This window comes from Piliocolobus tephrosceles, chromosome 19, assembly GCF_002776525.5.
Source record: "Piliocolobus tephrosceles isolate RC106 chromosome 19, ASM277652v3, whole genome shotgun sequence".
In the NCBI taxonomy this organism is placed as follows: domain Eukaryota; kingdom Metazoa; phylum Chordata; class Mammalia; order Primates; family Cercopithecidae; genus Piliocolobus; species Piliocolobus tephrosceles.
Genome location: NC_045452.1, coordinates 64519114 through 64663292, shown reverse-complemented (window position 1 = coordinate 64663292; position 144179 = coordinate 64519114). Strand labels below are relative to the sequence as shown.

The window sequence follows — 144179 nt, the reverse complement described above, 5'->3', positions numbered from 1 at the left end:
CAGACTAGGTGGTTTAAACAGCAGAAATTCATTTTCTCACAGTTCTGCAGGCTAGAGGTTCAAGATCAAGGTGTTGGCAGAGTTGATTCCATTCAGAGGCTTCTCGTCTTGTAGATGACTGTGTTCTCACATGATCTTCCCTCCGTACATGTTTGTATACTAATATCTTCTTAAAAGGACACCACTCATATTGGATTAGAACCCATCTTGATGACCTCATGTTAATTCAATTATTCTCTTTAAAAACCTTATCTCCACATAAAGTCACATTCTGAGATGCAAGAGGCAAGGACTTCAACATATGAATTCTTGGGGGAAAAACAATTAAGCCCATTACACATAGGTAGTGAATTAAGGGTCTGAGGTTTAAACAATGTTTTTTTTCTGACTCAAAGGCCAGATTTTTTCACTGGACCAAAGCTGCCTCTATGTTGTTAATTCTCTTCTCCACTGCCTATATTCCATATCATTAAGCAACTTCACCTCCCACCATCCCAAGGTGGAGCTAGTTGTTAGTAAGATTTTGAAGAAATTAAAGTCCTTCCTGTCTTCAGAAGGTGGAGTGGATGAACTGTAAGGGTGAGAGGTGGTAATCAGTAAGTAAAATGATTGAAATGCAGATTATGAAAGTTGTATAATTTTTACTCTGGAAAAGAGACATTTATTGAATGAATATAGACTGTTTTCCAGTAACTGCTAGATTAATTGAATTCTACTCAACTAGTGAGATCTAGTTTAAGGGGAAAACAATAGAAAGTCCCTAGGTCTACGTAGTCATTGTTTTATTTGTTCTTCACCATAATCTGTTACGTTGATAAAGTTCCTTTATTTTTATCATTTTAAAGAATAAGGAGTAGAAGCTCAGAGAGTTTGTGTAACTTGCTCAAGTAGTGGAGCTAGGACTCCACCCCATTTCTTTTGATTCAGAGTACAGTGATCTTTCACCTGTACTTGCTGTCTCCCCATTCAGTGTACCCACAGGATGCTGTGTGAAGTTCTGTAGGTAATTTGTAGATTCACCACGGGATGTGCTCTCAAAGAACTTTCTTTGTGAAATATCAAACTATCATACTCCTCACCATCCTCGCTCTGCCCCTACTGAAGCCTACAGGTGCAGAAATGGATATGCATATCCACACTCATGAAGTTTCTTTCTTTCTTTCTTTCTTTCTTTCTTTCTTTCTTTCTTTCTTTCTTTCTTTCTTTCTTTCTTTCTTTCTTTCTTTCTTTCTTTCTTTCTTTCTTTTTCTTTCTTTCTTTCTTTCTTTTTCTTTCTTTCTTTCTTTCTTTTTCTTTCTTTCTTTCTCCTTTCTCTCTCTCCCTCTCTTTCCTTCCTTCCTTCCTTCCTTCCTTCCTCTCTCTCTCTCTTTCTTTCTCTCTCTCTCTCTCTCTCCGTCTCTTTCAACAGAGTTTCACTCTTGTTGCCCAGGCTGGACTGCAATGACTTGATCTTGGCTCACTGCAATTTCCACCTCCTGGATTTGAGCAATTCTCCTGCCTCAGCCTCTCGAGTAGCTGGGATTACAGGCATGCACCACCACGCCTGACTAATTTTTTGTATTTTTAGTAGAGATGGGGTTTCTCCATCTCTACTAAAAAGATGCCATACTTTCTTTCAACTGACTTTGACATCTTATCTGTAAGCATACTAGAATTGGAAAACAAAAAACAAAACAAAACAAAACAAAACAAAAAAATGTGGTTCAATTTTTTCTATAACAGTGCCTTTCACTAGTGAGTATGAAATCAGTTTTGCAGGTCAAAACCAGCATTTCAAATATGAAGTAGAATAAAATAAAATGGAAAATATTAAAGTTAAGTGCATGAAATTGGAGGAAATATTATTTCATGATATTTTGTTTCCATTTTTTTCTTTGTATATGTGAGAAGTCACATACTAAATCCTTATGAAAAATTTATTTCTTGGGAGATGACAGTGAAAAAAAGACTAAGAAACAATCTTTTAAAAAAAATAACTCTTTATACTTTTTGATTTGTGGATTGTTTTGATAATATGATGAAAGTTATGGTTCTTCTCTCAAAATAAAGGCACACAAATCTACACACCTATGTTTTGGGTACAATTTTAAAGAGCTGATGGACCATATGAATCTCATCCACTGTGCTCAAGTTGAAGACATCTGCTCTAGCTGAAAATGGCATATATTCTCTGGAAAGGGGAGAAATGGTCCTGGAGATCTCTTCTGTGCTGTTTGCCTCAACATTTAAATATTCAGCCTGAATGCCTTTAGCATTTTAAAGCTCACAGCGTAGCCTGAAGAGGATGAGATGATGCGATGTTAGCAACATTTGGTTAATAACTTTCTATTAAATAAAGTAAAACTAAGTATATAAGGATGTTCAAACCATTCCGCACTAGCTGCACTGAACTTACATTCCAAAGAGGAAGAAAGGCAATAAGCAACTAAATAATAAATGAAAGAAGTGGTTTCAGATAGGGTTAAGTGTTATAAAGGAAATAATTGGAATGATGAAATAGAGAAAACTGGAGAGGAGGTGTGATAAGTTAAGGAAGATACAGTAGTTTATTTTGAATTAAGGTCCAGGGAATGCCTCTTTTTTATTAGATATGATCACTGTACCAATGTATGTGGTCACACCTCCTCTACCACATTACAACTATCAGTGCTTTTAGAATATTTCAAGAACTCCATGAATATTTGTGGAGTAGTGACTTTATTTCAGAATTAATGGAGAAAATATCATGGCTAAGAGTATAGATTCTAGCATCAGACTGCCTAAGATTGGATCCTTGCTTTGTCCTTTACTGACAATGTAGTTGGAGGCAAGTTACTTAATCTTGTTGACTTTCTGTTTCTTCTATTTTATCTCTAAAATGGGAAAAATAGCATTACCTATGTGATAAGGAGGATTAAATAGGTTAATATATGTAAACAGCTTGTGTATTACATGTTCTGGTTGTCCACCCCAGAACTCAGTGGCTTCAAATAACAGGCATTTTATGATATCTCACAATTTTCTGGTTCAGAAATGTAGGCAGATCTCAAAAGGGCAGTTCTTCTCCTTCATTCTTCTGCTTCACTGCTTGGCCACTGGTGGTATTTGGTAGCAAATGAGCTAGTTGGGAGGTCCAGGTAGCTTTACCCACTTATCTGGCATGTGTAGGTATGACTAGAAGGCTAAAAAGATTGACCAGATGTCCTGCTTGTGACCTTTCCAGCAGACTTTCTCAGGATAATCAGATTTCTTATGTAGAAGCTCAAAACTCTGAGACAGAGTGTTCAAAGAAAAGAGAAATAGGTGCTGCCAGATTTTTAGGGGCTCGGTCCAGAAACTAACACAGAGACGCTTTTGTCCTGTTCAACTCATCAAAGCCATTAGAAAAACAACCCAAATTCAGGGAGGAATTGTATATTCCATCTCTCTACGGGACAAATATCAAAAAATGGGTAACCATCTTGAACCTGCCACACTACCTACAGCACTTGAAAAGTACTAGGTAAGTCTCTAAGCTATGATTATTATATCTTCTTTTTACCTTTCAAAAACTCTGGTTATGTTTATTTCAGACTGAGTAGCAAAATCAGCCTTTAGCCTTGATTTCTCTTTACCTTTTCCATGCCTAATTTTTAAAATAGCCCTCATTAGTAGGTGCCCACTGGAGATTTAAAAACAGGCATACCCTTTACAAGTCAGTGAGTATTAACTGTGAGAATTTCCCGCTCATGGTAGCAACAATTTTTATTTATGTCATACATAATTACACATACCTTGGTTTCAGTATATTCATTGGTAGCCCATAATCCCACTAATATTACCACACAGCTGTGTGTGTTTCTTCTTTAGAGGACAAGGGAACAAGACTTAGCAGCAAGGTGATGATATCTGAGTACATTAAAATTCGTAGTGAACAATAAAATGTTTCTTGACCCATATACTACTTGACTGAACCCCAGGTTGTTACTTTTTTCTCCCCAATATCAACAAAATCTTCCAAATTAAAAGAGCAGAAACATAAAGCCACATAAAAAGTTGAACAAGTTCACATTTTTAAATTTCTTGTGAAAGACTGATGATTGTGTGACATTGTTCTAAACAGACGTTTCCTGTAACTGCTTATGCCCCATAAGGAATCTGTAGCTAATAGGCCTCTGCATTCTTCTCTGTTGGCTTCGCTGTCTAAATGAGTATTTATTTGCTTTGACCAACTGTGCCTATCCCTCATTTTTTATTTAATTGTTTTCAGATTTAATACTGTCCTGAGGTACACAAATGCTCTTTTTGGTTTGTGAAGCTCAAGGTCAATTTAAAGGCAAGTCCCTAGAGAAGTGAGCATTTGAGACTAGGTCATCTATTTCCCTGAATCTGTTACAGCTTTTGAGATATATGTAAGAAGGAGAAAACAGATAAGCCAAATTGGTTTTTGAGACGAGGGGCACCTACAAATGGAGCACTATTGACCATGAAAGTGTAGCATAATAGTATTTAGTTGGAAAAAGATCCATTTGATCATTTTATCCTCTGGGAAGCTACACTGTGTACATCTTTCTTTTATTAAAAAGTTCATTAGAATGTAACCTAATCTATCCCCTTCAACCACACCCCCGCCCACCCAGCCCCTGTTTTGCCTGTTAAACAAATTCTGTTTTGAGGTCATTTTCCCTAAGTTTCCCAGAATTACTACTCCCCCCTCCTAAAACTGTTTTAATTTGTGTAGCAAGGCTACTCCAGAGAGATATTTGCTAGCAGGAGTATTGATCCAGTAATGGAGTTGCGGCTCAATTGCATGACAAGAAGCCCAATTTTTTTTTTTTTTTCCTTTAAGGATGATCAAGATATTTAGATTCCAGAGGGTAAAATTTGCACATGAAATCACCTGATTTTCCTTGTGTATTACGTTTTACTGCTTAGGCAATACACTTGCCTTAGCAGTTTGTTAGAAGTTCACACATTTGTACCTTTTAAATAGCTTTCAAAAAGAAGGCTGTGATTCTCTCCGTGGGAGAGAAAAATTGCCCTCTCACAAGTGGGAAGTTGATATACCTTGGAGGCCACCAGTCTTCTCATGTGTGACATTATTCCCATTATCATACTGGGACTCGTACAGACTTTATCTGAAGCAGAGTGTGATGGAAGGAACACAAATGAGGAGCCAGGAGGCCTGGCTTTCATACTCCTCAGCTGTTCACCAGCTGTTGATGCTGGACTAGGCACTTAACCTTTCTGGTGCTCCTGTTCCTCTGCCGTTTAAAACAAGCATAAGGAGCTATGTGATCTGATGGGCTCCTTTCCATTTTAAAAGACAAACCAAGTTATAACAAGCTTAAAATATTAATAGTTAGCTTTGGTATGAGTTGAAAATGGACAGTGTCAAAAAAATCTTTAAATCATTTTTGTTTTAACGTGTTCGTTAATGCTAGTGTGAATAACTCATTTCTTTCATCTGAGATTTTTAACCAAAAGCTGGCCTTGTTGTCCTCACTTCTGATGAGACAATCTGAGAACCTTGCATAGGGTGTGAATATGGAAAATGTTACGCTGATTTCAGAGTTTCAGTCACCTTTACACAGCAGCATTTCCAATCAGACTGATGTTCACAGTTCTATTTCTGGCAGCAACCTGCTTGGCCACAGGTTTTGTACGATTTCTCTTTTTTTTCTCAACACAGCAATTTCCCAGTACATGTAAACTCTGTGTTAATTATTTTGGCTATTAACTTGGAAAGAAGAAAAGCTCACATTTGCTAAATCGAGAATGACGGAGTGGATTCAGAAGTGCTCTCTCAACAAAGTGGTGTACACTCTGGAGCTAAGGCAGACTCTGTTTGTTTCAATGTATTGCTCACAAATATTGATTAATCATTTTTCTTTATTAGCTTATGCCCTCTTGGTGGTATAATGCATTTGACTTTCCTTCTGTCTTCCAGGAGAGTGGGCTATTATAAACCTGGGCTGACGCTTCAGCAAAAGGATTCCAGAGGTTTCTAGAGATGGGGAAACAGATAATTAATGTCAACCTCCTCTAATAAAAAATAAATGTTAGAGAGAGGGGGTGTGTTTTTCTCATGTCCTTTAAAACCTTGTGCTATGAGTATGTGACAGTAGCGAGGCAGAAGACACTGCGGTGAAATCGTTCAGTCTGGGAGGCTCATTCTTCTGTTAATTCCACAGTCCTTCCTAGACACAGTTTTCCATGCCTTTTAAAGAAGGGCCAGAGGCCTATTCTAAGACCTGTATGGCTGTCAAATAAACATCAGTGTGCCGGCAAAGGAGAGATTCTGGTTGAGGCCTTTCCCTCTTAACTACCTAAGGAGTGTATATTTTTAGGGGCAAAGGAAAGAATTAAGCTGCCTTTTGTGTGCCGGTTGATAAGCATAGTCTTAACCGTCAGAACTCTCTGACTGTAAGCATGAAAAGAAACCGAGTTAGTTTTCACATAAAAGGGGTGCTTCCCACACAGGACCAGGAACTGGGAAGTTATAAGGACCCCAAACATTATCTGCCTGTACATCTGTTTTCTTCTCACGTTGCAAGCTGGTTTTTATCACTCAGTCAACACCAGGGGGAAGATAGCCACTTCACAGGCCTTGAGATCCCTATCTTATTTTAAGAAAACAGCATACTAAACCAAGGGCGTTTCCCTCTCAGTTCTGAATTCAGCAGGAGAGGATTTTATTGTCTCAGCTCATGTCAAATGAGTACTTTTCCTTGAATTAATTATGGGAAGGGGGTTTGGTAAAGAAACGTGTATCTGGCTGCCAGGAAGATCCTCTCACTGCAGCTTCATCTTCTCTACCACTATGAATGAAGGAAGCCAGTCAAGGATGATTACCTAAAGGACCTTTGACCACTGTCAAAGACCTGAACTTTCATAGTCACACCCGAAAGTAAAACACAATGTATGTTCTCAATTGATCTGCCTTAAAGGTGCTTGTCAAGAGGGGTTTTACCTTTGTGCCACTATAGAAAGTAGGACCCAAAGCTGAGGACAAGACATACTCCTATTACCATTTCTTTGAAATTTAGACACTATTACTGACTTTTCGCTGCAGAAGAGAGGGATTTTATTCCCTTTCACAGCCAACATCCTCACCACACCAATACACACGCCTATTCCTCTCTTCTGTTCCCACATTTATAGGCACCACTCTCACACACCTCACTTCCTGTTTCCACAATATCAATTCTGGATAGAGCAAAAATTAGTGTTTATATTATTATGAATATGTAAATGTTATTTACATGGAACTATGTAAAATATAGCATAAGCCAGAATAGGTTCATCCATACCATAGTAACAATCAACACCAGAATTTCAGTGGCTTTCGGTCATGAAAAGTCAGCTCCAGGTTCAAGTTACTCTCTAGGGCATTTGTCCTTCATGTGTGACACAGCTATCCAGAATGTTCTGATCTTATGGCTTCACTTGCTCAATAATAATTTCAAAGGGAAAGGAGAGAGAGAAGGGAGTGGAAAATCCAGGGGCTTTTCATTGCTTCAGACCAGAAGTGATCATTTGTTATTTCTACTCACACTTAATTGACTCAAACTAGTCACATGGCTTTGTCTAAGTGCATGGATACTGGGATATGAAATTTTCAGGAGGGAAAAGTGAATGGGATATTGGTGATGTCTACTACGTGTCAGATTACTTTTTCTCTTTTTTCTACTTTTTGTTGAGTTTAAAAAATCCTGAAGGTCATACATGTTTTGTTATTTTGTTTGCTGATATAAAATATGAGTTTCATCTACTTGACCATGTCTCTTCTTTAGCATTTTAACCAGTTTCAATCTCGACTGGGTTTTCTCCATAACAGTTTTGGAGTTGTTTTCCTGGGACTCTTTCTGCCTGTCACTTTGAGCTGATCCCAAATATTCCTGTTTTGGTTTTACATCTTCATTTTGATGGAACATGTCCTACAGTGATTTCTTGAGATGGGTACATTGGAGGTGAATTTTTCAAAAAGTCATATATCTAAAAATGGGTTTTTAAATTTCATTTTTATATCTAAAATTTCTTTATTTTACTTCATTTTATTTTGACTTTGATATTGTTGCTGGATATAAAAGTCTAGTTTGCAAATAACTTTTTCACAGAATTTTATTTATTTATTTATTTATTTTTTCTGTCATCTGTTTAATACACAAATAAATCATGGCATATTCACACAATGGAATATAACACCACAGTGAAAAAGACACATTATTAATAATTATTAACAATACAGATCAACATACGGTCGACATTGGGTGACAGAAGTTAGACACAAGGAGTATGTAACATATGATTCCTTTTTTTTTTTTTCACAGAATTTTAAAGGCATTTTTTGTTTTATCTCTTGTAGCTAGTGCTTCTGTGGAGAAAGAGCATTTTTATCCTGATATTTTATGTCTTTTTCTTTTTTCTTTTGAAACTCTTTGTAGAATCTTTCTTTGTTTCAAGCATGTTGAAAGTCTGCAACAACGCGTAATGTGTATCCTTTGCATTGGCCACTCAGTGGGTCTTTCAAATTGAATGACCCTTCAATTCAGGGAAATTTATAGAAAACAAAATTTAACTTATTTTTTTTCCCCTGTTAGCCTTTTGGTATCTCTTATTTTGTGAGTGAATATTGTACCTTCTGTACTGGTCCTATAATTTTCCTATCTTTTCTATTTTATGTTTAGTTTGAAAATATCTTCTTTTAATGATTAATTTTTAATCTCTACTTTAATATTTTAGATTTCAGAAGTCTCTTTTTTATGCGTTTTGTTTTGACGTCATTGTTGCTGTTTGGTAGAAGTGGCAGTTCTTGTTCCATGGACGAAATAACTTATCTTTTTTTCTCTATGAATATTAATAATAATTTCCCCCCAACTCCTTGAATAGATTCCCTTTTCTTCAAGTTTCATATTGCCGTTGGCTGGTTTTGGTTTGTTTTTCATGTTAGAAACTTTCCTCAGAAATCTTGTGATTTTTGGATATATGCTTATGTATGAGGATTGCTCACTAAAAAGCTGATTGGAACGTTTGTATGTTTGGGTGTATGTGTGACTTACTGATTATAGGTTTAACTGTAAAGTGTTCTTATTAGGTGATCCCATAGGGGATCCCAAATCAATAGGTTTAGGTGTTTTTCTTGTAAATAGTTCAGATTCTCCAGATAAAAATTCTCTCCTGCATGGATGATACAAATCTGTCTACCAGCATCCTTGGAGCTAGGAGGAAAAAATAGGACTGGGAATTTCATTAAAATGTATAGACTTTTACTTAGTTCCCATGTTTTCAATACAGAATACCTGGTTCAAAGGTCTGGTATTGGTATCTCTTAATCCTGAATAGCTCTGCACTACATTCCACATTTCTCAATCTCTGGTATTCCGCCAGGGTGCAAGTGGCACAGATCTTTGGCTGAGCAGCACGGAAGGGGAAATCTTGAAGTCTTATTACTTCTCATATAGGCTTTCAATGAGTCCTTTTATTCCCAGTTCACATTCCCTTGTACTTCTACATGCTAATGATCTCCCCTAGATTCATGAGATTTTTGAGAGTGTAAGAAGCAAATTGAATACTTTTTTTTTCAGATTTACTCACTGCTAGCTTAGGATTTAGCTTCCTGGGGTCTCCAAATTATTTCTTATTTATTCTGCCTTCCCAAATGTTGTGATTATTGTTTTTTCTTCCCTATGCTGTTTTTCTAAGTTGGAAAACCCCTTATTTGACACTTAAATTTGTGTCATGAAAATTTTCAAGCATGTACAAAATTTTTAAGCATGTAAAAAGTACAGAGATAATAATAATAATAAGCTTCCATTACTCACTTACCTTCTTCAAGTACCAATATGTTGTCAACGTATCAACTAACCCCCCTTCTCCTTCTATTCCAACTTCCCACTACAATGTTTTAAAACAAATCCTAGACACACATAATTTAATTTATAGGTAATGTTCACACTAATATAACAGGTAAAGACTTAAAAAAACTAATTGTAAAACAGCATACTCAAAAAAACTGGCAGTAATTATTTAATATAATCTAATACCCAAATCTACTTCTATTCTGATTATCAGAAAAAGTTGTCTTGTTACTTTTCTTTCTTTTTTAAAAACATTAGAATCTTCATACTGTCTTGTTGATCAGCAAGCAAGCATAGTTGACTCAGTCATCAAACATGAGAAATATGACTGCTCTATCTCTACCCATTTCTGTGGAAGGTTGGTGGCATAGGTAGACATGACCACATGCCCATGATCACTTCAGGAGTCTTCATTTAAGCCTTTTACCCAAGCACATTTATTAACAGCATCCTTGGTCATGCTCAGAAGTGTTATGATTTGGACAAGAAATTATGTAGTCACTCTATGCATATGGACAGGTCCTATCCCCAATGGAGAAAGCCTGTAAGAAATTTTAATACTTTATTTTCTCTACACATCTTAGGTCTTGTAAAGGACCTACTTTTTAAATGGGCTCGTAATTTCCATTCCTCCTCTTTTACCCACTTCCTATTTGAAGAGGGGATTGAATAGTCAGGTGAATTTCCTTTATAATGTGTAGCATGCTCTTGAGGTACTGCTCCATGTCTTCAGTCCAGAACTTCAGTCTGGGCATTGAATTCTCATTCTACAACCCTAAACTTGAAACATATTGACCTTGGGTACAAATGTGAGATTCTCTAATTTGAGGGTGGAGATGATTCATAGTACAGTTATTATCATTCTTTAATTAATTACCTGAACAGCTCCTTGTAGCCTGTTCCATCTCCCAGACCCTGTGCCTTTTGTTCTTTGTGTGATTTGGTGCTCAAAAAATCATTTATTTTGAGCTCTTTGTAAAAGACTTACAGTTTGCAGCTGTGTTAGGTTTCATTGTCAATCTGTTCCCACTTGCTTTGTAGTATCTTCCAGGAATTCTTTGTTTTTCTGGTTTGTGGTGGTATACCACCTGGCTTCCAAGTGCTTTTATGGGTTTACTTTTTATCATTTTACTTACTGTGTCATTAGAAAAGGGATTTGAGGAAGCAGGGAAGGAAGCTGAACTCAAGAGTGTTTGGTAAGTCATCTTGAATGAGAACCTCTATGTGTTTTTTCTTATTATTGCAGACTTCTTGAAATTTTATTTCAATTTTCTCTAGCTTTTATATATAATATATTTTATATCTATTATATAGTTATATATATATATATATATATATATATATATATATAAACTTGCAGAGACAATCTTCCAATAGAAAATCTACTGAATATGACAACAGATGTGCATAGTCATATGAGATCTATAACTGCTAAAATCTTTCACCCAAGTAAAAAGAGATAGGCTTATTCTCTATGATTATAAAGAGAAGCTCTACTAGAAAATTAGAATTCTATTCATGGAAGATAGGTAAAACTGATGTGATTCAGCAAAATGCAAATAAAAATGGTAATGAATTGCCACCACACTCTCACCAGAATGGGTAAATGAGAGAGACTGATATCACCAAGTGTTGACAAGGATGCAGAGTAACTAGAATTTCTTCACCACATCGTAGGAGTAAAAGCTGGTAAAAACCATTAGGAAAGCTGGCATTATCTACTAAATCTGAGCACACACAAATTCATAAATTTAACTTCTGAGTTTATGTCTTATAGAAATACATGTATAAGTGCACCAAAAACACTTAAGAGAATGTTAATAGCAGTAGTATTTTTCAGAAGTCTGAAACTGGAAAGAATCAAATGTCCATCAACAGAAAAATGAATAAGCACATTATAAATACCCATACGTTAGCATACACAGCATATTAATACTATAGAGCAATAAAAATGACAAACTGCTACTACATACAACAGAGCTCAATCTCACAAAAGTTACGTTGGACAAAAGAACAGACACAAAAGTGTACAAAAGAGTATATATTGTATGATACCGTTTAGAGAGTCTGAGAGGAATAGAAAGCAATCTATGGCATTAGATGTCAGGACAGTAATTACCTTTGGGGAGAAGGAAGGAGATTGGGTGATTGAACTGTGTACAAAGTGGACTTTGGGTGTTGGTAATGTTCTTTGTTGTGATATCATGGAAATTTTATGAGTGTGTTTAACTTTTGATAATTCATCAAATGATATACCAATTTTGTGCATGTATACAATTCCTCAATTAAAAAGTTCCAAAAGAAGCCAACCTGCTTAAAATAAATAAATGTCATTATATCTAATATAAATGAACCAATCCAATCTCAAAATCAATACATATCTGTATTAAAAGTATTGATACTCTTTATTTGCATGGAGGTCAACAATTTTCACAGCACTCAAGTAAATTATGTCATTTAGCTTCATGATGTCATAATGAATTTTGATGCATTTAATTTTAGGTTTGTCTAAAAAACCGGAATAATTCTTTCAGAGAGTTGCCCTGTGACTTGCGGCAAATAATAGAGTTGAGACTAGAACCCAAAGCCATTGAGTCTTCACATACCTTTCTTTCACTGTACTTACTGGTCCTGTAATCTCAGGATCTTGGATAGATTTTTTTTTTCTTACGTTTTATTCCCTCAGAATCTTTCTATTAGTGTATGCTAAAAATCAAATGAGGCAATTTATTAGTGAATGTATGAGTAAATCACATTCTAAAATAAGTGCAAACCAAAAATAAAATTCCAGGCTCCCCAGCCAACTGACTGGGACCCCCTCTCAACCAAGGAGATTCCAAAGAAACCTGAAAAACTAGTTCAGGCCATGATAGGAAGTGAGGGTCAGACATGCCTCATTATACCCTGTCCCTTCTGGAGTTCAGGCACAACTGACCAGCATTAGCATTAACAGAGTTATTAAGACTAACAGCAGAGACTCTTTGTAGCAACAAAATACTAAATTCCAGCCTGACTCCAGTGTAGCATTACCTGACAGTTAGCAGACCCTGGAGGAAATATACCTCCCAAAATATATTTCTTTGACATATTTTGGAATGGACCCACAGAGCTGTCTCTTGTAAGGGAAATGCGAATTCTGTAAAGACTCTCCTTCTTTTAATAGGTCTTTACAAGAGAGTCAGGCACCTTTTAAGGTCCCATAACAGACATTCACATCTATTCTCTCTGAAGCCTTCTACCTGGAGGCTTCATCTACATAAGAACCTTGGCTTCCACAACTCCCGTCACCCTTACCTTAACTCAAGCAGATTTAAACTCTTTAGACAAAGCTTAATTCTTTCAACCAACTGCCAATCAGAAAATCTTTGAATCCACCTATGACCTAGAAGCTCACCCTGTACCCTCTCCCCAAGCTGCTTCAAGACATCCCACCTTTCTAGACTGAACCAATGTATACCTTACATGTATTGATTTATGTCTCTGCTTGCACTTTCTGTCCCATTAAAATGTATAAAAATCAAGTCGTAACCTAATCACCTTGGGCATATGTTCTCCTGGCCTCCTGAGGCCATGTCACAGGTCATGGTCCTCATATTTGGCTCAGAATAAACCTCTTCAGATATTTTACAGACTTTGACATTTTTCATTAACAGGAGCTTCTTTAAAAAAATTCTCTCACCCGCAAGTGAGATAGATACCATGACAGCTTGATCACAGTGGTTTGGAATACTTTGTTTTCTGATTATGTTATTTTCAGATATGTGGCCTTCAGATCACATTATACTAGAGAGTAATTATGCTTATATGTAGACTCAGGTTGGTTTGAGGGAAAACAATCATTAACAAAAGAATGCATTTGGTGCTTGGAATTCTAGACATTTTCTGAGCTCTCTTAGACCAAAAGCACAAAGTACAGGGTTAGAGAAGTGGAAAGAGATTAAATGTAGACACCTGAAGATATAGTCTTCTCGCCACAGGTATGCTGGGATTTCAAAGCACCATCCTCAATGTTTGGACTAGTTTACAGTCCCACCAACAGTGTAAAAGTGTTCCTCTCCTCTCCTCTCCAGCACCTGTTGTTACCTGACTTTTTAATGATCGCCATTCTAACTGGTGTGAGATCTTATCTCATTGTGGTTTTGATTTGCATTTATCTGATGGCGAGTGATGATGAGCATTTTTTCATGTGTCTGTTGGCTGCATAAATGTCTTCTTTTGAGAAGTGTCTGTTCATATCCTTTGCCCACTTTTTGGTGGGGTTGTTTGTTTTTTTCTTGTAAATTTGTTTGAGTTCTTTGTAGGTTCTGGATATTAGCCCTTTGTCAGATGGGTAGATTGCAAAAATTTTCTCCCATTCTGTGGGCTACCTGTTCACTCTGATGGTAGTTTCTTTTGCTGTGCAGAATCTCTTTAGTTTAATTAGATCCCATTTATCAATGTTGGCTTTTGTTGCCATTGCTTTTGGTGTTTTAGACATGAAGTCCTTGCCCATGCCTATGTCCTGAATGGTATTGCCTAGGTTTTCTTCTAGGGTTATTATGGTTTTAGGTCTAACATTTAAGTCTTTAATCCATCTTGAATTAATTTTTGTATAAGGTGTTAGGAAGGGATCCAGTTTCAGCTTTCTACTTATGGCTAACCAGTTTTCCCAGCACCATTTATTAAATAGGGAATAATTACCCCATTTCTTGTTTTTGTCGTGTTTATCAAAGATCAGATGGTTGTAGATGTGTGGTATTATTTCTGAGGGCTCTGTTCTGTTCCGTTGGTCTATATCTCTGTTTTGGTACCAGTACCATGCTATTTTGGTTACTGTAGCCTTGTAGAATAGTTTGAAGTCAGGTAAGGTGATGCCTTCAGCTTTGTTCTTTTGACTTAGGACTGTCTTGGCAATTCGGGCTCTTTTTTGGTTCCATGTGAACTTTAAAGTAGATTTTTCCAATTCTGTGAAGAAAGCCATTGGCAGCTTAATGGGGATGGCATTGAATCTGTAAATTACCTTGGGCAGTATGGCCATTTTCACGATATTGATTCTTCCTATCCATGGGCATAGAATGTTCTTCCATTTGTTTGTGTCCTCTTTTATTTCATTGAGCAGTGGTTTGTAGTTCTCCTTGAAGAGGTCCTTCACATCCCTTGTAAGTTGGATTCCTAGGCATTTTTATTCTCTTTGAAGCAATTGTGAATGGGAGCTCACTCATGATTTGATACTCTGTTCATCTGTTATTAGTGTATAAGCATGCTAGTGATTTTTGCACATTGATTTTGTATCCTGAGACTTTGCTGAAGTTTCTTATCAGCTTAAGGAGATTTTGGGCTGAGGCAACGGGGTTTTCTAAATAGACAATCATGTCATCTGCAAACAGGGGCAATTTGACTTCCTCTTTTCCTAATTGAACACCATGTATTTCTTTCTCCTGCCTGATTGCCCTGGCCAGAACTTCCAACACAATGTTGAATAGCAGTGGTGAGAGAGGGCATCCCTGTCTTGTGCCAGTTTTCAAGGGGAATGCTTCCAGTTTTTGCCCATTCAGTATGATATTGGCTGTGGGTTTGTCATAAATAGCTCTTATTATTTTGAGATATGTTCCGTCAATGCCAAATTTATTGAGAGTTGTTATCATGAAGGGCTGTTGAATTTTGTCAAAAGCCTTTTCTGCATCTATTGAGATAATCATGTGGTTTCTGTCTTTGGTTCTGTTTATATGCTGGATTACATTTATTGATTTGCGTATGTTGAACCAGCCTTGCATCCCAGGGATGAAGCCCACTTAAGACAGTGTGGCGTTTCCTCAAGGATCTAGAACTAGAAATATCATTTGATCCAGCCATGCCATTACTGGGTATATACCCAAAGGATTATAAATCATGCTGCTATAAAGACACATGCACATATATGTTTATTGCGGCACTATTCACAATAGGAAAGACTTGGAACCAACCCAAATGTCCATCAATGACAGACTGGATTAAGAAAATGTGGCACACATACACCATGGAATACCATGCAGCCATAAAAAAGGATGAGTTCATGTCCTTTGTAGGGACATGGATGCAGCTGGAAACCATCATTCTCAGCAAACTACTGCAAGAACAGAAAACCAAACACCGCATGTTCTCACTCATAGGTGGGAACTGAACAATGAGAACACTTGGACACACGAAGGGGAACATCACACACTGGTGCCTGTTGTGGGTTTGGGGGAGGGAGGAGGGATAGCATTAGGAGATACACCTAATGTAAATGACGAGTTAATGGGTGCAGCACACCAACATGGCACATGTATACATATGTAACAAACCTGCACGTTGTGCACATGTACCCTAGAACATAAAGTATAATAATAATAATTTAAAAAAGCACCATCCTGCAGTTTGCAGTTAAGTTCAACTACCTGACAGGAGGTGTATAGTAGGAAGAGCATGAAGAATACATGTTCTAACTTGGGACGAGATTGGGAATGTTCAGGAGATGGACGAAGTGGGAGGTGAGAAAGCAAGGAGGCCAAATGTACTTGTAAAAGCCAGAGGATTGTGCTCACAGGAACAACCGGGCAATCCTCCATTATCAAGAATGCAAGACCCATTGTCCTTTTCTTTCTATTTCAAGTTCCTTGTAACTTAAGCTCCAAATTTGTTCTTCATATCTTAATTTCCTCTTCAAGTTTTTCCTTGATTCTTAGTGCATTGTCTTCATGTGAATGATATGTCCTTGTTTTGGCTGTATTTACTATACACTCTTGAGAGATTTCTGAATTTATCCTCCATTTCTAACCTTGGAAAAGTACAAACAGAGGCTTAAAGACAACTAAGCCATGCCATATAATGACCAAAACAAACAAACAAACAAAGCATGTGCATGGCTAGGCACTGGTTTGTTTTGTTTATGTTTCCAAACAATTTTAGATTGTTTGGAAATTATGGCTTTATAAAAGGAAAGTGGACCAACAGTTTTACAGTGCTTTCTAGAATTTGTAAACATGAATGACTTCTCAGTGGAAATATAACCAGTTTATAACTGTAACTGCCCAACGGGTTCACCTTGCCCACCGCCTAGAGAGAGCCCATTTATCAAGACAGAGAACTTACAATGGAGAAAGAGGAATTCATGCAGAGACGGCTGTGTGGGAGGCTGGAGTTTTATTTATTTATTTATTTATTTTTATTTTTATTTTTATTTTTTATTTTTTTATTTTTTTGAGACAGAGTCTCCCTCTGTCTGCTAGGCTGGAGTGAGGTGGAGCTATCTCAACTGACAGCAAGCTCAGCCTCCCAGGTTCACACCATTCTCCTGCCCAGCGAGTAGCTGGGACTACAGGCGCCCGTCACCTTATTATTACTCAAATTGGTCTCCCTGAAAACTCGGATACGGAAGGTTTTAAGGATAATTTGGCTAGTAGGGGCTCGGGAAGTGGGGAGTGCTGATTGGTTGGGTTGGAGATTAAATAATTGGGGGTCAAAGTGAGTTCTTGATGACTTCTGTTCTTAGATGGGATCTCAGAACTGGTTGAGCCAGATTACCCTTCTGGGTAGTGTCTGTCATCTGCTGCGTTGGAATGCAGGGTCTGCAAAAGATCTCAAGCATAGATCTTCGGCTTTACAATAGTGATGTTATTCCCAGGAGCAATTTGGGAAGGTTCATACTCTTGCAACCCTAAACCATAATTTCTAATCTTGTAGCTAATGTGTTAGTCCTACAAAGGCAGACTGGTCCCCAGGCAAGAAGGGGGTCTTTTCGGGAAAGGGCTATTATCAATTTTGTTTCACAGTCTAACTATATATTAAATTCCTTTCCAAGGTTATTTAGGCCTATGCCCAGGAATGAACAAGGACAGCTTAAAGATTAGAAGCAAAATGGAATTGGTTAGGTCCGATCTCTTTCACTGTCATAATTTCCTCAGTTACGATTTTTGCCAAGACAGTTTCATAACATTCAAACTTAATGCCCATGTGCTTCTGTCAGATTAACGGTATAATCAGGAAAACAGTCTGCTAACTAAGAATGCATGTCACTCGAAAATGGTACCTGAACCTTTTATCATCCGGTGCATAATTTTAACTGTTTTGATAAGGGACATTTTTCCCAATCAACCTTTGCTACTATGAAGACATGATACAAATTTCTGAGTAAACAATGTTTAAATCAAAGTGCAATGTTTATTCTCAAATACATATTTAAGTCAATGTAGTCTTTTTAGTTTGATTAAAATATGAATTTCTCATACTTTGTGCTGTATTAAGAAATAACCATCTAAGTTTTTCTCTTTTTGTTCACCTAAACATTTTTCTTCTCCTACATTAAGGTTACACAAAGGCAGTGAATTATAATTTGTTAATGGTGATCATCGTAACTCAATACATGAGAAATTCAAATATTTTTTTCATTTCAATATAAATACGTTTTCAGGACAGGCATACAGAGAAAAACTTGAGTGCATTCTGCTTCGTTTGGCTCATTTAGAAGAAAAACTGTAGCAAGTAAAATCGGTGGGGAAAAATTAGACAAGTTTATCTTTTAAAAATTATTTTCATTGTGGAATAATACATGCTCACATATAAAAGCACAGAAAGGCCTAAACAAGAAAAGAAACGTCTAGAGAATCATTGTTAATATTTTTCTATTCCTGTACAGGTTCTTCTTTCTATATATATACACATATAGTGCGTACTTGAGTGTCTGTATTTCATATATATGCACACACACAGACGTACACAGAAATACAGGATATGTATGTGTGTGTGTATATGCATTCCTGCAACTATGTATTCTGTTTTATAATTATTAAAAATTAACAATAAAATATTAGTATATTCTAATGCTACAATATACAATCTGGAAAAAATAAAAAACAACTATTCCTTTACTGCACATTTTAGGTTATTAAGCATTTACTATATGTTGCCTCTGTACTCAGTGCTGTGGTCACAATTTCTGCTCTAGAGAGCGATCAGTTTAACAGAAAGATTAAACAGACAATTTTGCAAGAATGACAAATTCTGTAGGAGAAGAATGCCCAGGATAATATGGGAACACACAGCAGGGAATTTAATTCATACTGGAAGTAACCAGGATGTTTTTTCAGAAAAGGTTCACATCTGAGCTAAGTACTGAAGGGTCAGTATGAGTTTCAGTGAAGGTGGTGGGTCTAGATATGAGGAGGTTAGGTGGTGGATCAGCTTGAAAGTTATGAGAGTAAAGAACATTAGAAAAAGTGAAAGCAGTTTCCTATCACCACAGGATAGGGTAACGAGAGAGGCGTGGAGAAGTGATGAATGATAAGGCTGGAGAATTAGGTAGGAACAGATAATTAAAAATCAGTGTAAGTGTTTGAATTTCATTCAGAAAGTACTTGAGAGCTAAGGAAATATTTTAAACTGGCGAGTGGTGTAATCAGATTTGCAATTTCCAATGCTCTACTGAGCAGTCTGGTGAGTGCATTGGAAGAGATGAAGTATAGAGTTATAAAGAGTAGTGAGAATTGATCATGATTCTGTGAAAGGAGATAAATATATACATATACTGAAGAAGAGTCAGTGGGGAGGAAGAGGAAGAGGTAAACCTGACGGTTAAGTTTTGACAGTAATATTGCTGGGGCTGAGTGATTGTGTATGAAGTATGAAGGAGAGGAAAAAGACAATGGTAATATTTGGATTTATAATTTGAAATCTAGATGGGTGATTGAGCACTGTAGAGAATAAGATTTTAGAAAGAAGATGAGTTTCATTTTGAACAGATTGGGTTTGAGATTCATGTGGAACATTCAAAATAAGTCATGGGGTAGAAGGGCTGAGCTGAAAATTTAGAGTGGCTAGGACGACAGATCAGTGTATCTCAACTTTGCTGTACATAATAAACAGCTTTAAAAAATTTTTATTGCCTGTGGTACATTCCACACCAATTAAATCAGAATCTCTAGGGGCAGGAACCAAGCACTGACATTTCTTTTTCTTTTTTTTTTTTTTTTAACTTTTATTTTAAGTTTAGGAGTACATGTTTAGGATGTGCAGGTTTGTTACATAGGTAAATGTGTGTCATGGGGTTTGTTGTACCAATTATTTCATTACCCAGGTATTAAGCCTAGTATCCATTAGTAATTTTTCCTGAGCCTCTCCCTCCTTCCACCCTCCACCCTCCACCCTCCAACAAGCCTCAGTGTGTGTTGTTTTCCTCTATGTGCCCATGTATTCTCATCATTTAGCTCCACTTGTAAGCGAGAATATATGGTATTTGGTTTTCTGTTCCCGCATTCGTTTGCTAAGGATAATGGCCTCCAGCTCCATCCATGTCCTGGCAAAGAACATGATCTTGTTCTTTTTATGGCTGCGTAGTATTACATGGTATATATGTACCACATATTCTTTATCCAATCTATTACTGGTGGGTATTTGGATTGATTCCACACCTTTGATATTGTGAATAGTTCTGCAGTGAACATACGTGTACATGTGTCTTTATAATAGAATGATTTGTTTTCCTTTTGATACATACCCAGTAATGGGATTCCTGGGTCAAATGGTATTTCTGACTTCAGGTCTTTGAGGAATCATCACTGCACTGTCTTCCACAATGGCTGAATTAATTTAATGTACACTCCCACTAACAGTGTATAATCATTCCTTTTTCTGCACAACCTCTCCAGCATCTGTTATTTTTTGAATTTTGATAATAGCCATTCTGATTGGTGTGAGATGGTATCTCATTGTGGTTTTGATTTTCATTTCTCTAATGATCAGTGATGCTGGGCTTTTCTTCATATGCTTTTTGGCCACATATATGTCTTCTTTTAAAAAGTGTCTGTTCATGTCCTTTGCCACTTTTTAATGGAGTTTTTTTTTTTTTTTTTCCTTATACATGTGGTTAAGTTCCTCATAGAAAACACTGATATTTCAAAAACTCCTTGGATGGTGCCAGTGGACATCCCAAGATTTAGACTCACTCTCCCAGAGAGATGACGTAGACCACTGGGTCTCAATGTTGACCCCAGAATAGAATCATTTGAAGTGGTTTAAGAATTCTCAAGATGCAGGTCACATCGAGCAAGCATTAAATGGGAATATATGGAGATAGAGCCCAGATAGTAATATTTTTGATAGCAGCTTTATTGAGGTATAATTTGCATAATATATATAATTCATCCTTTTGAGGTATACAATTCAGTATTTTTTAGTATACTAAGTGTATATGTACAATTCATATCAGTGGTGTTATACAATATATATTCTCAAATGTAGCTTTAATGTTGAATTGAAATAGGAATAACAAACATCCCTGTCTTGTTTCTGATCTTAGAGGAGAAGTATTCTTTTTTTATGATTAATTACAATGTTAGCTGTGGGTGTTGTTAGTTTGTTGCTATGGATGCTTGTTTGTTTATTGAGTTTCCTGAATTAATTGCGAAGAGTCTGACTTTCTGTCACACATACCCCTCAATATCTCTGATCAGTTGGCTTAGCAGTCAGCTAATGACTTCACATAGATTTCTTTGAATGCATTGAACCAGCAAGTAGCTGTCATTTTACTGAAGGGCTTTGGGTGCATGTGTTTGAGGGGAATATTTCAACATTCCAGCAGGCAGTTTGAAAACTCTACGTTAGCCTTCATTTCCTGCTTGTGCAAAGCCTCAGAATTATCCACAGGTGAGAGATTAAGGCCTTCTCAGTTCTTTTTTGTACTTGTGCACATTCCTTCAAGTGCACATGATCTTCTAGAGTTCCAGGAATATGTTAGATATTTTCAACATTCCATATAAAAATCCCATCCCCCAGTTTTTTCTTTTAAAGTTTTTGGTAAGTCTCTTAACCCAACTTGTGTCACTGCCTCAGCTGCACAATTGAATAACTGGCACTGATTGATTTTAGGAAATTCTTTAAGGACAGGGCTGTTCATACCAAATGAGCTGCTGCCTTAGATTTGAGTCAACTGTCAGTCACATCAGATAAAAACAAGCCCTGAGAGTGAAAGTGCTAGTGAGGTGAAGAGTGACAGTTCTCAAGGGATAGGATTTTCCAGGAACTCCAAACCCACTCACTCCCTCCCAGTGGCTCCTAGGCTTCTAGAGTTTACAGTTCATGTAGCTTTTCATTGGAAGGCTACCATGGACATAGGGAGGGGGAATAGGGCAGATTTAAATGCCACAAAGCTTGCCGTTTTTACCAAGGGCCAGTTGATTTTCTGGAATAAATGTTCCTCAGATTCTTGCAAGCCTTTGCTTAATTGCCAGAGTTCTGGCAAAATTTATTTTTCTCCTTTTTTAGTAGTATTCTCTCTCTTTTTTTAATGGAGGAGAGGATTTATGGAGGTCTGTACTCTGCCATTCAGAAGCGTTTGCTATTATAATTTGTATACCACCTTATAGATTCCAATGTTCACGAAAAGTTGAAAAACACTGGTTTTTAGAGAAAAGAAGATCAAGGACCAGATTCTACAAAACACAAACATTTAAGACCAGGAAGAGGAGGAGGAGCAAGAGCTTATAAATAAGGCAGATGAGGAATGGTTCTGAAATGAATGGGCTTATAAAAAGCAAAAGAGAAAAGAGTTCTAGGAATAGGATAATGAAAGCCATTGAATGCTGCCTACCCAGATTAGAAAGTTGATTGAAAAAATACTAATTTGAATTATCTGCTAAAAAGTCACTGAGATATATGTTTTTAGAACAATTTCAGTGGAGTGATGGGGCAGAACCCTGACTTTAGTAAGTTGTTACATAAATGGGAGGTTAAAAAAGAGAAAAGAATTATAGGCAGCTCAGAAGGAACTGGACTGAGAAGGGAAGGAGAGATAATATAGGCCCGTAGCTGGAACAAGACACGAAGTAAAGAAAGTTGTGTTCTCCCAGGGTTCAGTTAAATTGCTCTATTTATTATTCATAAATTTTCTTTTTGGCATCTCTTCTAGACCATAGGGCTATCACTAGTGATTTGGACTTGTGGGTGAGAAGAGTGACCTTTCTTCCATTATGTAATGAAGAAACGTAATCCCAGACATATTAGTCATGCCTCTAAACAGATTCTCAATGAAATGGTGGTGACAAATAACAACTGGATCTATGAGGGGCAGTAGACTGAAGCATGCATGAAGTCTGAGAAAACTGAGATTAAATCCCCGCTTCACCACCCTACTGGTACTAGTTGTAAGACCTTGACCAAATTACTTAGGCTCTCCTGACTTTGCTTTCCTCATGTGAATAATAATACTAATCATTCAAGATTGTCGTGTAGGTTAATTGAGACAATGCCCAGTCTTGGCAATAAAGAGAACTCCTAGTTCTGCCTCTTGGATGCTGTGTTAGAATGGAAGAGTTCGCTTTTTAATATCTCCATTTTCTCATCTATAAAATAAAAAAGTTGGGTTATATAATCTTTATGCTTCTTTTCAACTTCAATTTATATGAGCTTCCAATTTCTTTTAGTTCAGTGCTATTCTTCATGTACTTTGTGGGCTAGATAGACATTTCGAGTTGGTCTAGGACTTAAACCATTCTGTAGATGATAGTTTCCACCAGAAAAGGCATTCCAAAGAATTGACTTACAAATAAACTGTGGAAGGTAGCTCTGCCAAGCTGGGTAGTAGTTTTAAATAGATGGGCTCAACCTAGGATATATAACAGATATATAATAGAGAAGCTCACTAATGCATATTTCAAATCCTTTAGAAATGAGCTTTGAAGAGAGGCACAAGTGGCATAAAATCAGATTTCAAAGTTAAGTCTCTGTTTTGGGGGCTCCTGGATTGATCATTATAACTGAAATCTTTCTTTGTTTATGAATGTTTATAAATGCTGGCTTTTGGCAGTTGAGGAGACTTTGAAGCAGCAAACTGCACAAGGAAGGAGGATAAGTTTGAAGTCAGAGAGTGTTCAGTAGGGGTAAAGTGAGAAAAAGAGTGAGTCATTAGATGCAGGATGATTGGTAAGACCAGCAAGTGTTATGAGACCTGGATTGGATGAGGGATTCAGAGACTCAGGAAGAGGGAGAACTGGAGGCCTGGCAAGGCTGAGATGGGCCAGAATAGGAAGAACAAAACCAAAAAGATTTGCCTCCTCAGAGACTGATTTATTTTTCCCACCAGTGATTTCGGCTTGTTTTGTTGAATTCACTGATGCATTGTGATAGAATTTTATTTGAGTAGGTAGTATGTAATTTAACCTCCCATTTCAGGACAATTAAAGATGTGCTCGTTTTCTTTTAGCAGATTAGTGCTTTAAAGGTTAAGGAAAATTAACTTAGAGATTTAAAAGGAGATGAAATAATTAGGAAATAAAAACATTGAAAAACAATATCACATGCATTGTGATTTTAACAACCAGTTTTTACACAACTTTTAACACATGGTGTCCCAACTGTGGTTTCTGCCTAAATTGTAAAACTATGTCTGCTTTGAAATTTTTTTTTTCTCACCTTGCTTATTTCCTTCAGGTGGTCTGTCACATACATTTATGTATAAATTAAAGATGGCCAATTTTCCTTTAAGGCTGTTCCGGTTCCACACCACTTCTTGAAATAACTGGAACTGTCCAGGATGGGCTGGGAATACCCCATCTACATTGTCTGCCTTACTGGAGGCTTCACATTGTCTCAGAGACACTTTGCTTGTGTATACCATTTGGCAGGAAAGAGTCATTGGCATGTCCTTGGATGACCTCTTGTCTAGGTGGACTTTTTGGATGGTACTGTTGATCAATGGGGGTTTTATAGGCGGGAAGGCAGCACCGCTGCCCTGAAGATCTCTTCCGTACCCTGCAAATGACACTAACATTATGAAAAATTTCTCCAAAGACAGACATTTTCAATTAGCCAAATTACTCTAACAGTAATTTAAATCAGGAAGATTTAAGGCAGAGCTAGTTTCTATGCCAGCCAAGAAGACTCCTCTGCCAGTTGAAAGGCAAGCACATCCTTCCCTGCCAGCTTCAATGAGATGGTTCTTGCAGTGACAGCAGATCTACTGTGCATGTTTGATTTAAAGCGCTCCATTACCATACCTTTGTAATTATCATCAGGCAATGATGAGTCCTGGGGAAAGTATGGATCTTAAATTTGAGGATCCAGAAGCCCAATCAAAATGCAGCACATGAAATGAATCTTTCTTCTTGGTATATCTCCTCTTTTCAACCAATTGGTCTTGATTTAAGTAAAACAGTAGCAAAACCCTGTGCCAATATTGTGATTCGTTTTCACTTTACTAATCAAAATGTTGTTTTAGAAGGCTCTGATGGTGTTCAAGACACCTTATAGGAGGTATGATTTTTCTTTAAGTTGGCTTGCATAGATCCTTTATTTCACATAAGTCATGAGAACGATTTCTAAAGGCTCCTTTGATTGGTAAATTCTCTTATTCTGGGATAATGCTCTCACAATGATTCCATGAGGCAAACATTATATTGCTGATTTTTTTTTTTTTTTAATTTTGCTGTTCCTTAAGGTTAATGATATGTAGACTACTGTAAATCTGCCTTTTTCCTACCTAGGGACTGTATGTTATTTAGGAAACAAAAATTTCAGAGGATTTGTAAGGATGAGTGAGGTTGCTTTTTCTTTATAAGATCTAATTTCAATTAGCAGCATTTTGTTAAATATCTAACTTTGTCCATTGCCCTGTGCTTTACTTATAGTTAAGCAGTATGATGTGAAGAAGGAGGCTTAGGCTTAATTCCAGATCTCAGCACAAATCTGAATTCTTCTTACTTGCAAATTGGTGAGACCATGGATAGATATCTTTACCTTCTTCCATCTCAAATCTTCCTAAAATATGGTGGTATTGGAATAGACCCTCTCTGGGTCCCCTCCATCTTTGACACCTGTGATTCCATGAATATGGGAATACCCCTCTTGAAGAATTAACCATCAGCCCCCAAGTTTACTACTTAGTTTACAATTTTGTTTAAACAGTTGTTTATAACATTCTAGCAATGCATATTTAGGAACCCTTTTCTTCCAGGACTTCTCTTCCACCTGTCTTTTATTATTTCAGATAATGGAAATTTGAAACCAAAAAGGGATATATCAGCATTATTCTTATGGTCATAGACTCAGGGTTAGACTGGAACTGGCTCCTTCTGGTTTGGCGAGTAGTATCCTCACTGGGACACCTGTATCTAATAGGCTCATGTAGCCTTTAACATTTGTCCACTTTGTATTACTATATTAAATACAGAGTACTGCCTTACCAGTTGAATGATAAGTTCTTGTAGATCCGGGGTCGTGCTTTTGGACTCCAAATATCTCTGGCACCTAGTATGTAACAGCTAGCCCCACAGCTAATCACTTAATAAGTTGTACACCATGATTTTTTTTTTTCTAAGAAAAACCTTATGGAAAAATTGTACTAAAGATTTCCTTTTAATCACTGAAATGCAAACAATTTTCCACAACATCCAATGAAAACAGAATGTATAAATGAATCATTTGGTGTACTGTAATCAACTGAAGTCCAATTTGGTGTAGTTAGTGTCAATTTGTTTTTAATTGACAATTCCTCTTATAAATAATATAGTATATAGCTAAGTAGTTCTACTTCACAAATAGCTTACCTACCTAGTACATAATTTTATACTAAATATCTGTGTGGTCTTTCTCCTCTTAAAACAATACAATAAAAAAATAGAAAACACACACACATACAACTGTATACTTTGAACACCAGCATATCTCAGTTTAGAAGGCAAATATCCCAGTCTCACAGACTTTAAGGATGTCTCCCTTCACTGTGCTCTTCAGCTACGATTTGGCTCTACTGGTTTGGCACTGTGATGCATATGTTGTGTTGGGATTGGGTTGCTATCACAGTATTTGATGTTGGTAGTGCCTCTTCAGCTAGATTGCAAATTTATCGACAGAAAAGACTATGTATTTTATGTTTCTTTATTCCAAGTGTCTAAAAGAGTTTTATTTATTTAGAAAGATCTCAACTTATAGTTGCTGCAATCATGCAGGTGGGGCAATAGACATATTGCTCATCGAAAGCTCGCAATAAAATCAACCAATGTTAGTCTATTTGTTATACTTACTAATTTACAAACCAACACAGAAATAGCTATTTTTATACTAATGAAACTACTGTAAATTTTTTATCCTGTTTTTCTTATATGAAAATGTATATTTTGATCTTTTAGATGTTGCCATAGAGTTTAATCTGGGATCTTATGTGGCATAGGATATTTCAAGAGTTAAAAAGCTTTGAATTCAGCTAAAATAACAAATGCATTAGATAATTAAATTTTTCTATATCAACACTGGTGCAAACATTAAAATGCGAGGTAGCTTTGAAATTAGTGAAAAAAGATAGATTTTTATTAATAGTAATTTATATGATGTCTAATGCATGTCTCAGAAATGCACTTATAAATAATCCTTAAATTATATCTTTCCCTTATATTTGAAGAATTTTTGGCTTTTTTCAGAGGAAAACTATCCTAGACCTCTTATAGCACAGTAAATAAAACATTTATAAAAGTAGGTAGTAAAAAAGGGACAGTCTAGAAAAATCTATATAAATCAGGATCCTGAGAGTTCTTTTTAAGATTCAGGATGAGAAGTAATTTTTGAAATTAAAGTCCCTTTGTGTGAATATGATAGTTCAATATTTTGTAAATATTGAATAAATTATTATTTCCTACAACTTATGAGCATTTGGACAACTGAAGCTATGTTTGGAATATGAGTATGTGTCTGTCTATGTGGGGAAGAGATGATGATCAATGCCTGACACTGTGTGTCTTGAAAAAGACTAGGCAAAAGAATTTCTAAGTTTTACAGAAGGCAGAAAGGATGCTTAGTAGGATTCTTTATGGTACAAATTCGAAAGCGCCTGATGGAAGTGCTTCTTCATGCTTAAATCTTAAAAGTATCAATAATATTATTATATGATACAAATAATAAGCTTGGCAGAGGTAAAATCTTGCAGAAATCATGCTAGATGCTTAAGTTTCCCAACAACCCTGCAATGTAGACATTAACATCCCCTTTACATTTGAATAAACTGGATCTTAGATGCTTAAGAACCTGAAGCAAATAAGTGTTGAAACTAAGTATGATCCCAAATCCCTCACACGCCAAACTTTATGTTCTTGTATTGCATCGTGTTGATTTCCTGTGCTGAGGAAAAAGTTATTTTTCCTTTTACTATCTGTAATATAAGTAGTTATTTGCATACTGGTTCTGGCACTGTCTTACACAGGACCTTCCAATAACTGCCAGTCACATAGTGACAATTATGCTTGATTAAGCAGATCCAGTAAGTACTTGATCGACTTTTTCCCATAAATGCTGACATTCTGCAGCCAAAGGGAAAAGAACACTTGCCATTATTCTGAGCACTCCGGGAATCTCCCCTCATCCCTCCTGATAATACCAGACCCTGAGTTTCCTAAGATCAATGTTCCCAGATTATTAGTCTCCACCCCAATTCCAGGGTTTCCATCAAATTCTTCCTGGGTAATTTGAGATTTTGAGATCTGTAAGTTCTACAGGCAGGCAGGTGACAATTTGTGAGATTTGAGGATATGTTCAGCAAGTATCATTGTTGCTATTGGTCATTCTACCCCAGGTAATTCATTGTTAGTTAGCAATGTTGAAGCCCTCACAGTGCTCCAGAATCCTCTAGAAATACACAGGAAAGAGTGCTTTGAAGATTGTTAATGCATGCTATTATGAGAATATAAATATCCCCACAAGATAACCTCATAGCTATTGGCTAGCACATTGTTTTATGGTCTGCTGATCGGATGACTTCAGCAGTTTCTCAAAAGGTGGCCCAAGGTTCATGTGTATCAGAATTACTCAACAATCTTGATACCCCTCTGGGCCCTATTCCCCTGCCTCAGATTACCGTACCCTGTAACACAGAGTATTAGAGTAATATAAGTAGCTCAATGTAATAAAGTTTAATTTTATGTAGCACTCAAATAGGGGTCAAGCAACATTCCTGAATGGCTTTCCTCCAAAAATGACCCAGGGATGTGAGCTCTTCCTTTGGTGGGTTCCCCGTTTCAGAGTTCCTTACTTCCAGTCATATAGATGAAGAGATGAAGGCAGCCAAAGAAAGAGTAAGGAAAACCTAGTGAGAAGAGGACGTGAATCTCAAAGCAGATATTATGGGCGAGGCCCTACCTTTGATGTGAACTGATTACAGGGACCCAGCTGAATGCAAGAGGGCTGGGAATATGTCCAGGAGGCTAACAAACACACTTTGGGGAACACATAGCCTTTTCTCTGCCTCATAAGTTATGTGAGTAAGGCTGATTAGAATGGAGAAAAGCCAAGTCAAGTAAGCATGCCACGTTTTGACTGAAATGGAATTTTAATGGGCACCCAAAAATGCCTTTCTAGTTAATACAAGCCTGTGCAAAGAAGCTGGGATCATAATGTGACTTTTAGGCAGGTTGTTTTCATTTCCATACATCTGCAGTATGGTCTTTGGGAAAATTCAAATGGGAACTGTTGATAAGGGATATCTGCAACCAGGGCCAGCTTCACGTAACCTGTGTTGTTGCACAGGGCTGTGCTCTCACAAAGGTCCACATCTGGCTTAATGCTCCGCTATTGTATTGCTGTCTTTAAATTCTTAATCATTTTGAACAAGAGGTTGTGCATTTTCATTTTGCACTGGACCCTTTTTCTAAGCACTCAGGCTGTCTCCCATTATGTAGCTAGTCCTACCTGAAACTTGTGCCTTATCAGTGATTAGAATTAAGGCTTCAAGGATAAAATGAAGACACAGTCTTTAAGATGCAGTCAATGCTAATTGACCTTTTAAAGAAGACAAGTTACAGTAATAAAGTTCCAAGGGTGGGGGTGTGGACTCACACAGGTGCATGTGAACATGGGCCTGTGCAAAGTTTATTAGGAGCAATTTGTTTTAATTGATATTCATTGGGCATCATTCCATTGTTTATTCTTACCTACTCATGTGAGGAGTTGGTTGATGTCAATTGCACAAACATTTGTTTCAGATAAATGGATGTTTCAGCTGGATAAATTTTAATTAAGTAACCTTTACTGCACAAGTAGTTGCTTTTGAAGCTGGGAAAAAATTGCCTATAATTTATTAATTCTATAATCCAGAATCTGAAGATATTGAATCTTGTCTACTCTAACTTTGAATATAATTTTCCCTATGAATGTCCTAAATATTTGGCCACAAGAATAAGGAATACAAAACATTTCCAATGTATTGTTAAATTCCTCTCCTACTGCAAATGCGTAAGCACAATTTAATTATTCTCACGCTCATATACACAGAACTTGATTGCTGATGCTGGTAAGCAAAGTAGCCAAAAGTCTTGAATGCCCAGATCATTTGGTTCAGAAATAATTTATTTGTAATTGCTACTTCCACACCACTTGTATACATTACTTACTGTAGTTTATCACATTTCATAGGGATGTATTTATTTACACATATGTCAAACGACCACACTGAACTCTTAATTCCTTGAGAACAGGTGCTGTAGCTTATTTTTCCCAGAGCCTAGCAGATTTACCAGGTACCTAGAACATATTCAATAAAGAGTTGATGAGGGAATGGAGAAACAAATAAATTATGATGCCAAAAATCACTTTTCTTTCAGGGAGTAGCAAAGTATATATTTACAGGTCTTCAAAGAGCCTTCTGCTATTAATAAAGCCAAAATCAGAGTGTTTTTGCTTTGCAAGAATATTTTAAACTTGTATAATGCTCTTTAGCCCGTAACAGCTATGTTACAAGGAGATTTCAAACATTTGAGGGATAAAAATAGCATATACTTAACTGTCATATTCATAAATTCATTTTATTGAAGGAGTTTCTGTCCTGTTTTAAAAAAAATTGTTGATTGGACACACACAACACATATACAAGAAAAAAAGAACAGGCCGGGTGCAGTGGCTCAGGTCTGTAATCCCACCATTTTGGGAGGCCAAGATGGGTGGATCACCTGAGGTCGGAAGTTCGAGACCAGCCTGACCGATATGGAGAAACCCCATCTCTACTAAAAATACAAAATTAGCCGAGTATGGGGGTGCGTGCCTGTAATCCCAGCTACTGAGGAGGCTGACACAGGAGAATCACTTGAACTGGGGAGGCGGAGGTTGTGGTGAGTCGAGATTATGCCATTGCACTCCAGCTTGGGCAACAAGAGCAAGACCATCTCAAAAAAAAAAAAAAAAAAAAAGCAAAACAAAAACAGGAAGGAAGGAAGGAAAGAAAGAGAAAAAAGAAAGAAAGAAGGAAGGAAGGAAGGAAGGAAGGAAGGAAGGAAGGAAAGAAAGAAAGAAAGAAAGAAAGAAAGAAAGAAAGAAAGAAAGAAAGAAAGAGAGAGAGAGAGAGAGAGAGAGAAAGGAAGGAAGGAAGGAAGGAAGGAAAGAAGGAAGGAAAAAGAAAGAAAGAAGAAAAAGAAAGAAAGAAAGAAGTTTTAAGGGCTATGAATGTTTATATATATTTGTATTAAACTTACTGCTAATAATCTACTTTTTCCTATGGTCTACTAATAAATGCCAAGAATAGGGGTAACATTCCTCTTGTTTAATGCTGGAAATCATTTATTTGCTGTGCTAGTTTCCTGTGGTTGTTATAACAAATTCACCACCAACTTGGTGGTATAAACCAACAGAAATTAATTCTCTCCTGGTTTTGGAGGTCAGTCAGAAATCGGTATCAATGGACTAACATCAAGGTGTGTCTGTAGGCCCACACTTTCTCTAGAGGTGCTAAGGGAGAATCCATTCCTTGCCTCTTCCTGCTTCTGGTGGCTTCCAACTTTCCCTGCTTAGGATTACTTCACTCCAATGATCAAGGCCAGCATCTTCAAATCTCTTTTTGCTCTGTCTTCACATGATCTTTTCTTTTCCATGGGTTAAATCTCCCTCTGCCTTTCTCTTATAAGGACACTTGTGGTTGCATTTAGGGGCCCACTCACTCCTCATTTTAAAATCCTTCATTTAGTCACATCTGCAAAGACCCTTTCCCCAAATAAGGTGCAATTTACAAGGTTGCATTGATTCAAATCTGCTGTCTTTGGGGGCAATGATTCAGCCTCCTGCACTTGCTCGGCCCACTGTTTTCATTAATGACTAAGTAATGGGATTTTAGATGCTGTACCCTAGTGTACTTTTCTCCATGCTCCCTGACACAGGAATATTGATACTGTGTAACACCTGAGCATTGGAAAACTATCAACTAAATAACACTATCAAGAAAACACGGCCTAAAGAAGCAGGCTTTGGCAAGTAGGGCTCAGAGATGGAGCTCATAACTTCATGATAATACTTCCCATAAATTCAAGTAATGTTAATTGTCTCCCCCAAAGCAAGGCCATTAAGCCGCTTACTGCTTCTACCTTAAGAATTTATTTTGATATTTCTTGTTGCCCTACCTTTTCAATAGTCTTTTACTTTTTACCCAGAGGGGATGTAAACACCTCCCTGACAGTCCTTTATTGTATATTTCATCTCTAAGTATAACAAGAGAGGGAAATAAATGACCAAATAGATCCTCATAAGCTCTGCAGTCATCCAAGACAAAAGGCACTAGAAGACTACAGCAGGTAGAGCTTCATTTTTAAATACAAATCCTAACAAATGGAAAAAAATAAGTGGATCTACATTCCCTACCTAAACGACTGAACTGTTAGTGACTTTGTCACTAACTGGGAGAAGATTTTCTATTTTATTTATTTCCACTGTGCTGAGGTAAGACCATCCTAAACATGAAAGAAGGTGTTTCATTCCTTCAACACATTTCTATGACTCTCCTACTATATGCCAGATATATTGTGTGCCAAGCACCGGCTAGTTTAGTTGCTTTCTTTCACCCTCTCTGCCTATAGTTTTTCATGTAATTTGCAAGTTCAAAACTGTGCAAGTCCTATGCTTGGCCATTTAAATCTGAGCCAAGGTCACATAAGGACAATTTAGTTACAGTGGGAGAGAAAAGGAAAAAACAAGAAAGCTAACAAGTTACATAAATGTCCTCTAGCAAGCATATTCCTTGTTCTGAGGGCTAATGTACTGTAGCAATTCATCAGTCTTTCTAATAGTCTTTTAACTTCTGTCAGAAAGTCTACTGAATGCTAACATTTTAAATGTTTAATATTCTAAAACATATTTTCATTAATCATGCAAATTATCTGGACATCCATATTTTACAATAACCTCTTTTGAGACTAAGAGGCCTAAGAGTGTGTATATGAGAGCCTGATGTTAGTGAATGATACTGTAGATGAAGTATAACTTAGAATTAAAGAATTTTAGATGTGAAAAATTGCTAATATAATTTCAGTATCTATGTGCTGTCATATTTATACACATCTCCCAAAATGCTATTAATGTCAGATATTTCTAATTAGGTAGCAAGCAGACTAAGATATGCACCTCCTTCATTCTGCTTTATCATATGGTTGCTGGATGGATACTAATATTGTTTGGTGGTACATTGTCCCAATAGAAATGACCCTGTGTTTCATAGTAAAGTGGGCAGTGGATTTTGTTATTAGTAAAGGAGAAAAGAAGTGTTAATTGCAGTTAGGTTGGCCTGAACTGCAACATGAAAACCTCCATTTATATGGTGCCAGTCACTCCAATTCCAGAAATTCTTAGCTTCTGGGAAAAAGGAGAAATATGTGTCTGGGCCCCATGAAACAGGTGGATTAAGAATTGAAAGGGTACAAGACATGAATTTTGATGGAGTTAGTGGAAATTCTTTACCCTTTTCTCTTTCTTTCTCCTCTCCTCTCCTCTCCTCTCCTCTCCTCTCCTCTCCTCTCCTCTCCTCTCGCCTTCCCTCTCCTCCCCTCCCCTCCCCTCCCCTCCCCTCTCTTCAGCTCCCCTCCCCTCATCTCCCCTCCCCTCTCCTCCCCTCCCCTCCCCTGTCCTCTCCTCCCCTCCCTTCTTTTCTTTCTTTTCTTTTCTTCTCTTTTCTTTTCCTTTCTTTTTTCTTTTCTTTTCTTTTCTTTTTTTTCTTACCTTTTCTTTTTTTCTTTCTTTTCCTGAAGCAACTTGATTGCCAGCAAGGCTGGTGGCAGGTAGTGAAATAGAAAAAAATGACCTGAGACCGCTTACGTGTAGTTATACTGGAGTCACAGAGCTCACTGCATTCAAGAACATGGCCTAAGTAATTAGAAGACATGGCTGGGTGCGGTGGCTCATGCCTGTAATCCCAGCACTTTGGGAGGCCAAGGCAGGTGGATCACGAGGTCAGGAGTTCAAGACCAGACTGACCAACATGGTGAAACCCTGTCTCTACTTAAAAAAAAAGAAAGAAAAATACAAAAGATGGCCAGGCGTGGTGTTGCACACCTGTAATCCCAGTTACCCAGGAGGCTGAGGCAGGAGAATCTCTGGAACCCGGGAGGCTGGGCCAAAGAGCAAGACTCCGTCTCAGAAAATAAAAGGAAGTCATGAGGTCATGAGGGATGGTAGATCACTGTACTAGTCCAGCACCAGCAGGTAACACAATCAAATTAGGAAATACCAGGAAGACTTATTTTAAAAGGGACTAACTACAAAGGTGTGGGCAGAGTAGAGGGCAGGGAAACCAATAAGGGCTACGCTGGGAGTGGGAGCTAAGAACTACAGAGCTGTTACTCAATCTAGACCCTAAGAGATGAGGAGAAAGAGCAATTACTAGAATCTCAAGGAGGGAGAATCATGTAAAAGGTCACCTTGAAAGGACTAAAGACCTTTGATTAAGGGAAGCACCAGCACAAGGTGACCTCATAGGGAGAACAAATACCCTGACCTCACTCCTCAGGGAATGAGGGGACTTTCTGCTTACTGAGCCCAACAGGAACCTGAGAGTACAGAACTAGAATGTAGTACGTTATACAGGTGAATATCTCTGAGTGAATATCCGGGCTTCACAAGTGGAGAGTACATTGGAGACGAGAGTCAGAAACATCTCATTTTGGTCTGAATGCTACTTCTTTCATTGTGTGCTACCAAAACTCACAACCACCCTTCCAATGATTTTATATAGTTTGTGTGTGTGTGTGTGTGTGTGTGTGTGTGTTTTGAGACAGAGTCTCATTGTGTTACCTAGGCTAGAGTGCAGTGGCACAATCTTGGTTCACTGCAACCTCCTCTTCCCGGGTTCAAACAATTCTCCTGCCTCAGCCTCCCAAGTAGTTGGGAATACAGGTGCTTGCCACCACACCAGCTAATTTTTGTATTTTTAGTAGAGATGGGGTTTCACCATGTTGGCCAGGCTGGTCTCAAACTCTTGAGCTCAGGTGATCTGCCGGCCTTGGCCTCCCGAAGTGCTGGGATTACAGGAATGAGCCACCATGCCCGGCCGTATAGTTCTTTGTTGTTGTTGTTTTTTAAACCATTTCCTATCTTTTCTTTTCTTTGTCTAAACGAAATTTCTAGCAGCATTGCTGTATCTTCAGTATACCGGCATGAACCACCTTAGCCCCTGAGTAATCAGATATTTTTTTTAAATACACAAATGTGATCCAGACAGTTCATTATTCTCCCTATGTCACTGTTTCAGTGTAACAGTGTGCTTTCCAATGCCTGTAGTTTGTATTGCTAAAGGAGCACTTAAGACTTCACTTTTTTACATTGTTTGCCTTCTAATTATATTTTTTTCTAGTAAAATATTTAACCATTACTTCCTAAATCATGAGTTCTAAGGTACGATAAAAATCCAAAGGGAAATGTATTTGTTTCCTACAGAGACAGATTTTTTTCCCAGAGCATTTTCAATGACTGCTGCAGAAACGAATGAGTAAAGGTTTCCGGAATGAACAGTTGCAGAAAACCAACTTACTGTCATACAGAAGTCCATGCAGCCCCCGGGTAAAAGTACTTATGTATCTCCTTTTGTTGAGTTCTCTATTTTTTTATGAATATGCATATTGGGGGATAAACTTCCATCTGCTCTCTTTTAGCTGATTCTATCACATTTTTGAGCTTTGCGTCATTATGGAGCTTCAGAGAAAGATGATCATTTACATTACATATGGATATAAAGGAGAGAAGGAATTGATGAATTGCAAACAAGTATAATTTATATGGACACAGTGTGCCAGAAGTGCTTTTCACCCCATTTTACTCGGCAACTGGAATGATTCCTGCCCATTCACTTGGCCTAGTGCCCAAGAACTCAGAAAGGAAATGATCCTGTTAGCCTTACACATCAGGATTCTACTCCTGCCCTATGAGGAAATGCTGCTCTGCACTCAGGCCCATCAGGGACCCCAGAAGGTCAAAAGAAACCACTGAATATACTAATATCATTTTTTTACATTCTTCCCGCGTGGTTTCTTAACTTATAATGAACGTCACACAGACCTTCTGATACTCGAACTGTTGGCAATTCAAATATGAGAAGTTTGCATGATGAAGATAGGGAAGGGGGAGTTGTTCAAAGGCCATATATGTTCCTGGAAGCCTCTCAGCCTCTTTCTGCCCTTCGATTTCCCATGGCAGATTATTTGCCTAAATGCTCTTAAGCTTTATAAATAGGTAAATATCTACATTTAGGCTGCCTTCCTAAGGGCTTCTCTGCTGCCTATAGCACAATGAGTTGTGATTCCATAATTTGTCAGAGACCAGGGTCCAAGGTGCACTAATAGCAGTAATAACCCCAAAACTTTTATTTTTTCACTTATTCATTAGGCATTTATTTATAAATCCTTCATTCTTCACAAATGAGTACTCCGGCAGGGCACAGTGGCTAACACCTGTAATCCCAGCACTTTGGGAGGCCAAGTCAGGTGGATTCCCTGAACTCAGGAGTTCAAAACCACCCTGGGCAACATGGTGAAACCCGGTCTCTACTAAAATACAAAAAAGTTAGCCAGGCACGGTGGTGCACACCTGTAATCCAGCTACTCGGGAGGCTGAGGTGGGAGAATCACTTGAGCCCAGGAGGTGGAGGTTGCAGTGAGCCAAGATCCTGCTGCTGCACTCCAGCTTGGGTGACAGAGTGAGACTCCATCTCAAAAACAAAAACAAAAACAAAAACAAACAAAAAAAGACAAATGAGTACTCCTATCACACGCTAGATGTGAGGAATGAAAGCTAAATATAGCGCAACCTCTTCCTAAGCTGGTTAGGAGTAAACAAAGAAATATTCTTTCATGAAGAAATGGTCATTCATCTGAGAAGTTCTCTTAAGTCAGCTGACTGTCTCTCATTGCTTCTGACAAACACAGTGGTCATAGCTCTGAGACAATTTGCGTCTTAAGAACTTCAAATGCCTGCAAGTCCATGCCTACATCGTGGCAGTCTGTGCACTGCTTCCACTGAATGTCCAGACATCAATGAATAAAAATGATGTCGTGGAAATAATAGCAGTAGTTGTTTTTACGCACATACTACATGCATTCTGTTGTGTGCTTTACACACATTATCTCATTTAATTGACAACATTTTGTAGATTTAAGAAAAAAGGACTAAGCTTAGAGGATAAATGACCTGCCCAGAGTCACACAATTTTCAAACCAGATGCTTCAACTCCATGATCTCCTCCAGTCTCTATGTTTAGGTGAACACTGGGTGTGATCAGAGGAATTCGGCGGTTAAGTAGGAGGCCACGTAAAAGGAGTGTTGCTTTTATCTCATTTCCATAGCCAAGAAACCTGGTCAAATTTAGAAGCTGCTGTTCTTTTACCTACATTTAGTCCCTTTCATTTTGCTCTCAACCTTTACATGATTGTAGCGTGACTTCCCACTTTATGAAAGAGTACTTGAAGTCTGTATGCAAATTAGTTATTCAAGTTTCTTTGATGGTTGTGGGGAGGATGGAAGTGCGTGCGTGTGTGAGGTGATGGAGTATCTAAAATTTCTTCATATTATTTTTCTCAGAACTTCTGCTTGTAACGGAAGTTTCTCAATGTGAAATGTCATCAATTTAGCCTCACTCAGGAAGTTGCAAGGCACTTGACTGTAACCTCAGTAAGTTGTACGTTTTCTGAAATCCTGATAATATTTAGCTGCCTATCATTTTGAAATTTTAAAAGTTATTTTATTTCTGAACTAACTTGCTTGGCACTTTAATTGATTAAAAGAGAAAAGATTATAATAAAATACTTCTGAGTGTAGATATATTCGTGTTTACATTACAAGGAGAACTCAGAATTTAAATGATCTAATTTTTGTATTCATCAAAAAATTATTATGAGGATTTTATTTATTTATCTGGAATAAAATTCCTCTAACCATGCATATTGTCACAACATACTTGAATTTGCAAAGATACGGAATCTCTGGGATCAGAGTAACAGTATATTCCAATCTGTGTATATATGAAAGACTCAGTGGGTTCCAATGAGAGAAGCTATGGTATGATTCTCATGCAGTTGTATCATTAAAAAGACCTTTGTTGGCATCGTCTTGGACAGTATACACGTTCCAAGTTTAAATATTACTGAGTGAATAAATAAACAAATGAGACTGGGAATGTCATCAGGGTTCAACCTAGAAACACAAAGCCAGTATCATGATCCTGTAATTATTATAATGTTAATCCTTTAGCCATCTTAAAAGGCTCGGACTCATGTCTCTCACTCAGCCAAAAGCAGCAGAAGGTCCAAGTTCCTCCACTACCTCCCGAACTTGGATGAGCTGTTTCTTATCTTTCCGCTCCTCTTTATTCAGCTTTCCATGGCCAAGAGAAAAACCTGTCTTCCTTCTGTTGATGTTCACTCCCCCACGTTGAGGGAGCTGAGGCTAGAGCTGCAGGGGATCGTAAGGAGCTATGGGTAAGGTGAGGACAGCAGCGCTCCCTTAATGTGCAGTATACGTCTGCCATTCTTGTGTCCTTTTTAGTGCAGAACTCGGTGATGAGGCCTTCCTCCTGACCACCTGAGCCTCATTGTGTCTCCTCTTTTTAGGAATCCAATCTCTCTTCCTCTGCTTCAATCTCCTCAAGGCCTCTGCAGCACTTCCTCTCAAAAGCATTTCCCTACATCCTTGACTGGGTACCAGACCTTCATTTTTAAGCGATTGAAGTTGTGGCTGAGTATGCGTCATGGGCGATTGCCACCGTTTTAAAGTCAAGTAGTTTGTTAGTTGCTCCCCAACTTACAGTTTCCTGGCATCTCCATGAAGAAGCTATCCTGTCTTGATCTCCCTGAGGCAGCAGGTTGATTAAAGTTTTAAAATCATGGTTAGTGACTTCTGTGTTTAAGGACTCCCAGAATAATCGATTTGGAGTGGTAGCCATAGCAAGAGTGGGGTCAGAACGGAGGCAGCACCTCGGAAAACTGAAACTGAAACCCCATTTCATGCTGTGAAGGGGGAAGAATAGAGGCGGACAGACGCGTTAGCCTCACCTGGGCACTGCGCATGCAGTTAAATCTCAGGGATCTGGGAAAATATGCCAGACGTTAACAGTGTAATGTCCTCCAGCATTTGAAATAACACTGTGTGTTTCCTGTTTTTTCCTAAGGTATTATATTTTATTTGTTAAAAAAAAAAAAAAAAAAAAAAACAGGTTACATTGGAAGGTACTTACCTAAAGTTCGAATGGATCAATTTAAATAGGAAGATGGAATCTGTTATATGGGAATAATCATCATATTCAATGCCCTCTAGCAAATATTTCCTAAGTGCCTACTGTATGCCTGGTATTACGTTAGGCACCGGTGATTAAAAAGGCTAAACAAAATAATCTCTGTCACAAGGAGGTCAGTCTTATGGAAGGGCAATTATCATACAAAGCATAATATGACAAGTGTTATGACCCGCAATTTACAAGTGGAATGGAAACACAAAGAAGAGGGCACCAAAGGCAATCATGGAAGGCTTCGCAGAGTAAGTGACCTTCAGGATGGAGAAAAGGAGGAGACTTCCTAATGTGGAAAATAGCAGGAGACACTCCAGGCAAATAAATAGTATATGAAAAGTCCCAAAGGGAAGAAAATTGCAAGTCGATTGTTATGACTGGAGTGTAGATTGAGAGGTGTGTGTGTATGGTAGTGGTGGTGAGGGTTTAGTTACAATTCATAAAGTAGATACAAAGCAATTGGGGAATACCTTATGCAGTCTGGAAGAATGTTTGGATATTATACTAAAGACAATGACAAGCCATGCAAAACTTTCAAGCAGAAAAGTACCTGATTTGATTCATGGGTTAGAAAGATTTATCTGGAGGCTCTGTGGAGGATGGATGAGAAGGTAGGGGGTCAGTTGGAAAGCTACTGCCATATTCCGTGCATGAGATCATGAGGATCCAAAGCAAGACAACAACCATGGAAATGGATAGAACGCCATGAATATGAAAGCATTTTTAGAGGTAGGATCCATAGGGCTTGATTACTTACTGCATTTGTATGAGGACATATGTGAGATGAAGCAAGAATCGATTTTCTGCTTTGATGACTGGCTGGATATTAGTAGCAGTAAAGAGGAGTTGGCAGTAAAAAAGCAGAAACAAATTTATAGAGAAAATCAATGGTTTGGTTATGTGGAATTGAAGTTTCCTGGGGGTATCAAGTGAGTCAGATAAACATCATTGGGGTTCAGGGGACAGATGAAGTTGAAGACGTTGAGATTATTGCTGTGGGATGCACTTGTATTACAAAAAGTGAGGGGTGTCTGGGAGGAGATATTTTCTCTATAGTCCAATATTAAAACCCCCAAGTAACACTACTCTGGAAAATGCAATATGCAAATAGTTCTTTTTATTATTAGCATTAGGTTATGTCAAATTTTAAAATATTTACACTTAAAGACAAAATATCTGTACAATTATTACAATTGGTTTCACTAAATCAGAAGTGACAACACATTATCTATACTTTTATACTAGAAAACAAAAGAAGTCAACAAAATATAATTACTGAAACTCCACTGTGGATCAGGATACAATGTGTCCAATATTAACTCACACTTTCCCAATAAGTGTAAAAATGAATATGGCATTGCTTGGACAACTTGTTTCAACAGTGAATCCTCTAATACTATTTGTTCAATAACATATACAAATTCAAAACTGGCAGGTAGGAAAAAAGGTTACTTTGTTTTTTGCAGATATTGTACTTGTAAAAGAAAGTCAAATGAAGCATATGTCACACATACCAAAGTCTTACATTATGCCTTTCTAATACAGGCAAGTGAAATATTAACACATAGTATTTAAAATAATAAATATATATTTTATTGACAATAATTTGGAATGTTAGAGATACAAAATTTTATGTACAATTATTCAGATTAAAACATTTAAACCTAGGTTTTATTTACAAATATTTATCTTCCTCTCCTACTTGATGTTTTTTTTAGCTCAAGAAGAGTTAAAACAGATGCATCTGTAGATATATAGTTGAGAGTGTGTGTTCAGTCACTTGGCTCTGCGATAGTAATCTTATGTACCATGTCAGACAAATTTTCAGACTCCAGATCCTCCTTGCCATTATCTGAATTTCCTGATGAGATATAACAACCAGAGTCCCTTGGGCAGTCATCTAACTGTGACTTATTTAAGGAGATGTCTGAGCTCAAGGATAGGGGCATAAGTTCATTTTCTTGCTCTTGAATAACTGTAAATGGAAAAGAGAGCAGGAGTTAGGTAAAGCAACACAAAATCTTATTCATGTACTCATTCACTTTCAAGTATTATCCTATTTTAACTGTTCTAGCCATGACTTCATTACAACGGAAAGTTCTGCAAGTATAAGATATCTTTGTTTATTTCAAAAGAGAGATTTGCACTCAAATATCCAAGCTACTGTTTTATTAGAAGCCAAAATTTGCCCTTCACTCTTCACTTGCAGTTTCATGGAATTCATGTGCATTTCCTGCATAAGCAAAGATCAATATGGACTCTCATTTTACATTAATAATAAGCTGCCAGAGAAAGCAGATTGTATCCACAGTGTGACTGATGCCTTGTCCAAATACTCCTTAAAGTATCATTACAAAAAGGCACTTATAGTTTAAATGCACAATCCAAGTCAATAGTGATCTTTGTGAATAATTTTAGATTCATGATAATCTGGATTAATTAAGAAATTATCACTATGAGTAAGAATGTACAGTAGGACTTCAATTATTTGGAAGTTACCTAATGAAACTTTAAATATCCAGAGTTTTCCTACGTTTGCATGTATCACAAAATAGATATAAGAAACCAGGTTGCTTTTAGAAAGTAAAACACCAAAATTTCCACTGAATCTACCTTATGAATATTTAGTCTTCCATAGCTTTGTCTGTAGTCCTGAATAATAATCATTTATTTTCAGATTAATAATTCTGCATTCTTAAAGCAGTGTTCTATATTCAACAGGCATTATCTTTTAGAAAAAGATGAATATTAAGGATGTAACAAAATATATTTTGGAAGAACCCCTAAGCAGCCTGAAGTTCAAATGTTACTCTTCTTGATTCCTTTAGCGTCAACTTTCTCTCTGTCCATGTGACGCTGAGCTCCTTAGAGAAGAAATAGGTCTCAGGGACTGCCTCTTAGCTGCAGTACCACATCTTCCTCTTTCCCCTTCTAACACTGGGGCTTCACCACAGTAGGTATTTGAATAGCTCCTTGTTGAAAGAGCCAAACACACATTTAAGGTTGGGAAAAGAACTCTGCCGACAGAGGCTTTGCACTTCATCCCATTCCAGTGAGAATGAAGTAAATCCAAACCTCGAAATCCTTCAAAGAAGGAAAATGTATGATTTTCTTCAATAGGCTATTATAATGCTAATTAATTTATATCTAGGAAATCTACTCTTTATCTTATGTATTATATATATATATATCTTGCTTTAAAATGCATTTTCTAGTTTCCATATGTTCTGCTAACATTAGTTTGCGATCCACTGTGTGTCTGATTGCCATCAACTTCCATTACAAATGAGAATTGTGCTGTAAGTTACCCTTGTATTAATGAATTAACTTCTCTTTAATACTTATAGAATGGTACTAGTTATGCACCATCCATGGCAGAAATTGAAAAGTGTTACTTAAAATATGTTCTAAGTTCCGTAGTTTCGAAGAAGGAGACTGGTTGAGAAAGGCTGGAAGAAAATCATAAAAATTGCTTCTTAGTCTACTCATTTTCAGAATGAGTCATAGCAGTTCTTTTAACCTTTTCCTTAGGGCTTGTATTTGCAACAGTGAAACCATATTCATGCCGTTCTTCTGAATCTTCACATTTGCCCCACAACTTCATTTAACTGTAGATTCAAATATCAGGTATTTGTCTAGTGATATTATAACTAGTTTTAGGTATAAGATGACAGTTTTAATATGCACCTATCGTGATTGTTATTTTTAAATTTTAGCTACCATGGAAGCATTTTGTGTTCGTTATTCATAACCATCTTTAAGTTTGGGAGGGTTTACTTATTATTCACTAGTCTTTCTGAGTATCAGTCATTCATTCTTCTTTCTAAGCCCCCCCCTTTTTTTTAATGAAAAGGCAGCACTAAAATGGGACCTCATTCTCTGAAGAATTGCTTTCTATCCTGCCTCTGCTTTTCTATCTTATTGCTACTGAAATGAAATGAGCCAGCTCTGTGTTGCATTATCCAAGTGTTTCTAGAAAAGGCCAGAGGAATGAGTCCTTTTGTATGCACTCTGCCACATCAGCAGTGATCATCCTATTTGGAGTGTGAACCTCTTAGTCATAATGATTGTGGGGATAAGGCCACATTTCCCCAGATTATGTTTGGGCCAATATTACCTCAATGCAAAATTAAAAGAACTGATCTACTTTCCTTCACATTGATATCCTAAACAAGATTTGGCATAATGAAAACTGTTTGTGGCCGGGCGCGGTGGCTCAAGCCTGTAATCCCAGCACTTTGGGAGGCCGAGACGGGCGGATCACGAGGTCAGGAGATCCAGACCATCCTCGGGAACACGGTGAAAACCCGTCTCTACTAAAAAAATACAAAAAAAAAAAAAAAAAAAAAAAAAAAAAAAACTAGCGGGGCGAGGTGGCGGCACCTATAGTCCCAGCTACTCGGGAGGCTGACGCAGGAGAATGGCGTAAACCCGGGAGGCGGAGCTTGCCACTGCACTCCAGCCTGGGCGACAGAGCGAGACTCCGTCTCAATAATAATAATAATAATAATAATAATAATAATAATAATAAATAAAAATAAAAAAAGAAAACTGTTTGTTCCCAATACTCTGTTCCATTTAGGCTGATTACCAATTGTGGGACTCTCTTCAGGATATGAAACAGAGTCTTTAAGAACTATAATTTCCAAAATCAGTTCTTCTCCTTTTTAAAAAAAAAAAAAGTATTTAGCTTGTTATTTCACCCCCAGAAGCCTCTGTGCATTCACCTCAATGGGGAACAAAGTAAATAAATTAAAAACTGTCTTTACCAGAGAATATGTCATTGTGTAATATTAGTAATAAGAATGTATTTGTTTTTATTTCCACATGAGAAATGCTATATCACATTCTCTAAATTCTAGGAATAGTTTTGTTTTAAACACAGGTCATTTATTGTAGAAACCTTTCATCCGCAATTTTTATGGAAAAAGAAAATAGTTTCTCAGTATGAAAGTTATGCAGCACAGTAATTTACAGAACAGCAGTAATTTGCTAAATGATTTCCTAGTGAAATGAAAACATGACTGTGCCTCCTCAGATGCTTCCCACCAGGCTTGCAATAATTTCAGGCAGGTGATCACCTGGAACCCCTCAATTGTAACTATAAAAAGGCAGGTCATTATGTTAGATTACGGAGATGAAAGCTATATTGCATTCACTTTTGCATTTGGAGGATCGAGATTTTCCTCTTCTTGCTTCTTTGCATCCTGACACTAATGACAGGGATTGGCGCAAACCTAGGTCTTGTACTATGGGTGTTTCTTTCCTGCAGAGGAGATGAGTTCATACTAATGCATCCACATTTTCTTTCTAAGTCATTTAGTCCCTTCATGTGGCCATGAAACAGAGTAAAGCTAACTGGTCTACCCAGAAATTGAAACCGTAACCTTCATCAGTTTTGTCCCATGGTTCAATCATCTGGGCTAACCAGGCAAGTAACACATTGGAATAAGAAACAGGTTTGCTTACAAAATTACAGACTTCCCATAAGATGTTTCAGGGCATCTTTTTATACTAAAACTTTTCAGATAATACGCTAGGTTTAAAAAAGTATACATAATTCATGCATTCTATTATTAAAATTATATAAAAACATATACATATGCATACAATTTACAAACAAAAGTGTTCAAATTTGTTAATTTCCCCTCTATTTCTAAGGTCATCCACATTGCTTTTTAATGAAAGCATTAAAATGGTATAATTTTTTAATAAAGCCCCCAAATGATTTGTAAATATCTTAAAGGCCATACATATCTAAATTAGAATACATTGAAGAATTATTAAATAATTTGAAAAAGGGTCTTTCTTATTGCTGCCAGTTGACAGCAGGCATAATAGGAACTCCAGAAAGCTGTATAATTCTGTACTCTATGTAATAAAAATAAAATGATAATATTAAAAAATTATTTAGGAAATATTTTATTATGAAGAGCTAATTTGCATATTAAAATAATTTATTTCCTACCAAAATTGTTACAGAATTGTATAAAGCCCATGAAAAAACCATTTTAAGATAGGTATCAATGTTGAAAAAAAAAAAGGGTGGCATGGTGATGAAAACAGAAGACAGCTAATATAATTATTCACAAAATAATTATATTGGAGTTGTGACATTTAATTAATGAAGAAAGGCAATCTCAATTATACTAAAAGTGAAGACAGCTTTAAGGAAATAAAACTGGATCCTTATTCTGGGAAAAAATTAATAAAGAAGAGAAATCTGCCCCACCTTTACATATTAAAAAGTTAAAGATTCAACTTTTATGAAAACGAATTTTGCTTGACTTTCCCAGATTTCTTCGCCCAAGTCATCCAGACTTTGTCTTTACCATTTTGCTTGACTTAGCTTTGAAGCCTCTCTTTCTTTGGGCCAAGTACTGTAAAATTATGCAACCTTGAAGGCATAGGAAAATTCCTGGCTAAAGGAATTTCTCAATAAATAATTTTTTAATAAACACAATGATATTTAGATGAATTAAAGAAAATTAGAACTAAAGAAGAGCAAAACAGGAATTTTGTTAACATTTAAATGAGAATACCTCTAAGCTCCATCAATCGTCCTCCTGTTTTTCTCTATCCTGGGGCCATCTCCAAAGAGGGAAAACCCAGGAACACACATCTCAGGATGACTCAAAACCTCAACCTCATGTTTTAACCTCACTGGAGTCACTCAAATGAAAACCCAGCTACTGTTCAGGTAACTATGGCTGTATTTATTTGTCCAGAGGCAGCATTATCCATGGAGGAAAATTTAGTGGACCACATGGCTTTTCTCTCCACTATTTTTTATTTCATCTAAAGCACATTCTTAAGTTACCTGAACACTTTAATTCTCCTAGTAACAGTGACTATCTGGTGTTCATTTCACTTGAATACTAACCCACCTTTTGGAAACACAACAACAAATGAAAAATAGGATTCCATTCATAGGAAAATAACCCGTTGCTTCTGTTCCCCTGAGGCCATGAGAGGATATGGAGTTGAAATGACTTCCCCTGCTCTTGCCTGTCTCTTTTTGGAGCCTAGCTTCTAACGAGATGTGTACCTGGAAATAGATCTTTTCTCTCTCAGCCAGGGCAATCTCCACTTCCACTGTGCTAGGTACTTCAGCAGGGGCAGAGGCATACTCACTCAAGATCACCGTAACTCAGCACCTACCTGGGCAGTCTCATTAGACTGCCCCTCTCCCCAACCACACACCCTATGGAGGCCTTCGGTCCCAGGAAATATTTATCCTCCTCAGTTAAAGTTGTCATATTGTACTATTTTGGTAATGATCAAATAATGTTTATAACTGTCACACATTATTTAATTACAGACCTTGGAAAGTCAAGTCCATATTTCTTACAGGTTAATTAAACCCATTTACTTGATGAAGGAGTTAAGAACACATTACCCCACAATATGCTGCTCTGGCATATTGACTATTTTGAGTTGAAGACCCTTGAAGAGAGCAGGTGCAAGAATATCACTCTGACTTTCTTTCTTTTTTTTTTTTTTTGAGAGAGAAATAGGGTCTGGCTAGGTTGTCCAGATTGGTCTTGAACTCTTGGGCTCAAGCAATCCTCCTGCCTCAGCCTCCCAGAGTTTTGGGATTACAGGCATGAGCCACCATGCCCAGTCTGACTTTCCTTCTGCTACTTAAAAGCAGATGACATTTCCATGTGAAAGCCACTTTTCCTCTACCAGAAGGAAAGTATCGTTCCTATCTTCGGGGACAGGAAGTTGAGGCGGAGGGAATCTGTACAAACAAGCAATGTTAGACAAGCCCTTATCTTTGTACTGCCCCATCCAATTAGCTAGCCTATTTCAAGCTTCTGTGACTTGTCACATTTTCACAACTTGTTACTCTTTTTCTACTTCAGTATACAAGTGTTCAACTCTAACTGCATCTTTGGGTCTTCATTTCTTATGACAGCTCCCTTGCCACATGAAATTTGTGTTAAATAAATTTGTGTGATTTTTCTCCTGTTGGTCTGTCTTATGTCAATTTAATTTTCAGCTGTTGTAAAAAGCCTAAGAGGGTAGAGATAAAATTTTGCCTTCCCTATATAGATACGGTAAAAAACTAATCTAATTTCATTATGTCTAAAATTATTACTTTTGACAAAAATAGGATTACTCTGTATATTATTGGTCTACAATTTGCTTTCACATTTAACATGTTTTTGAAAAACTTTACTATCAGTAAACAGCATGCTACATCATTTTCCTAACATAACACCTTCAAAACTACTTTATTGTTTGGGTATATCTTAATTTATTCAACAGGTTAATTATTGGTGGAAGTCCCTATTGTTTTTAGTTTTTACCCAAAACTACTAGATTTTTAGCTAGTATTTTTATGCGTTTGTATCTTGAATTTAGTAGAACAAATACTTAGAACTGGAATTTCTGGATACAAAAGTGTGCATATTTTAAACTTTGATTGTGTTTTACATTATTACCTTCCAAAAATATACTTATTTACACTTTTGCACACATGCATGCTTAGCATATTCATAAACTAAATCTTGATAACATACCCGAATACCGATCTGCTTATTACAAATACTTGTATGTGTGAGGTGGGATTGCAGGCAACTTTATCTTTATAATAATAGAAGACTGACTTACTATTTGGGGATCTTTTGACCTCCTCATTCATCATTTACCCATTTTACGTGCATTTGTTAACCATCCACTAATGCAAATCACAGGACTAGGGGCTTGGGGAAAGCACATGGTAATAGAAGATTCGGTCTTGTTTGGCCAGGGTAATCATTACAATGCTATGTGTAGTATACAATCACAATGCAATATAAACACAGGTATAGGAGTGCTCTATATGTGCGGGCATTAGCTCTCTAATTTAGTCTCCTTATGTGACTAAAGTGAAAAATCTGTGAACACTTTTCATTGGAAATTTTCTGGTAGAAAAGTGAGAATCCTTATGCTTTATTTTGTGTTTTTTTTTGTGTGTGATATAGAATATGGCAACCATCATAAATGAAAGTTTAGAGGTAAAATTAAAAAGAAATCTGAAGAAATTAAATTGCATGAGGGCGAACAACTATGACTATAGATATTAAATACATACAAGTAAAATGCCTGCATGCTTTCTCTACTTTCTGTGGACAGGTAGCATAGCTTTTCTTCAAAGCCGTATATTTCTTGAATCTAGATGCAAATCATATGGCAAGTGGGTTGGAAACTCCAGGTACACATGTCAGGGGCTAGGGCACCAGGCTATGCTGGCACACTGTTAGGCCAACTGCTGGACTGCTGCTTGGCATAACTACAAATCTCCCCTGCTGACAGCTTGTGTTCCAGGCTCCTGGCTGCGGCCCGCCATTTGCCCTGCATCGATTTGGGCAGGCAGGCAGGCAGGCAGGAAGGCACAACTGGGGATGCTTGAGCAATGAGGGGCTGCTGTGACCACAGCTGGTATCAAAGTTCTGGCACACAACCCACCCTTTCCCCTTCCTCCTCATTTGGCACTGCCACCAGAGTTTGCAGGTACCTCAAATGCATTGTATATAGATTCTGTAAGGTTTGCTTATTCTGTTACATTTTTTCTTTCAATTTTAAATTTAAATATCCCTGTAATCTAGAGCAAACAAGGTATTTCCATCACCCATTTTCCCCAAGGACAATAGTACACATTCTCATAGACACAATTTTAAGACACATCGAAGTGCTTCTAAATGTGGAAAATGAGGAACAAGTGCAGAATAAAGAGAAGATGTTTACTATAAACAACAGTAAACCATCTTATTATTCTAAAGAGGCACTTCAGAGTAAGGCAAAGGGGCCTTGAAGATTGTGTTTATGGAACAACAACAACAACACACATACAAACACACACACACACACACACACACACACACACACACACACACACACACATTCTCTGTTCTTTTTTTTTGAGAATATTCACTCCCAAAGTAAATGAAACATTTTTAAATTCAGACGACAAATAGAAAAACCCAAATGTGCACAAAATAAACAGATCCTGCTCTCTTGTCCCTTCAAGAGCTGCATCTCATCCCAGTTTTTCTTCTCCTTATAACCTTATAACCTTATCTAGATTCCCAGTTGAGGGAACCAATGACCTAATTCCTCTCAATTCTAATGCAACACAGGAGCAAGTTCCAAATATCTATGCTGGTCTTGCTGGGACTGCAGAACCCCAGGGTGGTTATCCTCCTCCAGAGGTAATCCTGTGATCAGTGCCAACACCACATGCCAGCCCTTTTATCAGCTTGCTGGAGAAGCATCTTTACTTCCTGCCAAACAGTGACCTAGATACCATCTCACATCGGTTAGAATGGTGATCATTAAAAAGTCAGGAAACAACAAATGCTGGAGAGGATGTGGAGAAGTAGGAACGCTTTTACACTCTTAGTGGGAGTGTAAATTACTTCAACCATTGTGGAAGACAGTGTGGCGATTCCTCAGGGATCTAGCACCAGAAATACCATTTGACCCAGCAATCCCATTACTGGGTATATACCCAAAGGATTATAAATCGTTCTACTATAAAGACACATGCACATGTATGTTTATAGCAGCACTGTTCACAATAGCAAATATTTGGTACCAACCCAAATGCCCATGAATGACAGACTGAATAAAGAAAATCTGGCACATATACACCATGGAATACTATGCAGCCATTAAAAAGGAAGAGTTCATGTCCTTTGCAGGGACATGGATGAAGCTGGAAACCATCATTCTCAGTAAACTAACACAGGAACAGAAAATCAGACACCACATGTTCTCACTCATAAGTGGGAGTTGAACAATGAGAACATACGGACACAAGGAGGGGAACATCACACACCATGGCTTGTCAGGGGCTGGGGGGCTAGGAGAAGGATAGCATTAGGAGAAATGCCTAATGTAGATGAAGGGTTGATGGGTGCAGCAAACAACCATGGCACGTGTATACCTGTGTAACAAACCTCCACGTTCTGCACATGTATCCTAGAACTTAAAGTATAATACAAAAAAAAAAGTATAATCCAGTTTATATTTTCAAGGTCAAAGTGGGTACAATACTATCTATGTTGGGCTAAGAAGAGAAAAGGAAAAATGCTTGCTTTAAATCTTAGAAGTCTGTTTTGTTTTCCCCATGTTTTGTACCCCATCCTCTTGGTCTCTCTAGATATATTCAAGTCTCACATAGGACTTGTCGTCTTTTCTACATTATCTCAAAATTTTAGCTCTTATCCTCATGATATGTGGCCATTTTGCTCAACTTTTATATTGAATGATTAGCAAAGCAGATCCTTTTATGTTCTCAATCTAACAAACAATGAAACACCAAACTAGGAATTTATTGTGATTCCTCAAACTGACATCATTCAATGATCAAAATAAAATGCATACATAATATCCTAGAAAATTTACATGCCCTATTCTTAAAAAAAAAAAAAAAGCAAACTATTTTTAACCTTTAATGTGACATGCATTTGTTCTTAACTGTCTCAGTTTTATATAACCATATACTCAAGGTCTTTATCATTCAAGGTACAGGAAGGTTGTGCATTTAATCTTTAGCATGGTTGTAGGAGATATGATTCACAGAGTAGAAAATAGATAAAAATAAGCATGCAGCCAGCATGGTGCCAAATCATCAGAACTCATCATCTTATCAACAAATGGAAGTCATTCTTCTTTATTTCTTGAGCAAAGCAGTTTCATATAAGATAAATGGCTTTCAGTCAGAATAGCCTAACATGCAATATGCATCTTTTTGACATGTATATTCTAATACTACTCTAAACCGTAAGATTAAAATAAGAAAAATCTCAAGGTAGTGTGTTGACAAGAAGCACTGGTTGAATCTGTATTTTTTTTTTCCATTTTTCATCTCACAGAATTTGGCTGTGTGTATGTTTGTACCTTACGGGCTGTCGTTAAGTAATCAACTTCTAGTGACCTTCAAGTATCATTTTCTAAAGTTTTATGCAGGGGAATAATTTCTGGGACATGTCCTTTCTATATCAAATATATATCAAATATCAAAAACCATTTAATGCTTTGGAGATACTATGTTTTGTTTTCAGAGACCAGGATATGGCAGAACATGTTTCTAATAGATGTAAGAGACTGAATTATAGATTTGTGAGCTTCAAAAAGCCACTTAGCTACTGGATTTTCATCTTCTCATCTTGCAACGGAAGAATTTTGCGTCAGGTGTTTCTTTTTTTTTTTTTAATTACACCAGCTCTATAAATAATGTTACCGTCTATGAATAATTGTTCTTTTGTTAGCATAGAAAGGAGACAGGTGATGAGTGAGGTGGAATGAAAAAATTAAGGAGACACAAGCCTTTGGCACTGAATCCATCTTCCCTCTGTGGGTCCCTGGGGACACTGGTCATTGCTGAAAGTGCTGCTTGCCCAGGTTCCCAGCCCCTTCTCTCCGCAAACCCTGTTGACAGGCAGCCATGGTAGCCTCTCGTCTTTCACTTTCTGATATAGAAAACTGAACTAAAGCCCTTGAGACAATTGGTGAAGTAGCAGAAAACTTCAATTTTCAAATATTCATTGCTTTCCTATTGGCCAATCTGCACATGTGGCGGAGTTTATAGCAGACTCCCTTTGATTAAATCTCCATCTCTGCACTCATCTAGCTGTTCGACTTCTTTGAAATTCATCTCCCAATTTATTCCTTATCTGTAAATTGGGTAAAATACCTAGATGTGTGATATTATGGAAGAAAAGCAATTATTTACAACTGTTCACAAAATACTCTTCTCCTCCCTGTACTTCATGGCCAAATCATTTTGGAGAATATTGGCGATGACACTGGACATTGTCCATAATAAAACTCTATAGACTCTACTTCTAAGCCAAACATTGTTTAGTGAGGATCCATGTCTTGAAATGACAAGATGTGAAGGAAACTGACTCCTTTACCTGAAAGAACTTACTATATCTGTTTATACTGATCAGCTTTGTCTTGACTTGAAATATTGATTAAATTGGCTACTTTCTGAAGTTTGAACTTTGTCTGCCTCTGTGACCACATCTCCCTCTCTTTTCCATCTCCCAGCCCCACACTTCAAAGAAAGCATGTAATAACCTAGGCCTGATGATGAAATCAGTCCTGCTGATGTCAAATTAGTTATGTCTGTGAAAGCTCTTGGAAAAGGATGATAAGAATAAAGTAAAAAACAATTTCTTAAAAAGTAAACTACTTTTCACTAGATAAAAAGTCAGTGTATAGGGAACATGTGCTCTGCCTCAATTTTGTGGGACTTATGAGAGACAGTGTAGAATAGCCCACAAAAGGACAATCAGGAGGCCTGGTCCCTAAATAACGCTTTCCTCCCTCCTCATATATAAAGTTATTCATATATAAAGTTATTTATATATAACTCTCCATTTGGCTGTTACTTGTAGTGTTAGAAAGCATAACATAGCAGCACATACACTGGGTTGGAATTCCAGCTCTACACTTCACTAAGGGAGTGTTTTTAGACAAGTTACTTACTGTCTCAATTTCTCATCATAAAAATGAGGGCGGTACTGTCTAAGTCAAAGAACTGGGGTAAGTACTCAAGAGAATAATCAGGAAAGACCCTGGCCCAGAGTCTTGCTCTGAGCAAACATGTTTTAAAAAATGTAGTTAATAATTTCTAGTATTATTTTTACTGCTGGGTGTGGTGGCTCATGCTTGTAATCCCAGCACTTTGGGAGGCCGAGGTGGGAGGATCACTTGAGGTCAAAAGTTCAAGACCAGGCTGGCCAATATGGTGAAACCCCATCTCCACTAAAAATACAAAAAATTAGCCGGGTGTGGTGGCATGCCTATAATCTCAGGTACTTGGAGGCTGAAGCATGAGAATCGCTTGAACCCTGGAGGCAGAGGTTGTAATGAGCCGAGATCGTGCCACTGCACTCCAACCTGGACAGCGGATTTAGACACCATCTCAAAAACTAATAATATTAATACTAATAATTATTTCTAGTAGTAGTATTTTTTGATAGAGAAGGCTGGATTTGATAATCTAAGTTCCTTTTTATCTTTAAAGTTAGACTTTCCCCATTTGGTTGCTCACAAAGTACTCCTTGCGGAGTTTGGCACACCCTAAGCTCAGTGTTTGGGCACCTGACCAGATTTGGCAGGAAAGGCAATCTGGATGGATAATTATAAAAAATAAAAGCTATTCTATCTTTACAAGCCTGGTTGGTGTAGATAATATTCTGCAAATCTCCATGATTATTTCATCTTCAGTTAATACTTACAAATACAGAGAACCATCTCATACAATAAAAGTGAGTGCGGAATATTTTTGCAAGCTATTATAACATTTTGAAAGAGTACTATAAACATGTACAAGATGTGACTATGTGGTGATGAAATGAATTTTCCGTGTGGCATGAAGGCTCATTATCTTAAAGCCATGCTTTGTGCTGTTTTACAGAAGCTATGTGTGACATTTCTCACTAATGGCTTATGTTGTTACTAAATACTTGTCTCTCCCTCAGTCTTTGGGAATGCAGGCATCCACTTGCATGTAAATTAATACCTTTGCAGAATGGAAATGAGGTACCCAGAAAAGTCCTTTCATTTCTTGAGTCCAATAAGGAAATATGTTCCTTTTCCTAATTATATATTTGACCATAGTTATTGTTTTCAAACTTACATGGAAACACTTATTTTATGGGAAAGCATGCTTTCATGATCTCAGTAAATAAAATGGGGGCTTTGTTTCTCATGATTATACTATTTACACTAAACTGTGATTATCAGCTGGGGAGAAGAGTAGGTGTGCACACTTACTTTCTTCTTCGAGGAAGTTTTCAGCAGCTGATAGTAACCTTCTTCTGTCATCTGGGTTTTCAATATTTAATTCAATGAGGTGACTCTCTTTTATATCCTTTAAATCTTCTAGAGTCTCATAACCATTGAGCAAAAGTGTTGAGGTATATTCCTGTGGGACAAAAAATATAATGCAAATTAGATTCAAATATTTTATTTTTAGTTCTCTTTAGATTATAGAGATGCATATAGGAACCAAAGGTGCCAATACAACTTTTGCTTAACTTCACTTGTATTAGTTTTTGACATATGAACTCCAGGGCTCTTCAATGATTGTGTTGTATAATTCTCGCCTTTTGGAAGGCCAAATGTAAAGAGGAAATAATTACCTTAAGCTATACAATTTCAAATCATGGATCAATTCAATAGTTGGATCATGCATCCCATTTGGAAATTTTTCACTTCTCAACTAACTGAATTGGCAAAACTAGCATTACTTTAAGTCTTTCAATAAAATGCCTCTAGCAGAGTAGCATGCTACAGTAATATTTCAGAATCTACATTTCTTCTTGTTTTAATGATTGCAAAAGCATCTGCTCTCAACATGTTCTTGGGGTAGGTTAAAAAATGAGTTTGAAACAGATGTAATTCTGTACAAAAAAGTGGGTGTAGCATTTTGGTTGAAAGGCATTATATAAACCAAAGGAATTCAAGACTTTCTATTTAATTGAAAACTTTTACTAAGCATAGAAGCACTGTAGTTGGGGCAAGAATTGTTTTCTCAGCATGTGTATTTTGTTCATCATTTGAATCAATATATATTAGTTTAAAATTCGTAAGTTTCTGGTTTCAAAGTCTGTATGTTATTTTGAAATTTCTATCCTCTCAAACAAAATAAAAATATTAAAGGAAGTTGAGTGCTTTTTCAACTTCCTCAGATTCCTCCCCCATTTTACTTGATCTAATTTCAATATCCTTATTTTAATTACTAAAATAGAATAAGAGGAAGTCTAAAAGTTTTAAGTAATCAGGAAGAACTTATGACTAGCCCTTTTTAACAAAAAAAAAAAAAAAAAGGAAGAAAAGCAAGAAGAGTGACAATTCTTTCTTTAGAAAAGTATATTCTTAGCACTGAATTAGAATAAAGAAACACAAATTCCTGTTCTGACATATAACCATTTAAATGCGGGTTCTTGGGAAAGCCTTTTCTGTCTCTTAGACCTTGGTTTTCTCACAGGTCACAGAACAAACAGGATGCAGAGGCAAGGCGCTAACCTGTACATTCTCACAGGAATATCTCATTTGAGGTGCACCAATAGTAATATAGGAAGGCTTAGATACTGTGTGTACAGACAGGAACATAACTAGATAATTCAGAAAAAAACAATCAAGAAAAGTGTAATTGACTATTGTCTTGATGAATTTTGAAAACTATCAAAGTACTTCTGAGTTAATTTTAGAAATGGATTGCAAAACTGTAAATTGATTGATACTAGATGTATTGTATGTACACACCATTTAACAAGGTAGATATTTCAAAAGATATTTGGTAATATAACAAGAAAATAATAATTGGGTGATAAATACAGACAACACAGTTTCCTTAATACAATCATTATGGGATTTGATGATCACCGTTTTCCTCAAATTTTTTTAAAAATAATTACATTCAGTTATCTTCTCTCAACTTGATTTTGACCTCTGCTTTGTAGAAAATACATTTCTCTTTTCATTTTTCCTTTCGCTTTTTTAGACTTATTTTATTTCTTATATTCTCTTTACCATTCTCATTTAGACATTTTATTAGGGCCTTTTATTCTCCTAGATATTTTTCATTGTTAATTGCATTTTCTCAACGTTCATCTCTATTGTCACTGCTAAATATTGTCACTGCTAAATACTATTAAGGTATATATTAGATCAAGACTTGTCCTTGCATAAAAAAAATGTCATAAAGGAGAAATAAGAGCTCTTCTAGGAAAACAGGCTTTCCTTTGCTTCTAAGTCTTGTATTTTTAAGCAACACAACACAAATACTGATCCACTCCCTTCAGTTTGTCCATTTACATGCCGCCGAAAGCAAACAGGACATAGATTTGCTCACCTGAAGATGAATCCTCTCTAGGAACTCCTGCAGAGTCTTGGATTTTTCATTGTTACTCCTTCGGTTTGCCTTTATTTTCTTGGGGGCTGCTTCCTCTTCTAAGATGACATCCACATAAATGAATTTGAAGTTTCCCACTTTATTGTTCAACATTCCCGTCCACATCCCCATTGGTGTTTTGCAGATAATGTCTATGATATCTCCTTTCTAAGGACAAAGAAATCCATAAACATTAAGTTTCAGAGAACTATGATGCTATAAAAATTGGTAGAAAGAATGAAATCATACAAAACTAGGATAATGAAGACATTATGCTAAAGCGGTTCAGATATAACAGAAACAAATCTAAACATTCACTTCTTTCAAAAGTTCAGGCTGGTGGCATGCTGGGTCATGCTTATAATCCCAGCACTTTGGGAGGCCAACGCGGGAGGATTGCTTGAGGCCAGGAGTTTGAGACTAGCCTGGGTGACAAAGTGAGATCCCATCTCCACAGTTTTTTTTTTTTTAATTAGCCTGGCATGGTAGCATGTATCTGTAGACTGAGGTGGGAGGAGTTCAAGGCTACAGTGAGCTATAATCATGTCACTGCACTCCAGCCTGGACAACACAGTGAGATCCTATCTTAAAAAAAATTCAAAGAAGTTATGTACTAGTTACAATGAAGAAAACTTCAACATTCATGACAAAAAGCTCTCACACAGTTTGATGACATGTTTCTGTTTCTGTTATTGTATCAATTTATCAACTTATAACTGGAGAGCACAGTGTAAGTTACAAAACACTTTTGCCTACTCTAAGTTATTTTTGCTCAGAACACACTTCTTAGATACATAAAGGGAGTATCATCATTATTAATTTAAATATTACAGAAAAAGGAACAGAGATATTAAATGACTTCTGAAGAGCTTGCAGGAAGTTAATGGCAGAACCGGAACTCAAGTCCAAGTTATCTGAACTAAAAAATGATGCTCTTTTTATTTATACTGTCAAAGTAATATATATGTAACAAAGCTCAAGTTATCATTCCTGGAAGTGCTCCCCAGCTGGGGAAGCAGATGAAAGAGAAGTCTGTTACTCTATGTATTTCTAGTGCATCTGAAAAATTTATCTACAGTATAAAATAAACCCATTTCAAGAATTTCATCCATCTAAAATAAAGAAATTTTGCAGAATTCACGTAAAAGTATGTGTACACTAAGGATAAATTATGCTACTTAATTCCTTTTAAGGTACTCATGCTCTCCTCTTATTAAGAAGAGACAGCACTTAGATTGAGCTCACAGCAAAGTTTAGATTGAAGTATGAATGAATCATATTAGTATGGACAAATCAATTGGTTTTTTTCTTTACTCACATCTAAGACCATAATTAACTATAGGCTGCCAGTTATTGGCAAGGGTAGAAAACCTCATGGGGATGTGTCTTTGTAAAGAAAATTTATTTCTGTGCAAATATGATGTCTATGTTCAAGAGTTATAGTTCCTCTTTTGAGACTTAAAACTTTCTGCCTCAGAGAGGACTTTACAGATTCTAATATTTTAGCCCCTTTTAAGTGTCTACCCTCAAACAAAGCATCAAGCCTGCTACTAAAAATACTTTTTTCTTGCTACTCTGGGAATGTGTGTTCTTCCATCTAAAAAACAAATTTTATTTGTAATGGTATAATTCACCATGACTGAAATATCTGGTCTACCTTGTGATCATCTGTCTGTTTAGTCTTGTGAACTAAAGACTGGGTCCTTCTGCCTTTAACAAAAGGGAATCAAATCATAGGTTGGATGGTATCAGCTAGGGAGACTGAGAAGTTCTCCTGAAGCTCTAGAAAGTTGCTATGCATGGAAACCCTTTACTGCATCCTTCCTATTATCCTTGAAACTTGTAAATTTGGAACTTTAGCCTTTACAGGTATATACCTGCACATTCCAGGAAAGCCCACAGGTCATCAAGCAAAGACTCAATTTCATTTTGGATAAGACCCTTGATGGAAATAATAGTATTTCAATTTTCATAGGTAACTGGGGAATTCCTATTGTGTCCTATAAGAGTTCCACCAAAACTCACCTCAGGCAGCAGCAGCAGTGGTACCCTGGCATGGTATTGTAGGGAAGTTGAAAGGCTATCCTGAGTCAAACTGTGTTGTGTTTATTTCCTTCTACTGCTCTCTCCCACAATGGTTACTAGGTTATGGGTATCCTTTCCCCAAGACTTGAACTTAGACATCAGATCATTCCATATACATAACTAAGGAGCTTACTATGGGGAATAGTGCATTTTTTATTCTCCAGTTGAGCTTACTCTGATTTAATAGCATGAAAGGGATGAAGAGAAGGGGTGAAGACTTTAAATGTTAAATAATAATATAAATACTCCATAATATATCATAATTATTAGTTAACATTGGTTTAGTGTTAACAATATAGAACATTCATACTTTATGTCCTTTGACTTTTAGCACTTTGTGTTATTAGAAAGGAATAATTTAACATCTATGAATTCTTTTAGCACAAAACCTTATGTTTGTGCCATTGTAACCGACCCCTCTCCTTGAGTGTGTGCAGGATTATGAAAATGATGGATTTCACACTCATGATTATGTTACCCTTATATGATAGGGGGGACTTTGCAGATCCAATTAGGGTACTGAGTTATTTGATTTTGAATTAACTGAAAGGGAGATTATCTTGGTGGGTCTGACAAATCAGGTAGGATCCCTTAAAATAAAGATTAAAGCCTGAGTGAGCTTTTTCCTGCTCATCCTGAAAGAGCAAACTGCTGTGTTGTAGAGAGGGCTCTATCTGGTGGAATCTAGAGGCTGAGAATGGCCTCCAGTTGACATCCAGCAAGAAGAGGGGGTCCTTGGTCCTACAACCACAAGGAACTGAATTCTGCCAACAGCCAGTGAACTCAGAAGAGAACCCTGAGCCTCCAGTGAGATCACAGCTTGCTTAGAATTCAACTGAGCCATGCCCACAATTATGACCTATAGAAACTGAGCTAACAATACATTTGTGTTGTTTCATGCCTCTGAGTTTGAGGTAATGTGTTACACAGCAATAGAAAATGAATACAGAGGATAAGAAGAGGGAATCCAGGAGGGAATATCACTGGGAGAAAGGTCTCTGGTTACTCATAGCAACCAACTTTAAAAGTGCTAGACATTTCCGGGGCATCATGGCAGATGGGAGGCGGGACCAGGTTGCAGCTCCAACTCGAGCAGACAGAGGAGTGTGTGGACACTCACATCATGAATTTTTGCTTCAGAACGTTGCAGAAATAAATCAGGAAACCTGGGAGGACTCACAGACCCCCTGAAGGAAGTGGATTCCTCCTTCAGTAAACAGGAGACAACCCAAATACTGTGCTGGTATCCACAGCTGAGAGGCCCACAGACAGTTAACATCACAAGACTCTGTGCAGACAACCCCTAGTACCAGTCTAGAGCCTGGTAGACTTGTTGGGTGGCTAGATGTAGAAGAGAGGTAACAACCATTACAGATCGCTCTCAGGAAGCCTCATCCATAGGAAAAGGGGGAGAGTACTACATCAAGGGAACACCCTGTGGGACAAAAGAATCTGAACAACAGCCTTCAGCCCTAGACCTTCCCTCTGACAGTGCCTACCCAAATGAGAAGGAACCAAAACACCAACTCTGATAACATGACAAAACAAAGTTCTTTAATACCATCAAAAAGTCACACTAGCTCACCAGCAATGGACCCAAACCAAGAAGAAATCCCTGATTTACCTTAAAAAGAATTCAGGAGGTTAGTTATTAAACTAACCAGAAGGCACCAGAGAAAGGTGAAGCGCAATGTAAGGAAATCCAAAAAATGATACAAGAAGTGAAGGGAGAAATATTCAAGGATAGATAGCATAAATAAAAACAATCAAAACTTCAGGAAACAATGGACACACACATAGAAATGCAAAATGCTCTGGAAAGTTCCAGCAATAGAATTGAATAAGTAGAAGAAAGAAATTCAGAGCTCGAAGGCAACGTCTTTGAATTAATCCAAACCAACAAAGACAAAGAAAAAAGCATAAGAAAATGTGAACAAAGCCTCCAAGAAGTCTGGGATTATATTAAATGACCAAACATAAGAATAATCAGTGTTCCTGAGGAAGAAGAGAAATCTAAAAGTTGGAAAAACATATTTGAAGGAATAATCAAGGAAAACTTCCCTGGTCTTGCTAGAGATCTAGACATCGAAATACAAGAAACACGAAGAGCACCTAGGAAATTCATTGCAAAAGGATTATTGCCTAGGCACATTGTCATCAGATTATCTAAAGTTGAGACAAAGGAAAGAATCTTAAGAGCAATGAGACAAAAGGATCAGGTAACCCATAAAGGAAAACCTATCAGATTAACAGCAGATTTCTCAGCAGAAACCCAACAAACTAGAAGGGATTGGGACCCTATCTTCAGTCTCCTCAAACAAAACAATTATTAGCTAAGAATTTTGTATCCAGCGATATCAAACTTCATATATGAAGGAAAGATACAGTCTTTTTCAGACAAACAAATGTTGAAAGAATTCGTCCCTACCAAGCCACTAAAAGGAGCTCTAAATCTTCAAACAAATCCCGGAAACACATCAAAACAGAACCTCTTTGAAGCATAAATCTCACAGGACCTATAAAACAAAAGTACAATTTAAAGTGCACATGCACACACACAAAATGTATGCAGGCAACAAATAGCATGATGAATGGAATAGTACCTCACATCTCAATACTAACATTGAATTAAATAGCCTAAATTATCCACTTGAAAGTTACAGAATTGCAGAATGGATAAGATTTCACAAACCAACTATCTGCTGCCTTCAAGAGACTCATCTAATACATAAGGACTCACACAAACATAAGGTACAGGGGTGGAAAAAGACATTTCATGCAAATGGACACCAAAAATGAGCAGGAATAGCTATTGCCATATCAGACAAAACAAACTTTAAAGCAACAGAAGTTAAAAAAGACAAAGAGGGACATTACACAATGATAAAAAGGCCTTGTCTAGCAGGAAAATATCACAATCCTAAACATGTATGCACCTAACACTGGAGCTCCCAAATTTGAAAAACAATTACTAATAGGACTAAGAAATGAGATGGACAGCAACATAATAATAGTGGGGGACTTCAATACTCCAATGACAGCACTAGACAGGTGATCAAGACAGAAAGTCAACAAAGAAACAATGGACTTAAATTATACCCTGGAACGAATAGTCTTAACAGATATACACAGAACATTCTGTCCAACAACCTCAGAATATACATTGTATTCAACAACATATGGAACTTTCTCTAAGATAGACCATATGATAGGCCATAAAATGAGTCTCTATAAATATAAAACAATTTAAATTTATCAAGCACTCTTTCAGTCTACAGTGGAATAAAACTGGAAATTAACTCCAAAAAGAACCTTCAAAACCATGCAAATACATGATCTTTGGGTGAAAAATGAAATCAAGATGGAAATTTAAAAATTATTCGAACCAAACAACAATAGTGACATGACCTACCAAAACCTCTGGGATACAGCAAAGGTGGTGCTAAGAGGAAAGCTCATAGCCCTAAACACCTACATCAAAAAGTCTGAAATAGTCCAAACGGACAATCTAAGGTGACACTTCAAGGAAAGAGAGAAACAAGAACAAACCAAACTCAAACACAGCAGAAGAAAGGAAATAACCAAGATCAGAGCAGAACTAAATAAAATTGAAACAGAAATAATACAAAAGATAAATGAAACAAAAAGCTGTTTTTTGAAAAGATAAACAAAATTAATAGACCATTAGTAAGAATTCAAATAAGCTCAATAAGAAATGAAACAGGGGATACTACAACTGACACTACAGAAATACAAAAGATCATTCAAGGTTACTATGAAAACCTTTACATGCATAAACTAGAAAACACGGATAAATTCCTGGAAAGATACAACCCTCCTAGCTTAAATCAGGAAAAATTAGATACCCAGAACAGACCAATAACAACCAATGATATTGAAATGGAAATTTAAAAATTACCAACAAAAAAAAAGTTGAGGACCAGACCGATTCAGAGCAGAATTCTATCAGACATCCAAAGAAGAATTGGTACCAATCCTATTGACACTACCCCACAAGACAGAGAAAGAGGGAACCCTCCCTACATCATTCTATGAAGCCAGTATCACCCTAATACCAAAACCAGGAAAGAGGATAACCAAAAAAGAAAACTACAGACCAATATCCCTGATGAACATAGATGCTAAAATTCTTAACAAAATACTAGCTAACTGAATTCAGCAAAATATCAAAAAGATAATCCACCATGATCAAGTGAGTTTAATACCAGGGATGCTGGGATGGTTTAACATACGCACATTAATAAATGTGATACACCATATGAACAGAATTAAAAACAAAAATCACATGACCATCTCAATAGGTGCAGAAAAGCATTAGACAAAATCCAGCATTTCTTCATGATTTTTAATCAGCAAAATAGGCATACAAGGGACATACCTCAATATAATAAAATCCATCTATGAGAAACCCACAGTCAATATAATACTGAACGGTAACAAGGTGAAAGCATTCCTTTTGAGAACCGGAACAAGATAAGGATGCCCACTCTCACCATTCCTCTTCAACACAGTACTGGAAGTCCTAGCCAGAGCAATCAAAAAAGAGAAGGAAATAAAGGGCATCTAAATCACTAAAGAGGAAGTCAAACTGTCACTGTTTTCTGATGATATGATCATTTACCTAAAAAACCATGAAGACTCTTCCAGGAAGCTCCTAGAACAGATAAAAGAATTCAGCAAAGTTTCTGGATACAAAATTAATGTACACAAATCAGTAGCTCTTTTATACTCCAACAGCAATCAAGCTAAGAATCAAATCAATAATTCAACCCCTTTTACAATAGCTGCAAAAGCAAAACAAAACAAAGCAAAACAAAAAAACAACTTTGGAATATACCTAACTAAGAAGGCGACAGATCTCCACAAAGAAAACTACAAAGCACGGCTGAAATAAATCAGAGATGGCACAAACAAATGGAAACATGTTCTATGCCCATGGATAGGTAGAATCAATATTGTGAAAAGGACCATACTGCCAAAAGCAATCCACAAATTCAACAGACTTCCCATCAAAATACCACTATCGTTCTTCACAGAATTAGAAAAAACTATTCTAAAATTCATATGGAACTAAAAACGAGACTGCATAGCCAAAGCAAGCTTGAGCAAAAAGAACAAATCTGGAGGCATCACATTACCTAATTTCAAACTATACTATAGGTTATAGTCACCAAAACAGCATGGTACTGCTACAAAAATAGGCACATAGACAAATGGAACAGAAAAGAGAACCCAGAAATAAATCCAAATACTTAACCGCCAACTGACTTTTAAAAAGCAAACAAAAACATAAAGTGGGGAAAGGACACCCTCTTCAACAAATAGTGCTGGGATAATTGGCTAGCCACATGTAGGAGAATGAAACTGGATCCTCAACTCTCACCTTATACAAAAATCAACTCAAGATGGATTAAGGACTTAAATCTAAGATCTGAAACTATAAAAATTCCAGAAGATAACATTGGAAAAACCTTTCTAGACATTGGCTTAGGCAAGGATTTCATGGCCAAGGACCCAAAAGCAAATGCAATAAAAACAAACATACATAAATTGCTGAGACTTAATTAAACTAAAGAGCTTTTGCATGGTAAAAGAAACAATCATCAGAGCAAACAGACAACCCACAGTGTGGGAAAAAAATTTCACAATCTATACATTTGACAAAGGACTAATACCCAAAATCTACAATGAACTCAAATCAACAAGAAAACAAACAATCCCATCAAAAAGTAGGCTGAGGACATGAATAGACAAGTCTCAAAAGAAGATATACAAATGGCCAACAAACACAAGAAAAAATGCTCAACATTACTAATGATCAGGGAAACGCAAATCAAAACCACAATGTGATACCACCTTACTCCTGCAAGAATGGCCAGAATCAAAAAATTTAAAAATTGCAGATGTTAGCGTGGATGTAGTGAAAAGGGAACACTTCTATACTGTTGGTGGGAGTGTAAACTAGTACAACCACTATGGAAAACAGTGTGGAGATTCTTTAAATAACTAAAAGTAGAACTACCATTTGACTCAGCAATCCCACTGCTAGGTATCTACGCAGAGGAAAAGAAGTCATTTTACGAAAAAGATACTTGCACACACATGTTTGTGGCAGCACAATTTGCAATTGCAAAAATGTGGAACCAACCCAAATGCCCATCAGTCAATGAGTGGATAAAGAAACTGTAGTATAGGCTGGGCGTGATGACTTATGCCTGTAATCCCAGCATTTTGAGAGGCTGAGGTGGGTGGATCACGAGGTCAAGAGATCGAGACCATCCTGGCCAACATGCTGAAACCCCATCTCTACTAAAAATACAAAAATTAGCTGGGTTGTGGTGGCCTCCAGCTACCTGGGAGGCTGAGGGAGGAGAATTCCTTCAACCCAGGAGGCAGAGGTTGCAGTGAACCAAGATAGCACTACTGCACTCCAGCCAGGTGACAGAGCAAGACTCCATCAAAAAAGAAAAGAAAATAAAAGAAAAGAAAACCATGGTGTATATATATACGATGGAATATTACTCAGCTATAAAAAGGAATGAATTAATAGTATTTGCAGTGACCTAGATGGGACTGGACACTATTATTCTATGTAAAGTAACTTAGGAATGGAAAATCAAACATCATATGTTCTCACTCATAAGCAAGAGCTAAGCTATGAAGACGAAAAGGCGTAGGAATGACCCAATGGACTTTGGGGACTTGGGGAAAGGATGAGAAGGTGGTGAAGGATAAAATACTACAAATAGAGTACAGTGTATACTGCTTGGGTGATGGGTGCACCAGAGTCTCACAAATAACTACTAAAGAACTCACTCATGTAACCAAACACCACCTGTTCCCCAATAACCTATGGAAATAAAAATAAAAATAAAAAGTACTGGAATTTCGCGGCCATGTCTGGTTCCCAAGGCCTTTGCTGTGCTGGGCTCTTGCCTGACGTTTGCACCTTTTCTCCCTCTCTCTTCATTATTTCTATTCCTGCAAGTATCAGGCAGAGTTGGGCACCTTCAGCAACTGTGAGGCTTTGGTTTTCCGGAAAATGCAGAGAGTTCTTTCCTCCCTGATAGACTCTGAACCTGAATCATCTACATAACAACACCTTACACTAATAGCCTGAACAGACTGACACCCGGACTCCACCTCACATATTTTATTCAAATTCTTAGCACTGTAAGCGAGCCTCCACTTCTACTGTTGGGAAGAACGCACTCACACTCTGTTCTCCCACTGCTTATACTTGCTGAAACAGATCAGAAAATCAGCATTTGACAAACCATTCAGAAGGGGGGATATGATGTCCTCTCACCTTGATTTTGAGGGAGTCAGTGTCATAGGGACTTGGCGTGAAATCCGTGTGCACTCTGGCACGACCGCAGAATGGTCCTGAATAGGGGCCATCGTCATCCAGTCGAAAGCTGTCCCGGTTACTCGTACCATCTGAACAGCTTGTTATGCCACCTGATGAAAGCAGAAGTTCACAGTTGTCATTGAAGACTTGTAACATTCTGGACCATCATCTGGACACAACTAAGTATTGATCGTGCTGGACCACTGGATGCCAGGCTCAGGAGGAGGTTCTAATTGACCCATCCTGGTGTCTCTCTCCCAGTTGCTCTCAGTCAGTGACGTCTGTCCTCTGAGCCATTTCTAACCTTTTTCCTGATGATCTGGCCACTCTCTCCTCTACCACCAACCCAAGTACCCTCTCACTTCATTCTCCATAATCTGATCCAGGACACAGTGTACTAAGTATTGGACACTTGCCAAAAGCATGACATTGCAAAGTTCCCTGCAACTTATCACAAGACTTCTTCCCCAGAGTTCCCACTGTGTACCAAAGGCCATTCTGAGGCAATATTTCTGACATAACAGGTGGCACTTTTGCTTGTTGTATGAGTGTAAGGGAAGGAGAAAGTGTGTCTGAATGTTTGCACCACCATGTGGTTTGAAACTTCTAAACTGGGTCTTTAAAACTGCTCCAAATCCTTGTTGTCTGCTCCTCTTATTTTTGATCTTAAACTTCAGGAAAAAGAGAAAAGAGAGCATTTTGTCACCTCCCTGGGAACAAGAATGGCTCCCAGTGGAAGTAACTCTCCTCCCCCACCCTCATACTCAGTCATCACTTCATGTCTTCCTTCAGTCTAACCTTTCATCACTCTGTTCAATGAGGAAATAGCCCACGTTTCACTACCATGCATTGTGGAAATAAGGTAAAGCTCCTTCAAGATGTTCCATATTGTATGTGAAGTGATGTAAAACACAGATGAGTTGCATCTAATCACACAAATTAAGTGGTACACGGTAATCGTAAAATGAACCACCATCTCTTCACACCCTGCCTTCCATGACAACTCCAGACCAGGGCTTTTCACAGTCCATTCTAGTTAATAAAATTCTCCCCACATCCAGCATCACAATATAGAGTTTTTTTGTTTTTTTGTTTTTGTTTGTTTGTTTGTTTGTTTTTTGAGACGGAGTCTCGCTCTGTCGCCTGGGCTGGAGTGCAGTGGCCGGATCTCAATGTTTTAAAACTTCCAGCAGAAATGAATACTAATGAGATCTGAAAAATTCTTTAAATGTTTCTGTGTTAGCTCTTGTCACAAAATAACTATTCTACAGCCACTAGGAAAATAGGAATAAAACTCAGGATATTTGAAACATCTGGTCTTTGCCATACATCTTCAAATAACAGAAGCAGTTGATTTAAAAGGAAATGGAAAATAAACTTTGTAAAAACGTTTAAAAGCCCTGAAAAGATTAGAGAGATGTGTAACAGTCTACATATAAAAAGTCATAAGGCACTCTGCAATATCAATCGTTTCATCCAAATATTGTAGCTGGAAATGTGACTAAATCCTGAATGATTTCCTTCTTAGAAAAAATACTGATCTTCATTAGAAAATCCTTGTTTGGTTACTTATGGATCCCGTTTTGTCACCCAATGGTGATAGTCCTACCATTTATTATTTGCATATTGCTTCACTCTTTACTCGTTCATGCTGGGTTAAGATCTAAAAAGTAAATGTCGGTAAAGTAAATTGATGCAAATGTGCTACATATTTCAGAGTACTTCAGGAAAAATGGAAAGTGGTGGGGGGAGAAAGAAAGATGGGGACACAGGGAAGAGGGAGGGAGAAAGAAAGAGACAGAGAAGAGAACAGAAAATAAATTTCATTTATCTGAATACTTCAAGTCATTTTTAAACATTTTGGCTCAAGATAAAGCTGGCTCCCTCCAACAAGGATTTTTATTTTAAAGATGCATATTTAATCTCCTAATATGACTTTTTTGAGGCATATCCCCAAGAGCCCCGTTGACTACAGTGTTAAAAGTTTTAACACAGTATATAACTGTGTCAAATATATTATGTATTATTTAAACACTAGCAACTCTATATAGATTTAATATATCTTACATTTTTACCATTTCTCTTATCAAGTAGCTGGAACCTTGTTGCTAGTATAACTTGTTGTTTTTTAATTGATTTAACCAGGACCTGACACTCAAGATCTTGTCCCTGATTCATTAGCCTTACTTGATGAACTCTGTCCACTGTAGAGACTATCCATGGAGTCACTGGCTTTGAGGGACACCTTCTCTGTGTGGGTCCCAATCACAGGGTCACTGTTTCTATATGGGTGGGCATTCTCTCCATCTTCCTCATCCTTCAGAAAACATATCAGAGGTTAGGTACAGAGAGAAGATTTCCACAGAGATATTCATTGTGTACATTGATTTAATAGGCAAGACATATTTTAGCAATAAAATACTTAAGGATACATAAGGATAAAATACGAAAGTAGTTAATCTTCAGTTCAGTTTCTAGCAAAATCTTTTACAATATACTTGGAAAAATTATTCAGATGACACATTCTTTTTGTAGAATTCAGTTGAAATTATAATGGCTCATTTTCACAAACTAGGATGAATATCATATCAATAATATTTAATCAAAAATGTTAGATTTATTGACATCTATGGCTTATCTTTTAAAGCACTTTGACTTCTTCATGTTGTCCTTATCCTTTATTTAACACATTACTAACCCATTGAGATCTGATCCCACAAGCTTAAGCTCCGCATAGTTGTTTCATGTCAGTTATTTGCACCCTACCAGATCACTAGATATGAATAAAACATGTACGTTTTGCAATTCTAAAGCAAAGCTTATCTAAGAAGCTTTACAAATCTAATACCGTGCTTGCCACCTAGTCAAGTGAGAAGCAAATGTTGCATAAAATTAGAAAAGACAGACAATTTCAAAACAAATTATATTTTCTTGAAAACATCTCCAATGTTTTCCATATTTCAATAGTTTGGATTAAACCTATGAATTTCTTAATATTCATCAGAATGTAATTCAACATTCTTTATTTGTGAGCATTTCTAAATATTGATAAAACTTCAGAATATACATATGATATACACTCAGTTTGATTCTCCACTTTTATCCATTTCTTTATTCATTCAGTCATTCAACACAATTTTATAGAACACCTCCTAGGTACTAGGCAATGTTCTGGGAACCAGGGATTTTCATGGTAAACAAGATAACAGACTGCTTGCTATAATGAAGGATGTTCTATTGTGTTAGCTGTGTGTGTGTGTGTGTGTGTGCGTGCATGTGTGTGTGTGTAGAGTATTTGGGGAGGTGTGTATAAACACAATAAGACAATTTCAGAGAATAGTAAGTGTTATGAAAGACATAAAACCGGGTGATGTGAGAGAATTTGTTGCTGAGGTTAGGGTTACAGGTTGGCTGATTTAAATGGAGTATCCTATAAAGACCTCTGCCATACGATAACATATGCCCTGAATTATTGACCTAAATGATAAGAAAATGTAACTTATGTGAAGCTTTGGAGACAGTTTTCCAAGCAAAAAGAACAGCAAGAGCAAAATAATTGAACTCAGAATTATCTTGGGTTGTGCAGGGGAAAACAGCAAGGCTAATGTAGTGAGACAAAGGAGAATACTAGAGTGCGAGTTTAGGGAAGCAGACTGGAGCCACATCAAGAAAAGCTTCATAGACCATGTGTGGTGGCCATGGAAATGTGCCACTTAGATCTCTTGCTGCGGGACCCTTCTTTACTGACAGCCCCAGGACTACCCCTCTATATCCATCACTCCGTTGGCACTAAAGTCATGCTCCCTGTTAGTAACTGAAAAAGCAGGGGTATTGTTTGAGCCCATTCTAGTGGAATGTAGGGTTCCTGTAACGGAAAACTTTAGTATAAGAATCCCCCATCAGTCTGACCTAAGCTTTCTCAGAATTCTGTTGAAGTATGAGATTCTCTCTACCTGATTCTTCTTCCTTTTCCTTATCCTTTTATAGATGTCAGGTTTGCATTGCAGTCTAAAGGCTTTCTCTTAAGCCTTCCTAGCATTTCTTCCCATAAATCTGTCTGTGGTGTTTCTACTTCTTTCTTGGGATCTGCTTCTCAGAGGACTAGAATGAACACAGCAAGTAAAGGGGTGCACTATGAAGACACTGAAATTTTAACCATGACCTGATTTCCACTTGTCAGAGATATTTCTGCCTTTCATATGGAGAGTAAATTTTATGGGGGAAAGAATAAAAAGAATGGAAAGCAGTTAGGAGATTATTGTAATAATCCAGGAAAGAAAGGTTGGTGACTTAGTCTAAAGCAGGAATAGTTTACATGGAGAAATTAGGGAGTTTATATATACTTGGTAATACAATTCAGAGAATTTACTGATGAATTAGTGTGAAAAGTGAGAAAAAGAAGGAATTTAGGGTGATTCTTAGATTTTCTTTTCTTTCTTCCTCTTTTTTATGTTTTTGCTTTTACTTATTTTGAGGATCAGTGTTGTCTGCTGCCACTGCTGTCTGAATACTGGATGAGAAAACCATTTTTTTTGTAAAAGTGTAGAGAATCAATATATTAGCTTTGGCTATATTAGGTGTTGGATGTCTACTGGACAGCTAAACGAGGATATCAAAGAAACAATTGATTGTATTAATATGGCAGATAAGCGAAGACATCACAGCTAGAGATACAGTCGTGAAAAACGAAGTCATGAGAGCAGATAAGCTGACTTAAGGGGGGAGTGTAGATTCAGTGGCGCATCCAGGAACAAGCCTCAGGAAGATCAAATATTTCGAGGGATGAGAAAGAAAGCAGAGTCAAGAAAGCAAGCTATGAAGAAGAAGAAATGTCAGAAGCATGCCCAGTCAAAAACAAGAGAAGTGGATGTTTTATATGTAAGGAAATCAGCACTTGAGTCAAATACAGTTGAAAAGTAGTAAGGAGAAAGAAAACTGACCATTGGACTTGGCAACACAGAGGTCACAACTGATGGTGACAGCTATTTTAATGGAGTACTGGGGACAAGCCCTATTGAAGTGGCTTGAAAAAGAGAATGGACATAAGACATAAAAATCAATAACGTAGAATTGAGAGCCCATAAGTAAACCCGCTTATCTATGATCCATATATTTATGACAATATATTTGTGGTCAACTGATTTTAACAAGAGTGCCAAGACAATCAAATAGGGAAAGAATAGTCTTTTCAACAAATACTGTTAGGACAACTGTATATCTACACGCAAAAGAATGAAGGTGGACTCTTCCTATATACTGCACAGTAAAATTATCTTGAAATAAATCATACACCAAAATTTAAGAGATTATTGACCTCTTAGATAAAAACATAGGAATAAATCTTCATTACATTAAGTTAGACAATGGTTTCTTACATATGTTAACCAAAAGCACAAGTGACCAAAAAAAAATAATTGGACTACAATAAAATTAGAAACATTTGTGCTACAAACAATACCATCAAGAAAATAAAAACACAGTCCACAGAATTGGAGAAAATATATTATATTGCAAGTCATATATCTGATAAAATCTTGCATCCGGAATATATAAAAAACATTTAAAACTCAACAATAAAAAGATAAATAACCTAAAAATGAACAATGGATTCGAAAAGCACTTCTCCACAAAGATAGATAAATGGCTAAAAAGCACATGAAAAGATTCTCGACATTGTTAGTCATCAGGGAAATGTAAAGTACAACCAAATGTGAATCAAAATCACAATGAGATTCCACCTCACATCCACTAGGATGCCTAGTACTAAAAAGACAGACAATAACAAGTGTTGGCAACGATGAAGAGAAATTGAAACCCTCATACATTGCTGGTGGGAATGTAAAATGATGCAGCTGCTTAAAAAACAATTTGCCAATTTCTCTATTAGACATGGAGTTACCATATATCCAAGAGAAATGAAAAAATATTTCTGCACAGAAAATTGAACAGAAGTATCTGTAGCAGTGTTATTCATAATAGCCAAAAAGTGAAAGCCATCCAATTGATCACTAAGTGATAAATGGATAAATTAAATGTGGTCCATCTATAAAAGGAGAAATATTATTTGGCAATAAAAAGGAATGAAGTAAGTACTGGCACTTGCTACAAAAATAATGACATGTTGTTCTTCACATTGCTCTTCACATCACATTCTAGATGCATGATTTTTTTTTTTTTTTTTTTTTTTGAGACACAGTCTTGCTCTGTTGCCAGGCTGGGGTGCAGTGGTGCAATCTCGGCTCACTGCAACCTCTGCCTCTGGGTTCAAGTGATACTCCTTTTTCAGCCTCCCAAGTAGCTACGACTACAGGCGTGCACCACCATGCCCAGCTAATTTTTGTATTTTCAGTAGCAACGGGGTTTCACCATGTTGGCCAGGCTTGTTTTGAACTCCTGACCTCAGGTGATCTTCCCGCCTCGGCTTCCCAAAGTGCTGGGATTACAGGCGTGAGCCACTGCACCCGGCCAATGTATGATCTTTCTGAGTGTCAGTTTCTTCTTTTAAAATGAAAGGAATACTTCCTTCCACCCAACTTCTGGGCATAATGACTGAGGAAGAAAACAAATGCTTAAGTACTTCATAAAGTACCAAGCACTTCTATAGTCTAGCTGAATAGTTTAAGAAAGTTTTAGTAGAAAAATACAAATGATTATCAGAGAATATTTACCTTTTCCTCAGAAAGGGCTTTGATGTACTTTTTACCAGCTTTTTTCTTCATTGTCCATGAAATAGCTCTCATTTTTTTACCCAAACCTCCTCCATTATTTGAAGTTTTACTTGGTTCTCCGCTTTCATTTGTGGGATCTCCTTCATGTACCTAGTTTAGAATTGTTTACAAAAGACAAAATAATAAAGCAATAAAAAACATTGATCTGAAATCATTGTTACAGAGAACATTCTGAGTTTGTGGACTTCACATACATTCTGTGCAGCAGCCTCCAAAATTTCTAAAAATCTGGACATAACTCATATTTTTAAAGTTGTCCAGGCCTGGTTGCTTGAGTTACAAACTCAGAAAGTAAAACTTGTGATGTTAAAGGACTTGAGCCTCCTATCTGCAACTCTTTTAGAGAATTTCGGCTATTTTTAAAATAGCTGTATTGACCAATCATTTTATTCCCTCTCCTTGAGATGAACAAATAAGATTAAATACTAGGTATAAGGAGTTCTTTTGTCTACCTAGGTGAAAAATATTTTATTGGAAGCTTTAGATAGACTGTAGCATCTATCCATGTTGAGTAAGCCTTAAAATACCCTCTTGCTTCTCATAGAAATTGAGATGACTGTGGTTAAAGAAGTTTTCGTGTTAATTAAATCCACTGAGAAATGTGAGATTTTGTTTTCATCTTAGCGTGCACATTTCCCATATTCTCAAGCAATAGTAAATATGAACTAGTTCCAGCCATTAGTACAGAAATCTTCATGTAATTCACATGCTAGATTAATCAAACATCTTATTTGGTTAGACTGCTTTGGTCTTTGCTTAGGAATGCTGTTAAACCAATGACTCAGAATAAAACACACTGTTCACAGCCACAAGACTCTATTTATCATAACATAAAATAATGTTCTGCCAATATCATTAATATATTATGTGATATATATTACATTATATAGAATCTATATGAAATAAAGTATCCTCACCACCCACCTTGCCCCTCGCTACTTCTGAAGTCTCCCTTGCTCACCAGAGCAGTGGTTCTCAAAATATGATCCCTGGACCAGCAGCATCAACATCACTTGGGAGCAGTTTGTGCTTTAGCAAACTCTTCGAGTGATTCTGATACTCACTAAAGTTTGAAAACAACTGTAATAAAGTGTTGCCATGCTAGCCCCCTTGCAGTTTCTCTATCAGGTTCTCACCAACTTTGTATTTGCTTTCGCCATTGGCTTCCCCTAAATATCCAAGAATTTCTTCCTTCAGTCATCCAGGTATCTACTCACATGGCATATAATAGGAGAGCAATTTTCTGATTGATCACCCTCCACACTTCCATACGTCCTGTTTATTGGCCCTGATTAATGATTCCTCTAAGCAGTTAACATTACCCGATAATATGTTTGTTCATTTGATTATTGTCTGCATCTCCCACTATGATGCATGTTCCATGAGACTTGAGACTTGATCTGTTTTCTTTCAGTGTCTAGAGTACTTCCAGGCACATAGCTATCACTTGATATTATTTCAGTAAATGAAACTTCTCATGTAGAACATTGCAGATTTTTTTTTTTCTTGGAGGATATGTTTGGGTTACAAGTCCTAAAATACCTTATATTTGCAAGAAAGGAAACTTGAAGGACATCTAGTTTAACACTGTCCACCATTCCCGTTAGGTGGACAGGTAGTCATTCACTGAATATAAAAAATGATGGGAAACTTCCCTTTAGTGAACTTGAATATTTTAATACAAAAGTTTAACCACATAGTTAACATCATTATTAATCAATATTATATTTTGCTTCGTATCTTACCCCAAATTTCCTATGATAAATATGAATGGACAGCCAATTTAAACCCTCATTGCACTTTATTAATTTCTACATTCAAGGTTATAAAGGCAAAGATTCTTTGCTTAATTCAAAAACCCTGAATAAAATATAATTTGGAAGCACTTTAAAACTTCAGAGTTAGCCTTTTTCTTCTCTCTACTTAAACTTTCTCTGTCTTCATTGTAAATTTATTTTTCTAACATAAATAAGAAATGTATTATTTAATTACTACTTGTGTTACCCTACAATTTCTAAGCTTCGGAAAGATGTACTATGAATATTTCTCAGGTTTGTCTAGCATTATTTACAGAAGCTACAAAGAAACTACATTTATGTCTTTTGAATGTTCACATTTTTCTATGCCTTTCTGCATAGACTGAATTAAATTTGTTTAAATATTACTTATGGTTTTGTTGTTGTCTTTTTAAGATTTGTCTTCCCCTATAAGCTCCAGGCGTGAAGTAAGGATTTTATTGTGTTATTGCAACAGTACTTCCTGAGTGTCTAAGGGAAAACCTGTCATAGAGTAGGTATTTTTTGAATGAATGCTGGATTTTTGAAAAATATGCACACTATTTTATTAGGTTCACTAAATTCTTTCACAAATTACTAGGCCATCATTATCAACCAATGAACCTGAATGAACATGAACTATCTTGTATAGGTTAATACCAGAATTATAAACTAAACAGCAGTAGAATATATGTATGATTGTGGAGAATTAAAAATTTATACAAGATATCAACTGAAAATAAAATTATATAAGTTTCTCTCTCTTTTCATATATATACACACACACAAACACATGTATGTGGCTAGAGAGATTTATATGTATATATTACATTTATTACTTACAATTATGTAAATGTTGATTGACTATATAATTATGTACAAGTTTACTCATAAATGTGAATATATACATAATAAATTAATAAAAGGGATCATTATTAAAATTAAAATATTTTAAAATGTTGCAGATAAATATATTTGAAAATAAGCATAAGATCTAAAAACCTATTGATCTAAAAAGAATATATTACCTGTGAGGTTGCTGAATCAGGTTCAATGGTAACCAGTATTTTCAGTTTTCTTAGTAGACACCCCTCCTCTGTACTATTTTATTAGTTGTTGTTGTACCTGTCATTAATCACTTAGCAAATGTAGCCCCTACTTTATGAGACAATATGGCAAACTTTGGAGTCAGAGAAGAGGTTGAGTTCTGCCTTGTCATTTATTCACTCTGTAATTTAGATGTAATTTTATTTGATGAAGCAAGTATATTTCTGCAATGGCAAAATAGATATACCAATAGTTCCTATGTTATAGACAGGTAAATTGTTATAAAGTTATCATTGTGCTTATTTCATCGTGAGTGCTCAATTAAATGTACATATTATTGAAATTATTATTATGTAAACTTAATTCTATGGGAAGCTTTTCTTAAGCTACAATTAAAATGTCCGTAGTTTACAAATGTGTAAGGAGCGCTCACCAATGGGATGTTTCGGTGTACACTGAAGTGTGAGAGTCAAGTTGAGCAGCCGTATGCTCTCCTTAACAAACGTACAGTCGGGCCGCTTAATCTTGTTCTAATTTAAAGCAATTACAACTGACGTAAACTTATACATATATCTATCAAATAATGTGTATAAACACAATGTGTGTGTGTGTGTGTATGTATATGTATACACACATTGTTTTATAGTAGAAATATTCAGGAAATTTGGAATTGTCAGTGTCACTTTGAATTCTATCTTTTCGGGTTCATGTTTTGCTTTCCCAAACATCTGTTAGGCTTCTTAAAATAGGATTTTACTTTTAATGCCCAGCATGGTACTGGGTACTGATAGAGACAGGAAACAGACAAGAGTCCTTTGCGAAACCTCGCCTTCAAGCCTGAAACAGCGTGAGGGCTGAAACACCAGATTGCTGATCCTGGATGAAGCTCACCCTTTCCCCACTGATTCTCTCTTAATAATGCCCACCTGTGCACTGGGGGAAAACTGGTGGAGCTATGGGAAGTTCACGTGGTTTGCTGCCAGGGGGAGCCTGGCCTCTTTTGTTGCTATGTGGTGACCTGGGATTCAATCTGTAAGGTAGGGGCCTGCTAGCAGGACTCTTTCTTTGCTGGGAGTTCCTCTTTTTTTTTTTTTTTTTTGCTTTTCACGCAATAAACCCTGCCTTACTTACCCTACAATGTGTCTGTGTGCCTAAATTTTCCTGGTCGTGTGAGAAGAACCCATCGTTTTCTACAACAGTACTAAAAATGGTTTGTTCACTTGTCACAAAAATACATGCAAGGCTATAATTTTAAAATGTATTTATTTTTCTTATTTTACTTTGCAAAAGTGACATTGTCTTCATAATATTTCATAATGTGTTTGCGTAACATTCATAAAAATGGAATAAACTACCAACCTCAGTTGAATCATCTGGTTTTGATAAAGAATGATTCCGAAAACGATCGAAATTCCCAAAACTGCTGCTTCGCTATAAAATAGAAAAGAAAAAGGAAACTTAGAACTTGTTATTTTCACGGCCAAACTGATAAATATATTAGATTATAGTTTAATAAGCACCGTCTCTTGCAAATACAGGCTTTAAGAAGCTCTTCTCTCTGGAATATCCAAAAGCTGCGAAGATACACCTATTAACATTTTTATATTTACAGTTGATAAAACGTCTTCCTATGTTTTATGTTATAGTGTTAAGTAAGCACCTCAGAGAAAATCTTGGTTAAATTATTTTAAATTTTTGATTTTGATTTTGTTCTTTGAAGCAGCAGCTGAAGAATCCATGAATTCTAAAGCTTCTTGAAGTGAGCTAACCACAAACTTAACAGCATGTAGTACTAACCAACTAACCAATAAACAAATAACAACAACAACAAAACACACAAACAAAAAGCAAGCATCTGAGTAGATCCATCATTATGCCTCACAAAGATCAAGTTTGTTCACACACTGGGGCCTGTGGGGTGGAGGGCGGGGAGAGGGAGTGTATCAGGAAAAATAGCTAATGCATGATGGGCTTAATACCTAGGTGATGGGTTGACAGGTGCAGCAAACCACCATGGCACATGTTTACTTATGTAGCAAACCTGTACATCCTGCACATGTACCCCGAAACTTAAAATAAAAATGAAAATAAAAGATCAAGTTTATTAAAAAAAAAAAAAGAACATAAGTGCATTTTCTATTACCAACTCTTGATCATTTGAAATTCTCTGCTGGACATCAGAAAAAGAAGGCACACACAGAGGCTTATTAATAAATTGAACGCAGCATTTAGGTATGCACAGTCCAAGGCTGGGAGTAAAATGGAATTTTTCCACATTTAACATAGAATTACAATGAGACCTCTGGGTCCGTTTCATTCACTGTTTTGAGAAAAAGCTCAGTATGTTAATAGAAGATGTTGCCTTGAATACCTTTTGCTTACAAAGCTGAATTTTTATTATGCAACTCATTCTAGGCAGGTAATTACAAATAATTTCTGATAGTTGACAAAATAAATGAATCCCTTAAACACATTTTAAAATTCTTTAGAGTCATTGAGTCAAAAAATTGATATTTTCTCACTATCTAATTCTTTGCATTGTTTGGGATGGTGGATATCTGATGCTGTGTTCTTTGTGTACTCATAAACCCCGAGAATATTTTCTTTCTAAAGGACTTTATCTTATTTCAAGCTTATCATATTTTAAAACTAAACTGGTGGTACTGACATATAATCTGGTAATTTAGAAAATTAATAATGGGAGTCAGTATTCTATAAAGCCTTATACAACAAGGCCTCACTTAATGCTGTTGATAGGATCTTGGAAATTGCTACCTTAAGCAAAACCAGGTGTAATAAAATCCTCTTTACCATAGGCTGCTTGAAATAACAAGTTCAAATAACAAGTTCCTATGATCCATTTCTCGTCAGAAAAACATTATCAAATTTCTAAATAAAGAGCCAAACACTTCTAATGGTAAACACTGAAACAAATGCAATCCATACATACATTTAAGAAAAATTAAATTAAAAAATTAACATCATTATTTACCCAGTTATTCCAGCTCAGGGTTGCTGTGAGTGGCCAGAGCCTATCCCCACAACTCGGGACACAAGGGAGGAACCAGCCCTGGTCAGAGTGCTGTTCCATCGCAGGGCACGCTGAAGCCCACATCCACACTCACTCATTGTGGAACAACTTGGACACACCAATTGACCTGACATTCACTTCTTTGGGATGTGGGAGGAAACCCATATAGAAATGAGAAGATTGTGCAAACCCTGCAGTGACAGTGATCCTGGTCAGGAACTGACTTTTTTACTCCATCAATGTTATTATAACAAAATGATGTTGCAGAAAACGATGTTATTGGAGGACCTGCTGTATTGTCCTTTCAGAAATCACAGCCCGTTTCAGTAAAAGGCAGCTTCAAGGGCTCCTAGTCCCTGGAAGCTCTCATGCCTCCCTACCAGCTATCTTTGAAATTTTTTGTTTCCCTTTTAAATGAACTGAAATAAAAAGATCCTGACGTGTGACAAGGGGTTAGCTTGATAGACGGTGTGATACAGAATATTGCCCCAAGGATGATAGCTGTGTTAGACACAATTAACGCCTTTTGCTGACTGGCCACCCCTGCTGAGCAGGCCCTTCAGCCTGTGGTGAGAGGAGGTGAAACTGAGAAGGCTGAAACAGAACCACACTGGAAAATACAAAGTCTTCTTATGTAGTACTTACTAGCCTAGAGTGGCTTCTCAGAATATTAATCACTCCAACTTGCCTAGTAGGTGTTTCCATCTGGCCGCCATTGCTCAGCAATCACAGAAAGGAATTGAGCGTATTGTTGTCCAGCTTATAAATAATCTGAACACATGGAAATCTATTACTCTTTTTGATACTTAAAACCATTCTATGGCTGATTGGAGCCCATGCCCAAGGCAATTTTGTAGCCTACATATAGCCTGTTAAATATTAATGAGAGTTAGGGTATGATTTCCACAACTGGATAATGGGTCCTGTTGCACAGGAGGGCACAGAATAGACTTGCTTCAGCATTTTGCTACACTATCTTCTTCCATTAAGTAATCAATAGCCACCACCTTTTAAAATTAATTCTCCCCTTGTTATATCAATAAAGAAAAGCAGATTTAGGAGTCGTGGTTTAAGAAGAACACAGCACTATTACCCTGGGTTTTGTCAGTCATCTCATTGCTAATTACTCAATGGCTTTATGCCATGGGAGTGCATCAATCCATGTTAAGACACCCTTAAGAAAAAAATCTAAATATTTAAAAGAACATTTACATTTGTTCACTATTCTCTAGTTTAAAAGTTAGTAACTTTCTCAGATGGTATTATAATGTATAGATTATGGTTTATGACAAAAAAGGAATAACTTCTACTATGAGGTCTGGACAATGAACACATATATAACTTCTGTTCTGGTCAAGTTTTATGATAACAAGGTGAATTATATGGAAACAAAGCTTGCTTCCTAAATAATAGTACTTAATAAATGAGAATGTATTTCAATATTGGTAATGTTGCATTATATAATTGTAATGTATTAGACTTAGTAAATGTTATCAAGTTCTTATCAAGACAGAGTTATTATATAAACAAATAGCTGTCAAAAAGAAGAGGAGCTTAAATAAAAATGCTATATATATTTTAGGTAATTCTTTATGTCTGCTGACTTTGTATCATATTTACTCATTATACTCTACATAAACGTTTCCAGTCTTTCCTTATGCAATTAGAAGTGCATTTGTAAAATGGCACAATACCTATATAGGGAAATTTGGCAATATCAAGCAAAATTACATTTACATTTGCCCTCTGTCCCAAGAATTCCATTTCTAGATGTCTTTACCAGCAATACATTTGGATATGAATTGTTTACATTTCCACATTCACTGTAGCACTTTCATATTATCAAAAAACTGTAAAGCCTAATGTTCATCAAGAAGATATTGATTGAATAATGTATGGTACATCCACACAATGCAAAGATATGAAGCTCTAAAAAAGTAAATACATATTTTTATATGCAACAGAACAACCTGTAGGATAGAGTGTAAGTTGAAAAAGTAAAATGGAGAAGAGTGCAATATGTTTAAATACATCTAACGTCAAAATTCATTAGTTCATAAGGATACTAAAAAGAAAAATTCATCAGTTACATTGGGAAATGTTGTAACTATATTCTGAAAACTAATAAAGGGACAACTTAGGCATTTAATCTGCCTTTCCTGTATGAAACCTATTTCATCAACCAAATAGTTCATCCACTAAATAGTTGATGAGGGGAAATTGTTCTATATATGTTCATACTTCAGCTAATCAATTAAAAGTGATGAAATAATAAAATTATCATTTTGCAAACCCCTAATGCAATGTTGGATCCAGCCAATGATCATCAATGGTCACTAAAATCACACAAAAGGAGATAACCAGAGCATGTGCTTTGTGATGGAAGCATTAAATACAACTAATGAAATATTGTTTATAAGAAAGAAAGGAAGCAAGAAAGCAATCGCACCAAGCTCTGTATCTAGCTACCAGATTTAAGGAAAAAAAGAGACAGAGGAGCATGTTAAATGATACCAAGAAGATACAGTCAGTCGGAAAATATACAGACAAGAAAATACAGGACAAAACAACCGAGTTTCTTCAGCAAATCAATGTAAAGAAATTTTTAAAAAGAGTTAAAGTATAAACTAAGAGACTTCAGAAACATATCATCCAAATATAATCCATGAATCTTGTTTAAATATAGATCAAATAAACCACTATACCAAAAAAATCAAAAGACAACTGGGGAAATGTTTAAATGACTAGCTATTTGATGTTAAGGAAGTAATGTTACTCTCTTATTTACAATTTGAAATAACCTAGTGAGGAGCAGCAAATGTGTGGGCATGAGGAAGAAACACAATTGGTCATTCTTGAATAATTAGCTGGGCGGTGGATATATGGGGGGAGTATTTACTAATCTCTACTTTTACATATATTTAAAATTTTCCATAATAAATTGTTGGGTTATCAAAAGAAATATTCCTGTATAATAGCTAAAATGATATAAAAGTGAGTGGTTTCATAACTTTATTTATTTATTTACTTATTTTGAGACCGAGTCTCCCTCTGTCGCAGGCTGGAGTGCAGTGGCTCCATCTCGGCTCACTGCAACCTTTGCCTCCTGGGTTGAAGCAATTATCCTGCCTCAGCCTCCTGAATAGCTGGGAATACAGGTGTGTGCCACCCCACCCAGCTAATGTTTTTGTATTTTTAGCAGAGACAGGGTTTCACTGTGTTAGCCAGGCTGGTGTTGAACTCCTGACCTCAGGCAATTCACCCACCTTGGCCTCCCAAAGTTCTTGGATTTCAAGTGTGAGCCACCACGTCCAGCTGGTTTCATAACTTTAATAAGGAATCAATTTGTTTAAAAAAAAATCATAATATGGTTTAGGTCATGGTTGTTTGGAAGTACAGAAAGGGAAGAAAATAAAGTTGTGTTTCTTAAATTCATTTTAGTGCGACTAACTTTCTGATATAAATATGGGCCCTAGGATTGCTGTTTTCAAGATTACCTGCAATCACATGGTGCAGTTAACCTTCTTCCACATGGTCCACTTGGCTTACCCAAAAATAGTGCAGAAACAGGGTCAGCTGGGGTGTCTGAACACATTTGTGTATGTGTGTTTCCATGCAATCTAATGAGTAATATAAAATAACTTAAGAAGATTCTTTTTTTATTAGTCACCTCTCCAGTTTTGCAAAACAATCCCAATTATTACAGAATATTGTTTCATGATATAAAGCTGGCAGCATTCTTAGTTATCATCTAGCTCTTCTCAATAAGGAAACTGTTGAAACCAGAACTTGCAAAAAAATCCTTTTCAAAAATTCTCCACTCTGTTATACTCTCCCCTATGCCATTCCATTACAGAACATAGATCCTGTCTTCTCTCAAAGAGACTTGCTTTCTGAGCAGAATAAAAATTATGGCAGTTAGTTTGATAGGAAGAATGAAACTAACTAGGTTTCCTAGAATACTGACCAACCTGCATTTATGAGCATTAATGAAAATTAAAGGGTCTCTATGTAGAAATCTGAATCAAGCTTCTGATCAAAACCAGAAGAACTTGACCCTCATTTTCTTTCTTAGCCAGCTACTAACTTTGGGGGTCTTCAAATGAAATCTCATCTCCAGCATGACTTAATATTTGGGTAAGCTGCTGCTGGAAAAGTTTCACAGTCTATTTCAAAGAAAAAATTTGCATATGTAAGTCACACATCTGCAGTACTTTCTAATATATTGGCAAATTAAAAATTACACACACTCTCCCAACAAGTTCTCACCTCTTCTAAATACTGCACAAAGAGCGTTGGTTAGTAATATACTCAAAGATCAGAATTCTGTTTCAGCACACCCTTGTATGAATATTCTACTATAATAAAAGCTGAATCTCAATAAGCTTGTCAGCCTTTATCCAAAGGCACTCGAAGATTTAATTGTTCTAACTAACTCGGGTACTCAGATCTTTTGAAGAGTGAAACAAATTTAACTCACTTAAAATAATCCGTTAGAATTGCTTCAGTGTCATGTGGTGCCAGTGGAATACACTTCTGTGGGGTATCAGGAAACTGAAGGGTGAAAGACAACTACAGCTGTAAAGAAGTCTTCAACACTCACATTTTATCCTGGGATAAAGTCAACCCAAAGCTCAAACATATATCAATGCTTTAAATATTTTCAATGTACATCTGGATTCTAAGAACAAAAACTAGTCAGTCTACTGTATCTCTCTGGTTCAGTAGACTGCAAAACATCTTCAAGAAGTGCAGATTCTGACTCCACCATGGTTTTACAATGTTTTGTCAAAATTTCCATGCTAAAGAGTTGCTTTCAGAAGTTGATGTGACACTAAAAATGTTTTCTGCAAATTGAAACCATCTCAAAGATTACCTGAGGGAAAGAAACTAGAACTAAAAAAGAAAAATCAATGCAGAGTGATCCATAACCTCTAAAAGTGGTTATTCATACCAGCCTATTTTATGCAACAAAACAAGTTTGATGAGTAAAAAAGACTCAAAGGTACAACCATATCTCATACTTATTATTTACCTTGTCCCCATAGACTATAAATCATGCTACACTTCTGGGAATTGGGTAGAAATTATGATATTCTATTTTACTTGAAAGGAGTTCTTAAATAATATTTTGATATGTTTTAAATATTAAAATTAAATAATATTGTTACATGTTTTAAATATTGCTTTTTCAGGTAAAAAGCATAATATGGCCAAAGAATTGGTATCATCAATTCTTTAAAAATCTATTAAAAAGGAAATGAAAAGCTTTAGAAAATATGCCCATGATTACACTACCATGAACTGCTCAATTTGTTTTCCCTATTGTGAAACTTCTGCTTGGCCTACTCACTCCTACAAAATTATGTTATTGTGCACTTTCTATTCCTTCTCTCTCTTCTTCTCTAACTACTAAACCCATAAATAAGTACCACTAAAATAAATACTAAAATAAATAAATGGTACTTCTTGGTCCTCCTGGAATTCTTTCATTATGCCAACACTTCCTTCAAATTTTCAAGAATTTCCCCAGGGAACCCAATTACATGTCTGCCCCAGCCCATAAGGCACCCTCTGCCTGCCTCTGGCTGCAAGGCAGATAGATGTACTAGCAAAAAGCTCTATGCTTATGTCCTGCTCCCCTGAGGATCTGTTTTGGCCCAACCTCTGAACCCTTACCAGCCCCATTGGAAAATGGTATTTGCTCATTGCTCTCTTTGGAGAGTTTGGACACATAATGTAAAATGTAATGACCCACAAATGCACACTCTCCCAGCCTATACATGTATTCAATTCTTTCTCCAAACTTTATTGAAGGTATTTTTTTCATTACTTTTATTCAAGTATGCGCTAATTCCTGAACCAATGCATCAACTTTCAGATTATTTGTCCTCAAATTCTTGCCCCTTTAATCATCTAAAGTACCATGTCTCATCATCTCATTCTTCTTTCTGAAATGTAAAGCTTGCTCCACATTGCCATGACTGCTACCAAGAGCCTTCCATCTGCCCAACTCTATGCCATGCTATTTATCCGTAATTATTTCATGAGATAAACGCCATCCCCCTCTGAGTTAGGCATTAATTTCTCCAATTCACAGATGATGAGAACTGAGGCTCAGAGTGTTTAAACAGTTTTTCCTCAGTCAACAAAATGAGGCTCATACTGAGTATGAAGTGCGTTTGTGATTCTGTGTGGTGGCAGACAATGTTAGTCCATCTGATTTAGCAGAATTTCTAATACTTCTTGCTGGCCACTGTGGATGAACTCATTTATATCTCTGAGCTTTTGCTCCTACTGTTTTATCGTTCAAGGAATATTGGTCTTCTTTTATTCCACCTACTCAAACCCAGCCCATTCTTCGAGGACAGGATTAAGTCTCACCTCCCTTATGAAACCCTTTTCTGATGCCATTTTAGTGAACTTTCTAGTGCATATTGATTGTCCCTGTTATTACATGCTGTATCTCCAATGGACAAAAATCCTACAGTTGTGAGACTTGGGCAAAACCATGGCAAATGACAGATCCCACATTACTCATCAAGTTAAATGTCAAAAATCATACATCTCATAGTTACGCAAAAACAAATTAGAACTTAATCATGTTGCAACTAATGACAATAATTCGTTGATGTTTAAAGACCGTAAGGGTTTGCATCATGTAATTTAACATAAACACACTAAGTGACTTCTGTGGTTCAACTTAGTACTCAGTGTAAGCGCTGTCCGTATGAATAAATAAGAATCGGCCCTGAGAGAAATGTGTACTCTATTAGTGCCACGGACCAAATCATCCCAAAGCATAAGAGCTAAATAGAATCATGTTCAAATGAAAGATACACAAATATAGAATCAATTCCTATAAGCAGATTATATTCATATACAAAACAAAAGAAGTTAAAATGTATAGTAGATGTCAACTTGGAAATTTGCATTCATTCATTTACAAATACTTATTTGTATTAACTACTTAGTACCCGAAAGTCATTTTGTGTGCCTATGCCTATACCTACTTAATTTATAGTTTGTCTACAGAATGGTACACTAAAATAATCACAGATTTTGGGAGTAACATCAGCTGAAATCAATAGAATTTGAATTCACTTAACCATTTTCAAAAATTAGTAGATTTGTATAATTGTTTAATAATTGTATAATTGTTTAGTTTGTATAATAAACAAGAGTCTCTTTAGAAATAATCACCAAGTCTAAAGATTGTGATTGCTAAAGTTATGATATGTAACAAAAGTAGTGGAACATATGTTATGTATAAGATGGATCACTGGATGATAAAAAGTGTGTCTAGTATCTAATATAATTCTCTCCCAAACTTTCATAGGAGAGAAATAAATACTGTCTCTAGTAAACATAATCATTTAGGTCACTATAAATATGTTTTGTATTTGTTATAGGAATATTTCACTGGGATTTTTCATTGTCTGGATGAATTATCTCTCGAAACTAAAATTGGCAAAAAGTTTTCAATTCATGCACCAGCATGGATAGTTTGTCAAAGTTTCACGAAGAGCTGTGTTGAGAAGAGTACTAAAGCCACTTTCAGAGTTAAAAAGTCATGATTAACTGTGTCCACAGTGGTTACAGAAGATAGTGGGTGTTTCGGGGAAGAAGTGAGGAATTGCATTTGCCACCTCTATTCAAATCATTTCCCTGAGCAAATTTTGCATTACTAATTTTGTTATCTATGTACCTTGATACAGGGAGGGCAATTCAAAGGATGGATGACTCAAATTTTCAATTTACAAAAAATATATATTATTCTTCCATAAGTCTGGAAATTAACTGTCTGTTCTGTGCATGCATATTATATTGTTCTATTTATTACAGAATATTAAATAATATTTTAACTAGTCACATCATTATCAACTATTTTAATTCTATAACTAAACTTCAAAAACAAGTAATTCTACAAATAAATAATTCTGCCTAAATAATACTCCTGTATAGGATATGGCAAATAGACAAAAGGTAATATTGAAGATGATGGTTTAAAAAAGCAACTATTAGTTAAGAGAAGAATAACTTTGAATATTGATCTCAATAGACTTTACTACATTAACCATAAATTTAAATACCAAATTTATTCTGGCTTTTGTAATAAGTGACTGATTTTTCTATTTGTTGATACATATGATAAGATTTATCATATGTATTTTGTATAGTGTCATTAATCTAAAAGACAAACTATTAAAAGTGTAAAAGAGAAATTATGTCTATTCAATTTTATCTTCAAAGGAGTTAGAAAAACCCAAAAGTAACTTATTATTAGCTAAGTTAAATTGAGCAATTTCTTTCAGGATCGTAGATATAAGCTTTTTTTTTTTTTTTTTTTTTTTTTTTTTTTTTTTTTTTTTTTTTTTTCTCTTTTCAATAGTCAGAGAGAGAGGAAATCTTGAAAACTTTTTATTATTATCTAACATGATGGAAGAATATGCAGTACAGCTCCAAAACTTTTAAACATATGTGATAATTGAGTATGTTAACAAAACTTTAGTTTCCTGAAATATTTCCTAACAGTTTACCCATCTCATCTTTACACTACTAAATTCCAGTCACTCCAGTTTTTAAAATAAAATAAAATTATCACCAAGAGGCAAATATTTATAGTACCCATAACTTTGAAATTATGATTAAATAAAGATGTAAAAATTAAGTTGGGAAAACAAAATCCTTTTAACCAACTTTCCCATCTAATTACCTGGAACAAAAACTCCCTTTCACTTCCGTGAGTCTTAAAAGTCCTCTGCAAACACATGGAACCAACCCAAATGTCCATCAATGACAGACTGGATTAAGAAAATGTGGCACATATACACCATGGAATATTATGCAGCCATAAAAAAAGGATGAGTTCGTGTCCTTTGTAGGGACATGGATGAAGCTGGAAACCATCATTTTCAGCAAACTATTGTAAGGACAGAAAACCAAACACCGCAAGTTCTCACTCATAGGTGGGAATTGAACAATGAGAACACCTGGACACAGGAAGGGGAACATCACACACCGGGAACTGTTCTGGGGTGGGGGGCAGTGGGGAGGGATAGCATGAGGAGATATACCTAATGTAAATGACGAGTTAATGGGTGCAGCACACCAACACGGCACATGTATACATATGTAACAAATCTGCACCGTTGTGCACATGTACCCTAGAACTTAAAGTATAATTAAAAATATATATAAAATAAAACGACAACAACAACAAAAAGTCCTCTGCATTCACTTGGCCTCTGGGTACAGAGTAGCCTTCCGAAATGTCTGCCCAGGGGATATTTTAGTCATTTCGCGATCTCCTTGAACACAAGTAATGACAAACAATAAGCTAATTCTCAAAAAGTTTTCTTTTTTTTTTTTGAGTCATTTTTACTACTTTTAAATGAGTGTGTTTGATGCATGATTTTGGGCCCCCTGATTAATGGTCATCGCCAGCCCAGCTTCTGGAGTTGTAATGTTTCCGTGAGCGGAATCCCTCCAGCAGAGCTCGACCATTAATCCAGTGGCATATGTCAGCTCAGCAGAGCAAGGTCACTCTTCTGCTTCAAGGGGAACCTTTTTAGAAATAATAAAACTGACAGAAAGTTCTTTTTTGCATGCTTTATGCCACCTGAGGTTGAGTGCTGCAGTTAATATCATAAAGCTTATAAACATTCCCATTGCAGGCAGCACCCACTGCGGCTAGTCTTAGAAATTTAAACGCTTTTTTTCTTGGTAAGAACAGACATGTTTATGTGGGGCAAATATATGGTATGTAATCCCAAACAGGGGAAGAATGGGTGGGAAAATAAAACAGTAAGTTCATGTTAGGATGTTTGGAAGAGATGATCGTGTCCTGTAACTATTTTTATTTTCAATTACATTTATTTACCTTTCAGCAAACTGGGATTTGGTTAGATGAATATTTCAGTCTATTGAGGGGGTTAATAGCAGAGTTGAAATGTAAGAGTAGTGGTAAAAATAAACTCAGTTTGTAATCACTCCTTGGCCTATAATGTAATGTTCAATAATTATAGAACACTTATCTCTGAAGGAACTGTATTTTTAAAGTCATAAACATTTGTTTTATTGGTAATGACTTTTTCATAATTGATAAATAAATACAGTGAGATAGTCACAATCTTAAAGTTGAAATTTTTAGATGTCCTAACATACAAATTAAACAAAAGATAAAAGATGATTGCTAGGTAATAACTAACAATGTAAAGAAACTATAATCATAAGTATTACAAAATGTATATATTTAATATTTTATTACTTTTATTATTTATTTATTTATTGAGACAGGGTCTCTTGCTCTGTTGCCGAGACTGGAGTGTGGTGATGTGACAATAGCTCATCATAACCTTGAACTCAAGGCTCAAGCAATCTCCTGCTTCAGCCTCTTGACTAGCTGGGACTACAGATGTGCACCACTATGCTCAGCTAATTTTTTTTGTTTTTTATTTTTTGTAGAGACAAAGTCTCACTATGTTGCCCAGGCTGGTCTTGAACTCCTGTCAAGCGATCCTCCCACTTCAGCCTCCCAAAGCACTGGGATTACAGGGGTGAGTCACCCTGCCCAGCCACTTTTATTTAATTAAAAGTATCAGTAGCATAACTGTAACTACGTAAAGTATTCAGGGGGAAAAAAAAAAAACGAGAAAATTCCAATTTGCTCTTTTTAACCAAATACTGAGACTAATGCTGTATCACTCTGTAGATTTTGATACAAAGTAAATTTGACTTGACTCTTACTCCAGGAATTTAAGTTGTTAAAACTATTTAAAAAAATGATAAAGAAACTTAGTGATTTAATTGTATTCATTTTCCTTTTGTAGAGAAAATGTACTTGGAAGTGAAGTCAGTTAGCAACTTAGTTCAATCCTTCTAGGAAGCCAATAAGTTGGTCAGGTATCATGTACCTATGGCCAGGGTCAGGCCCTCACCTCAACAAGTATGGGAACTTTATTTTTTAAGCATGCAGAAATATACAACTTCAAGGCAAGTAATTCATAAACCAAACAGATAAGATATCAAAAATGGCAATACTAACCAAGCAAGCATTGATTTGCTGTGAGAAATTCATCTGCCAGGAAAAATGCATATTCATGTTGACTGATCAAAAAATTGTTTCTCCTGGAAGAAACACTACACGGGACACCAGATCATTGCTGGAAGTTTGTTTGATTCATGTAGTGGTCACAGTAAAGTCAATTAAGTGGTATTAAGACTAGATACATGAAGTTATCCTAGCCTTAGGTACACATCTCACCTAAGGGGAGAAGTCTGTCCAGCCAAGTGAGATATTTGTTTCAGCTGTTTTGCATTATTTGCAGACACAGTGGCAAATGTCTACTCTCCCACACATTTCTAGGCTGTCTGCAAACAACACCTTTTTGCTAATACTTTTTTTCCTTAAGGCAGATTACACTACAATGTTTGATTATTTTGATTCTAGGAATGGTTACTTTGTTTTGATGTGGGTGTTACGCAGATCTTTATCACCGATCCATTTACAAACTAACTTCTGGAGTAGGCTACTTCTGTAGATGACTAATATTATCCATTAGTCATTTCACACTCATTATACATATATTGAGAAATCACTACTATGTTCTATACTATCAATGTTTTCAGTGGTAGCCAAAGTGCAATAAAAAGCACATGGAATCTGAAAGTCAGGTAGACTGAGTTCAATCCCTCTTGAATCCTCAACAAAAATCCCAGGGATACAAATATGAGTAAAATACATCTGCTGATCCTCTGTTTTTGATGGTGAATGTAGTTGGGAGCACATACTGAAAAACTATAAGTTAAAAAACCAAAAAACAAAACAAAACAAAAAAAAAAAAAAAAAACAAGGAAACATGAAACAAGCACTATGAAAATAGAAAGGAGGGAGAGATTATTAAGTGGACATGTACTACCAGCTTGGAAGCTTACATATGGTAATTTACTTAATTCTCACATCAACCCTGTGTGACATGCTTTAAGACTTCCCCTTTTCCCGATTACCACAACGAGGCTCAAGAGGCTTAAGAAAATGTTCAAAGTCTCCTGGTTAAGAAATATCAAAGTAAGAAATTCACACTCAGGTCTCTATGCCTTTAGTTCACGTTGTCTACTGCTCTGCCAGACTGTCCCTAATATACTGTGCTGGGGTAACTGATGGAGGCTTTCTTGAGGAAGTGACAGTCCACCTATACATTCTAATAGATTGGGAAAAAAAGTACAGAGCATTTTAGGCTAAGAGAAGCACACACAGAAATGTATGAGAGTGGTCAGATCATCAGGAGCATGGGTATGATCTACCAACCAAACCAGAAGATCTGGTATTAGGGCCCAGACACAGGTATTTTTGTAAAACACCCCAGATGATTTTAATATTAGGTTGGTGCAAAAGTAATCATGGTTTTTGCTATTGTTTTTAATACGCAGCCAGAAAGCACTGGTGAAGGGGGTCAAACAGATGTTTTACTTTTTAGTTTTCAAATGATTCCTAATAGAGGCCTAGTGGGTTGTGGCAGAGTTACATTTGGTTGGGAGGAAGGAAAGAATAACAAACACTGCAGAGTGTAGGTAAAGGCAGTCAAGTCAAATGTGGGGCTGGCAGCATTAAGGGACTGGTCAACTGGAAGTGGAGAAAGATCTAGAGTCATTGGAAGGAAGGAAGGAAGCAACTAAAATCCTAATCCTTACTTCTAACTAGTACAAGCTCGCGGACTTTGTTATGAGCTGAATTAACTCCCACAAATTCATATGTTTGAAGCCCTAACACCTTGTACTCAGACCTTGACTTTATTTGGATATAGAGCCTTTAAAGAGAAAATCAAGTAAAAAATGTGACCATTAGCGTAGGACCTAATCCATTCCTACTGGTGTCCTTATAAGATGATGTTTGGACACACAGAGAGAGACATCAGGAGCACACAGGCCCAGACGAAGAGGCAGTAGAAGGGCAGCCTTCTACAGGTCAAAAAGAAAAGCCCAGAACAGATCCTTCCCTGAAAGCTCTCTGTGAAACCAACCCTGCCAGCGCCTTGATCTTGGATTTCCAACCTCCAGAAGTGTGAGCAAGTAGATTCCTGTTGTTAAAGCCACTCAGAGTCTGGTATTTTGTTATGGCAGCCCTAGCAAACTAATACAGACTAGGTGAAGGAAGGAGGGGGACTTAGCCAGCTGTGGTGACAAATGGCTCTCTTTATCTATGCAAGAATCACTTCTTCTACCAACAGAGACAGTTTAAAATCTTCTGCTATTATTAATCAATTTTTAATGGAGGACATTTTTGTTCCCTACTAAGAAGCTATATGAATGTCTTGTTTCTGAAAGTTCATCAAAATCTTTAACACTCGAAAGGAAGAGAAATGGATCAGTTTGGTAAGGCCAAATTTGGAAACAGATATGCAAAGCATGGACTTGATTCCATTATTGTAAACAAACACACAAACCAAAAAAAACCTCAGTTTTCAGGGATTTTGAAACCATTTATCTCCAAAGCAAGGCAAAGAAAGACTAAAGAGATAAGTCTGACTAAATTGATTTTTAACAAATTCAGCATCTTGGTAGTCAAGATAGTGACTTTATAATGCTTCTTAAAAAATACAATGTCCAAGTTTCCAAACAAAGGGGAGGCTACGCTTCTGTCATTTCTCTAGCTATTCATCTCCTGATCTTTCTCAATATTATTTGAACACTTTTCAAGTATAGCTAATATATTTGGCCCCAAACCTTTTGCTACCTGCTTGGGATAAAACTTGATTACAGATTCATATTCTATAAAATGGAAGCGCTAAAATGAACTAGTGCTTTGTTTGGAGAGAAGTGGTGAAGGCTAAAAATTATTTAAAAGGTCCACTACAAATTAAAACCCAATGGAAAATTATATGTTTAAGAAAGAAGAAGAAACCTTTGGAAGGTGAGACATCAATTTTGGGGTGAATTTCTGGTGGCTGTAAACAATGGAATGAGGCCATTTCTCCTTGGAAGGCAAGCACCGACTGGAAGCAAGAATGGGACAGGACAGTGGAAACTTTCTGTTTGCTGTTTTTAGACTGCATGTGGTAAGTTTCCTATAAATATCCAAATGGATACGATAAGTACAAATATATCCCAAATTTAGAGTCTTCTCACCATCCAAGTCAGCTGGGCCATTCTTTTGTCTGAACCACAGTTATCCCTTGCCTGGTTTCTGCAATAGTCTCTTAACTGGTCTCGCTCCCTTCAGTATATTTGAAACACAAAGCCGAAATAAACCAACTAAACCGTAGGCCAGATTCTGTCACTTCTCAAAAATCATTCAATACTAGCTAAAATTCTTTTAATGGCCTAGAACGCTCTCTGTGATCCAGCTCTCAGTGGCTGCTCTCCCCGCCCCGTGTACACTGCTCCACTGCTTCTCAAACACACCAGAGACAGTCCCATTTCAAGACCTTTGCACTTGCTCTTCCCTCTGCCCAGAGTAGTTTCCTTCACCAATCCCAAGACCAGCTCCTTCACTTTCTTCCAGTCCTGTCTCCAATGCCCCATTCTCACCAAGGCTTCTCTAGTTCTTCATATTTCAAATCTTCCTTTTCTGTTAATTTTTTTTTTCTTCTTGACACCTATGATTATCTAGCATACTGTATATTTAACTTCTTTATCCTATTTATTGCCTGTCATCCCCAGTAAATATAAGTCCTATTAAAGCAGAGATCTTTGTTTTCTTCACCTTGGTATCTCCAGTGTATTGTCCATAATAAGCATTTAATAGACATTTGTGGCACTGAAGGATAAATTAATGAATGAATGCATGGATTAGTGAATTAACTTTTAAGTCTTTTGTAAAGCAGAAAAAAGTGCTGCCAGGTTGGAAAACTTTAAAAATTCTTGATGCCCAGTCACATTTTATGTTAGGTAAATAAGAATATTTGGGGATGGAACCCAATAATCAGTATTTTTTTTAAAGCTCTTCAGTGATTCAAATGTTCAGCCTAGGCTCCAAAAACCATCGACTTAGAGCCTCATTTCCAAATTTTGAAGTGCTCACAGAACTGCTAAGTATCTTGTTAAAATGTATGTTTTAATTTCATAGGCCTGGGGCAGACTGGAAAATGCACATTACTAACAAGCTCCTGGAATGCCAGGCTGTTGCTCTGTAGGACCATAATGAGTATCAAGTCCTTAGATTCAAGTCAGCCTTGATGAACCTTGAGATACGTTTTAACATGTTCTAGACTCCATTTTCTCCTGACTTGTCTTATTTGGTTTTATCTTTGCATTATAGTTTATAAAAAATATTTTTTTAAATGCTACATAAACACAAAAATGAAGACAACCTTTTGAGAGATCTGGTTTTTTTGTTTTGTTTTGTTTTTGGAGGAGACGGAGGTAATAAGTAGAAGTTAAAATAAATATTTATTTATAGCCACCATTTTTTAAAGGGGAAAAGAGTAAATCTAACATATTACCTGCATTTTATATCACATATTTTATTCCAGAAAACTCTGTTTGTAAAGGCAAACATTCAACAAAAATTGTACCCCAGATGAAGAAGTAATGGAGAGTAGGAGGGGAGACACACAGGGTTAGAAGCAGAAAGTTGTGCCATAAATCCCAAATCTTTTAACTTGGGGAAAATATTTTGCATCTACAGGGCTTTTTTCTTCTTTGTAAATTGGAGATAAAAATAATGTCTATCTCATGGGGTTTTGAGAATATTAAATATAATAATGAACATGAGCATCTTGGACAAGTGCCTGGCAGCAAGTAAGCAGCAGTGCATATAAATACTGCTTCTCTTTCTCGTACCTGGTTAGATAAGAGTTAAAAATGTATCTTAGGAGTCTTGATACTAAAAAAACAGTGAAGAAAGCTCTTTAATAGCACAACTATGTGTCATCCTTGTCTAGGAGCATAAATTTGCACAGCAGGCAGTGCAGTGAAAACAGCTCATAATCAACTCATCACCTCTCATCATTGCTAGGATCAAATGCAAATGGGAAAGAATGCCACTTCAGTCATTGCTAGTGAAAATTAGCATCTGTGACACTAATGGTGTCTCATTTAGTATGCACTTTAGATTAAAAAGAATGGTTTAAAAAAGGCTGTTTCCAGAACTGTCATTATTTTAACGTTTCCCTCAAAAATAACAATGGTACTTGAATCTCCTTTACTCAAAGAAAAACCAGCTAAAATTTGTTAACACAGATCATTAATCCATGCCAAGTAAAGGCCAAAATGTTTGTGAGATCCATGTCTTTCCATTTTCAAAGTTTCTACCATATTCTTTAACCTGGACCAAGGTCTACCCTTAGATAACAATGGGATTCTTTAATAACATGAGTATTTTAGAGTTCTTAACATAAAGTTTAAAATGAGTTAGAGTTGTACGTATACACAAACATTTTTACACACATATTAACAGATTTGCTACAAAGAAACAAAAAGACAGGGATGCCCTCACTCACCACTCCTATTCAATATGGTTTTGGAAGTTCTAGTCAGGGCAATCAGGCAGGAGCAAGAAATAAAGGTATTCAATTAGGAAAAGAGGAAGTCAAATTGTCCATGTTTGCAGATGACATGATTGTATATTTAGAAAACCCCATTGTCTCAGCCCCAAATCTCCTTAAGCTGATAAGCAACTTCAGAAAACGTTCAGGATACAAAATCAATATGCAAAAATCACAAGCATTCCTATATACCAATAACAGACGACAGCCAAGTCATGAGTGAACTCCCATTCACAATTGCTTCAAAGGGAATAAAATACCTAGGAATCCAACTGACAAGGGACGTGAAGGTCCTCTTCAAGGAGGACTACAAACCACTGCTCAGCGAAAGAAGAGGACACAAACAAATGGAAGAACATCCCATGCTCATGGATAGGAAGAATCAATATCGTGAAAATGGCCATACTGCCCAAGGTAATTTACAGATTCAATGCCATCCCCATCAAGCTACCAATGACTTTCTTCACAAAATTAGAAAAAACTACTTTAAAGTTCATGTAGAACCACGAAAAGCCCACATACTAAGCCAAAAGAACAAAGCTGGAGACATCACACTACCTGATTTCAAACTATACTACAAGGCTACAGTAACCAAAACAGCATGGTACTGGTACCAAAACAGAGATGTAGACAAATGGAACAGAATGGAGACCTCAGAAACAACACCACCCATCTACAACCATCTTATCTTTGACAAACCTGACAAAAACAAGCAACGGGGAAAGGATTCCCTATTTAATAAACGGTGCTAGGAAAACTGGCTAGCTATATGTAGAAAGCTGAAACTGCATCCCTTCCTTACACCTTATGCAAAAATTAATTCAAGATGGATTAAAGACTTAAATGTTAGACATAAAACCATAAAAACCCTAGAAGAAAACCTAGGCAATACCATTCAGGACATAGGCATAGGCTTCATGACTGAAACAACAAAAGTAATAGCACAAAAGTCAAAATTGACAAATGGGATCTAATTAAACTAAAGAGATTCTGCACAGCAAAAGAAACTACCACCAGAGTGAACAGGCAATCTACAGAATGGGAGAAAATTTTTGCAATCTACCCATCTGACAAAGGGCTAATATCCAGAATCTCCAAAGAACTTAAACAAATTTAGAAGAAAAAAAGTAAACAACCCCATCAACAAGTGGGCAAAGGATATGAACAGACATTTCTCAAAAGAAGACATTTATGCAGCCAACAGGCACGTGGAAACATGCCCATCATCACTGGCCATCAGAGAAATGCAAATCAAAACCGCAGTGAGATACTATCTCACACCAGTTAGAATGGCGATCATTAAAAAGTCAGGAAGCAACAGGTGCTGAAGAAGAGGGTGTGGAGAAATAGGACTGCTTTTACACTGTTGGTGGGACTGTAAACTAGTTAAACCATTGTGGAAGACAGTGTGGCGATTCCTCAAGGATCTAGAACTAGAAATACCATTTGATCCAGCCATCCCATTACTGGGTATATGACCAAAGGATTATAAATCACGCTACTATAAAGACACATGCACACGTATGTTTATTGTGGCACTATTCACAATAGGAAAGACTTGGAACCAACCCAAATGTCCATCAGTGATAGACTGGATTAAGAAAATGTGGCACATATACACCATGGAATACTATGCAGTCATAAAAAAGGATGAGTTCATGTCCTTTGTAGGGACATGGATGCAGCTGGAAACCATCATTCTGAGCAAACTGTCTCAAGGACAGAAAACCAAACACCACATGATCTCACTCATAGGTGGGAATTGAACAATGAGAACACTTGGACGCAGGGCGGGGAACATCACACACCAGGGCCTGTTGTGGGGTGGGAGGAGGGGGGAAGGGGGAGGGATAGCATTAAGAGGAATACCTAATGTTAATGAGGAGTTAATGGGTGCAGCGCACCAACATGGCACATGTATACATATGTAACAAACCTGCACATGTACCCTAGAACTTAAAATAAAAAAAGAAAGAAAGAAAAAACAAACAAAATCCTGTTAAAAAAAAAAAAGAAAAGAAAAGTACATAGCTCGGGTGAGTATCCATACTTGAACCAAGCTGTATGTAGTAGACCAAGGGTGTATTACCCTGTAGCCCCATGATGGCTTTGGATGTGGCCGAACACTAATTCATAAACTTTCTTAAAACATTGCAAGACTTTTTTGTGATTTTTTTTGTTTTTGTTTTTGCTTTTCTTTCTTTTTTTTTTTTTTTTTAGTTCATAAGTTATCCTTAGTGTTAGTGTATTTTATATGTGGCCCAAGAAAATTCTTCTTCTTCCAGTGTGGCCCAGGAAAGCCAAAAGATTAGATACCTCTAGAGTAGACTGAAGAAACTTCTTTCACTTTACAAATATTTACTGAGAGTCTACTACATTGAAAGTATTATGCTAGCTGCAGAGGGAAGATGTGTGGTGCTTACTTCAATATTAGGTCATTTTTAAAAATATTTGAAGATTAAGAAAGTTGTTGGCCTGGACAACCTAGCGAAACCCCCATGTCTACAAAGAATGTAAAGATTAGCTGAGTGTGGTGGTGCAGGACTGTGATCCCAGCTACTTGGGAGGCTGAGGCAGGAGAGTCACATGAGCCCAGGCAGGCTGACACTACAGTGAGTGGTGATTGTGCCTGCACTTCAGCCTGGGTAGCAGAGGGAGAACCTGAAGAAAGAGGGAAAGGGGCCGGCGCGGTGGCTCAAGCCTGTAATCCCAGCACTTTGGGAGGCCGAGACGGGCGGATCACGAGGTCAGGAGATCGAGACCATCCTGGCTAACACTGTGAAACCCCGTCTCTACTAAAAAATATAAAAAAACTAGCCGGGCGAGGTGGCGGGCGCCTGTAGTCCCAGCTACTCGGGAGGCTGAGGCAGGAGAATGGCGTAAACCTGGGAGGCGGAGCTTGCAGTGAGCTGAGACCGGCCACTGCACTCCAGCCCGGGCGACAGAGCGAGACTCTGTCTCAAAAAAAAAAAAAAAAGAAAAAAAAAGAAAGAGGGAAAGGAAGCGAAGGGGAGGGGAGGGGAGGGGAAAAAAAGAAAGGAAGAAAGGAAGGAAGGAAGGAAAGAAGGAGAGAGAGAAAGGAAGAAAGGAAAGAAAGAAAGAAAGAAAGAAGAAAGAAAGAAAGAAAGAAAGAAAGAAAGAAAGAAAGAAAGAAAGAAAGAAAGAAAGAAAGAAAGAAAGAAAGAAAGAAAGAAAGAAAGAGAAAGAGAAGGAAGGAAGGAAGGAAAGAAAGGGAAAGAAAGAGAGAGAGAGAGGAAGGAAGGAAGGAAGGAAGAGAGGGAGGGAAGGAAGGAAGGAAAGTTTTTACAATCGTAGGTGTTGACATGTGTATGTCCCGGACACCTAGAGGGATTTCTCTGATAACTTCCTGCGTAGTCAGAGACAGGAATGAGGATTTCTAAACTTGCAGATGCTCTTACAGACATGGGCTCCCTGATCTCCATAAACTTTAGCTGGCAATTCAGGTGGAAACAGAAGTAATATCTACAGTCCTGTTGCTTATAATGGCAGTATATTAAGAGCGGAAGTATCAGAAACTAACATATTTCACATCAGTTTCATTTTTCATCTACCTCTGTGTCTTCTTCAAGGTAATTAAGCTTCCTTATGCCTTAGGCTCTTTACATATGAGGCTAAATAAGAGTCATTCTCTCACAGTTGTTACAAATATTAAATAAATTAGTGTACAAAAACCTGTAAGCACAGCAACTGACGTGAAAATAAACCAACGATGAATATAGAAAAATAAAATATTTTAGTTTTCTATAATATCTATAAAAACAGATAAGGAAAATTATGTTCTATAATTTAAGCATTTGTAGAGCGTAATGCAATAACATTTCATCAAATCTGAATACTGTATATGCTTAGAAGTTTGTAAAATCACTATCAGTAGTGGGCACTAGCAGTAAGAGGGTAAAACAGCCAGTTGTGGTTGCTCTTGCCTGTAATCCCAGCACTTTGGAAGGCTGAGGTGGGCTGAGGTGGGAAGATCACTTGAACACAGGAGTTTGAGACTAGCCTGAGCAACATAACAAGACCTCACCTCTACAAAAAATTAGAAAGTCAGCTGGGCTAGTGGCATGGCGCCTGTGGTCCCAGCTACTCAGGAGGCTGAGACGGGAGGGAGTTTGAGCCCACCCAGGAGTTTGAGGCTGCAGTTAGCCATGATTGGACCACAGCAACTCCAGCCTGGGTGACAGAGCACGACCCTGTTTCCAAGGTAAAAACAAAATTCAAGAAGAAAGATAACAGTAACTTGCATGTATGTTAACCAAGCCTATTTTTAACTAGTATAAGTGTAGAATACTTAACTATTATTCCTCCTATTTCTTTTTTAATTTGGAATTTATCTATATACAGTAGAGAGTTCTGAGATATACATTAAAACCCTTAGAAGTTATTGAGATTCCAGTACATGCAATGGGTTTCTTTTGTAATAATTCTGCAAGAATTTACCAGTTTCTGTTATAGAATATCTATAACAGGCACATGGTAAAACTGTGGTTAACATGTATTCAGATTTACTCTTTTTAAATTCATGAACATGTTTATTATAAGTTTTAGGAATATAAGAAAATAATAAATTATTTTTGATATAGGACTCAAAATCTATTGCTACATGTTGTTATATACATGAATGTTCTGAACCTTCTCATAGCTGTAAGACCTATTTGAAAATACTAATAACAAAATCTTTGTCCATTAATTATCAATTGAAAAGTTTCCTCATTTTTATTTGAGGTAACATTATGTATAATATGCATTGCATTTGAATTGGCCAATAGATCACTTGAAATAGAACCAATGACAGTTAACAAAAGCTAAATGATTAAATATTTTCTTCATTTTTAATATTGTCACTTTTTACCCTACTATAGCATTTATGATTTAAAAAAAAACCACACAAAAACAAGAGAATCCCTTTCAGAAATTCTGAGAGTATAGTATGAAGAGTTTATGTTTCTGGGTTAGGAAATGTAAACTAACATCTGGTGTGTAGTGAAGACAGTGATTCCCTATATTTCAGACCAATTTCTTGATGGTTCTGTTTCTAGACATAGACCCTTTCTAGACACAATTTCTTTTCAGTAAATGAAAGGATTTGCACTCCTTCTTCTATGAGCCTTTCGTTTGTAGGGATTATCGTAGCATCCACCTCTGCCAATTTTTTTTTTTTTTTTGAGAAAGGGTCTTGCTCTGTTGCCCAGGCTGTAGTGCAGTGGCCCGAACACGGCTCACTGTAGCTCTCAATCTCCTGGGCTCAAGCAATCTTCCTGCCTCAGCCTCCTGAATAGCTGGTACTATGTGCACTTGACACCATGCCCAGCTAAATTTTGCATTTTTTGTAGAGATAGGGTTTTGCCACGTTGTCCAGACTGGACTAGAACTCCTGAACTCAAGTGATTCACCTGCCTAAGCCCTGCAAAGTACTGGAATTACAGGTGTGAGCCCATGCACCTGGCCGGATACTGCTCTTTATTCATATAATATGCAAAGAAAATTACCCACCAAAATAAATGTGAGTTAAGAGGAAAGAAGAGTTATTTTAAGACATAATTACAAATGGAAAAATATCACTTCCATGTTAAAAGGAAAGAATCCAGTTGAATGTATGAAAAACATACCTGTACCTTTATTCTCACATCTCTTTAAATTCATACAGAATGAAACCATCTGTCTAATGAAAATAAGAATTCATTCACAACAAAACTTAGCGTTTCCAATTTTACCATTTTCTGTGATATGTTTTGTTCAAAGATGTATATATTTTCAAATATATTTTTATTTTATGAATAAGGAAGTCAAGATTAACAATATTCCAAGCATATTACAATAGTTGCTATTCTTAAGGCAAATAATGATGGAGTAAAGTATCATTTTGAAAATAGTTTAATGTCATAAATATGACTCTAACTCACTATAAAATACAGGCTTTATTAAATACTCCATCTTTAGATTTTAAATATTTTGAGGTATATCATTCTCCATATTAACTTTTATGATCTTCCCTAAACCTACAATTGTCAACTATTTGTTGCACTTAATCAAGTAAATATCATATAAAATTAATCTTAAATAGAAGCACAAGTCATGCTTTTAAAAACTTTTTTGTATTATTTGGAAAATGTTACTTTGGATTTTTCTTACATTAGGGAAAAAAATCATGATACGTTATCTAGCTATATTTTAAACTAAAGATGCTTGTCTATCCATTATTATGTATAGGGGTCAGAAAGAATTAATATTAAAAATCATTTATTCTACCTTTCCAAAGATAGGAAATCATTTATTTTTGTTTCCTTCAGAAAAACTTGGATGACAACTTCCAAAGAGTTTCAAAATATTGACCATTGTTCTATATCTTATCAATTCAAAAGGTCATAACAAATGAAAGAAACCAACCTCTTTCTCTGAAAGTGGGTGCCTAACATATAAAGACTGATAGACAATAAATGAATCCTTCAAAAAAATCTGGACTCAGCTATTGTTAATCTCAGAGAGAGATTAAAAAATTTATTTACCTAAGAAAAGAAATGTACACATATTGGAGAAATTTTCTGACATTGGTACTTTGTAAATAGTTGTTTTATGTTATTAATAAATCTAGAGTTCTACAATAGAGTCTAAACTTTATCCCATGTCATATTTTTTTAAAAGTAGCGCTTATTGCCAAGACAAAGAACAGAGCAACATTCTACATATTAATATTACCAATTTATCAAGTCTACTAGTATATGGTGTTTTGATGCTTCTTGAAACACAGCCCAATTTTTTGTGTAGTAATAACATTAGTTCAAGAGAATAGCAAATATACATCTCTACAACAAACTATCATAATTTAACATTCAAAAATGAGAAAAGTCTTATATTTAACCATAACATTTCCATTTTACAACCTTCTCATAACTCTATTTTGAAGAGCTAATCTCTTAAGAGATAAAATTCATTCAGTAGACTGTTTAATAGACATTGACAATCTCATAGTCATTAAAAACGTGCAAGAAGACTTTATGATAACAAACACTCAGAGACCACTAAATTGATTTTTTTGAAGTTGAGCTGAACTCAAACTTCACTTACAGATGTAAATGTTCCAATATGCACTATAAGACAAAATTACAGAGACAATAATTGCTAGGTGTGATTTAAAATCCAACTTTGCAATTTAATTTTTCCATATTTGCCATGAGGCATTAAACCCTATGCTTGACTTATGATTGACAGATGAGAACATTGTATGTGTTCAAACACACCTATGTGTTTATTTTCTATTAAATAGTTTGATTTTATTTAACATGTATGAAATTTCCTTACCTTTGGTTTTTGATGTTTCTCCTTCTCTGAAACATTGGATGGCTTTCTCTTGAGCATGTTGAATTCTGACTACTCCTAGTGAGTGCACTTTCTGCTGTTACAGAAACAACTGAAAACAGTCAGCACTGTGCTGTCTAATGTACAGCATCAGATAAGGTGGAGCCCAGGGACCTGCCACTTCCTCCTTCGGTCAGGATATGACTTCAACATTTACATGGGTAATTTTTTTTTTTCTTAGGGTAATTCTTTGGTAACTCTTTATTGTCTTGCTATATTCTATGAGGTATGTTCCAAATCTCATACTTAGACATGCCTGCAGTTACAAGAGCCGTAAGGATTTCAAAACAAAACTCATTATATAAAAGCAAAAATCTACAATGTATTCCATGGGTAGAAAAAAGAAAAATCAGAGACAATAACTGAAATAAAACTTGAGATTTTGGCTTTCTATTATTAAAAAAAAATAAAAGAATACTCAAGGCAGTCAAGTTTATATGTATATATATATTTTTTCTTTCTTTCTTTCTCTCTCTCTTTCTTTCTTTCTATACAGAGTCTCGCTCTGTCACCCAGGCTGGAGTGAAGGGGCATGATCTCAGCTTGCTGCAACCTTCTCCTGCCTCAGCCTCCTGAGTAGCTGAAATTACAGGTGCCTGCCACCATGCCTGGCTAATTTTTTGTATTTTTAGTAGAGATGGGGTTTCACCATGTTAGCCAAGATGGATCTCCTGACCTCGTGATCCACCCACCTTAGCCTCCCAAAGTGCTGGGATTACAGGCATGATATATTTCTAAATAAACACTGTTAGAAGATGAAATAAATAAAAACTGTTAGAAGACAAAATAAGTTAGACCTTAAACAATATTAATCCTACTTGAAGCATGTATGCATATATTTTAAAATATGGATTAGACCCATTCTAAATATAAATGGGAACCTGACACTAAAAGTAAATGTTTATGCATATGTTACTTTTCTAATGTATTAAGATGTTGTAAAGTCCTGGTTAACAAAGAGATCAATTAAACAGAACCCCCAATTAACCATATGTCTTTGTGCTACAAATGATGCCATATACTGATAATTGCTGTCCTGGTAATGAGTCAATGTATCAATGGTTTCTTCAAATGAAACGCCCAGAGCCTCTATTGAATAGGCCTAGTAGAGCTAATATGACTTACTAAGAGTTTCTTCATGGTTTTAAACTGTTTATTATAATGAAAAAAGCAAAATGCTCAGAAGTAAAAGGAAGAAGTTCAAGCTTTATTGTTAACTGGGGATTTACCAAGGGGAGACTTGCAAAATATATGAAACTCTGGTTCTATTTGAGCAACCCAGATTAAGAAAATAAACCTAGATTTCTGTTTATAAATCCTCTGAATTGAAAAGCAGTAGTGCCATATTCTTAATCAGCAGCTTTTCCACATGGCAAATCAACTGACTTTGTTTCTCAGACTTCCCTCACACTTCTAAGCCCTACTCCCTGAGGACCAAATTTTACTCATTCATTTAACAAATGAAACTCAAATTTTGCTAATTCATTTAATAAATATTAAACTGATTGTCTATTATGTGCTATCTGACAATATTTCAAACCTCTTGACTAGCTAAAAACAATGTTTTTGTTCTATAACAGAATTGAAAGAATATAGTTTTCAAGATTATGGTTAATATGCCTATTATTTTATTACCAGATAATAAAAGCAGACTTTTAATTTTGAGAAGTATTGAGCTAGTGTTTTCAAATTCTGACACAGAGCGAGAACACTGGAAAACCTGAGAATGCTGAGGTTGGGTAATTCCCTAGAAATACATCTCTTAGACTTTCAGTTTGGGCTTGGGTTAAGAAAGTAGGCTAGGCAGATCTTTTGTTTCATCTCTTAAGAAATTGAAAGTCATAAAAAATACATTTTTTAAGTGAACCTGTTGCACCCTCAACACCCCCTTTTCTTCATCTATGAATAAAAATTCAATTATGGAATTGAATCAATAACAAAATGGCAATGATAATGCTTGTACTTACTACATGGTAGAGTTTTGTTGATAATAAAATGAAATATCAATAAAGGACATACTTATTAGATGATTCATCATTTCAGTAATCTTTTGTGTCAAAAAATGTGAACTCTAAAAAGGCATGATGTTTCAAACAGTTTGGGGCGGTGCTTGCTGTAGGTTTTATTTCTCCAGTGTTTCTATAATACAATGCTAAAGAATAGAGAACACTCACATTTATGAGACCCATGTCTGGACTAGATGCGGTTTTTAAAAGTGTTATACTCCAGCAAAAAAAAAAAAAAAAAAAAAAAATATATATATATATATATAATATCCATTTATGGATCTCTAGGCACTTCACCATCTTTAACATTACAAGAAATATTTAAAATGTAAACAAAATAAGTATTTTCCTTCAAGTACAGGTGGAAAAGGAATTTTCCAATCGTTCTTTCACTCAAGAAAAATGTTTTCTGGGGGTTAAAAGACAGATTTGACATTTGAGGTCCCATTCATTACCTATGTGAAACTTCTTGATCCCCAAAAAGATCAAGTGACAAGGCGGTAAATGTTTTTATCAATTATCTACTATTTTATGGAATTTGGTGACACCAAGATAGTTAGTGAGTGACACAGTGATCCAGCAAGCTCAAAAGTCACAGATGGACAGAACAAGAATGAAGAAGAGTCAGTACTGAGCACACCTAACTCCTGACCATGTTTAAACCACTGGGAAACCTGTTGCTTAACATGTATTCTGAAATAGGAAAATTGCAAAAGCACAGTCTTGGTGCTTTACAATACCTTAACGGTCTCACATCCCGGACAGAATGGAACTCTGTGTACAATCTCTGTGTCACGAATCATGAGTAAAAATTTTAAAGAAATTGCAGTTGAATGACGAAGATTGAGGTGTATTTTTCAGGAAGTAAGGTGAGCCATAAAAGGATTGTTTCAGCAATCCAACAAATATTTTATTTAGTGTATTGCTAAAACACAAATCATAAAATTCGAAGCATAGGTAGAGGGAAACTAGAGATCATGGGACATTCAAAGTGATGTCCTCGATTCTCAGACATTGAGGATCTCCATCTACATCTCTCTGCCTTCCACCATCAGATTGAAGAATACAATTCGTAGTTTGGATTAATCCTACTCTACATGTTTTTTTTTTTTTAGGACATGTACACTTGTTCAATGGATGAAGGGTTTTAAAATCAAGTCTTTTAGAATGAAACTAGATTATCTGCATTACTCTAACAGTTAAAACTTCTCTAACCTGTAGAGTTGGTTGGGCACAATCTTATGTATGCCTCCATGTATTGCTGGGACAACCATGACCAAGGGATATTTTATTAACTCTAACTGAAATTCCTCCTGACTATACCTCAAGTGCTTTGTTACAGGAGGACAACAGAGAGACAAATTTCAAGAATTTGAAAACAAGCAAAATAAGGTTGTCATCACAGAGCCCAACTCTGAAATTAACATTTAACATAAGAATAATCATTTTATAGAAAAAAAGAACTGTATTCCATTCAAACCTGCAGAATTTAATCAACTATGATTAAGAGAAGGAGTCATTTATAAAAGTAATTTAACCTTGATAAGTCCTCTCTTCTTTTGGGCCCCCTCAGAGCAGGCTTCTTTCTACAGTACAGGGAAGAGAATTGTATTCAAAGAAGTTGAGTGGGGATATTGTGTTCCTACCTGTTTGTGGCTTCATGGAAGTGGAGATCCTATAACATACTAAAAAAAACTGTTTCTTTCTAAGGGTTTCCTGAAATAAGTACACACTGGCATCTGATGCTGTTCTGTGCAATTCTGTATTTAATAATTCAGATGATGGTGCCAAGCTATATAGAGGGGTCTTGGTGTTGTACCCTCCTCTAGTTATCTAGCTTATTCTTACCATAAGTGGATTAAACATCTCAACACCTCCTTGTTTGGATTTGGGAATTTAAGAGAAATGATGGAATGGATATTCCCCCTGGCCTATGGGAGGGGTGAAGGAAGTGGGGGGACAGTTGCTTCCTTGTGAATCTCCTATATTTCCTAACTCTCTGAAGTTATTTACTCATTCTCTCTCTGGAGTTCCTGTTTACTAATTCCTTTCTCTAAGGGACCCAGCCCCTACCCAGCTCTTGAAATCCCTTCTAATGTGCTACTAATTGAAAAGCTGTATAGTCACTTTTCTGCTTCTCCTGGTGACCTGCTCCAGTAAGTGACAAGCTCATGTTTTGGGGAGATTAGGGGAAGATAAAATTCTGATTCTGTTAACAGGAAGTGGCAAGAAGATGGGAGCCGCTGAGGTTTGCTGTTTCCAATAAGATGTGAAATCAAGCATATCTATCACAAAGACTAATTTCTTCTAAAAACTGGCCTCAAGTCTACACGAGAAATTAATATTTCACCTGTTAATTTCTCCTTATAAGACCTTGCCTGAGTTTCATCGCAGAGTTCCGAAAAAGTCAACTAACAACGATGAGGTGATACCCAAATAACTTCTAAATAATTAGTGAGTTTGGGGAGAATCTGAATTAATTTTATCTCAAACAGAAAAAGGACAGTAACACAGACAAGTACTGGAAGTATCCATTCAAGTTGGTGAGTTAAAGAAAAAGAGAGCTTAGTCAACATTGAGTATCTTATTTCTCCAGACAAGATAATCTATTGCATGGAGATGAACACCTCATGCCATTTTTAGCTGGATTTCAGTAAACAAGAAATGTGTTTAACTACTTCCCTTTGTTTTTATTTTAAGCTCTATGAATAAATGATGATTTAACTCCTTGGGTAGATATGTCTACAGGAGACAAAGGCAGTATTCATATGGACATCAAGTACCTGGAATCTGTGATTGCCATTTCTCATTATAAATTTAAATACTGCCATTGTGGTTCATTAGAAAGTATTCCCAGAAAAGGATCTACCCTTGATGTGCTCAAAATACTATCTTTCTGAGAGGTTAGAGTTGCTAGTCAGACTCTGGATATCTTCGGAAGCCTCTTAGAGAGCCTGGCCTGGCAAAATTACTGCTTATTTTAAATTTCCAAAGAGATAATGTAGCACATTATCTTGTTATCTCGGTTATAGAAGAAACAGATAATTGGGTTAAATAAAAAGGACCAATGATCTAAGATGAATGGTAAACCTAAAGAATCATATAGGATAAAACTGCCTTGAAGAGACAAAGAACTTCATAAATTACATCTATGCCTTACAAGATGTTTGAATGTAAGAGAAGACCGAGCACCAAGAATGAGTAGTATCAGTTCAAAGTGATTGGAAAAATTAGGGAGGCTGATAAAGTTTAAGATTCAAAATAAATGCAAATTATTCAGATTACTTCAATAAATTATAAGATTTCCTTTCTAAGTGGTTTTAAAGTCATATAAGGACCATAAAGTGGTTGACATAACAAATAATGATAAAATTTAATCCATTTATGATTAAAAGTTATAATATTCATGAAGTGATACTTCTCCAAGTTAATAACATTAATAATAATGACTGTCATTTTGAGTGTTTATTACATAAAAGAAATTATGCTGTATGCTTTATAAATATTTTCAATATAATCTTCACAAAAATCTTCATGAGCTGGTACTAATATTATCATCCTCAACTTCCTGGTGGGGTTTGGTAGCATGTCTAGTTTGCACAGCTAGGAAGTGGTGGAATCAGGATTCAATCCAAAGCCTCAGCTCATAACCATCACTCTATGTCATAAGTAGGTCTTGGCATACCTAAATACCTGGCATAAAATGGGAATGATTAATTTGGCTGTTGGGGTCAGGAATGCTAAGAGCTAGGGGGAGGGTAATGTTGAGTTGCTGGCTGCTGGTTGAAAAGAGAATTGGTTCAATCATTACATGTGTAAAAAAATTTGAAACCAGTAAATCTGCAACCAATCCAGAACGCTTTCCTATAATTAAGATTCAGTATCATGGGGACAAGTCTGCATTTCAGACCCCTCTCCAACCCAAGCTACCTCGCTGTGACACTTACGGGCCCTCAATTCTACCCTTGATAGTAATCATTGTCTCTAATTTTATGCTTACAAAAATGGGTGTAGGTAATCAGAGTAAAAGCACAAATGAGACTTATGCACACTTTATGAAATTCCTTTCTATGAAGTTCCTTGGTGCTATGGCCTGAATGTTCGTGTGGTCCCAAAATTCATATGTTGGAATTCTCACCCTCAAGGTGGAAGGTAATAGTAGGTAGGGCTTTTGGGAGAATTAGGTCATGGGGACAGAACCTTTATGGATTGCATTAGTGCCTTCATAAAAGAGGCTGTAGAGACATCCTTCACTCCCATTTTTCCACAATGTGAAGACATAGCGAGAAAGTGCCATCTATGACCCAGGAAACAGGCCCTCACCAGAAGAGAAATCTCCTGGTGCCTTCATCATGGACTTCCAGCCTCTAAACTGTGAGAAATGAAGTTCTGTTGTTTGGAAGCTACCCCAAGTTTGTAGTATTTTATTATAGCAGCCCAAATGGACTAAGTCATCTGTTTTTGTTAGGGCATCTATCTGTAAAGTTACTACCATAAGCACATTCCATTTTCTCCTTGAATTGGAGGTTTAGCTCTCTAATTTCTGTTTCTAAAGAGTGTTTATTATTCTCCCAATCTTTGGCTCTTAATTTTGTGTTTTTGCTTGCCTCAATATCAAATCCAAATTGTGGTTATCATCTTCACATTTCTACAATATTGTTCCTTTCTACATTTCTAAATGTCATTTAAAGTTTTGCAAATATAAAAATACTTACACTAAAAAGGTCAGAAAACACAAGCACACTCTCCCATCCTTCTCTATTCCTGGACTTCCTCTTTCAACTCTTTTGCTGATCCTTCCAATATTAAAAAAAAAAACAAAAGTTTCCAGTTGGTTAGGTTTATTTTTCTAAATAATAGACCATTATTTTCTTGATTTATGCATTAGGCATTATCTACTGATTCCTGTTTTTGTCCAAGAAGATTTTGTACTCTTCTCATTTCCCGACTCCTTTATAATTATTTTGTTAAATCATTATTCATTATTTACATTATCATGATGTAAATAATATTATTCATGGCTGAGTCAAATAGTGTTTAATGCTTTATGTTCCTTTTGTTGCCTATTTTTGGAATTTCTCCTGTCTTTCTTTTTATATGATTGGTTCTCTATATATTGTTAATATTTCCCCAATAAATGCTCTGGCAGTTATTTTAAGCGATTTGTTTCAAATATTTAATTTCAAACATCATACTTGTCATTTCAAATGCTCAAACACATTAGATGTTTTTTTCTGTTCTAATGTGTTCTAATGTGGTTTAGTTGTTCTCCATTGAGGATGGAATGGAATTTCTCCTTAATCACTTCCAATTATCTCTTGGCCTAAGTCTCACATGATGTTTCTTTTCGTCTGCTCTCTCATTTGCAGAAACACATCTCCGTAACAGAAAAAAGGCACTTACATCCTTTTAGACCCTTCATATTTGAATGCTATATTGGCTTGAAATCAAATTCTAGCCTGGAAATCACTTTTTTTCTTAATATTTAGAAGGCTTCTCCAATTGTCTTCTAGCTTTCAGAGTGTTGAGAAGTCTGCACAAGCCATTGTGATTCCTGGTTTGTTGTGTATGGACTGTTTCCCTCTTTCTTTTTCTCTGCCTCTTTCCTCTGTATTTTCTTTGTATCTTTGGTATATCCTAAAATATCATATTATGTGTGTTGATATGGGTTATTTAAAAACTTCTCTTCAGGCCTATGTTACCTTGATAAGATCTGCATCTCTCTTTGTTCTCTCCTTCTAGAAACTGATTAGTCCAATGTTCAACATACTGGATTGACACTCTTATTTTATTACATTGCTCTCTGTTTTTCATTTATTTGACCTTTAATTTTCCAATAAAATTCCATTACTCTTTCTACTAATTACTGTAAAAAATGCAACAAATATTTTATTTTAGCTAGGTTTTTAATTTGTATAAATACTTTCCGATTTTTCCCTTTTCATAACATTCTGTTCTTAAGTTTTGGGAAGGCAGTGGCATGTAATGGTTATGAGGGTGGACTCTAACCACACTGCCCAGGTTCAAATCCTCACTGTCATTTAACTGGGTGCCCTTGACAAGTTATTTAGCCTTTCCATAAAATGCACATGATAGTAATGCTTGAAAGATATGGCTATGAGAATGAAAAGATACACTATTATGGAGTTGTTGGAAAAGTGCTTGGCACATACTAAACACTAGATAGTAACAAGTAAATACTTGGAATATATACTATTATCTTTCTGAAGTTATTAATTATCATTTTTACAATTTTCCTTCTATTCCCTTCGTTCTCTTGTTTTATTCTGACTTCTTCTGTTTGCTTTGATTTCAGTCTTTCATATTTAGGCTGTTGTCAAATGTCTGGAGATTGTGCTCTGTAGATACATTACTAAGATCATGGTATGAAAACCTCTACTGGAAGTTCTATGTAAATGGGTGGGCTTGTCAGGTGATCAAGTAGCAAGGAAGCTTTTCGTTTTCTTTCTTTTTTTAAAATTTTTAATTTTTTTGAGACAAGGTCTTGCTCTGACACCCAGGCTAGAATGCAGTGGCATAATCATGGCTCACTGCAGCCTTAACTTCCCAGGCTCAAGCAGTCCTCTCACTCAGCCTCCTAACTAGCTCGGGTTACAGGCATGCACCATAATATCTGGCTTATTTTCTATTTCTTATAGAGATGGGTTCTCACTGTCTTCCCAGACTGGTCTCGAACTCCTGGACTCAAGAAATTCTCCTGCTTGGCCTCCCAAGTGCTGGGATTACAAGCACGAATCACCACACCTACCCCGAGGAAGCTTTTTCATCAGAAGACCCGCAAATGCCAGTTTCTGGAGTTCGTTTCTTTGTGACTATTCAGAGCTGTACATACTAACCTTTTCATGCCCTGCTGGACCGTGGAGAAAAGAAAGTAATTTCCTTGCTGCCTTCAAAGGCTGAGCCTCTCAGGGCCTCTGTAGTGCACACTGACTAATTTCATTGCAGCCTCCTCGTCTACAACTTCTGAGATTGCAACTTGCTCCAATTCTCCATTCACCTTTTATTATCCAAAACATTAGTTGACATCCTTTCTATCCTTCTCCCAAATGTCTTTGTCTCTTTAGGTTTGCATCTTCTTGGTAAATGTATGTAGCTATTTAAACAAAGTCTAGTTTTTGTCAACTATATTCCTTCACATTTTTATTAACTCCAAGTCTCTTCCTTCACCCTGCCCTTTAAAACATTTGCACATATCTATCTTATTTGCTCAGCTCCTAATTATATGAAACATATGGCAGGTATTGATTCCCGTCAATACCATCCCTACCTTACAGCTTTCAGACTGGCATAGGGACATGGCAGAATGACACAGTAGGAAGAAGGCAAAACACACACACGAAACCTTTCCACTGAAGCCCATTCTTACGTCTAAGTGACTGTGCTTTCTCCACATTTTTATATTCTTCTCACGAGCACAAAAGTACAGTATTCTGTGGAAGAGTTTGCCTTTTCATTCTTTATAAACAGGATAAAACAATCAAAACTCAAGTTTTTATTAAAAATCTTCAAAATAATTTTTAAACTTAGAGTGTTATTCAGTACCACTGAATCGTGCCTCATTTGGCAGAAAGGCAATTCTGTCCATATTACAATACGACAGAACAAATTGATCTAAATTTTGCACAGAAGTGCTTTGTTATTAACTTTTATCTGAACATAGTACACTTCGTGTATAATATTATAATCCCCTGGTTAATTCATAGTTTATTCCCCAGAAGCAAAGAGGAAAGCAGATTGTACTGATCAATAGACCATGATTTCCTGTCTCTACCTACTGAAGAAAAATGCAATTAATAGAATTTCATTGAAGAGATATATATGAGCTTCCTTTCCTCAGAAAAGCTATTCTTAAACAGGAAGAGCAAGATCACTTCTATTTCCTTTCTATTTTCACTCATCATAGTGACCGGATTATTTTTCAGGCCTGATCATTTGAAACTACAAAGTTGTAAAGCTATAGGAGAGAGTAACTGTATAGTCTACTTCTTAAAACAATCAAAAGCCTCATATGATCTTCATGCTATCAACTCTGAGAACAATATAATTATAAGATGAAATACTCCAATTGCATGTCAGTCAAAATCAAATTTCATATGTATATTACATAAATATGCATATATACTTAGGTATATATGTATGTGTATATGCATGTGTGTGTTCATACACATACACATATTAGGATGTTTCAGTTAAATGAAATTCCACCTTTTCTTTGTAACATGAAGGGTAATAAAAGAGCTTCTTAGGACACTGAGTATATTTTAAATAGGTGCACATTGCCTTCTCCCACCAAGCACAAAAGTGAGGTTTATACATGGAATGCAAAGCCACAGCGAGGCGGGCCGCCTCGGAAACCTACATGCATTCTAATTTTAAAGCATTTGCATGTGTCATTTGTGGAAAGAGGAAACAAAAATCTAGTGATCATTTACAGGATTTTAGAAAAATGTTACCTGCAACTCAATTCTATTTTTTTCTCTAATAAGAAAACTTTTCCATAACATTTGCAGCCATGCTTATGAGAAATGAAAGAAAAATCTGGTTTTCTTTGTCAACTGAGTATATAATAAGTCAAATATCCAAGTTAACATCTGTGCCCAGAATAATAATAATAATAATAATAATAATAATAATAATAATAATAACTGATTAACTACAAACCAGTATCTGATTGGAGAGAAATCAGATTTCTTGTTATGTTTCTGAGGGCATGTAATTCTGACCTCCTGAAGTGGCCCCCGCAAGCAGTGAAACACTCAGACTATTAGTTTTTGGCTGAGCAGGCCTGGCAGAAGGGTTTGCTTTTCCTTGTCCTACCCATCCACAGAGGCCCTGTGCTGTGAAGAGAGCATGTGGACTTTGGAGGAGTGATGTAGAGTTGAGTTCAGATAAGCTACATGAACTTGAGCCTGACACCTGTCTTCTCTGAGTCTCAAATTTCCTCATTCATTAAAAGGAGAAAATAACATTTTTTTTCCATGAGATTATAGTTGGGATTAAATTGTGCAATATGCATAAAATTCCTGACACACAGACAGTCTTAACAAAGACTCATTCCATCCTCTCTCCTTCAGGGACAAAAGTAGAAAGCATGAGATTCCTAGGAATTCAAATCCCATACTTCTTCTAGGACGTGGTCATAGTGTGACCCAGCTTCCGGGGAACATGTTCAACCCCCGTTTTCAAAGCCTGTACACACATCATTGCTCTTTTAACCTGGTGTTTTCTTGTTGTCACATGCTATAACGATATTTGAATATGCTATTTATCCCCGGCTACCAGTTAAGGGAAATTTCTATGGGGAATTCACTTCTGCTTTCACTTAGATTTCACTGTGGATTTGCAATTGCACTTGACACAAACTCCACACTCTTTTCCATCACCAGGAAGGCTGGAACACCTCTGGCCTTTGCCTATCTATGCCATTCTCCTTTCTTTCTCTGACCTGGTCACGCTGGTCTCTCTGCACTTGGACCACCAGTCAGTTCTTTCCTATCCTGGGATTTTGCTCAAGCTCTTCCTTCTGCTGGAAGTGCTTTTCCCTTTACTTTTGACATGGGTGCCTCCTTGTCATCAAAGTCTGCTTTCCTTCAGGCCACCTGTTCATGGAGGTCCTGCGGTGTGATGAGAGCATGTGGACTTTGGAGGAGTGATGGCATAAGCCTTCATGTCACCTCCACAGAGGGCTGTCTCCAAGCAAGCACTTATAGGTGCTTGATTGTTTTTACTGTTTTGATGATTTTTTGTGTTGTTGGTTTATTTTGATTACTGGAAGGCAGAAGTTAGGACTATTGCTAACACCTGGCAGACAGGGGCTCAAGAAATGTTTGTTGAATAAATGAATCGTCTCAACTGTATAGCTGTGCACATTATAGGCCACCTCCTTAGATTGACAAATAACAGGTTTAAAACGGCAGAATCCGTGCCCCTCAAAACTCAAAAGGATTATGGCAGGTAGAACAAATGTTGAATTAGACAATATCAGAAAAAAATTCAGCAAAAATTTGGAAACACACACACTACAAACTATTAAAAAAAAAATACTTTCAGCCGGGCACAGTGGCTCATGTCTGTAATCCAATCACTTTGGGAGGCTGAGGCAGGTACATTCACATGAGCTCAGGAGCTCAAGAGCAGCCTGGGCAACATGGGGAAACCCCACCTTTACTAAAAAATACAAAAAAATAGCCAGGCGTGGTGTTGCACACCTGTAGTCCCAGCTACTTGGGAGGCTGAAGTAGGAGAATCGTCTCAACCCAGAAGACGGAGATTGCAGTGAGCCGAGATCGCATCACTGCATGCCAGCCTGGGCGACAGAGCAAGACTCCATCTAAAAAAAATAAATAAATAAAATAAAAACTTTCTGCTGTATGGAGAAATTCATAAAATATGTCAAAATATCTTCCTAATGATGATAATGATCTATTATTGATCTTTATAACATTCTGTCCCATGGCTTTAACATCTTTTAACATAAATTATTTTATTCTAACAGCTTTTCTGTGAAGTACTTATTCTGATTCTTATGCATATGAAAAACTATTTGAATTTCCTTTTCTACCGACTCAGCTCCTGATTCCAGGACTTCTAATTCTGAACCCACGAGTTCTCCTGCAAAGCATTCATTGAAATGAACTATCTCCTTACCCACTGAAAGAAATTATGCCGGTCCCATCTCCCCTAAAATCCTGGCCCTATAATTCTCTGAATATTAGAACTTGACTTGAATTTGCAGACTCCTGTTTGTGCAGATAGTGTTTTAGAAAATCAACATTTCTCCTTTGGAAGAGAAAAGAAACTTTCTTTACAAGATAATAAATACGTAGGGGAAAAACATGGGCTTTTGTTTGTCTAGTTTATGGTGCAATCAGTATGTCATGTGGTTCATGCAAAGGCAGCTTCTTTATTTCAGCCAGCAAAGGTCATCTCTTCTGGCAACCAGTAGGTGAGCAGAATCCACTCAGTAGTATCACCTTACCAAGGCAGCAATGGGAAAACTACAGAAGTTTGTTGCTGGTTGTCAAACCAGCACAGCTTTGATCACCACCTTGGAAAACCCTAACAAGTTTAAGAGTCTTTTCTATGACTGACTAATGTCTTGACTAGTGAAGGGCCCTTGGGAGAATCTTTTTCTGTCTCTCTTTTTCCAGAGACAGGGGTTCTCTCAGTTACCCAGGACATAATTCAATAGCATGATCATGGCTCACTGTAGCATTGAACTTATGGGCTCCAGAGATCCTTCTAGGCCTCCTGTATTGCTAGGACTACAGGTGTGGGCCACCATGCCTGTCTGATTTTTTTTTTTTTTTTTTTTTTTTTTGAGATGGAGTCTCACTGGAGACTCCCGGCTGGAGTGCAGTGGCCGGATCTCAGCTCACTGCAAGCTCCGCCTCCTGGGTTTACGCCATTCTCCTGCCTCAGCCTCCCAAGTAGCTGGGACTACAGACACCAGCCACCTCGCCCGGCTAGCTTTTTGTATTTTTTAGTAGAGACAGGGTTTCACCGTGTTAGCCAGGATGGTCTCGAACTCCTGACCTCGTGATCCGCCCGTCTCGGCCTCCCAAAGTGCTGGGATTACAGGCTTGAGCCACCGCGCCCGGCCAATTTTTTTTTTTTTTTTTTCTTTTCTGCGAGACAAGGTTATCCCTATGTTGCCAAGACTGGTCTTGAACTCTGGGCCTTAATTTATCCTCCCACTTCTGCTTCCCAAAGTGCTGGAATTACAGGTGTAAGCCACAAAACTTGGCCTCAAAATCGCTCTTTCAGGCAGACAGAGATAAGAAATAATGGGATTTGAATTCCCCACAGGCATAATATATTGTTTCTGGGCTCCTCCCAGAATGCTTGTCATGCTGCAAGATTTGGAAGGAGCAAGTTTCATCTTATTTGTTTAACAATTATTTACCAAATGTCTATTATGGGCCTGGGACACTGTCAGGTGTCCAAAGATGAAAGGTATGAGCTGTGCCTTCCAAGATTTCACAGTTTAGTGGGAAGACAGGCAGATCAACAGAGAGTGAGAATCCAATGCCACACTTTCTGTATCAATCTGAGATGTAATAAGCAGTGAAAGCATAGATGCTAAATTGTTAATTAGCCTGGAGAAGTTAGGAAATGTTTTACTAAAAATGTAATTCTTGAGAAAACATTTAGTGAAACAGGAATTTGTCAGGTGGACAAGATAAATGGAGGGCATAATCTAGCAATGGGCAGAGTATATGATAAGATTAGAGGCATGAAATTGGTACTAAAACCATCTTTGCAAGATTATGACAACAAGAAATCTGACATAGCTTACTCCATGTTGCTTCTGACCTCCAGGGTGTCCTTGGTCATTCCTGAGTGTAGGCCAAGCTAACTTTGGGAAGAATTTCGTTTATAGTTTAATCTTAAAGCAAAGATTAAACTTCAAAGCATGTCTCTTTCTTTGTTCAGGTAACATTATGCAGACAGGAGAGCTCTAATAGAACATTTTGGACCAAACTGAGAGAGAAGAGTGGTGATCTTTTCTGCATTCTGTATGTCTGTTTCATAGACAAGAAAACACTGAGGAAGTTTATGATCAACAAGCTTTAGAATTTTTGAAAATTGGGAGAAAGGTATATCTCTCTATTTCCCATCTCTAAGTCATGCTCCACATTTTAGTCAATGCCTTTTATCCAACCACAAATATAACTGTGTCCCTCTCTTGCTTCACAATGGTTCTTCAATGGTTTCCCACCCCATACAAATGTATACATGCTCACCTTACATTCAACTCTACACTGTTGAGCATAGTATATTAGTTTTCCAAGGCTGCCATAACAAAGTCGTACAAACTGGGTGGCTTGCAGCAGCAGATATTATTGTCTCAGTACTGGAGGCTATAGCCTTTTTGGACTTATAAGTCCAAAACTAAACTGTCTTTGTAAAACTAATGAAAGGCCACAATGTTAGGCTTTTATGAGAGGGGCATAAGATAGACACAGTTTTTAGAATTCCTTACTGCTCAAGGGTCATGTAGCCAGAGGTTACAATCTTTGTGACTTCCCCAATTTCTCCTATAGATAATATCGCTACTGTAGAATCTAAGATCAGTTTTTTGAGATATCTTTCACACTGCCCCACCCAGACTCATGACTCAACTGGTCATGTGGCCTCATCCAGAGGCATACTTAGTGGCCGAGGGCCATTTTCAACACCCTGTGATTTCAGTACCCAGACAATCAGAAGCAGCCATTTCTTTACCCCCTGCCCACAAAATTGTCCATAAAAACCACCTCTAAGCCTTTGGGGAGACTGAGTTGAGTGATAACTCTAGTTCTTCTGCATGGGCCGGCCTCAATCAATTAAATTCTTCTCTACTGCAATGCCATAGTTTCAGTGGATTTATGTTGTTTGCGTAGTTGGCAGGAAAACCTGTTGGGCAAACACAATATGGTCTAAAACTGAGGAATAATTCCCTACATGAAATGTGTATGATAAATAAGGAGAAAGACATGGGAGGGGGATGACAGGTGTTAGTTTACAGCCAGATTCTGAAGCATCTGGGTGGCGTGTGTTGTGGGTTGAACTGTATGGCCAAAAAAGATATGTTGAATTTCTGACCCCCAGCACCTCAGATTGTGACCTTATCTGGAAATACAATTGTTGCCAATGAAATTAGTTTAGTTAAGATGAGGTCATATGAAGTAGGGCGAACCCTTAATCCAATAAAACTAGTGTCCTTGAAAGAAGAGGGAAACTTGGACACCCACACGCACAAAGGGATGACGATATAAGAACAAACAGGAGGCCGGGCGCGGTGGCTCACGCCTGTAATCCCAGCACTTTGGGAGGCCGGGGCGGGTGGATCACAAGGTCAGGAGATCGAGACCATCCTGGCTAAGACGGTGAAACCCCGTCTCTGCTAAAAATACAAAAAATTAGCCGGGCGCGTTGGCAGGCGCCTGTAATCCCAGCTACTCGGGAGGCTGAGACAGGAGAATGGCGTGAACCCGGGAGGCGGAGCTTGCAGTGAGCTGAGATCAGGCCACTGCACTCCAGCCTGGGTGATGAGCAAGACTCCATCTCAAAAAAAAAAAAAAAAAAAAAAAAGAACAAACAGGGAGACTGGCCGTGTGAAGATGGAGGCAGTTAGTGGAATTATGCCACCATGAATCAAGGAGTGCCTAATGCCCAGGGTTATCAGAAGCTGAAGAAACAAGGAAGGAGTCTCTCCTAGAGGCTTTGAAAAGAACACGACTCTGCCAATACCTTGATTTTGGACTTTTAGCCTCCAGAACTGAGACAATAATATCTGCTGCTGCAAGCCACCCAGTTTGTACGACTTTGTTATGGCGGCCTTGGAAAACTAATCCTATGCTCAATAGTGTAGAGTTGAATGTAAGGTGAGCATGTGTACATTTATATGGGGTGGGGAACCATTGAAAAACCGTTGTGAAGCAAGAGAGGGCCACATTTATATTTGTGGTTAGATAAAAGGCATTGACTAAAATGTGGAGCATGAAGTAGAGATGAGAAATAGAGAGATATACTTTTCTTCCAATTTTCAAAATTTCCAAAGCTTGTTGATCACTACACTTCCTCAGTGTTTTCTTGTCTATGAAACAGACATACAGAAGGCAGAAGACATCACCCCTCTTCTTCTCTCAGTTTGGTCCAAAACGTTATATTAGAGCTCTCCTGTCTGCAAAATGTTACCTGAACAAAGAAAGAGACATGTTTTGAAATTTAATCCTGCCATATCCCCTGACTTAATGCTGGGAATGTCACAATGAAAGATGATAGTTCTAATATTATAATATGGACTCTTAAAATGATTTTGATATTGATATTTTTATGATTAAAAAATTCAGTTGAAAACTCATCACCATGAAATGAATAAAATTAATATTCTAGTATCAAGCAATTTGACTTCCCAGAATTGTTTTTCTTGATCTTTATCCTAATTGGAAAAATGAATTCATATCCATATCTTGAACTATCTACTCCCATGCAAGCAAAAATGCTAAGAAGTATTCTATAAGTAAGAACAATACTAAGGATACTGTAATACAGCTGTAATTTTCTGTTACGTATATTTCCTCCAATGTAATGAACTGTTATGATAATTGGTAGCTTTAATGAAAGCAAATGACTTCTGTCTAATTTGGGTAGGTTGTATTCCAAGCTATGATGTTCCTAAGTCTATGTATTCTTTAGCTGTTTCTAATCTTGCATAGTTTAAATAGTTCTTATTATAAATGCAGAAAAATTGAGCCTGTTTTCAGTATTTCAAACAACATAAATGCACATGCACACACTTTACAAGTCATATATCTTTACTGAAATGACCAGATTCACTAGAGAGCAAGGAGACACTGCTAAGGCATTCTGATTCACATTCTGCAAAGTCATCATAATCTCCTGAGACACAACATGTCTTTGCATATATGAGTAAATAATATAACAACTATAAGATATGTCCCAATATATCTTTCATTTCATTTACTGGAATACCAAAACTGACACTGATGCCAAAATATTAATTATATGAAATAACCAAAAATGTAAAGTCTGTGTTTCTAATTGAATTATATTGAAGGAGAAATTTAACCTGACGTCACTTCGTTTTGAACACGAATCACACAGTGATATTATTGAATTAAGACTCTGTAAGTATGAAAAACTTTTGTGTACACAATTTAGTATTCAGATGTCTTTGGTACTTTTATGTAAAATCATAAAACTTATTTGGGGGAAGTTAAGGCTCAGAGAAGAGCTGAAGAAGTTCAATTTAAGGGGGGAAAAATAAAGCTGAGAGCAGCACTGGGTCTAGAGCCCAAGTGTCCCCACTGTGGCATAAATGTAGTGTAGTCTTGACATGTGAGACATGTGAGTGACCTTATTCCCCAGTTACTTAGCCCTGGGTACAAAAACAACAGCGCTTTCTATACTTCGTGATTCATAAAAAATGATATTTTAGAGAGATGAGTGGCCTTAAGCAGAATTGCACAATAGTTTCTTACCCTGCAAATCAAATGTTCTCCAAGGAAAGAACAGGTATAAAATACTTGGAAGGAGCCGTGAATGCCCCATGTCAGCAATTGACATATGTGTCAGCATAAGTAGTGGTAGAGTTATCTCAGTAGGAAAAGATTTAACAAGAATATAGGTACCATTAAGATTAGTAGCAAAAGCGAACCAAAAATCGCTTGTATCTGCATGGGGCGGTCAAGTTGGGTACACTTACCTGCCTACTGGCATTCATTCATTTTGTCATTCCTTTACCCCAACACCATTTTCGAGTTCCTACTATACGTCCAGCATTGGTAAATACATTCATTTTTTAAAAGTCTGATTTGCTTACACTATCTGGATTTTTTAAATGACTAATATCTGGTTCTGAACCCATGCAATTGATTTCAAATCAGATAATCTAAGAGGACCTTAGATGCCTCCATACTGACTTGAAGAAGAGGTTTATGGAGACGCAGATGGAGAATATGGATTATATGTTTAAAAGCCACCATTTCCCATACTCTCATACTCAGTCTCATTCATTATTAAAGCATAGAAGTAGATGAGAAGAAGGGAGATTTCTTGGAAGAGAAACATGAACAAAATGAGCAAACATTTATTGATTATCTGCTATAGATTACTGCATCTCACTAAATCCTCTTAACAACAGTATCAAGTGTTATTGTCTCCTGTGTTGCAAAGAGGAAACTGTGGTACAAAACAGCTAACTCACCTAAAGACAAAGAGCTAACTAGTAGTCAGGAGGTAAACCCAGGCCTGTCTGACACCACTACACCACACAGCCAAACCTGCTATGCAGAATAAAACTCACAAGCAAATTAGTGGAGAAAGATGATAAACCAAAAGCAACTCCATGCATTTCTTTAGCAGTTGGCTGTACGTCTAAAGCTTGATTTTATAATCAAAGAAGATAGCCTCTTTATCCTTTTCCTCCTTCCCTTCTTCTGGGTTCTTTCATTTCATTTTCTACTTTGTAATTCCTTTCCAAGTGCTCACTATGCTGTCACCTTCTCCTAAGACCCAAGGGAGTATTTTTCAGGAGCAGTCAGAGGAGGAAACTGAAGCCTGGGGAAGATCACTCCAAATCCACTCAGGAGGAAAAGTTACAGCATGCATAGTTTCCAAAGCAGGGTTCCGGCTTCAAAGGAATGGAGAAGCAACTGAAATTGAGCAGAGGGACAACAAAATGGGCACACCAGGGAGCTTGTAAAACCCAGAAGAAAAAAGAACATGTTTTGGGCTGGGAGTGGTGGCTCATGCCTGTAATCCCAGCACTTTGGGAGGCTGAGGGGGAGGTAGGTGGATCACCTGAGGTCAGGAGTTCAAGACCAGCCTGGACAACATGGTGAAAACCTGTCTCTACTTAAAAATACAAAAATTAGCTGGGCATGGTGGCATGTGCCTGTAATCCCAGCTACTTGGGAGGCTGAGGCAGGAGAATCACTTTAACCCAGGAGGCAGAAGTTGCAGCGAGCTAAGATCACACCACTGCACTCCAGCCTGGGGAACAGAGCAAGACTCTATCAAAAAAACAAACAAACAAACAAACAAAACATATTTTGGTTTGTGTACATCACAGAAGGCCTCCAAGGTGGAGGGAAAATATCGTCAACGACTCATCCTCTACTGATAACATTAGCATTTATACCAGGAGCCATGCTGAGAAGTTCAGAGACAGTGTTAAACTGCCAAAACAAGTCAATGAACTCAACAAAATGCATTTCTTACACAGAAATCTATAATTGCCTTGCTAGTTTTGTGATGCAACTTTCTGAAATATGTATTTGTTTCCTTTTAACACGGGTTCTTGGCCTCCATCTATATACCAAGCAGAGACCTAAGCACCAGCACATAAAATATCTCTTAGCATCCTAACCGTAAGTCTGGGAGAAAGCTTTATTTTCCCCACCACACAGAAAAGGGACTGGGGATCAGACAGTAGTGTGACTGTGGATGTCATGGATTCCAAATTTAAACTCAGGATTCCTTCCTTTAAAGTCTAGTGGTCTTTCTCTGATACCATGTTGCATAAACTTTTCAACATCATGATGAATAGATACAATGCTAGCCACAATGAAAGTGCAAAAATGCTCTGAAGATATTAGAAGTTCAATAAATATTTGGTGATTGGTAGATTTGTATAATTTCAAAAGGCAAACCAACGTACTTTGTTTGCTTGCCAATGGGACGTATGTCTAGACAATGAAAATAACAGGAACACATAATAATTTATTAACTTCCAATTACCTATCTGCAGATGGACTTGCTCATTGGTTCCGTTTTTGTTGTTAGTAAAGACATAATCTTACCTTTTTAACAATTTTCCCAGATCCACAAAGGGCAAGCTGCTACTCTAGTTGACAACTCATTGGCAGTAACCACATTTAGAGTCAGTTGTGTTTTAGTCAAAGGAAACGTTTCTCTGCTTTCATCTGAATTGAAGTAATGCACAACAAATATAGCTGTCAAATTTACTAATTGCGTTGAATAAGATATCCAAGTGTTGCAAGACCATCAGAAAAAGCACATTACAAAAGCTAAGTACTCAATTTCAAAAAGCCTTTTAACATAAGTATTTCAAAATCATTAATTTTGTTACCATTTAACACCAGTGATTTTCATTCCCCACAATCTATTCTCACATTTAAAGGAAGATTTTTAAAGTATCTCTTGCATCATAGAAGCCTACCACCATATAATACCACTTAAAAATTACTGCATTTTACAAAGGTAAAGGCAGGGGGAGGTTGGCCCATGAAAAATCTAATAAAACCTTCTATACATATATTTTGAGATGAGGTCTCACTTTGTCATCCAGGCTGTAGTGCAGTGGTACGATCTTGGCTCGCTACAACTTCTGCCTCCCGGGTTCAAGCGATTCTCTTGCCTCAACCTCCCGAGTAGCTGGAGTTACAGGTGTGCACCAACATGCCTTGCTAATTTTTGTATTTTTAGTAGAGATGGGATTTCACCATATTGGCCAGGTTGGTCTTGAACTCCTGACCACAAGTAATCTGCCCGCATTGGCCTCCCAAAGTGCTGGGAATACAGGGGTAAGCCACCACACCTGACCTTTCTCATCTTTCTTTTTGAGCCATGTTAGTGTTATCCAATACAAAGAAACACACACATGCACACCACCTAGAGACCTATTGTCGTGGTTCAAACATCTTAGGATATAGAGATCATGACTGAACAATATTGGAAACTCTTACTAAAGTAAGTAGGCTTTATGATCAGTAAACTGGGCATTTTCTTTGATCCTCTGACAGAGGAGATCACTTTTGCTCCTCAATGATTGGTTGAATGCTATGTCGGGTGCCTTAGGTCATACAGAGTGGTATTGACAGAGGGTTTCATGGCTCCTAGAACCACAAGAAGGCAATCCGCTAAAACGTCCATACCAGGGAGGCATTGTCAGAAGAGAGAAAGGAAAATAAAAGTAAAGAACATAAAAGAGTAGCCATAAATAAGAGGAAGTTGCATGAATAAGTCAGGTGAATGGTTTTTAATCCAGCTTGGATGGCAAGCTTGAAAAAAAAATACAAAAAATGACCCAGTTCAGAGAGTAAGATTTTATTTACATAAATATCAAAAAAAGATTATTTTAAAATGATAAAAATTATTTAATTTAAAAGCATTTTGTAAAATCTGGAAGATACATGGTAAGTGAACTTGTGGTTTGTTAATACCCTTTGCTTGGGGATTTTTCTACTCCACGATTTATGGAAAGTCCCAAATACTCTCTAATGGGATTTTTAGCCCAGTTGGTTGGAAAGCACAAAACTACCTCTGGGGATTTATCCACTGCACCCATTAGAGGCTCTGTACACTCTTCCAGCTGATCCTAAAGGCCTTCATTACTGAGCATTACTAACGGACACCCAGTTCATTCCTGGCATCCTTTTCTCTTTTCTGTGTTCTTAGTGTGAGGTCCTAAGGTGATGTGTATGGCAAGAATGGGACTAAGAAGACCTTGACTGAAACCGCAGCTCAGCCCTGAAACTGATGGCCCTTGGGCAAGTTCCTCAATCTCAGTGCCATGTTTGTTGCCTCTCATTTGGAAAATTAAATTGCCTGCTTTACAGGATTGTTGTGCCTTCTGGATTTAATAACTTGTGAAAATAATATATATATGAGAGATTCTCAAAAAGATTTCTTGGACAGGTGAAAATGAAACTGAAAAATCAGAGAATAATAAATGGTGTTCCTTTATTCAGAAGTTATTCTCAAACTTTGGTGAGAATAAAATATCACCTAAGCAGCTTTTGAAATGATGTCCATTCTAGAAATTCTGATTCAGTAAGTCTGGATTAAGCAAACATTACTAATTATGGAAAGACACATTGAGAAATACAGCTTTAGAACATAGTATTCAATCAAAATTGTAAAACAAATACTGGTTTTATTTGAGAACATTATATGCAGTGATTCTTTCTTTAATGACATATCTCTCACTTAAGTGTTCAGGTTTATAAGGCCTGTGATTCTCAATTAGAATGAGTTTCCTATGTCCCCTTCATGAATAGAACTGTATCAACCTTTCACATCTAAGCAGCACTGAGTTCTAATAAGTGTGCCACTGTAAGGCAGCCAACTATGGAATGGTGATTGGAAAAACACCACACATTGTTTCTTGCCTACTTATTTTAAAACTGGGTAATAAAAGGTGTTTACCATTTTGCCATGTAAGGTACTAAGTTCGGAAATATTTTCACGGACATCGGGTCTTCCCCCCAGTGATGGCTTAATACAATCCACAACTACTCTTCATTCCTTCATAAAGTTGATCCATGAATATTTATTCATGGAAGAGGTCTTAGTGGCCATCTAGTACTATCCACTTATTTTACAGCTAAAGAAACCCCAGCTAATGTCAGCTGGCTTGTCCTCCAACCCAGAATCTTCACAAATGAAGAAATTTCCCTTCCAAGAGAAGCCTAATTGAGAGCCAAGTCTACACTTGAAAAGATTTCCCCACTGAGTCTAACTTTGCTATCCAGTGTTAAAAGGGAATTCAGTGTCTTAAATCATAGTATTAGTAGTCATTCCTTCGTGTAAATAAGTGCACAACATTTGGGTTCACCTCCTTCACAGTATCTTACTGATAATATATGAAAGCAGGATGACAGATTCATTTCACACAAAAATGCACTCCTTCAAAATAACAAAATAACCAGAATTCATTTTACTTCAGATTCTGAAAGTCCAGCATTAAGAAACATTAAAAAGGCCAGGTATGGTAGCTTCATGCCAATAATCTCAGCAGTTTGGGAGGCTGGAAAGAGGATCACTTGAATCCAGGAGTTCAAGACCAGCTTAGGTAACATAGCGAGACCTCATCTCTATTTAAAAAAAAAAAAAAAATAGCTGGGCATGGTGTCACATGCCTATAGTCCTGTCTACTTGGGAGGCTGAGGTGGGAGGATGGCTTGAGCCAGGCAGATAGAGGCTGCAGTGAGCTGTGACTGCACTGCTGCAGTGCAGCCTGGGCAACAGAGCAAGACCCTGTCTCTAAACAAAAACAAACTGCATTTGAAAGTTACTTCTTCTGAAAAGATAATTCTCTCCCACATTCCACAGTAAAATAAATGAATTCATTTTGGCTGACTGCTGTTTTGGGTTATTTCCCCATTTTCCTTTAAAAAATTTTTCCTTAAAAAAAATTAGCGCTGATGATATTTTAATGTGAACCCTCATCTGCTCTTTTGATAGATTTTTTCCCAGAATTTTTTCTGTTAACCCAAGCCCACACAGCCAGCAAAACTCCCAAGAATCTTGCCACCAATTTTCCTTTTCAATTATATAAAGCTTTGAAAGTTATTGATTCTGCAAATGTGAAAAATTAACTTATCAAAAAATAGCATACATAAAATGGGAACTGGCCAAAGAAACACAAAGAATATTGTTTTAACTGGAAGTTCTATCATTAACTGCTGCAATTACTGTATTCCTGATATGGCTTTTTGCAATATATTTATCACAATATGGGAACGGTTTAATCTACTCCATACAGAGAGCAGTAGGAGCTCTCAGTGGCCTCAAAATATGATGGTTCTTGCCACAAACAACTAATCTAAATTTCTTGCAGATGGCAGGCCTAACTTTTTTTTTTCTAAAAGGAAATAACTCTCCTCCAAAAGTCAAATTTGTTTTTAAAACTGTGGTGTCTTTAACCACTTTTTCCCCCCAGTTTTTCAGTTGACACCTTGTCATGAGTTACAGTGGCTTGCATTAATCACTCTGGATTCATAAAGAAAATATTTTGTGGCAGTTGACTATCACATGCAAGAAATTAAGTGCCCTTTGCAGGTGACTGCACAGGTACCTCTGATTTCTTGCCAAATCATTCAGAATGCCGCAAATCCATTAAATCTCTCTACAGGGAGGAAAAAATTCCCGCATTCTAGAGAGAGAATTTATGAGTCCATTTCAATCACCACAAATGAAAGCCACCCTTAATATTCATTAGAGATTTTACAGTGGCAATATACATTATCCATTCGTATGCCCCTCTAAAAGGCCAATTTCCCTTGAAACCTTGCATGGCTCCAAGCCACTCCTTGTAGAAACAATGGCCTATGTCCAAGTGGAATCAGGGGAGGCAAATGGATGACATTTCCTTATCCATTGGTAATAATTCCACTAAGCCACTATGGTGGCTATGAGTTTCTGAGCTTTAAAGATTAAAGGACAGATTAGGAATGTGCAGTAATGTCATTGTATCACTTCTCTGCTGTCATCTGTGACCATATGCCCTAAATTGAATAGAGCTTTTCGGTTGGCAACACAAGAGGTGACTTTTGAAACTGACATTTCTTTCCTTTGGAGAAATGTATATGTTGGAGACATAATTCTATGAGCCTGAGAGCTTTCCATTAATCTCCGTCTTTCTACTACCATAGTTCACGCCACCATCATCTTTCATCTATTTTCCCTGCAAATCTATTTTCTTCACTGTATGTAGAGTGATCTTTCCAAAATATCAACTTAAGCCTCATCTCCTCAACAAATCAACAAGAAACACCAAAATAAGCCCTTGGCTTAAAATAGTTTTTGCATAGCTTCCTCATTGCTTTTAGGGAAGACACAGCAAAACAGCATAACCTATAAGACCATATGTGTGGTCTGACTCCTTCCTCAGTTTTACTTTGTCCCATATCTCCGTGTTTTCTCTCCCAGCCATTATGAATTCTCATTCTCCTTATTTGGAGTTAGTTAACTCTTCTCTTCCATCACATTTGAACTCTATCATCACTACCCCTGAAAGCATTTTCTGACTCCTTCACTAGGTCAAATTTACCTATTATTGGCCTTCACAGAACCATGTAAAAATCATAGCTCTTATCAAATCTGGCATTTCATGTTTATTTATGTGATTAAATATATTTTTGTTTCTAATTAGACTATGGGGTTCACAATAATCTGCTTCTACCCAACAGTTTATCCTCCTTATCTGGCATGATATAAATACTCAAAACAAATTGTTGAGTAAATGAATAAATCAGTTCTTGATTTTAACACATCTTGTGCCCTGTCTGAAAAATCCTTTCTAAGGGTGAGACATGGGCTTCCACTGGGGTTGGGCTTGAGGTGAGCTGCAATAAAGCCATATTTCTAATCCAATTATTCATCAGTATGGTTGTATTTAATAACTGGGAACCATGAGACGCATAAAGATCTTACACTGAATATTCATAAGGGTTTTTAGAGTGAATTCAACCACTTGCTTTACAACTTCCCAGGAAGGAGAGGGAACATGAATTTCTTTTCTTCATTTTTCATTCTTTCTGAAAAAGGTAGTTATGACTGAGCGATATATTATGACTTTGAAATAAAATATCATGAAATGCATATGTGATGTGGCTATGATAAAATATATGAGAGGGGTTTTAAAAAGCTAACTTCATTTTACATACGCAAGACACTGTCAATACAATCATAATTTGGGAGGTCAGAAAAGGGCAGTGGTGATGCCAGCACACGCACTCCAGCCTCTTCTTCTTTTTGTCTGTTTTTCCCAGTGACTCAGGCACAGTGTCACTACAGTACCCCCAAGAAGCTAAAAGTAAACTCTCACCCATTGCTCACTGTATACATTTCAGTGAGTTAGCTCCAGCTTTCTCATTTCCAGGGAGATAATTGGGCAAACTATTTGAAATAATCTTAAAAACTACTGGAAACCAGCAACGTAAATTCAGTGCAACATTTTCTCATACAATACAGAATTGCTCAGCATTGTCGATGGTGACATCCTAAGGCAAGAACCTGTCTTTGTCACCATTGTGGCCACACAGCTCAGGGAAATACCTGATATATCATAGATATTATGCTGCTGTTTACTGAATGACAAATAATTAGAAATATATAATAAATTATAATTAAATGATAATAATTTCCCTTGAAAATAATAGCTTTTCTTCATTAAGTTCCAATTAGGTGTCAGGTACAGTTAAACATGTTACATACATTATCTAGTCCAATTCTTACTAGAATTCCACAAAGAAATCCTTGTTTTCCATTTGATAGATAAGAAACTGAAACTCAGAGAAATGAAGTGACTTAATGGTTACACAGACAGTCAATGGTGAGGCCACAGTTGAAGGCCAGGCTTATTTGACTTATGGAGTTTCCACCATATGCTGCTTCTCTTTACTGCCATGGTTATTTATATATCTGCTGCAAAATTTAAAGACAGTTTAATGACAGGAAAAGTCTGGACTAAGAGTTAGGAGGATTATGTTGAGCATCAGCTCTGCCATCATGTGCTTTGGGATCTCAGGTAATTCACTTAATCTTCATGCACCTCAGTTTCTCTATCTGTAAAATGGCAGTAATATTCTGCCTAATTCATAGAGCTAGCATAAGAGCAAATGTGAGAAAAGTTATATTGCACCTTGAAGGCAGGGTCTCTAATTATCAAGCTGTTAAACTCCTACTTTTAATCAGCACTTTCGCATGCAAGATGTCATTTTATACTGCAAGCTGGGAACCGATGTTTCCATTTTTCTAGATGAGATAAGTAGGGGTAAGTTACTAACCTAGTCTAAAAAATTACAAAGCTAACTATCGCAAGAACAGAAAAGCAAACACTGCATGTTCTCACTCATAGGTGGGAATTGAACAATGAGATCACTTGGACATGGGAATGGGAACATCACACACCAGGGCCTATTATGGGGATGGGTGAGGGGGGAGGGATTGCATTGGGAGTTATACCTGATGCAAATGACGAGTTGATGGGTGCTGACGAGTTGATGGGTGCAGCACACCAACATGGCACAAGTATACATATGTAACAAATCTGCATGTTGTGCACATGTACCCTAGAACTTAAAGTATAATAAAAAAAATTTAAAAAATTAAAAAAAATTACAAAGCCATGATCTTTGCAGAAAAACTTTGGATTTTATGTATACTTCAGCTTAAAATCCTGCTCTGCCACCTGCATAAATCAGTTATCCTCTTTGAGCTTCAGATTTCTACCATTAAAATGGAAATAACGATACTATGACACCATCTTACTGAATCATAACACAATTAAAAGAATATATAAAAGTACCTGAAATAAAGTCAAGTGCTAAGTCAATGGTGACTGTGATTATCACAATGTGTCTCTGTGCTGAAAACAAGATTTCAAAGGCATGGACCACTCAAGGTGGCACCTAGTGTGTATGTGATGATGGGTGGGGGTCAGGGTGATGGTGGCAAAAGCAGATGTCTCTCTCCAACCAAGCACTCTTTATATCGCATAGACCCTGATCTTCTGCTCCCTTCTACGGTCTTACTTAAACTTCACCCATCCATTTTTTCAAAGCAGAATTTCCTCCTCTGAAATAGCATGTAAAAGGATTTTTAAAGTACTTCTGGTTTGAATGGTGAGAGCTCCTGAGAATGAAAATGAAAATTCTGGCTCATGAAGAAGTTTCTGTAGCCCTGAAGTGAACTCATATGCATAGTTGCTGGTTCTGGCTTACATTGTTTAAGTTAGGTTGATGCATCCAGAGACCATGAGGGAGAGAGAAAGTAGATGGGATAGAGAAAGTGTAGTTGTTCAGAAAACAAAACAAAAACAAAAACAAAACCCTAAACCTAAACCAGCTTAGGTAAAGGTAAAAAATGTAGAAATAAGGCCAACATGCGTCATGTGAAGAAAATTGCTTTGAAAAATTAGAAAGAAACCTTTATGTACAAGTCTTTTTCTGCACATATAATTTATCTTCCTCATTGTATCCTTATGACCCAAACTATTGAAGACAGCAAGGATCTTAAATATCATCAATATTCTCCTCCATTCCAAGGATGAGGAGGTAGAAGCCCAGGAGATGAAGCAATTTGACCCAAAAAGATCCTACTATGATAGAGCTGAGCTCACAGCTGACTCTTCTGGCTTTGAACAGTATTCCCTTGAGGGTATAACACAGCCTCTAACACACCATGCTACACATGCAAAATATGTCTTTTCTATAGTTTGCTTAGCAATATTTGAATTATGAACATATTTCTTTGCAATAAAAGAAAATTTGGCAACACTCGGAGCATCTGCCAAGGCTCATTATATGTTCTAATGAGCTCATTCAAATGTTCTAACATTCAGGCTTCTCTCCTGCCAAAGATTGATGTCCAGCTTTGGTGACTTGCTTCCTTCTGTTGAAGCATGCAGGAGAGGCTCTAAGTAAAAAGGACATTTAGGTCTCTCACAGCTAATGAGCAGATTGGGCCCCCCTCAGATTGTCCGTAATTGTCTTCCTCCTTCTATTTGAGAATCCAGTGAAACAAATTCCAACTTCCCTTGTGAAATTCAAAATGTAGTTATAATTGATTATCATGGATCCTATTTCATGATCATAAGAACTAATCTGAATTATAAATGTTTTATGATGACTTTAGGAAGATTTTGCTATAAGGAGTATCAGTTCAACTTTCTTCTTAATATGATGCACTTGAGTAAACAAGCACAGAGTGAAAAACACACGAAGAGAGAAAAGGAGCAAAATCCTTAGGGTAATTCATGAAGAAGAGGGATTCTTGGTTTCCATAACAATTCTATAACTCGATCACAGGACTATTATTTTCACATATGCATGAAATTTGTGTAATTGGGAAAAGCCAAACATCAACCCAAACAATTTGACTGGTTTGAATGCTGTATTGCTATGCCTCAAAGGTCTAATTTAATAATATCTCTATTATCTTGGGTTTCCAGACTAATACTTCACACTTACAGAGAAATTACATTTTGTCCTTTTATCTTTATTTTTATTGTAAAAGATTTTATTGGAAAAGACACTTAAACATTTTATGCACATTTACGATTTACTTTCTTCATATTCAACCTAAGGAATTTCCATAAACCTGACATATTCTACTATTATAATATCTCATATTTTATGTGTTTATTCTATAAGCTCTTCTTGAGCTAATAAAAAATGTGTTCACATGTCTGGCTAGACCTTTTTCAAGCTTATTTTATATACAGGTACTACAAAGTGTTTGCAATTTTAGTGAATTTTTACACCAAAAATTGCGATTACTTATTCTTCCATGTTACCATTTTCTTTTAATAAGATCTCATAAACTCTCTTGTCCACCCCTTCTCCTAACACACATGCATACTTCTAAGGCTCCCAAGTTCGTAGGCTGGATGTCTTACGAGGCACCTTACATGACTTTGCTAAATGAGTGAATGAATGGATAAATGAATGAATAAGCTATTGCAGAATCTCCTAATTTTCAAATTCTTCTCTTGGGTAAATGCTGATTCTCCTACCATCAGACATTAAATGGGTCATAATTAAAATTTCATCCTATAAAATTGTCATAATTAATGATTATTTTCTTGCTCACTTTAAATTTATAAAATTATTTTTAGAATCTTGGTTGTCAAGTATATTAATTTCAGCACAGACTGTAGCAAGTATAGATATGTTTTGGCATTTTTGTATCACATTTTCCTGTTTATCTTTTCGAAATTCTCAGTCCAGATTACCATTTGTGATGCTTTCTTTTCCACAAGTGGTCCAAATATATTTGCTGAAACTTTTTACCTTTCCATCCCACTATAATTCCACTGCAAAAAAGTAAAATTTGAAGCTGTTCCAACAAGTGGTTTTTGATGTTGGAGATGAAACACAAGGATGTTAAATTATGAGGAATTATGTATTGATAGTTCATAGCCTACCTTCTTCTGGGTGGGTGTGTGAGCTTTCTTCTTAGTATGTCTTATTGTTTACCAGGTCCAAAAATAATACTGCCCACCACAAATGGGAACACACAGGTTTTTTTGGCAGGAGCCTAACATCACTAAAGCACAAAGAAAATGAGAAGAGAATCTGCAAATTGTTTTTTCTTTTTCCTAAACCATGTGCCTCCTTACTGTCTTTTCACTGGTCCTGTCTAGTCTTAATTCTTTCCTTCCATATTTCTGTTTCTCAAAGTCTACATCATGGATTCTTACTCATTCACCTACACTTCTAAACTTCACTACTGTTCATTAGATAGGTAGAGAAAAAAAGGAAGGCCAAAATGAGGAAATAGTATGAAGATACGAAGATGGATAAAATATCATTGTGCTTGATGAAAAGATGATACTCACTTTATCTGTAGTAAAGAGTGTGTAAAAACGACCTGTGTGCATCTGGTTAGAAGGAAGATTAGGTGAATGAGTTTAGATTTGACCCTGTAGGTTATGGGGGAGGCGTTTAAAGGTTTGTGAGGAGAGCAGTGACATTATTAGATTTGAGCTTCAGGATCATTAATCAGGGTAGCATTTATCAGTTAGAATAGTCAAGAAAATTAATCTGTTAGATTAATCTGATAATGGTGTGTCATGTTGATTGAAGGGGGAAGACCAGGGTCAGAGAGACTGAGGGAGACTGCCAAGGGAGAGAATAGAGAGACAAAATGGAGGACAGGCACAGATAGCTTATTCTGGTTACGTGGTCTGTCTCCCAAAGATGTCTGGTTTTCTTGAGATGTATTAAAACCTTTATACAACTTAACAGTGAAGCTGTGTATCCCAAGAGCACTTTCCCATATCAGTAATTAGCATCCACTGCTGAACATTTGAACTGAAAGAATTGTAAAACCTTTTGTTACTCTATTTATTGGTGAGCATTAGCAGGCTTCCTGTTCCTCCAACTGAAACAGTTGCGTAAAGAATTTTTCCATCATCCACATGGTTTGTCACCATTGTGATGAGTTCATGCGAGATTCCAAAACAGCCTTCCCATCTTGCCATAGATACCTTTAAGTATAGCCTTGTTTATGTTCTCACCTTCAGATGCTGTAATATCAACTCCACTCATTTTTCTTTGATTTTTGTCATACGATCTGTCTCTCACTATAAAAATTTTTCTCTATCTACTATGTTTGCATTCTTCTATAGGCAGGTCTCTGTTCTGTTTTTTTGGGTCTTTGACTTTGCCTCTTCCTGAAAGATCTTTTTTTACTGTCACTTTTTAAACATTTTCACACTATTTTTATAAAATTGGGTTCAAAATATTTTAGAAATTTGAGAGGAGGAATGGATATTTGCTCCTTGTTCATGTCTAGGTTGCATCCGTTTCTTTCTTTCTTTTTTTTTTTTGAGACGGAATATCACTCTGTCACCCAGGCTGGAGGGCAGTCGTGCATTCTTGGCTCACTGCAACCTCCGCCTCCTGGCTTCAAGCGATTCTCCTGCTTCAGCCTCTCGAGTAACTGGGATTACAGGTGCATATCACCACGGTGGGCTAATAATACGTGTGTGTGTGTGTGTGTGTGTGTGTATGTGTGTATTTTTTTTTTTTTTTTTTTAGTAAAGACAGGGTTTTACCATGTTAGCCAGGATGGTCTTGTTCTCCTGACCTTGTGATCTGCCTGCCTCAGCCTCCCAAAGTGCTGGGATTACAGGTGTAAGCCACCACGCCTGGCCCCATTTCTTAATCTTATAAAAATATTTGTTTATCCTTATAAATCTGAAAAAGTCTCCCAGATTTTGAAAAATATATGTGTTATTATAAAAACATTATATGAAAGGAAGATTTTGTCTCCTTCACAGCCCACAAACTCTATCCTTTCTTACCCTCATTCCCTACCAAGCCTATGGCTCATTTTCCTCCTTTTGTTAAGATGTTCCATGCTCTTAGCTTGCAGAGCTTCATAAGTACTCTTCAGTTATTCTTCTTATAAATTGATTTGAAACACTTGGCTTCAAAGATTATTTTTGGTCACCTCCACTATTCCCTTTCTTAAGATGCATCTGAAATCCCCTCTCAACACCACTCATCTCAGATGGTAGAAAAGATCGTCATCCTTAGTTTTTCCTTTCCCATTTCTCTTGTGGAGTATACCCTTTCATAAATCTGATCTTTTACCTTTCTCAATTTATATCAATTCCATAATCACATATATTTCTTCACTCCCAGATCCCACAGACATTACAAACAACTTAACTTCATGTTAAACATCTCTATGTGTCTCATTTTCCTGTTGACTTCTGTGAAGAGCCCTTGACAAATAATACATTTCCCTGTCTGATTCAGTTTGTTTATAGTATCTCAACTGAATAAAATGTTCCAATCTTACAGACCTCTGGATGCTTTGATTTTTGCAATAAATATTACTTACTACAGATGAATCCCAACAGTATTTCATTAAACTTTTCTAACAGATATTAATAAACTTGCTTAACTAATGGGTGTTTTTGGTATGCAAAGAGTTACTCAGAGGAAAGAGAGTGAGTAGGACTGAAACTACCTTACAGAATCGAAATTAGTGGGTGAAAGAGGGTAAGGAGTTTACTCAAGCTCATTCTGCTGGCAATGTCAGAGCTGCATTAAATCCATCAGCACCCACCTTGAGAGTGGGAGGCTACAGTGGGCTTAGCAGGAAGCATACCTGGGTGAACAAGGACTTTCTCAAAGATGAGTTAATTTCAGACCACCTAAAAACTCTGATGTAATAATAGAATCAAAGACACCAAGTGGATCACAAGGTCAGGAGTTCGAGACCAGCCTGGCCAACATGGTGAAACCCCATCCTGCTAAAAATACAAAAATTAGCCAGGCTTGGTGGTGGGCGCCTATAATCCCAGCTACTAGGGAGTCTGAGGCAGGAGAATCGTTTGAACCCAGAAGGCAGAGGTTGTAGTGAGCCAAGATCGTGCCATTGCACTCCAGCCTGGGTGACAGGGAGAGAATTTGTCTAAGAACAAAAAAAAAAGAGAGACACCAGAATATACTATTCCTAAAATTTTTAAAGTCAAGGAGAAACTAGTGCCCTTGTAGATTGGATTCATTTCCCATGAAATGTGGGGTTTAGGCCCAGCTCCATCATATCTGCATATCTTGGCACATATATTTTTTTAAATATAATCACACTCTTACCCTTTTAAATTGCAAAAATGTCGCCTCTGACTACCTGCCATTAATGGTAAGTAACATTCATTACAGAAGCACATCTTTTCAAACCCCAACACTGCCTTCTTTACATTCTATAATATGAAAGTTAAATAACCGAAATAATAACCCTGCAATTACTATTGAAAAAAATACCAGCTATGCTGAAATGAAACTGGATATTTTTCACTTGTTGTTATAGAATATATGTGTAGAATACAAAAATAATAATTTGCACTCATCCAACTTCTTTCACTTTAGTGTCTCAAATCCCAGAGTGTAAGTGGTCTCATTAAGTTTACCAAACCAATTTAACTCTAACATGCTCTTGAACCCCCTCTCCAAGTCCACTGAGGCCTTTCTGTCACGAATGCTGAGCACTATCATCTGAAATTCTGAGCATTCTGTAGCTATGTTTGACCTTCTGCAGATAAAACTCACTTAATCGTTAAGTTATATATTAAAATAGACAAAACTACCCAAATAAAAAAGAAAAATATGACTATTGTGTATTTCCCTACATCTACACACATCCACAAACACTCACATGTACAAAATAACTTAATTTATGTATAATTGGATTTATTAGAATGAGGAAAGCTTTGGCTATAAGAACAGCTAGAAAAACAAGAAGAAACGCTTTATCTGGATCTATGGAAACAAAGTCCATTGGTTTCTAAGCTCCATTTATTTAGGCAACAAGTGCTACACAGATATTTATTTATTTATTTATTTCTGTTCTGCATTTCATGTTAGAAAATGCTTACTTTTTTTTTTTTTTTTTAGAGACAGGATCTCACTTTGTTTCCCAGGCTGGTCTTGAACTCCTGAGATCAATTGATCCTCCCACCTTGACCTCCTAAAGTGCTGGGATTGATGGTGTGAGCCACCACACATGGCCAATTGTTCAGGTATTGATTGAGGGCCCATTATATTATAGGAACTATGGAGGATACAAAGATAAGTTATTCCTCGGAAATATACAAATTCTGAATTAATTCCAGCACAAGTGGAGTATGGTAAGTTCTATGAAGATGAGAGCAGTGGAGATAGCATCTGGCTGTGTATCTCCAGTGCCCGATACTGTGAATAGCAAATAGTAGGTGGCAGGATGTGTTTCATGAATATGTAATGAAAGAACAATGCCCTCAAACAATGTAGAAGTTCAAAGGAAGGAGGGACAACTTCTGTCTGGTGTTACCCAGAAAAGCTTTCTAGATGATGAAGTATTTGATCTGAGTCTAAGGGTTGACGGGATGGGTTCTAACAGAGAGAATTCACATACCAGGCAGAGGCCATCACACAGTCACAAAGAGAGAGGCAAGAAAGTGTGACACAGCCTTTAGGAATAGCAAATCATTCAGTTTGGCAGTTCGGCATAGGAAATCAATAAGGTGGGGGTAGTACACAGACAAGACTGAAAAATTAGATTGAGTCCAGACTGATGAAATCCAGAAATGCCAAGTTAGGGAGTCCAGATTTTATTCTTGAAGGAAACTCTATTTGTGTTCAGATGCCTATACAACAGCTTAGCCACTTGCCAAGGAGCCATCAGCCTTGATCCTGCTTCTGAAGCTGTCAGAAGAAGTCATCAGAAGCATGCCCTAATTATATTATCGGCTACTCTCCAAGAAGCTACTCTAAGAGAAAACCTGCAAAGTACAGCAGTCCCAGAAAAGAAGATGAAGACTAAAGACATTGATGCAGCTGGAAACCATCATTCTCAGCAAACTATCACAAGAACAGAAAACCAGACACCGCATGTTCTCACTCATAGGTGGGAACTGAACAATGAGAACACTTGGACACCGGAAGGGGAACATCACACACTGGGGCCTGTCGTGGGGTGGCGGGAGGGACAGCATTAGGATATACACCTAATGTAAATGACAAGTTGATGGGTGCAGCACACCAACATGGCACATGTATACATATGTAACAAACCTACACGTTGTGCACATGTACCTTAGAACTTAAAGTATCATAAAAAAATTAAAAATAAAAAAATAAGGAGAGATATTTAGAAATGATTAATGTTGGTCAGTTTCATCAGTTCTAAGTCTGTTATCAGATACCTGTTACATTTACCATGATACTTCGAACACAAGTTACTTTGGTTCTAGTCTTTGGAGACTTGATGCAAAAATCTTAAAAGGTAAAAAAAGTTCCGAGAGAAAATATGCCTTTTCAGAGACCTCTAATATGTTATAAAATGTAGCCTCTGTCTAAGAAGAGACTGATTCTTTGAGGAAAGTGGTAGAGTAGGCTACCTGGATACACAAAATTGTCCCATTCATTCACTGAAAACACACATGACCAGGAGCTGTAGTGAAATAAAGTTATAAAACATGCCTTGAGCAATTTACAATGAAATTAAAAAAAAAAAAAAGTGCCACTCTTAAGTACTAGAAGATTTATAATATTTGACTTTAGCTTCTTGACTATTTCCATTTTTTAGTTAAGAAAATTAAGATTAAAAGGTTTAAATAACTTATCCAAGCCAAAAAAAAAAAAAAAAAAAAAAAAGCACAGCCAGAATCCAAATCTAAATTTGTTTGACTCCAGAAAGCATACTGTTTCTCATGTATCATATAACAGGCTTAGAGTCTGCCCTAGTATATGGAAAACACTCTCATGCAGTAGCTAAAAGCAGGATCTCTAGCTAAAAGCAAGACCTAGGTTAGAGGTCTTGGCTCTACCTCCTGTTAGCTGTCTGACTTTGCACCTGTTGCTAACTTTTTATGCCTCCATTTTCTCAACTGTAAAATGAAGGGAAATAATATTTCTTTTCTTTTTCTTTGAGACGGAGTCTCACTCTGTCACCCAGGTTAGAGTGCAGTGGCGCGATCTCGGCTCACTGCAAGCTCCGCCTCCTGGGTTCTCGCCATTCTCCTGCCTCAGCCTCCCCAGTAGCTGGTACTACAGGTGCCCGCCACCATGCCTGGCTATTTTTTTTTTTTTTTTTTTTTTTTGTATTTTTAGTAGAGACGGGGTTTCACCGTGTTAGCTAGGATGGTCTCGATCTCCTGACCTCATTATCCGCCCGCCTCAGCCTCCCAAAGTGCTGGGATTACAGGCATGAGCCACTGTGCCCGGCCGGAAATAATATTTCTTAAGATAATATTTCATAATGTAATTCCTTACCTTATAGAGTTGATGTGAGACTTAAATGAGATAATGTATATAAAATGCTTAGGAAAATGGCAGGCTCAAAGAAAATGCTCATTAAAATTAGCTATTATTTTTCAGTGAAATTTCATTATAATTACAATAATTTAGACAATTCACTTCACATTTTCTTGATCTCACAAAGTCTTCCTTCAATCAAAAACAAATCCCTGGAAACATTTTGTGCAGTCATTAATTTGTACACAAATGAATATATGAAATGTTAACATGGGTAAAAGTCACAAGAGTTTGGTTGCTTTTTGGAAAGACAACTCTTGCTCTGGTAACTTTTCTGACACTGATAAATTTGACTGATTAGCACTTTTGCTATCTGTTTCTTTCCCGACAGCACAAAACCCCAGATAAGATGACACATTTCCGTAGCTTGCAAACTTACCCATGAATGTAGGAGATCCATATCTGAGCAGGAAGACTTGAGACGTGTGTGGCGAATACAAGAGGAGCAGTGGCCCCAGGGTCCAACTTGTGCTATTTGGAAATCAACACATGTCCAGAGAGGGTTTTCAGGAAAAGGCTTCCAGTGATGCCACATGTAAGCTTCACCTTCATACCAAGCTAATTTATCTTCCAAGTTGCAGTCATTTAAAGTGCTAGATCTGCCCAGTGATGCAGAAAGAGTATCCAATCTAATCTCCATTTCTTCCTTCCTCCTTGTGCTAACACTACTCACTTTCTTTTCTTGGGACTTGGTTAATTTTAAACAAGAAATCAATGTGTCATCTTCATCTTCTGAATGACAAAGAAATGGGTTAAAAACTATTATTATAATTCTTCCCTTTATATAAGAGAAATAAATGAAGCGCACTGGATAAACTAAGAAGTCATTCAATTTTACAAAATTATTTACAGCAGCATTTATTTAAAAAGTAAGTTATTTTGCTATATAAAATTTTTTGTTTTATAAAAGTCTCATTTTTCTGACATGTTTGAAACCATAACTATTGATTAAAGTCTATCTCACTGGAATGAATGGAGGCCACATACAAATAATATGCTGAAAGATATCTGAGAAAAAAATACAGTTTTTTAAAAAATGCACCTTTATGTTTCTACTATTAAATATGTTTAATTTTAAGGTCATGTGTATAATAAAGAATTATAAGGAAACAAATAAAATTATATGCCTTACATAAAAGAATGAAATCTCAGTGGGTATGGACTGAAATCCTACTGGCATTCCAAAATTGTCTATTTTAATACCAATCTGCCAAGAGATTTATGCATGCAGTGTGTCTCATAGTGAAATAGTTTTTAAAAAGCAAGAACGACAAAATTAAAAAAAAAAAGGCATATCTGTAATACTACAAAGTTCATTTGTGAGATCTATATTTACACAATGTGGCAAAGACTCTGATGAAATTTCTAGTAATATAGAAAACAGTTACAGAAAATAGAAATATATATCACTCAGAGTCAATTGCTCTATGTCATGGAATCCCTTTAAATCCAAATGTTTAATGAGTATTTTAAAAAGAGTTTTATTAATTAAGATATGCTATTATAAATAAATAAATGAAAACCAAAGTTGCGTGCCATGGACACACCAATTTGCTATGCTTACATCGAAATTCAAATATATGGTTTTCTATGGCCGAAGAATGGGAACAGTGGACACTGCTGAGCCTCCTCCATTGTGCTCTCTCACTCTGTCTCAGAGCCTGGTCTTGAAGGGAAGGAGAAATGGGCTGGGGCATAAATACGGGGTAAAATTCAGGAATAGATGGGGATGTCTGTTTCAAAATAACTTGGCAATAAAAACAATCCTCAATGTTTAATGATTATCTTAAGACCTTATCAAAATGGGCTTCATTAATATATGTTTCCTTAGTTCTCCCTCAAAGGAATTGGAACAGCTTATTGAGTTCTTACTTACGGAGGTTTATTAATGTCGGTTTCACCTCATCCAGACTCTGCACTCTGGCTTTCTTAGTCCAAACCAGTTTCTGTAGTCGCTTTAATGTCCCCATTGATTCCACAGGGTCACCGCCCGATTTTATGGCCTAGTACAAATACAGCTCAAGGTAAAGACAAATTATTCTTCACAAAAGATTAAATATAAAATATGTTGAGATCATAAATGTGGAAAAATGAATAATGTGACCTTAAAACCTGAAGCTTGAGTCAATTTAAGCAATAACTTTAAAGCACATCACATTTTTGGGGTTCAAAATTATGAAATACGTTACAACTGTCCAGTCATACTAAAGCAGAGTGGTTTTATCAATTTTTTTTTTACTTCAAAATACAGCAAAATGGATTGAATTCAGAAATATCTATAAATGACTCACTCCTGCCCACTATGAAATAGTGGAAAAAAACAAGATCTTTGCAGTGTAATATAGATGGAACAAGAGGTTCAAAGTTGCCATTTGCTAGTGTTGGAATAGACCGATAGCATGCGAAGTCTACCTGCTAATATTAGATAAAGAAGAATTGAAATTGTCTTCATTTCCTTTTTGGAAATTTGTGGGCAAACAGCATTTGTTTCAAGTATGAAAAGTTTTCAAATAGCATACTTAAAAAAAAAAAAAAAAATAGACTCTTGCTTTCTAGAAGATAGGCACTAAGTGAAACAAAAGATAGCCACAGCATAACACATTATGTTTTAGTATACATGTCACTTGTTTATTGTGACAAAATATGGATAAAATATAATTAACATTGCATTAATGACTCTTGTTTCCTTTAAAAAGATTCAGGAATGTTTCCCACTAGTTTACGGTTGAATTTGTACTTATACAGCTTTTACTTATTATCTTAAGGATAGTTCCTCTTAAGGATTTCAAAATACTTTGGAAATTAACTCTTTGTGTGCTAAGTTTTACATGAGTTGATAAAATCATTGTGCTCTGTTGAATTCACTAGATGTGATGTAATACATATAGGAATACTTTTTCATCCAGAACGTTCTACTCAGAAATATTTCTCCACCTGCTTTTGTCTCATTCTTTCCATTGAACAGCTGATAAATAACATCTACAAAGACACTGCAATTTTCAAAAGGTGAATATTGCCTCGTCATTAGTGTTTGAATGAGACATTTATAATAATGCTTTCCAAGCCTTTGAAAGAGACTATAAGCCCAAATAAATGTTTGGAAGTAAAGAATATCTGGCATGCAACATTTCCAATCCTTATACTCAGCTGTTATCTTTGGTCTTTATGATAGACTTTGAACAAGCAGCATAAACTTGTTCTGTCTCTGCAAAATAGCACTTACGTAGGAAATGTGATGTTTTTGCCAGAGGAAGCCATATCTTTTTGCATTAAATAAATGGGAAAATATTGAAATCATTTTAATCTTTCAGAAAGGACTGTGATGAGATATGCTTAGAAACGCAAAATCTTCCCTCTCTTTCCAACACAATTGTTCAACACAATTGTTCAACACAATTTCTATTGCTTACTTTTTGGTATTATTTCTCAGTGTTTCTTTTAGTGCTTTCTGAGTTACTTGGTTTTATAGATGCTTTACAACTTAGGAAAGGCCATTTTCTACTCTTTAGACCCTTTCAGAAATAATAAGATGATATTGCACAACCATTTTTTCTTTGCTGTGCTTCTACTCTTATGTCAACTTCTTGTTACGGCCAAAGCTTAATTGTTCCACTGAAACACTGGCAACAAAAATCACCTTCTCTTTTCCCTTTGTGAAAAAGGTTTTAATGTGGAGAAAGGTATTGTACACTAGGGAAATGGAACTTGGTACAAATGATTTTCCCCCAAGAGAAACTAAAGCATTTGGAAGGTATCTGAATTCAGGTAAGTAAGATTTCATGGCCTAGAGGTTTTAAAACTAACTGACCTTTCATTATTTTGTTCACACTCTATTATAGCCTTTTTAAAGCATGATACTGTTATTTTTTGTATCTTTATTCACTTTGAGTTACTAGACATCAGTCTACTGCATTTTATTTATTTTTTAAAATCCTATGTGTCTAGATTGTACATGGCTTAATAAATATGTACTGAATGTAAATACAATCCTAATTTTATACATATTTTATGTACACAATGGAGTATCCATAGTACATTTTTGATACTAGACTCATTACTTTCTAATAGCAAAGTATTTCTGGACAACCTCCTCTTGTTAATAGGTACTATATATCCAAGGGATGAAATTTAGAGTTAATATTATTATAAAAGATATAGAATCATTAAAACTATGTATTAAAAAGAAAACGTATTCAAATTAAGAATACACCCAGGTGCGGTGGCTCATGCCTGTAATTCCAGTACTTTGGGAGGCTGAGGAGGGTGGATCACGGGGTCAGGAGATCAAGACCATCCTGGCCAACATGGTGAAACCCTGTCTCTACTAAAAACACAAAAATTAGCTGGGTGTGGTGGCATGCACCTGTAATCCCAGCTATTTGGGAGTCTGAGGCAGGAGAATCGCATGAACCTGGGAAGCAACGATTGCAGTGAGCCGGCATTGCACCACTGAACTCCAGCCTGGGCGACAGAGTGAGACTCCATTTCAAAAAAAAAAAAAAAAAAAGAAAGAAAGAAAAAGAAATCCTCTAAAATATTTTTCAAATGATAACACTATTTATCTCATTTCTCTTATCTATTACCTACATATTTGTACTGAATGTGATTATGTTTTATAGTAACATGACTTTTAAATTCTAAATGTGTTCTAAGAAGATTGACCCATAAATTAAACCTAGCATTCAACAAATCAATAAACTTTTGTTGAGCACCTACTATATGCCAAGCACTCTCTCACATTCTGGGGATATGGCATAGAGGAAGTAATATGAGATCACTGTTTTTATCAAGTCTAATTCTAGAGGGAGGTGATGGGCGATAAACATATAAACAAGTATATAAACATAAGAATGTGACATAAGAAATGCTATATTAATAATTAACAGGGTTATTGAGTGGGGATGCAAAAGGAAGGTTTATTTACTGATCAGGAGGAGCTTCACTGAAGATACTAAAGCTGAGGCCTGAATGATGAGAAGGAACCAGATATGTGAAGATTTAGAGAGGGTTTAGAATTCAGCAGTTGGTCAGAAAGAATATTTCCCCTGAGACTTAAATAAGAGAAAAAGTCAGCCAGGCAAATAGCAGAGAGAAGAGAAGTCTTGGAACACAATATAGTTTGCAAAGGTTCTAAAGCTGGAATCCCTGGAAGAATGCTTAGTATGTGCCCATGAAGGGAAAGAAAGGAAGAGTACCAAGAGATAAGCCCAGAGAATAACAGAGATCCTTCCAGGAGGATTCTGTAGAGCAGGTTGAAGAATATGGAATATCTAATCAGAGGATGACACAACTTGGTTTATAGTTTTGTTCTCTCTCTACTGAATTTTGATTTTCCATTTCAGTGGACTCTTCCCAATAGCATTCAAATGTGCCTTATGTCATTCATCTTTACTTCACCATCTTTTTCTTTACCACTTTTTCTGTCCTAGACATTTGTCTCAAAAATGTTAACTATGTATGCTTTCTGTAATTC

General features: G+C 36.7%; 1 protein-coding gene across 2 annotated transcripts; it reads right to left on the bottom strand.

Moving 5' to 3' along the window:
* Positions 1 to 40404: 40404 nt before the first annotated feature.
* Positions 40405 to 139361, bottom strand: SAMSN1 (SAM domain, SH3 domain and nuclear localization signals 1). 2 transcript variants are annotated; one of them, XM_023227486.1, is made up of 8 exons: positions 139086 to 139361; positions 76579 to 76650; positions 72338 to 72487; positions 67857 to 67986; positions 65628 to 65779; positions 56174 to 56380; positions 54091 to 54241; positions 40405 to 41284 (listed from the first exon to the last, which is right to left on the bottom strand). In XM_023227486.1, exons 1-8 carry the CDS (start codon positions 139344 to 139346, stop codon positions 41082 to 41084), a joined length of 1326 nt encoding a protein of 441 aa, XP_023083254.1. In that variant the 5' UTR covers positions 139347 to 139361; the 3' UTR covers positions 40405 to 41081. The 2 variants fall into 2 exon arrangements, with proteins under 2 accessions (XP_023083254.1, XP_023083253.1); XM_023227485.1 differs by lacking the exon at positions 139086 to 139361 and adding an exon at positions 102055 to 102205.
* Positions 139362 to 144179: the final 4818 nt, after the last annotated feature.

Coding starts and splice junctions, on each gene's coding strand:
- SAMSN1 (XM_023227486.1), bottom strand. CDS start 139,346: ATGGAGATTAGATTGGATACTCTTTCTGCATCACTGGGCAGATCTAGC. Junction 67,987..72,337: donor AAGCCCTTTCTGAGGAAAAG/GTAAATATTCTC, acceptor TGTTTTCTGAAG/GATGAGGAAGATGGAGAGAA. Junction 65,780..67,856: donor CAGTGGACAGAGTTCATCAA/GTAAGGCTAATG, acceptor TGCTTTCATCAG/GTGGCATAACAAGCTGTTCA.